We start from the raw sequence: 132,072 nt of genomic DNA, 5'->3' as shown, positions 1-132,072 counted from the left end.
GGGTTTTACCCCCCCCCCCCCCCCCCCCGCCCTCACCCTGACACAACATTCCCATTGCTGGGAATCTGGCACAGCAGCCTGGAAATAGCAGCATTGCTAATGCAGAGAGGAGAAAAGGCTGCCCGTACCCACACCAAGCCTGGAAAGCGGGATGAGCCTGGGGCAAGAGGAACCACGAGGTGATACTTTTGGTCGTGTCCTTCCCTAAACACCTGGTCTCCTCTGAATCTAGTTCCCCGTCGATACAGCCCTAGATAAAACTGAGATGATGGTGTCTTTGTCTTCTAAGGGAGGTGTCTATGTGGCCAGCTGGATCATACCTCTGGTTTTAGTCCTAAGAAGTAGAGGAGGCAGCCTGGAGCCCTGCCTTTGTCCCTGTTCCTGGAAGGATCTTTGGTGCAGCAGGCTCACGGTGCTGGGCTGCAGCTGACAGCGGCTTCCTACCCAACGCTAAATAACGAGGGTCTTTGCCGGCTACAAACCCCTTCTTCACATGCCTCAGCCTTCCCAAAAGCCCTGTGCAATCTTTCCTCCTCCCTTCCAAGCCCATCCGTGGGCTGAAGTCTTACCTTGTTGATGGCCAAGCCTTCTCGGGAGTCTGCTGGGGTGATTTCATGTAAAATGGCAGCCCCCACGACGGCCCCCAGGAGCTGGGCCACCACGTAGAAGACTGCACGGAGGAAGGAGACTTGGGAGCCGATGAGGCAAGCCACCGTCACTGCAGGGTTGATGTGGGCTCCACTGATGTGCCCCAGGGCTTGGACCAGTGTGCCGATGGCCAAGCCGAAAGCCAGCGCAATTTGAAGGATGCTCGGGGAGGAGGCTGAGGGCCAGTTCAGAGCAGAGCCCAGGCCAAAGAGGATGAAGACCAAAGTTGCCAGAAATTCTGCAAAGACAGCCCGGGTGAAGGCTACAGATCGCAGTTCCCACATCATGGACTGGCAGTTGCTGGAGGCTGCAAGGACTGACCCTGCCCGTGGTGTCTTCAGGCAATTGCTACCACGGTCACTGTGTCCATAGAGGATGACAGGGGGACAACATATCTATATATAGATGCAGGGGGCCAAAGGATCACCCACTGAAGGAGATGGGATTGTGGTCCTAGGAAACCTGATGCTTATTTTCATTTGTGTTCCAGTTGAGGGAACATCAGACCCTGCCCCCTCTATTAAAGCTGGGGAATGCAGCGTCTGCCACCCTTGGGAGGTCATAAATCAGTCTTGAGCAATGCCGTGAAGCACTGTTCCCTTTCTCCTGTGCTTTCTTACGAGGGGACCTATCCATAGAGGTGCTTGTTGCTCCTCTCGTCTCCAAGTTCTACCACCTGCAGCACGGAGAGGAGAGAAAGCAAGGCGGGTTCTGTAGAGCTAGAGATGGACCTGAGGCTGGGTTGTGTTGAATAGCAGGACGTGGGCTGTGATTAAATAACCAGGCAAAAGGGGATGCAGAAGAGTCTCTCAGAGGCACAAATCTCCGAGTGACTTGCTACAGTTCGATCCCTCAGACTACCAGAATTTTACAGCCTAGTCACAGATTTCCTACCCAGAAAAATGGGAACCAGCCCCAAGAAATGACTGTCAGGAAAGAAATTCTAGTGTGAAAAAATGACGCGCACAGCTGGAGTACCGGCTGTGCTCTAATTACAGGGATTTTGGCCAACTCAGCTCTTCAGAAATGTCTTTTTACTTCTTGGTGTTAATCCCCCCAAAAGGAAGATTTTCTTCTCTGGAGCACAGTTCTTCACATCAAACCATCCACTAACTGCTCAACAAGTCTATTTTCCTTTTTCTTCCATTGCTTAGGGCACATTTGCCCATTCCTGGGTGATGTCTGTAAAGCCTTTTGCTCCCTATGCCATTAGGGTTGGTGGGTTTGCTGGAAAGATAGCACTTGCTTCTTTTTTTCCCCTCGGTAGCAGACTCTGTAGTTATTTTAAAGCACTGTGACCTGGGCGGAGCACTCCCCCAGGGTAGAGCTGGAGTTGAAATGACCATTTTATTTCAGAGGGATGCAGAGCACCAGAACTGAGAGTCCATTTTTTGGGTCTGACAAAGGCTGTTGCTGTACGATAAACCAAATATTTTTCCTCTCCAGAGGAACCGTACAAGTTCCACTGAACTGATGTGAAACGTTGATGCAAAATGTTGCATATTGCTCAAATTATATCATAGAATCCTAGAAAGTCCCAAGTTGGAAGGGACCCATAAGGATATGTGAAGGCCTGTTCTTTCCTCCACAAAAGGTGGGTAACAATACTGTCAGCTGGACTAGATGATCACTGTAGGCCCCTTCCAACTGAACTATTCTACTTCTGTTCTATTCTATTCTTGTCTTCTTGTTAACAAAGAAGATTATGGGGATATTGCTTTTAACAAGGGAGACATTATGGGGAGAACAAGTCCAGTCATGGATGAGTCTGAAAGGAGGTGGGATTGTGGTCCTAGGAAACCTTTTCCTCTGAAAATCTTTCTCCTGGACATCCTCGGGGACTTTGGCCCATAATGGCATCGCTCTAGCCTCTGGTTTTCCAGCAATGAAGCCAATCTCATAAAACAGGTTGTGAGGCTACATATACTTGGGGTGCCGATGAGCCACAGAAACATGGTCACATCCATTCTGTAGGCTTTTGCTCCTCTCTGCCTGGTACAGACTTGTGAGCTTAGCGTTACTCAAGAACTAGTTATGTCAGGGACTGGTTAGGAATGCAGGCTGTTACTAGTGCAGGGAATGACAAAGAACAAATATGGGCACTTAACTGGAGCTGATACCCTATTTGATTAACGGTTATTCATGGTGAGCGAGTTGTGATGTATCGGTGCTTAACGAGGACTAATTAAAAGGAAAGAGAAGTAAGCAGGATTAGCTCTCAGCAACTTAAAAGTCTAACGCAGCCTTGCGGTCTTCACTTTGGTGATGCAGAAGTTCATTGCAGCTCTTGTTTTTGGCGCACTTTGAGATGTTTGTGCTATGGATGGCAGGTTTCTGCTACGTACCGTGATGAAAGGACTGGTGTTGCATCGTGAGCCGTCTTGCTGAAAGGGAGCTCTGCTATCGTGGTCTTCACTGCGGGGCAGAGCAAACTATTGCTGTGAGATGCTGCTTTCCAGCAAGAATAATAGCTCATCCCAGCTTTCACCCAGCGACCTCTAGCACTGCGGTGACTGTAATCCTTCTGGTTTTACAGAAAGAGGGGTGCACGGCACGAAGCCAGACATCGCTGTTGCTAATTCCAGGCAGTGACTCGGTGGCAGAGCCAAGGTTTCCTGCCTTGCCACGGCCATGCATCCTGCCACATGCCTGGGAAATGGAGAATTGGGAGACCAAGCAAGCTGAAGAGCTTGGTACTGTGTTGCTGAAGCTCTGCTTGTGTCTAGGAGGGGTTCCTGGAGCCGCTGGTGTTGACAGTAACATGGCTTTACACGTTACACCAAGTGTGCTGCAGCTTTGGGAGCAGCAAAGAGCATTGCAGCCCTGTAGCGAAGCCAGGTGAGTTGGGAAAGTGCATTATTTTACCTTTTAATTCACAGCCCTTGGAGTGTAACGGCATTACCAGCCCTCCCCTGGGATTAAATGCAAATGCTCATTAAGAGTGTGTTGGCGTCTGCAGAGGGTTGATACACCGTGCTTCCTCTCGATGGCAGAAAATGGCCTGGTAACACATTTTTTAAGAACTTTTTGCAAGCAAGGGAACTGTGCTTGCACAACTACTTGCTTCTCGAGTGACTTAGATGGCTCAGATATCTTTGCTTCCCTGGCTTTCAGGAAAGTATAAACATCTTTAAGGTATCTCCATTCCATCTAAAATACCTCTGAGCCACAGAGAATAAAGGATTTATTGCATAAACAACAGTGAGTTTTCCTGCTTGGATCTGATCTGTTGCAGGAGGTGCATGCACTGCCCAGACCTTGCTGGAAGCTCCATTTTTTGCTCTTTTCTGTGAGTGGAGAGCGCCTGCAGACAACTCCCCCTCCTCTCCAATAGCTGAATGGACAACCTGCACCCATGCTTCACATGTCAGCAAATGCCCTTCTTATTAGACACTGGAGAATCCACAGCAGGACTAAGTCTTGGGAGAGAGCTTTATACAAACCTGGCTATTATTGGTTCTGCTGTTCATTGAAATACATGTTTTCTTTCCAAGAAAGGAGGTGTAAAACTGAACATGCTACCTCTAAGAGTTCTGTATGGAAGCCTTTAAAAGAAGCAAAAGGATAAGAAGGAAAAAATCTTAATTCTAGTATTGTTACTGATCTTCTTGTTTCTCAGTTGAGGTTTTCGGCTTGCTGCCTGGATAAATGGATGTGCCGGTGTATTTGGCCCCATCCATGGCCCCCAGTAGAGCACAGGGAATGGGCTGCCAGGACACGTGGGGAAGCAGAGCAGATGGGGATGAGGGTATGGACACTTTTGCATTGGGATCAGCAGGGGCAGAAACACCTCAGCTAGCTTTTCACCAGGGAACCAGAGCACTAGTTTGGCTCCAGGGACCTTTCCACCTTGAATGTCCTGACCCTGGCATTACCCAGGCAAGTGGGTCTGTGGGTCTGGGTGCCCCTGGCAGGGAAAGGACCAAACACAGGTCCCTCACCTTCCTCTAAACTGAGTTTGTTAACCATTAGGCTCCCACTGCCTGTTGCAGGATGGGGCGTACAGAGATGCCTGCCCAGAGTGAGCTGCAGAGCACTGAGGGAGCGGATTAAGACCCCTTTTAGCTCCAGGCTCTTTTGTGATGGGATGTAGCAACACAGCTCTCGCTGCAATGCAAACTGAGGCATGTTTTTAATTGCATTTCATAAATGTACCAGGGAAGTCTTACCTCTCTCCCGCTCCTGGTTGGAGAACAGACAGAGCAGAGGATAATGTCTGTATTCCCCAAAGCGAGGTGACCATCAGGAAAAGTTATATTCTCCCATTGTCATATTACATCAAAAGGACTTTCACCCAGAGGAGCAAACCAGAAGAAAATCACCACCTTTTCCGGCATTTCAGGCCAAATCCTAAATCCCTATTCATGCAAAACTTCTGCTGGCTCTTGCAGTGTTTATTGTTCTTGTTTTAATTGAAGCAGAAGGATTAATGCAGCCCTGATTTCCTTCACTGACTTCAATGAATTGAGCTTGAGCGTGGGCCAGAAACTGGGCCTGGTGCTAGGAGAAGGCTTCATTTTATTTTTTATCCCATCTCAAGGACTTGCAAGTTCAGTCCTGAATGTTTGCCTAGGGTCTTAGTCAAGGTAGACAGCAAGACTCTGGTGTTGGTGGAGGTGGGCTATGGATCATGTCAAGATGAGCGCACATTTCTGGTGGCTGTATAAAACTCTGACATCTGTGAAGACCATGAAGCCTTCCACCCCAGCATGATCTGATCTCTGTACAGCATCTAGGCAGGGATTTAATTCTTTCTTCCTGTGATTTGCAGGAAAATATAGTTTTTCTTTGGCTAACAACATGTTAATGAGACACAGACTGCACAGAACCAGGGAGAGGGAGGAAACATGGTTTCTGCCTCTGCAGAGAGACTTAGTAGAGAAGATATGGCCAATCCCAACATACTATGAGGTCAGAGACAGGGCTGAGCTAGGTGATGACCTCCATTTAATCATGCCTTAAGGGATGAAGAAAGGAGAGCATTCTTCCCTTCTTTGAGTGCTGAAGTTCAAGGCCAGAGTATGGCATATTTCGCGTAAACATTTATAGGAAAATAATTAATGCTTTTTCTCTTGAATCCATGAAGCCAAACACCAGGATATCCATATAGCCACAAGATTTTGAAGTGAGATAGACCCTGTGGCCCTACCAGGTCTTGTAAGCTCTTTACTACTTGCCCAGGCATGAATATTACTTTAGTTAAAATCAATCAGATTTCAACATCATCCTCAGGTGACAGAACTGAGCAGGAGATCCCGGCTTCACCCTTCGCCGGATACCCAGTGCTATGTTTGCAAAACAAATCACGTCTAATGAGCCAAACTCCCAGTGGGTGTAAACTGGGGACATGGCTTTGACATCAGTGCAGTGACATTGACTGAGAGCATCCAGCAGCAGGTCTTTTCACTATTTTCCTCATTTTTATGTAAATCAGAAGTAATCACGCTGAAGTCCATGAAGGAAAAGTGAATGAGCTTGATTCAGATGTCTTTCTCTAGGTAATTCTCCTGGACTTAAAAAAAACCCCCTAGGTTAGATACCGCCAGGAATGGTCCTGCTGGTAGCTCTAAAAACAATGTCCCCTGTCCCCTCCTGTCCTGTCTTCTGCAGGCCCGTGGATCTGAGATGCTCATCGCCGTAAAGGATTGCAGAGCTAGGGCTGTTGCAATACCTGTGTTATCTCACCATCAGTGCTGTGGGTACCAATTTGTGTATTGACTGCTCACCTGTGCTGCAGGACTTTTTGGCTGCTATCTCCTGATCTTTGCTGGGAGGGAAGCGGGAGTGTGTCTGGTAACTTTACCTTTGAGAAGAGGCTGTTATCTCAGCATCTTTCCTGGGGAGCTGCTGGTGCATGTGGTGAGGAGGTGCGTGAACAGTAAACAGATGAAAGTAGGTTATTGCAAAAATCCCTCTAACAACCAGCTGGGACTGCTGGAGAAAGAAAAAGGTGCTTGGGTTCTGAAAACAGCACCTTTCATTTGAGACCAAGGTCAGTGCCATGGTTCTCGTTGTACAGCTGGGTAAGGGGAGCAGTGTAAGAAACTTTGTGGTCCACAGGGGAAAAAAAAAGGATCACTTTCAGGCTGCAGCACAGCAATCACAGAGATGAGATGTCAGATTACATTAAATCCCTCCCAGCCGTTAAACTGAACAGTCATTTTAAAATCAATTGTTGGGTAAGAAGCTGCTTCTGCCTCTACTTTGGTGGAGCACGGAGCTGGGGTCTGGGTATGAAGCTGGTGGCTGGAACTGCTCAGAGATGTCTTCAACTCAGAGTCTCAGCACGACGCTAAAAATGTGAAGCTCAGCATGTGCAATCTCACCGGCAGCCCAGAGCTGTTGCGTGGTGCCACCCGTCCCGTAACTCTCAGAGTTACTGAACGCTCCCAGCCATGGTGGGCTCGTCCTCCATCCTGGGGCTTCCAGCGCTTGGTGCCCAAAGGCCTGTGGGGTTTGTGCAGAACCAGTTGAACGATTAACAAAAGGTTGGGGTCCTACCCTAGATAGGTTCCAGCCAAGACGCAGCACAGCAAGTGAACAGGATGGTTGGCCTAGAGCTGTGAGGGCAAGAACGGTTTTGTTGGAGAATGACACTGCCCATGGGCATCCACCAGCTACCCTCTGCCTGATATTATCCATACTGGGGCTTTGACACTGGCTTGGAAACCATTACTCTGTTCGGGGACAGCATCAGGAACAAGGTTAGGACCTTGGTGTGAGTTCCCAGAAGGTCCTCTCCACCGAGCTGCTAGCTGAGAGCCACTTTCGTGATGCTCATTTTCACATCAGACGAAACCTTTATGCTTTTCATGTTTTCCATGTTGCTTCAGGAAATTCCTCCCACACCAGATGGAGATTTATGTTGAATCTGGGAAAGTGGGAAAAGCAGGGAAAGGAGCAGAACAGTTCAATAGATTGGATACCACCCATGAGAAGACCTCAAGAGCCTTCAGGATTGGCCATTAGCCCCTTCCACTGTGCTGGATTCTGCAGACGTCTCCTTTGGTCCGTGTGATCAACATACGCTGGGAAAGGGCTAGGAGAGGATCCCAAACTGCTCCTAAAACTTATACTATTACATAAGGCATGTAGATAGGAGAAGATACAACCTATTGCTTTTAAAATTTAAATGCAATGTGCCATTTTTCTTCCCTCCTTCTATGCTTTTTTAATTATCTGCCTGTCTATCACCTTTCATCCTCTTTTCCCTTATGTGTCTCTTTCTCTGCTTTATGGTGCTACACAGACACCAACCTCCATGCCAAGGCTGCAACAGTAAGGGAACCACCAGGTTGGTTTCATAAAGCCTCTGGCTCCTTTCCACTTCTGAGAATAAAGGTTCAGCATGGGATATTTTCATCTGTGGTTAGTTACTTGATTTCCGTGTAGGTTTTCGGGTGTGGCGCAGGGATTGGGCTCTCAGCAGCATGAATTGCCATCCTACTTTGGTAGAAAGGCTTTTTGAGGACTTTTTTTTTTAATTTAAATCTGGGCTATTGCACTGATTTCCTTCTGCATTTATGCCTGTGTTGATGGGATCTGGCCCTGGAGTGTCAGTGCAATTTGCTTCACTTCCTTGAATTGTATCAAGCGGAGAGGAGCATCGGCAGCTCCTCTGAGACCTTGCCAGCAAAGTCCAGCATGTGGAAAGCATTGCTGCCTCCTGGGTGGGGACTGGGCTGCCTGGGGAGCTCTGCATTTCTTTTTGCTGGTCCCATGGAGCTCATAAATTTGCTGCAGTGTGAATCCAAGAGGATCCAGGTCTCACTGGGGGTGTGGGGGAGGTATTGTCATACACCAGAAACTGAAAATCCCACTCAAAGAGCACACACCATGACCGCAAATCTTCTACCTTAGGTTACTGATCTCGGACGAGGACGGCCTGGTGCAAGACTGTACGGACCCAGGTAGTGCATATCAGGTCACTGATGGTGTAACGGTGGGAGAGAAATCTGCAGACAAATGGGCAAGTTTGAGGAAATGAAGTTACTTTCAGCAAGGCAGGCATCAATCTCCTGACCTAGCAAAGTCAAGTGTGCAGGGATGTTATGGGAAAGGTGTGTTTTAAGGAGGAAAGAGAGGAAGGAAGCAGCTCGCTGGGAAATCTGGAGCTATGCAAAGGAGGAAACGCAAAGGTGTTTGCTCGCTTGGGGACGTAGGCAAGGAAGGCAAATGTCATGGGGTTGGAGGACAGGGGACACATTACAAGCTATTCCTGGGACGTCATTAGGCCAGATGGGAAACACCCTCACTTCTAACTTTGAGCTTCCAAGGCAAAGACAGAGCCTTCTTCCAGGATAGCAAAAACAAACCTGGATTTTAGTGATGGAAATTTGGGCTCTGTAATGCAGCAAAGCTCTTTCCTCCATCTCTTCTTCCTGCTGATTACCTGGGTCCTGTGCGTCAGGCTGCTGCGTCACTGCAAGGCCACGGGTCACTTATATGGACCGATAAGAATTTAAAAATTCCTGTGCACATCCCTGGATTGTATTATATAAAGTTTCTTCATGATAGTTTAAAGAAGAAACTGCACAGTGGCATGAAGGTGTCACTCCAAGTGTCACCCAAACCTGTTCTGTTCCCCCACTCCCAGTGAGGCAAGTTTGCATACTTGTGCAATTCCTTTCGTTTAACAGCATCAAATGCACACGATGGTGGTAAGAACATGTTCTTCTGGCAGCGATGAGTGAAATGCACTCCTGAGCAGCTGAACAATTTAATCCTGGGGAGTGCCTCATCTTTATATTTATCTATTTGTTTGGTTGGTGTATGCGCGTGTGTTGTTGTTACTCTCTGACGTGGTTTGTGGGTATCACAGATTTTGCTTCTGTTTATTTTTTAACCTCACCACTGGGACCTGTTCCCTGCAGTTCACCAAAAGCACACACACCAGCTCTGGAGGCATTTAAAAAAACAATAGGGCAAAGTTTCTCAAAGCACCCAAATCCTGGCACTATCTTAGCCCCACAGCATGGGCAAACAACTGCAAGCAACCAAGAAGCTTACTCAGATAATGGTCCCCGGCTGACTTGCAGCTACTGCCCACCACTGGAGTTTGAGCTGTCTCTAATTAAAATGCCCTTCTCAGGGCTTAAGTTGATTTTACCCAGCAGCTGGGGAGCCTGTGGTCAGGTGTGACAGCTCAGCTGGGCACAGTTTGCAGGATTTTCTTCCAGGCAATGGAAAACTGATGGTATAAAAGAGGTGATGAAGGGCTGGGCTGGTTGTTTGGTTTTTTTTTTAGCTCAGGCACCAGTGTTGGCTGTCAAAGCCTGAGCTACAGACTGATGCTCAGTGTGGAAGCCAGTGAGAACATCCCACCCCAAATAGTTCTGGCTCGTCCAGCTCCTTACATTGCATCTTAAGGGGAAGTGATCTCTGCTCTTCAAGAACAGCTTGGGGAGGCAGGAGGGCTATTTCAGCTGAAGGACTCTGCACAACAGCAAGAAGGTACACGCTGGCTGGGAAGGGAAATAGTGGCTCTTGGAGCAGGTTTCCACCTCTCGTGGAGGTGAGGCTCAGGGGTGGCTCACCTGGGGCTGATAGGAACTGGGGAGCTCCCTGCCTACCCTGTGCCTGGGATGCTGGCAGGTTGGGAGACAAGGGTAGGGCTTTGCCCCTCAAGAATAAGGTTGGGTTTATTTCTTTTATCCTTCCAGACCCCTCTTCATGTGTGCCCTGGTGTTCACAGCTTGCATGTTAATCTCCCATCTAGGGACCAAGCCTGGTGGCAGGATTTAGCATTAATAATCCGTGGATAATTCAGCAGCCTGAAAGCCTAGGGTAAATTCCTATTTTTTTAATGTTGTTTTTTTGAAGTCTGTGGCAGAGCATTCACTGCCAGTGGGGGTTTTCCCATCTTGGGGATGGGGTAAAGCGTCTTTACAGAGGGCTCCTGGGTGTGCCATCATGTATGTTGATGCAGCAGATCCCTTAATTATCTCATCAGGTTTTCTTTACCTTGTTTTTTATGTGATTGAGTGTTCAGCAAAATTGCTTTAATCCCTGTGAAATCCCTTGTGGATTTGGCAGGGTGTGGCCTCAACAGATATTATTTTTTTTTTCCCCCCTGAGTATTAAAGGTATGTGTGTGCAGGAAAATGGTTGCCTCACGCAGCCTGATGCTGAGCTGGACCAGCAGTTGGTCAGGGAGCTGGATGGGGGATGTCGAACAGTTGCTGTGATGCTGCGTGTGAGCATCACAATCTGGAATCTGGCTTTTGTGTGTACTTATCCTCCTAATGCATCTGTGAGACTGGGAAAAGAGAAGATCTGGAGAAAATTACCTTCTTGGTAGGACTCTGACACATTTAAGAGCTTCCAGCTCAAACAGAAAAGCAAGAAACCAGGCTTGGAGGAGCTATTTTGATGGAGAAGGATGGTCCCTGCAGAGGCTGAAGGGCTCTGCTTTTCATTGCTACCAGCTGGGCAGAGTCATCCTTGTCTTCTCCATGGCAGAGATGAGACTCATTTCAAGCCTTGCAGCCCATGGGCTCTCCCAGCTAATTTTCCTGGCTGGGCAAAGACATGATGGTTTTGCAGAGCCCCCTGAAAACATTGCCTGTTGGTGTTGGATTTGTTTTGGGGCTGGGCAGTGAGGGAAGACCGAGATACTCTCTGGGAGCTCAGGGGGTGGGAATGGGCCTTCTAGACAACAGGGTGGTGGAGGGGCTTGGTTTCTCTTCCCTGCTGCTTTTTATTTAGAGGGAGGCTGCTGTGCCATCTGCTTTTCTTTACTGAGGGTTTTTCCTTTTCCAGACCCAGTATTTTAGCTCTCTGAAGCACCTTCAGCCTAGGATGGAGCATGCAGGGTCCTGCATTGTCCCACCAAGGAATCTGGCTTGGCCAGGGACTGCAGCTGGGATGAGTCCTTCTGGGGTTTGTTAAGAAAATGGGTGTCTCCTTTCTCGCCACAATGCCATGCATCACCTGGAGTTTCTGTTCCTAAGCACTTGACCCCTTGGCTTGTCCCCATGCTTGAAAGGGGTCAACAAGCCAAGCAGGGTTTCCTTGTGCTCAGCCGGAGCAGTGACAACCCCACCTGCTTGGTTGAGTTTCTCTCCCTCACTTGGGACCTGCCCAGTTTTACGCCTCTGCTCAACCTCGAGGAGAATGAAAGCCCTTGAGGAGCTTGTGGTTAACTGGCACTTAATTGATTCTGAATAATCCTGACAAGTTTTTGCAGTCCTTGTGGTAATCGCCTCTTTCCAATTGAATAGCTCGGGCTAGGTCTGTACGGATGCCAGCTGTACATTGCTTGGCTGCATTCTTTCATTTCCAGCTCATGCTTTCCTTTTAACCCTTCCATCACCTGCTTCTTTGCAGAAGCTGCAAATGGGGATGCTCTTTTCAACCTCCTTTCCTTGCAGACAGCCTATTCTTCACCTTCTCTAGGACTGTGGTTAGGGAGCCTAAAATGTGACAGGGTCTTTTTTTTTTCATGGCAAAGTAAACAGATAAGCTAATTTATTTTTTGTACCTGTATTATAGACTTGGCAAACTAATTTGAGGAGTGATGCATGCTTATGGCATGACAAGCAATAAATGACTTGAAGGGGCTGGAGAAGGACTGGAGGGAGGATGTGGACAGTTGGGATGTAGGGGCACAGCTCCTATCTGAAGTGTAGTTCCAGAGCTGCCTGAAATTGTGCTTTTATTTTGTGGGAACACAGAGCAAGACTGCTCTGCTGACATCTGTCATTCATCACAAGCCTGCTTCTCCATGTGTTTAGGTAGAGGGTGTGCTGTGTTTGTGCTGTCTGTCTCTTTCTCAATCCTGGACAAATTTTCTGCCCATGTGAAGCACATCTCTATGTAAAGGGACGTTTTGGGTTTTTTCACCTTTCATGCTCCCTGTGGCGTAAAAGCAAATGTCTTCATCTCTCTGTGCCCTTGAGACTGTAATCCCCCCATCACCCTGACCCTGTCATGGGGGGTAAAACCTCATTTGCTTTGTGCCCCTTCCTTTGGAAATGCTTTGGGCTGGGAGCAGGACTCAAGATTTAAGCCCTCCAGGGCTTAAATTAATAACATTGCTTTGGTGATGGGGGCTGCAGCATGCTGGCTGCCCTGGGACACCTCCAAACCCTCCTTGTGCCCCCCAGGTGGGGCTGCATAAGTCCCAAGAGGACAAGGCACATGGGGCAAATGAACCTCGTCCTCTCTGCGATCCCCCCCTTCATGCAAAGCCTGGAAAGGGTCAGGAAGGGAGCCAGAGCCCTGTGCGATTCCTCCCTCCTGCTCTCCTGTTACAGAACTTGGCTCCAGCCTTCCCCTCTACCCCAGGGGACCCTCCAGCCCCCCCACAACAGCCCTGGTTGCTGTGCCGGGTTGCAGCAGGGCCTGTGGAAGCTGCTGCTCGCTGGCCCGTGGTCGTCTCTGACGCGCAGCGGCGGAGAGATGCTGCAGCAAGAGCATCCTTCCCGTCTCCCTCCCCTTTGCAATCCCGGCCCTGCCGAGTTCAGCATCTCTGGGGTGGCCGTTTCCCACCCCGCGGTGCAGGACCCTGCCGCCATCTCCCCGGTGCCGTGTCCGTCCATCTTCCCCATCGCTGCCGGTGGCCGTTCGCCTCCGTTTTAGCTGTTTTTTTTTTCCCGGCTTCCCCCTGTGTGGCAGGCTGGGAATGGTACGGTCCTCCTCCCTCCAGCGCCCGTTGCTCCGTGGATGTTGCTAGAAGGTGAAGGCATCAGCGCAGGCTGTGGATGCTGCAGCGGTTGCAGCCGGAGCCGAGACATCCCGGGAGAGGGGGTGGAAAGGAGCCGGCGAGGAGGCTTGCGCTCAGCTACGGTCCTTTCCCTCCTGCTGCCGCTTGCAGGGTCGGGCGGCATCATCGTTAGCCCAGAGCCATGACCCAGGGGAAGGTAGGTGGGAGGCCAGTGCTGGGACGGCGAGTCGTCCTGTTTGCATGGTTAGAGGGGGAAAGTGGGTCGAAGGGAGGGGATTTAAGGAATAAAATAATCGCTGTGGAGGGGGGGGAGCCGGGTATCCGTGCACAGGCCCGGTGTGTTGGCCCCTGCGCTGGGGGTGTTTTTGGCAAAGGGGACGGAGGGCTGTGTTGTTATGGGGTTGGGGGCTGTTTGTCCTGGTGCTGGATGTGCAGCCCAACCCTGCTGTTGGACCTGTGGCTGTTTTCCTCCACCCATCCCGGGTGTCAGGGAGCTCAATGGGGTGCTTGTGCTTTTCCATCCGTGCCCCCAGCAGTCAGCCCTTGGCACCTCCTTCCTGCTCCAGGGAGCTCTGGATTTTGGGGGTTCTCCAAGGCTCTGAGACCAGCGAGGGGGCGGTTTATGCATCCTCTGCAGAGTGCACCATTGCCATGACAACGATGCTGGAGGCTGCCTGGATGCAGGCAGCACGGTCCCTCTTGTATCTCCTTGGGTATCTCTGGGGGTCTTGCATGATATTGGCCACCCTATACCTAAGGGCTACGTAGTGAAGGACAGGGTGAGGACAGTCCCTATGAGCTGGCACAGGAGGTGGCACAGTTATCCCGAGGCAGCTGGAACTGCTTGTGGTGCACATCCCAGCCTGGTATCCTGGCTTTATTTTCAAGGGCCTGTTACACCTGTAATTTAAGACTTTCTTACAGGGTCTGTGCTGTGTGTTGCAGTGCTGGTTAGTCTGTCTGCTTCATTTTGGACTTCTTGGGTTTTCAGTCCCCCATCCCTGTGATCCATGGGGATGCTATCCCTGATGCTGAGCTGGCACCCCCTTTGGCAGCAAGGGCAGGATACCAGGCTCATAACTTATCCCAGGATGACAAAGATCTAGAAGGTTAAATGGATAATGTTCCCAAGGAGAAGCAAGCTCTCAGGTGGCCCAAGGCTGGCTCTTTGCTGGGATTTCATAGTCTGAAGACATGGGATGCCAAGTCCCTTAGCTGCATCTTCAAAGTATGGAAAGCAGCAAGGCTGAGCCTCTAGATGGGCAGAGGGGAATGAGCTAGAAGAAAGTGTTGGAGGGCCAAACCAGAGCATGGTTTTCCTGGGGGCTAGAAGAAACTCCCCCAAATATGGGTGTAAGTGGAAATGAAGGAGTTCAGGATTTTCTGCCCAGTGACTGAAAGCTGGTTTTTAAGGGAAAATTTAGAAAGGAGGAGGCTGAAAAGCAGAGAATTATTTGGATGCTTATCATGTTACATATGAGCCTGAGGCACCACAGAGGAGCCTGGGCAAGGCTGTCTCCCCTCAGACCTGGCTGCCTATAATTTTTCATCCCCTTTAACATGTCAGGTGTTCTCCCACCTATTCCCTCAATCACACCAGAGGATGCTCCTTCCTGGGGGTGCAGGGATGGGCCCATTGTCACCCCACAGGAGTTGGTGGGTGTCCTTCCAGTTCCTGATCCCTCCCCCCAGTGGAGGGACCCCCAGACCTCCATCCGTGCCCTGTTGGGTTCCCATTGCAGGGCAGTTTCTGTGCTGTTTTTACAGTCTAATGTCTCCCTTCTGCCCTCCCTTTTCTGTGCAGCTCTCTGTGAACAACAAACCCCCCAACTCTGAGGGGCAAGGGGAGAAGAAGGACAATGCCACGGCTCCACCAGCTCCTCCAACCTATGAGGAGGCAACAGCGGGAGAAGGGATGAAGTCTGGTGCTTACCCTCCTCCTCCATCGGTCCCGCTCCACCCCAGCTGGGCTTATGTTGACCCCAGTAAGTCCTCCTGTGGCTGTACCCAGGGCAAGCTCCTTGCAGAGGGGGTAGAGGGGTGCAGAGATTCCCCCTAAGGGCTTATAGAGAAAAGGGGAACTAGAGATGTGGTGCCCAGTTTGGTCCCTGGTAGAACTCAGCCTAGAGCTGTAGCTATAAGCCATGTAAGTCTATATCTATATGTAAAAGCTAGTTTACCCAACCACTAGACCACACTGCCTTCCAGAGGTGGGACTAAACTCCAGTGCTCTGTCCCTGCTATCCTTCCCAGTACTGGGATGGGAAAAATCCCCTCTCCTAGCTTGCTGCACTGGGAAATGCCCCTTCCCAGGGCTGGGAAAAGTCCTGGTGCAATGCTCCTGGCTCTGCAGGCAGCAGCCTCCCCCTCTAGCTCCTGCTCAACCCCAGCTTTCAAAGAAGCCGCTGAACTGGCAAAATTGGTGTTGCGGCATCAGTGATGTCTGGCTGCTATGAGCCGGTGTTCAGAGCCAGTGGAGGCTAACACATGGCTGGACTTGAAGGCTGAATTGTTCTAGCATCAGTCTTTGTGGCTGACTTCTCGGCAAACAGACAGCTTTTCTTCTGTGGGTGCTGCGTGCAGCTTCTGCTTGGTTGTGACAAGCAGACAAAGGCTCGACTGTGCCCAGTGCCAGGGAATGGCTGTATAGCGGCAAGCTGGGATGGATGCAGGATGCTGTGGCCGGCAAGCAAGTCTGCTGGGGTGGCCAACTGCTTGGTCAGCACAGCTTGAACTGGAGAGAGCGCTGGAGGGACTGGATTTAATGACTCCTGGGTCCTCTGTCTCTGCTCAGTCCTCTTCCTCTGCTGTGCTTTGCTGATTGCCTGTTCCATCCAGTGGCGACAGTTGCAGCTGCAGGGATGTAGGTGTTTGGGGAAGGGGTAAGAGCAAGCTAAACCCCTCTGAGACGTGTGTGTCTGCACACTCCAATGGTCTCACAGACTTTTCCCATTCTTGTTTGCCTTCAGGGGTCAGAAACAGAGGGGATAAATAATCTTCCAGCTTGCTCTAACAACCATCTGGGTCTTTCTACTGTCATGATGGGTTAGGATGGTGGTATTTTGGGTATCCCGGAAGACTTGTTTAGGAGATGTCATCTCTTGTCCCCTCCCTGACAAGCCTGGCAGGATTTCTTCTCTGCAGCTGGGTCCTGTGCCCTGATCCCTGCTTGTGTTTTCCTCTGATTTCATGTCTTTCTCCCTTTTCCTTGCCCTCAGCCATGCTGCAAGCTGTGGCCCCTGTACTGTGGCGGGTTGGTGGGGGAGATGCCATGGGGCTGTGTCTAACAGCTTATAAGGGACTGGTCGTAGCTGGATGGAAGTGGTGCGTGTTTTGGGTTGCTTTCTTTACTAATAAGCTTGGGACATGCTGTCTTGCTGCCTCAGATGTGGCTGTGGGTGGGAGGTGATGCAGGTGCTGGGGACACTAGCCAGGGAGGGGGAAACCTCCTCCATTCCTCCGAGGCATTTAGATGCCTAATTTGGTATTTAGATGCCTTGATTGCTTTGATGCAGGAGACATTGAAGTGTCCTGGGGATATGGGCCTCAGGTGCTCTCGGCCCCGTGTGGGTGATGACAGATCTCGCAGAAATGCAGAGAGGACATACTGCAGGAGTTTCATCTCCACTGGGGTGTAGAAGAAGGCACGAGAGATTTATTAGGCACAAGAAGAGCACAAGGGATTTATTTCCTGCCAGGGGCATCTTTAGGATGAGGCTTCTGCAATAAGAGCAAGCAACCTTTGACCAGTAAAACAGAAGAAATCCAGGACCAGGGCCTTGAGTTTGGATTTCCTGGTGTCTGCAGTCTGTCCTCTTGAGTTTGAGAGGGTCTTTCCTCCATCTGCTTGAAGGATCTGAGTATCACTGAGCTAAAAAGCTTTGAGAAGGAGGGAAGGCATCTGTCAAACAGGCAGGGACATGAATGTATAGCTGGTATAATCGCATAAGCCTTCATTCTATAGGAAACCCAGGCGGGGAGAGTTAGTAACACGGAAGGGGATATTTGCAAGAGAAGCAAATAGCACAGGGGAATGATGTCCTAAGACAACTGAGGTTTCAGTATTTGTTTTATTTTTTTTTCTTGAGCATGAGTTTCGGGAGATGGAGAAGGCTGATTCTTGTATCTAATTTGTAAAGTTGATCTTAGTAGGGAGAAGCTGCTGCTTTGCGTTTCTCCTTGTAACCCACTGCCCTGTAATATCCTTACTGCTACCTTCATCCCTGGCTGTTGGCACAGTTGCCTCCCCGGCAGGCAGATGTTTTCTGGTGTTTCCCTCCATCTCCCTTCAGGCTGCAGAGCAAACTGATGCTTTATGGTCCAGCCTTCCTCCTTGCCCATCTGCAGGGAAACTACAGCAACAGCAGCTTGCATTACAGAGCCTTCAGCAAAGCAAAGCTGGGTTGTGTGGTGCAATGATTTTTGGGGAAGGTACTCTCAGCAGCAGCACTGGAGTTTTCCCCCTTGTTTAGGCTTGCTGCTAAACCGTGCTCTGACTCCCTGCATGGGAAATAAGATTGGACCTTACGGAAAAGCTGGCTGTAACGAGCTTCTCTCAGAGGAGAGGAGGGCACACTGTTGACATAAGACATGATGCATACACAGTCTAAGCTCAAGCAATTACAGAGCAGCAAGGGAATCCTCCTGCACCAGAGCTCCTGATGGGAATGACTGAGGTGCTGAGTCATGGCTCCTCTGGGGGGATGCTTTAACATTCAGTGAAAGATGAGCAAGGATATGATATGAGCCTTCTAATTGCCATTAAAGATACGGTGTTACCATAGACAGGAATTAACCCTGGTGTCCTTGTGCTGGGGTTTGCAGAAGTGGTTTCCTCTGTTCTCAGAGATGGTCTTAATAAGGTGCAGGAGTGGGAAAGGAGCAGAGTGCATCCCAGCAAGCCTCAGTTTTGCAGTGCAACAAGAAAACCTTAAAATGTGGGCCTCCTGAGCTGTAGTCAATCCCTGGGGTCAGATTATTGCAGCTGGGGAGGGAACCGGGTGGTAGGACCTGATCTGTCTGGCTTCTGCTTCAGGCACGAGCCCGAGCTATGGCAGTGGCGGGTACCCAGGGGACATGGAGATGCTCACGACCTTCAGCTGGGATGACAGGAATGTGCGCAGAGTGTTCATCAGGAAGGTAAGGGGCAAGTGTCTCCAGGCTCAGCCTTCCCCTATGAAGGCAGGTGACTAGCTCTGAGACCTTGGAGGGACCTGGCTGTAATGGCTTTGCTGGCTTCCCCAGGCTGGGTGGGAAGAAGAGAGTCTGCAGGTCACCCATGGGCTGCCTTTTGTTGCAGGTTTATGCCATCCTGATGGTCCAGCTCTTGGTCACGGTTGTTATTGTGGCTTTCTTCACCTTCTGGTAGGTGTCTTGTGTAGCAGTGATGCTTGCTTTGTCCTGTGTATGACCCGCTCCTGAATTACTGCTTACTTGGGGGTGTTGTCTGTTATGTAGATACCTGAATTTTTTTCCCATGTGCTCCAATAGAAAAACAAAACTGAGGGAACCCTGAGAGGTCCTGCAGTACTTCTGCTACCTTTCCTGCATGTCCTCTGGATGGTGTATCATCCATTCTGGGTGCTATCGCTAGCCAAGAGGCCTGGGCTGCTTGCCCTTGAGTATTAACTGCTGTATTTTTCCTTTGGGAGTTATCAAGGCCATCAGATCCCAGCCTACCTTGGCTTCAGGGGCTGGGTTACGCCCCCCGCCCCCCCCCCCTTGCAGAAGCAGGTACCCCACACTTGAGCAGCGGCTGTCTCTAGCTCAGATGACTGAGCATTTTGGGCATGCGTGGCTCATGTTGCCTCCAGAATAAATAATGAATCACTGTCAGCCTGAGGATTTCAGCTTTTTAATCACTTCTTGGAGAAGGCAGCAGCCGTTCCCCAAGCAAGCCCGACTGGGTAATTGATAACAGCAGGGCCGTCGTTCCAACTTGACAGGTTGAATTTCTTTCCAATTGGTCACTCTGCCAGGTAGATTCAGCCATGATGTTTTTTGTTGTTTTGTTGGTTTCTTTTTTTTTTTTTCCTTCCACATACCCCGTGCTGCATCCCCTTGTGTGTGTTTCCAGGTTTAATTTAGCAGCAACCTGTGAAGGGATTGGCTTTTTTTGTGCTTTCTGCTCAGCATCCCTTTTCTCTGTCTTGCAGTGAGCCGGTCAAGGGGTATATTCAGACACACTCTGCCTGGTATTGGGCTTCCTAGTGAGTATCTCTGTCTTTTCCTATGGCCATGTATGCTCCAAACAGCTCTGGATGTGGCTGTGGTGATGTGGAGACACATTCCAAACACTTTTGTATCTTGCATGTGAAGAATTGCTCCAAAATGTGTGCAGGGAGAGCTGGGGAAATTCATGGATAACTCCGAGGTAAGAAGATGGAAAATCTCACCTAAATGAGTATGAGACATGAGAGATGCCGGATACCTCCAAATACTTTGAAAAAGAGGGCTCTACAAACCAAGGTCAAAGTAAATACATGAGTACTGCTTGCAGAGCAAATCAGGCAAAACAGGGGAGCTTCCAGGAAAACACTGCAGAAACCCAGATGTGAGACCTGAAAGGGTGCTGAGGGTACCTTAGAGGCTTAATTTTGGGATTGTCCTTTTGAAAGCAAGGAGGTTGCCTGGGTTTACATTGTATGCCTTGATATGCAACAGATGTGAAGAAGGGTGCAGGCAATGAAGGGGGTGTTGGGTGGGTGCATTTGGAGGTATTAGGGTGTTCCTGGCCATGTCTGAGTGGGGCTGTCATGCCTGGGTCTTCATCACAGAGCTGCTCTCGCTGCCCAGAATTTGGGATGCCATTCATTAGTCAAGCCTGGTCCAAAAGGTCAGCTTGGAGGTAGTGTAGGCTGTGCTTCCATGCGTTGGTATATTTGCAGTTGTGGTGGTTTCCTGGATGCCGCTTGTGTTAGTGCTGCTAATTAAGCAGGCAGAGTGTGCGATGCAATTGTCTGTGAACAAGGCTCTGTGAACTTGGCTTTAATTAGTTCACACCCAAACCATGAAATGTGTCCAGGCCCAGAGATGAGACACCAGCTTATATAACTTAGAGACCTGAAATAACAGTAATAGAAGAGAACTGGCGCATCATCATGCCTCTTTGACCTTAAGGGAAAATAACGTGCTCCTCTTTGGCCAATTGGTAGATTGGAGAAGCAGCGCTGCCTCGTAGGGAGACAAGACCAAGCTCTGCTCGGGTCTATGCTTTGACCTTTGGGTTCATCTCTTGCAGTTTATTGGCCAGTTAGTGTTTATTTCTTCCTATCTTTCCGTAGGATCAAACACATCTTGGGCCAGCTGGGGGTAGGGTCTGTACTTGAGGGACTTAAACTTTGTCTGTTGCTTCACCTCCCAGCAAGCCAACCCTTCCCTCCATCCCAGTGTCTCCAATTGCTTGTCCCGACCTGGATCTGGACCTCCTTTGTACACAGAGACCCTAACTCTACATACACCTCTGTAAAAATAGAAGTGGGTGCCCTAGGGTGTTTTCCTACTGCTGGGGTGATGACTCAGAGGGAATAAAGCAAGAGCAGATGTGCAACAAGGGATGCAAAGAAGATGGACAACTTCAATGGCTCTCTTTGCTCCCTACATGCTTTCTTTCCATCTATTCAGCCGTTTCCACTCCAGCTTTCCTGGTTTCCCTGTGGGAGAGCAATGCTCAGGTTTATCTCTGGTGCATTTATCATGGCCCGTGGGTTTTGCCGTCACGTTCATTTATTAGACCTAAGGTGACTGGCTATCGTGCAGTCATCGGCATGCTTGGAAGCTGCTTTCCCCCCAGGCGCTGGGTGAAAGCAGGTTCCCACTGTGCCATAACCCATCAGCACTCTGGAAAAACACCCGGGCTGCGTGACGTCCAGAGCAGGGGGAGACCATCCTTCAGCTGTTGGATTTTTTTGCTTTGTTGAAGGGTCATGTGAGATAAATAACTCTCCTGTGACCTGGGGATGGCTTGTGCAACAGCATATTAGGCTTGGGTCTGTAAGCTTCACTGACCTTGGAGGATCCTTCTGCTGTTGAACTCTTCCTCAAGCACTGGTGCAGTAACATGGGACCAGTTCCCTTCTCAGACACAGACCTTCCATCTGGTCTTAGGCAAGTCACTTTTAACAGCCCTGTGAATCTTGGTTTAAGTGCTGCTGAAATCCCAGCAGGATGCCTTGATCCCACCAAGCCAGGAAATGCCTGGAAATGAGGGGCAAAGTCTGGCCACCTCTGTATGAGCAAATTGTGCCCTGATGAGGTGTCAGGAACAAACACATTTGGGTGCTCCGTCTATCCTGGACTTGAATGCTACCCTTGCTCTGCTCTAAAACCATCCTTCAGGTTTTTCAGGGACGTTTGTGCTGTCCCACCTTGGGCAGAAAACAGCTTCGGTGAGAGATCGTAACTGCCTTGCTTCCTACCCAGCCTCAACTTCTGGCACGGTGCTTGCATTTTAAACAGCGCAGCAGAGCACTTAAACTTGTCAGCTGCCCTGCATCAACACACAACCCTTGGGTTTTCCTCCCTAAACTGCTCTTTTTCTCTTTGCAGTGCTGTTTTCTTTGTGACCTACTTGATTCTTGCTTGCTGCTCTGGACCCAGGTAAAATATTTTCTTTATGGATTTGAAACAGCCCTGTGAAATGAAGGATGAATGTTTTCCTCTTGTTTCAAGCATGACTAAAAATGTTGTGGAGATGGGGTGGGGTCATGCTGACACAGTCCTATAGGGACTGAGGTGGCAGCTGTGTTTTAGGCCTGATGCAGTTGTGGGTTGCTGCAACAAGCATTAAAAGCTGAAGTCAAATTGCAACTGGAAAGGAAGCTATGTTGCAGTAAAAATTGCATCATGGTGTAGCTCCAAATTATCATTATTAAATACTGCAGAGGATGGTCATTGCTCTCGATGGAGCAAGGCACTGCTGGCTGCTCTGCTGGAATATCATGGGGACGTTTGCCCTCTTGGTCTAGAAGCACCTCAAATGCACTCTCATTCCTGACAGGATGACTGTCCCCTTGCACCACCCCTGCCATTTGCTGCACAGGCCATTAATTATATGGCACATTTTATGTAACCTGTTGTGCAGTGCTGCTAACTACCTCTGCCCTCTGCATCGCAGGGCTGACCAGCCCCTGTTTCTTCACTTGCAGGAGGTATTTCCCATGGAATCTGATCCTGCTGAGCATCTTTGTAAGTAGCACATCTGGACAGCATCTGCCCTGCCCCTGCAACCAGCATGGGTTTCATAATGGCTCCAAGCAGGAGAGACGTCTGGTCTGGATTCTTGCAGAAAGCAGGAGTTTCATCCTCTAATTGCCCTGAAATTGGGCTGAGGAGCTGTAATTGAACTAGAATGTGATAAGCAGGAAAGAAGGGAGCCTCTGTTTAAAAAAAAAAAAAGCCTACAGAGGCTGGTCAGTGTTGGGACCTGGGGTAGGGTGCTGGAATCCTGTGCAAGAGGGGTAGAGGGATGGAGAAGGTGGGACTGCTCTCAAGGTGTTGCCCTGCCCTCATTTTAACCTGCCTTGTGGATATTAATCATTGGAGGATTAGAAACTATGCAAAAATTGCTTCTCTTGAGCATCTGTTTAGGTTTCACTGCCCTTGTCACTGTAATTGAGATGTTTTATCTGTTGCGTGTGTCTCCCTGGGACATGAATGCAGAAGTAATGTGGTTCTCTTTCCCTCCCAGACACTGTCCATGGCTTATCTCACCGGGATGCTCTCCAGGTAGGTTAGGCATGTGATCTCTGGATATCTTTTGGTCCTATGTCCTGTCTCTTCCTGCAAAAAAACTTCCCTACTTTTAAAATATATGGGCCACTTGATCTCTCTGGAACTGTTCCAGTAGCCACACAAAGCCTGACCTTCCCTTTTGAAAACAGTTTTTAAAGAAGCTCCCCAAGACCTATGGTGGCATCCCCTTCTCTGTCACAGTTGAGGTACCACAGGGCAGTCCCTGGCTATGCTAAACCCTATAGGAGAGCACTAGAGAGCCAGGGACAAGGCAGTGCCTGCATGGATGGTCTGTAGGGGACTACTATACACTGTGATCTCACTTTTTCCACTAAGCAGCACTCCAGCAGATGGGTCTGGTGTGAGACAAGAAGTTTTTTCCAGCAGTTTCAGGTTTTTTATAGTCTACAGCTTGCTCCCTTTTGCTTGTGTTTTCACTGTTACAATCTGCTCACAAGATCAGCTCTGGTTCACGTGGGTCCCTGGTGATGAGGCAGATGAGCAGTGGGTGTTGATGGATGTGTGCTGGGGACAAAGAAAGTAGCGGCTTCAGCAGCTCGGGGAAAATACCAGTGATATCACTCTTCAATCAAACCGAAGGGGAGAGTGGGGACTGGCTTTTCTTAGGGCTGAGCCTGGTGCTGTAACCAAAATCAGGAGTCAGACATACAAAAAAATTATAACCTAAGCCTGCAGTCTCTCTACCTGTTCAAATCCCTCCTTCCCTGCAGTTTTCCAAGACCCAATCCCCTGTTACAAGCACATCAGTAGTGTACAGTGGCTGCAGCTTTCTGATTTCTCATTGTGCTGCAATGACATTTGTCATTCTATTTTTATTACCTCCCAGTTTGAATCCTCCCCCTTCTCCATCTGTCCATGGACAGATAGATTTTTATAGTAAGTCTCCATCTTAGCTGCTCATGAGCTCCCAGAAGGCATAGACATGCCCTCCTGCCTACCTTCTATTTAAAGCAGGAGGAAAACCCATCTAGTCTTTTTTTAGTGTTTTCTATCCTTCCCTTTTTACATTAAGGGTGAACATTGATAATTTTAGTGCCATTTGTGCCCCTAGGACTCATGCTTTCCTTGCACACCTCTGCTAAGCTTCTGCTTGTCTTACTTAATCCCTCCTTCCACCTGTCCCTGTCGGAAACACTGAAAAGTGGTTTTGCTGTTAATTTTGCAGTTACTACAATACCAAGTCAGTCCTTCTGTGTCTGGGGATCACAGCCCTGGTGTGTCTGTCTGTCACGATCTTCAGCTTCCAGACCAAGGTGAGTTCGTGCTGATCAGTCCCTCTGGGAGAGGTATCTCCCAGGGGTAGGACGCAGGGTCAGGCAGTGCTGGGGGTGAGGTGTGAAGAGGCAGGTCTGTAGGGCTCTGCATACAGGAGCAACCTGAGGGATGCCGAGATGTAAGAAGGTTACAGGAAGATTAGGGCAGATGCTGGGGTGAGGGATGTGTTGGGGTATAGATGGGGCTGGAAGATGCTAATGTGTGGGGGTAAGCTTTTTGTTTGTTTGGTTGGTTTTTTTTTTGAGGACTAGGCTGTAGGGTACAGAAGGGCACTGGCACAAATGCATATGATGAGCTTTTGGATTTCAGGTATGCGATGGGTACTGAGTTCTTGCCTGTGGTGATAAAGGGGATATGGTAACTGTCTGGCTCTGCGTGCTGTACAGATGGGTGCTGGGCTATAGGACCTGAGATGCAGATGAAGCAATTGCCATGGAACAGCAAGATGGGTGTGCTGCTGGGGAGTCCCTCCCTGTGGACACAGGAGGTTTGGCTCCCCTCGCTGCCTCCCGTTTCAGCACTCTGCACTTGTAACGTGGTGTTCTTTGCCTCCACAGTTTGACTTCACCTCCTACCAGGGTGTCCTCTTCGTGATGCTCATGGTGCTTTTCTTTGGTGGCATCATCCTGGCTGTGATACTGCCCTACCAATATGTGAGTAATGACCTGTGCCCCTCCTTCCTTGCCCAGTGCCACCAGTTCTGGTGCAAGGCTGGGAGCTGATCAGCCTAAAGCAGGCAAACTCCAGGGCTTGGCTTGAGCAGAGGTGTGTCCCAGCCTGCTCTCCAAAAATGTGCAGAAACACCAACAGAAAGAAAAGGCAAGACCAGGTGGCTGGTGCCTGGTTGTTGTACAATCAGATATCGGGCTGTAGGACAGCACTGGCCTGGGGCTTGAGGAAGTTTGTTTCTGTTCCTGGAGCTGTGTAGTGACCCTATGGCAGGTCACATCACCTGCTTGTGCCTCAGTTTCCCCTCCAGTAAAACCAGGGTAGTGAGCATGTGAAAGCACTGGCCTGCCCCATACAGGGCTCCTGTCCCAAATTCAGGGCAGGACTTGGACTCTGGACAAGTGCAGTGGGGTGCCTGTCTGGCCAGACCTGACTGTATTCATGCTAACAACAGGCACCATCCCACAGTGTTTAAATCCTGAGGCTCAAATTTCTCAGAAGGAAGCACCTCTGGACCCCAGGGACAAGTCCTGAGGATGAGTGACCACCTTAACGCTCCTCCAACTGCTGCCAGCCCCCCTTGCATGGGTCCAGCCCCTTCCTTTGGCCTCACTGGTCACAGCTGGTGTTGGCTGTGCCCAGCTGAAATCTTGGAGTAGCTTGTGACCACACCTGATAGAGGGTTTGGTGTGGCAGTATGGAGTGTCTGGTCTCCATCCAAGAGTCGTCATTCAGGCAAGAGCCTGACAGACCCTGGAAGATGCTGATGAAAGAGGGAAGGTGTGTGGGCCTGTGCAGCCACCATCATCACACTGAAGACAGAGGCACCCAGCTTTGATCACAGCAGCCTTTAAGTGACCTCCAAACCCATCACATATCACCTGGCTTCTCTGGGGACCTCAGTCATACTTTAAGGGCCAGACCTGCAGGAGAAACTCCCGCTGGTACTAGCCCTAGAGCTGGTCTGATGAGGGACAAATACACAGGCTGGTGATTCTAAAACCAGGAGCTTGAATTTTGGATGTCTTGGCTTGAGATCCACCTCTCCCCTGTGCAAACGTGAGGGTAAACCCGCTTGCAGTGCCAAGCCACTGCCATTAAACTGTTGACACAACTACTCTTTATCTTGCAGCTTGTCAAGATAAGCATAGCTTAAGGCAGCCTTGTAATGAGCTTGTCTATCTGGGGAGGCAGGCTGTGATCTCTGGGTTGAATCAGCCATCTGTCCATGTGGGCACCTTTTCCTGGAATATAGGTAACATTTCCGTTAGCACTGTGTGCTACTGCGCCACAGCAAGCAGGAGTTGAGGTTTGGTCTTAATTCCAGTGAATTTCCTGCTGTGACTCCAGCAGATGAACACATTTAAGTTATGCTTGTTAATTAAAGCTGGGTCTGGCTCTTGGAAGCATTTGGTGCTTCCTCCAGTGCGATCAGCCATGTCTGGGTAAATAAACACCTTCTAGGGCTGCTGCAAAATGTTTCTGTCAGGGTAGTGCTAAGACATTTCCACAGAGACAGCGGCTGTGGCAAAGTAGGCTCTTCAGAAACACAAGTACCTAATCTAGAAGCTTATGAGCCAAATGGATACAAAGGCCACAGTGAGAGGGAAACTGAGGCAGTGACCTGTTCTTTGCCATGAAAAGGTCCACAACAGAAACTGTGTTGGAGCTGGAACTGGTGCAAGTCCATCCTGGGCTATTAAAGCACCTTCCCTAACGTGTATCCTTCACAGGAGAGCTAAGCCCTCTTCTGTGCCAAGTCCTAATTAACCAGTTTTCTCCCAGGCACTGACTGATGGATTTGTTTCCTTTAGGTCCCTTGGCTCCATGCGATCTATGCTCTGCTTGGTGCCATTATCTTTACTATGGTGAGTGGGTGCTGGGGCCTGGGAACATGCTGGAAAAATAAGCAAAGAGTAAATGCTTTTAGCCTTGAAGGGTGCTTGGGGAAGGGAGAAGGGAGAGTCGCAGGATTGCAGAGAGCTTCACATCCTCAAATGGCTCATGAACAGCAATTATTGCAGTGACCTCAGCCTTGTCCCAAGAAGGTGCTGGTGTACGTGACAGCACTGGTGCAGGGCATGGTGTGATTGGCAAACCCATGCTGTATGCGCAATACTAGGTGTGAACAGCAGAAAGCATTGTAGGGACAGGACAAAAAGGTATCTCTGGAGTGGGAAAAGCGGAGAGTAAGCTTTGGCACATCAGTGGGAGCTGGACTGCAGGGCTCAAAGGGGGCCTGGGGAGGAAATGAGGCTGCAGAAGTGAGCAAAGTCAAGTTGAGTCTGGTTGACTGGGAGTGAGCCAAGGATTGGGTATAAGTTTGACTAACAGAAACAGAGGTAGAGAAAGACAGTGAGAGGCCATGATTTGGGATTAAAGGGCATTAGGAAGGTTCATTGCAGGTGGGAAAAGCCCCGCAGCTGGGCAGCTCCTCCAATGAAAGTTGAAAAGGCTTGATTCATTCCTTCGACTGCTCCCTGGCAGTCCCTCCTGCAAGCCTCTTCCCAGAGCAAGTCCCAGCAGTGCCGTGCTTGCCATTCAGGTGTGGGAGTTGTCTGGGAAGGTGCTTGGCATTACCTCGAGGTGGGGGTCAGGAGGAGGGCTGCCTTGGGGTTCAAGGCGGTGCCCATTGGGCATGTTGTGAATAAGAACAGTTGAGCAATTTCATTTATTAGCTATAAAAGTCATTTCAAGTGAGCTCGGATATTTCTTCTGTGATTCATGATTAAAGACTGTTCTGTAACATATGAGTAGGCTAAACATCTTATAATTACCCCATAAACTTCAGTCAGAACCTCAGCTCAGCCTGACAATGTCTGGGGAGATCAGTTGTTATTTATGGCTGGGGAGGGCAAAGGTGCCAGCTGACCCCGGGCGATGGCAAAGATGCCCAGCCAGCCCAAAAGAGCTCCATGCCAGGGTGTCTGTTGCAGGCTATGTTAACAGAGAGAGTAAATGTGAGATGGGAGAAGATACTAGGCTTGAAGTCATGCAACAAGGTGCAGGTTTTCTTGCAGCTGGGCCACCAGCCTGCCTTGTAGCCCCTGGTTGTTTCTGTGAGTGCTGTGTTCTTGCAGGTAGGCTGGGCAGTGGATTCCCACTGTGATGACTTCACTGGTAAAATCTGTCCTGCACTCAGCTGTGTTTGTACCTCAGAAAGGTGTTAGCTCCCCTCTGGGTCTGGCTACCTCAGCTGGCAGCCCTGCAGACCTTGGTGCTGCCCAGGATCTGGGGTTTCTCGATCCTATTGCTCTGCTGCTGCTGGAATGTCATGTTGGGTCCAGGTCACCTTGTTACCTGGCAGCTGTTTCTGAACTGGGGGAGGTCTGGGAATAACAAGTCATAGGGACTGGCTGAGGAGGAGCAGGGAGAACTGCTCCAGACCTGATCCTGGGACACATTTGGGATGGATAAACCATGAAGGAAGCAGGCCTGGACTAATAGTTAGGCTTGGGGTTTGACTATCAAGAGTAAAATGAAGGAAGGGGAAAGTTGCAGCTTGTTCAGTGCATTGTCCTGAGCTTTTTAAATTGGAGTTACAGCCTGTAAAAAGTGGCTGCACTTTCGTTCTGGGTACAGTGAAGCAACTGGGAGAACTCCTGTCATCAGAGCACTTCTTGCCTCCCTGTGCCAAATCTCCATGTGACTGTCATCAGGTTTCTTCCTCTTTCCTCACAGTTCCTGGCATTTGATACCCAGATGCTGATGGGGAATCGTCGGTACTCGCTGAACCCAGAGGAATACATCTTTGGAGCCCTCAATATCTATCTGGACATAATCTACATCTTCTCCTTCTTCCTCCAGTTCTTTGGCTCCAGCCAGGAGTGAGTGCAGCAAGGCAGTATCTTCTCTTTGCTGGCAAGACGCAAGTGTTTGAAAAAAATATTAAAAGAGGAGGAAAAGAGGGTTAAAAAAACAAACAAAACCAAACCCACCCTTTCTGGCCCACTAGCAGGCTCCGTTCAATCAGCTGAGCAAAGCCCCTGGGCTCCTTATGCAGCTTGTATATATGCTGTTAGGCCTTTGTGACCCAGAAAGCAAAGCAGGGCTTAAGTGTTATGTCTCTTCTGCTCCCTCCACTCCCACTGAGATGAGATCAAACCAGACCAGAGATTGGGAGGCATGAGACCAAGATCTTCTTTTCCCCAGAGGCTGTCAGAGTTGCCTGTCTGCATCCTGCATGTCATGGGATGTCAAAGTGCTGAGAACAGCTCTGCAAAGGGAAAATATCATTAAGGGGAGAAGAGTAGGGAATTTTGCTAGGATCCTGGCAGGAAAACCAGCTGAACAAAGGGGGGACAAGGATTTCCCTAGCCTTTTCCCCTGTTTCTCTTCTGCATTCATTTGGAGCCTTGTGGCCTCTGCAGAGATATATTCCTGATAGTGCCTGCTTTTAGAAGTGCAGAGCACGGGATCACATAGTCTGGATGTCCCAGCAATCAGTCCTCCAGGCACAAGGGAACCTGTTGTTCAGGACGTGCAGCCTCTTTGAGGACATCCCTAATGCCCCTGCAGGAAGAATTCTTCTGTATCCTTTGCACCTGGCTGTGGGGCTGAGTATGCGCTTTCTTTCCTTCCCAGAGCGGGATAGCAGGACCATCGGCTGTGGGCTCACCTTCCCACCCAAGGGGGCCATGTATGTCAGTTCTCTCAGAAGTGTGACCTTTCACTTGGGAGGGTTGTGATCTCATGTAAGGATTGTTGGCAGAGAATTGATGAAAGAGGCTGATCTTCAGAGCCTGTGCAAAGCCAGGCACCATCTGATGTGGGAAACGGGTGGCTGAGATCCTCTGACCCATTATAAGGATCTGATGCCTTCACAAAATTGTCTTGGTTGCTCAAGATTAATGGTCCTAAGTGGTTACTACCCAGAGACTGAGGCCAGGGTGAATGCCTGTTGTTCAAAATGGGTACTGCTTTGTAGCAAACATCGATGTGGTCTCTTGCTCTGGCCATTTTCCAGTTTTGCTCCCCCAAACGGGGATGTTGGTGAGAGCACTGGATACCTCCAAGTGCTCAGGTAACTTTCCATCTTCCCCTTGCTCGCATTCCCCTGTTTGGGGATTAGCTGGCTAATTTCTAACTGTAAAGCTCCAGGTGGAGATAAGAGGCCTTTTGCTCTTATTTAAAAAGTGATCCTTCCTGCTGATAGAAACCTGTATCTTCAATCTCTCTGGGAATGCCAGGGCAAGTGCGTCACTGAGCTGCCTCTAGCAATCCCTGCGTGTTAGAGAGAGGCTATGCCAAAATGCTCCGTACTGCACATTCCTCCTCTGCTGCTGCCCTGGCTTTTACCCTTCACATGTTTTATCCTCCCACCACACGTGTTCAATGCCCCGAGCTGGGCAGAGAAAAGTTGTTGTGCAGAGGGTAAAAATGCTTCAGTCCCTCTGTGGCTGCACTGACCTTGTCAATGGTCACACAGGAGCACAACTGATGCTTTCCACTTTACCTTCCTCCCCCAAACAAACAAAAAGATCCCAAAGCCAAAATCTTTTTAGGGATAAAGGAAACTATTAAGTGATGACAGCATTAAGTTCATGATCCACTGATTTCTGCAGTGCATTGTAGAGAAGAAACAAGGGCCTTGAATTGCTGAGTGGGCAGAACTGGGAGAGAGGACAACATGGGAGGTATTCTAAAAGTTTATGAAATAGGAATTTAAAGAGGGAATTTTCTGGCTCAGACCCATGTAGGCACTTCTGAAATATCTTAGCAGACTGGCTGTGCGGGTTTGGTTTTTTTTTGGTTTGTTTTTTTTTTTTTTTTTTTCTCACAGCAAAAGGCCTTGTAGGTATTTCTACTTTCCAGCTTTTGAGGAGGGAGTGTGGAATTATGTGATGAGTTCTGACTCTGAAATTGTCCTAAAAGTCCTTCTCTGGAGGACAATCTAGACCAGAGCTCTGCAGCCCTCCTTTTTGCACCAGGACTCCTCCAAACTGGCTCTGCATAGCCTGGGACCCTGGGGAGGAGAACACGGATCTGCAGCCCACTCTGGATCTCTTGCTCTTTTTCCTTCTGGTGTGGAGTAACTTTGCTGCTGCCTGAGCTGCTGCTATGTCCTGGCTTTCTGCTCCTGCGTGGGAAAAGCTTGCATGGCACCTGCTCCATCTCCAGGCCATTTGAGTGGGGATGGCTCGCTGCCCTCCTATGCCCCTCCACAGGGCTCCCTTCTTGCATGTGTCCTGGTCCCTCTTCTACACTGACCCCATGGCTTGCAGTCCATCCAAGCCAGACCTACCAAAAGCACTCAGACTGAAGCAGTAACACGTACATGCTCAGAGAGGTGGAAGTCCTCATGAGGCCAAGTAACACAAGTTTAGTAGTGGGATATAGCTATAGGCATGTTCCTTCTGGGTTCCCCGACCATCTGCGCAGGGCATGTGCAGGTCTGCTTCTCTTCTTCTGTGTGGATGTCCCTTACCTGAGGTGTGCATCATCCCGACCCTGGCTCTGTATCCCCCTGCTCCTTTTGTCTGACCATTCTTATGATTTCATTGTAAATAGGATTTTGTATTTTCTCTGAACATTGCTAATAAATTGTTGCAAAACTGTTATTGCTGTTGTGAGGTCTTGTTACTGTAGTACAGCTGAAGGAAGGTCTGGTTGTACAGCTGGTGCTTCAATCCCTTAAAACAGAAAACATAGACAAGATTGAGGCATGATGTGGCATGGCCTAAAGTTTTAATGGAGACCAGGCTGTCCCTTCTCTGGTTATGACTAAGGAACACATCCTACACAAAGTAATAAAATGCACATGACTCCAGCAGAGGCATCATGCATGAGAAGCATTTCAGAACTGAGGGCCAAAGGGCTCCTTGGGTGAGGATCCTGTTGTCTCTTAGGCTTGGTTTAAGTGGCCACAGGATTAAAAAACAAGTGGATGTAAGCAAGGCACCTGCTTAGAGAGCATTTTCTGTAGCTCTGGAGAGCAAGCTGATGTACTAAGCTTTCTCTAGAGTCAATGGGAAAAAGAAATGCCTCCAGAGAGCAATTCACCTGACCTAAATTAATGCCTACACTGGGAGGTGAAAACTCATCTCTCTCTCCATTAGCTCTGAAGGGCTGATCAGTCCAGGCTGTCAGAGCTCTCGGAGGACAGAAGTCTCAACTGCAGCATCTTGCTGCAACAGATCTCTGTGCTTTTGAAGGAGCTGTGCCCAAAAGGCGGGTGTGAGATTTGTTTCCGAAGAAGTGTGGCTAAACAGCGTGGTACAGCCACTGTGGGCTTTCCTGTCCACAGTTGCATTTTCTGCAGCAAGAAAATATTTTGCCCTGTGTTTTGCTGGGTAATGCTCTGTTGTGGGACAGCATCTGTGGAAAAAGTAACTGAAGTGGAGCATTTCCGTGCAAAAAATGAGGTGGCCATGAGCATTTATATGAGGCTTCATTAGCTCTTCCTGTAATTACCACAAATGGGATAAAAGGCTGATGATTCAGTCAAATTTCAACACTTGGCTCTTGAGGAACGGGGCAAAAATTCATTTGGCTTAATTGAAGTGGGACCACTCGGAGGTAGGTTGCAAGGATGTGGGTCAAGGAAGAACACCAGCAGATTCATCAGGTTGCGAAGGATGCTGGAAAGAGGAAGGGATCGTGGTGCTTCCTGTGCCTATAGCAAACAGGACAGGAATTTGGGGGACCCAAGTACAGCCAGAGAGGGTCAGAGGAGACCTCAAGAAACCTGAATTCCACTACCTGGAGAAGGGGGAAAATTTTGTTTACTTTTGCATGTCTTTCTGCCTTCCTTCCCTTCCATGCTTGAGGTATTTTGAGGAAGGATGGACTCTCGATGCCAACTCTGCACAGGCCTTGCTACAGTGTGGGGGAATCCCTGCTGATCCCTGCTGCTTCTTCCATGGCAAGAAAAAAAAGCGAGAAGGGCTTTGATTCAGGTAGGAGTCGTTCACCTGCATTTCTGAGCTCCTGGCGCCCTCTGCTCTTCACGCTGTGATTAAAAACAACAGCATAAAATGAAATCCAGGTTCCCTGTGTCAACTTGACTCTAAAACCTCCCCCATGCCAACTCTTTTCCTCCTTGAACTGAGAGTTTTCATTTTCTTCTGCTGTAAAACATCCTGCCTATGGGGGCCTGGGCAATCGTATGTTTAAATGCGATTTAAATAACATTTATATATTATTTTTGTGTGTAAATAGTATTTTCATAAAAGTTTGTAAAAGCTTTTCTAAATAGGTAAAGCGCTGGCCGAGGTTGGGTTGCCCAGATTCAGGCGGGTTTTGACAGCGGCACTGAGCGAAAGCTGAGATAAAGTTCCTGGCTTTATTTGACACCGCTCTTTGGACGTGGCTTGGTTCTCTGGGGGTGGGGGCTCCTCCAGGGCCCTGCTGCAGAGGTGCCCTGGGCTGGGGACCCCAACATCCCCCCCCAAAGGCCTGCGTCCTCACGCTAGGCCGCAGCATCGCCATGGCAACGCTGGGGCAAAGGGCAAAGATGGCCGGGCCAAAGGTGACACCTGGGTGGTTGGAACCGTCGTGCCGGGTCCCAGACAGGGTGTTTTTACACAAAATCTCTCAGAATTCTTCTTTTCACTCAGATGGACCCGGGCAGGCTGGTGTTGGCAGAGGGAGGGTGGCCTTGGCCCTCATCCCCGTCCCCCCGCTCCAGCTCCGCCTCCGCTATGCGCAGGCGCGACCCCCCCCCGGAACTTTTCTTCCCCGGAACTCCTCTGCTCGCCTCCGGTTTCCGCCCGGTGCAGAGGGAAAAATGGCGGCGCCCATGAGTGAAGGGTCTCCAGCCTTGGAGCCTGGCGCTGCTCCTTATGGCAACTTCCCTAATTATTCCCGCTTCCATCCGCCCGAGGGGCGAGTCAGCCTCCTGCCTGGCGGGCTCTTGCAGAGCCTGTTCCCCGCCGCGGCCCGCCCGCTTCTGGGGCTCGATGTGGGGTGCAACTCGGGGGTAAGAGGCCGCCTCGGTGGGCAGCGGGAGGGGGAGGCCGCGGGGCAGCAGGCTTGGGGTGAGGGGAAACGCTGGGGTGGTGGTCTGGGCTGTGGGGGGAAGGCTGGAAAGATTTGGGGGGAGTCGCTGGTCTGGAGTATTGGGGAGAGGTGAGAAAGATGGAGGAGGGGTACGGGTCTGGAGTTTAGGGAGGCTGTGAGAAAGACTGGGGGGAGGCACCGGTTTGTGGTATTGGGGGGCAGTGGGGTGGACTGGGGAGGCCTTTCTCTGGGGTACTGCGGGACAGTCCAGCATATGGAAAAGATTGCAGATGAGGCACTGGTCGGGGGGGAATGGGGGGCGAGGACCTGGGAGGGGGGCAGTGGGGCAAACTGGGAAGACTGGGAAAGGCAGTGACCTGAGGTAGTGTGGCAAACGGAGGAGACTGGGGGAGGCAGGAGCTTGGGGTGTTGGGAGGTGCATTGGAAAGGTGGGGAGGCACTGGTGTGGAGTGTTGGGGGCATTGGGGCAGAATGGGGAGGCTGGGGCAGGCAATGACCTGGGATGTTGGAGGGAAGACTGGGAAGGTTGGGGGAGGCACTCCATGGGATGGTGGGCAAGAATGGGGCAGACTGAGAAGATTGGGTGGGGGCAGCAGCCTGGAGTCTTGGGGAGCAGTGGGGAAGGCTGGGGAAAGCACTGACCTGGGCGGCTGGGGAGGAATGAAACAGCCTGGATGGGGCAGGGATAGCAGCCAGGGACAGGGATGAGCCTGTGTAAAAGGCAGGGTGGGAAAGCAGGACTTGGGTGCAGCATGAGACTGGTGGGGGTCAGGAGATCATCGGTTTGTGGGAAGCCCCCTCTGCAGGTCCCCTGTGAGAGGAGGGTGAAGGTTGGGGTGAAGGCAGGGTGGAGCGGAGCTGGTTGTGTTGTTGAATTGGTTTAGGAAGCTGAGTTGGTGGCTCTGTCCTCTTTCCCACTGAGGCCTAAGCCTGCAGTGCCCTGGGTTGCTGCATGTCCCGAGCACCAGAGAGCCACTATAGGACTGCCATAAGAGCAGGTGAACTGGACAACCCTGAAGCTAGAAACCATAATTTGTTGTGTATATTGCGTCATTTATCCATGAGACAGAACTTGAAACTAAAGTCCTGGTCGCATGCTCTTGAAGGTCTTGTGACAGAGCTGGTGAATCTCATAGAATTTCCTATTTTGAAAGTTCCTTCTCTTTCTTTACCTAGTTCTGCTTTTTTCTCATGGCTTTTCCTCAGTGTGCAGCTTTGCTGTGTTGTAATTCAGAAGTATCTGTGCATCTCTGATGTATACTGGTGCAATGTTTAATTTAACTATGTTTAAAGATTTTTTTTTCAGGGTTTTTTTTTTTTTTTTCAGATGGCAACTTTATCAATGTATTAACTTAGAAATAATTATTCATTCAGAATGAAATTGCATTCTGGCTGGGGACAAGAGTACTGCTGTTTCCATGGCTCCTCTTCCCCCAGCCCCAGCCAGAAGGTTTGAAAGTCTACCTAAGGTATTATCTAAAGGACAACTCTAGATCCTATTTCAGGTGAACTTGTAAAACAGGTCAGGTAAAAATGTTCTGTCCAGTTCTTTTGAGATGCAGAGACTTTCACCACTAGAGGACACTCTGCCTGCTTGTGTGGGCTTTGTGCTCAGAGCCGATGCCATTCAGGAACTTCATCGGATCTGTTTAATGAAAGATTAATACGCTTTCCACTTAGTGGCGCACTCTGTGAAAGGCAATTTGAAGGAAAGCTCTCATGTTAACTATCTTATGCTACAATCTAATGGTCAGGGAATGTCTTACTTTAGCAGCAGCAGAAGAAATTTATTACTCTAAATTAGGCATTATATATACCTCTGTCAGTAGGGAGCTCACTTAGGGAAGCCAGTGAAGCCTTCATCCTGACGTTGGATGGGGATAATCCAGCAAGATTCCTGTTACTAAAACTCATCTTTCCCATCGTTTTTGGAGCAAAACCCCGAGTGTGGGGTGATGTTCCAATCTCTGGTTGACTTTCTGGTAGTCAGGGCTACCGCGATGCTTTTTGCTGCAGAAAGGAAGATTGTTGGTGAGGTGGTTGTTCTGAACTTTTTCAAGAGAAAGCTCTGAGTTGGTGCTCATACCTTGCTGCTAGGAGTGGGATCCTATGTGCTTAGTATGTGTTAATGAAGCAGAGCAGGCCCTGTGAACCCCTGTTGTTTTCCTTTTTGCAGGAGCTAAGTGTGGCTCTGTACAGGCATCTCCTTGGCCTTCAGGAGAGCAAAGGCTGCCTGGACCAGCCTGCAGCTGGAAAGGATCTAAACCTTCTGTGCTGTGACATTGATCCAGTGTTGATTGAGAGGGCTCAGCAGTGCAGCCCCTTTCCTGCCTCCATGTCCTTTGCCAACCTGGACATCATGGACTCCAGTGCCCGGGAGCCAATCCTGCGCTCCTACCTGGGCCGTTTTGGCCGCTCCACCTTTGACATCGGTTTTTGCATGTCTGTGACCATGTGGATCCACCTGAATCATGGGGATAGTGGCCTGATGGAGTTCCTGTCCTTCCTCTCCTCTCTGTGCAAGTACCTGCTGATTGAACCTCAGCCGTGGAAGTGCTACAGGGCAGCTGCACGCCGCCTTCGGAAGCTGGGCAGAAATGACTTTGATCACTTCCGATCTCTTGCTATTAATGGGGATATGGCGGAGAGGATAACCCAGATCTTAACGAAGGACTGCGCCATGGAGCTGGTGTGCTGCTTTGGGAGCACCAGCTGGGACAGAAGCCTCCTGCTTTTTAAATCAAATGGCTCAAATCGTGAGGGCAGGGAGTCTTCAGAACAGGAGCAGTGACTGACAAATGGCTTCTGACATTCATGAATTCACAGGCAAGGAGCTGCTTGCTGTTTACAGGGTCAGATCTAGGAATTTGTAAATCCCTATTGGGACCAGACCTTGACCGACCTAGGGAGTTTGAGGCAAGTAATGTCTGTGATGTTTTTTTATTTTTTTTTTTTCTATCTGCAAAATGTGATGGTGGTTTTAACCTACCTTGTGGGTTCTGAGACTGCTGTTCCTAGAAAGTGCTCTTGAAATCAAAGTTGCTACATACGTGCTTTCTATGTGTACCAAGAATATTCCCTGGAAGAAGAGAGAACATGCCTTTTTTGTCCCTGGGGCTTTTCAAGGAAAGGGAACATTTCTGTTGACCCGTGCGATGCATTCGTCGTTCTGCTTCTTGTCATGTTTTCTGTTTAAAATGCTCTTGGAAAACACATAGCCTGGTTTACCAGCTATGAACAAGTGAGTTGGATTGTTGCAGAGGGTGTCTGGGTGACAGGGTGCCCAGAGAGGCAGTAGGTGCCCCACCCCTGGAAACATTCAAGGTCAGGCTGGACGGGGCTCGCAGCAACCTGGTCTAGTGGAAGGTGTCCCTGCTCATGGCAGGGGGGTTGGACTGGATGGCCTTTAAAGGTCCCTTCCCACCCAAACCATTCTGTGATACTGGTCAGGCTGTGATCAATGCACCTTTGCAGATGGGGCTTGCCTGAAGTATGCTTTGGAGGTTGACAGTGATGTGATCTTTCTGTGGAGTGAGGGCTTTCTATGGTAGGGCGTGTGTTCATTTAAGTGTATAACAGAGTGAGCGTTTTTTGTAATAATATCCTTGAAATAAAAATAACTTAATTTTATTGTAATACTGTGTTGGGTTTTTTAATCTTTCTTTTTGTTCACATTGTTTTCAACACCTAAGCAGTCCCAGGTAACTGAGTTTATAATTCGTTTTATTTATAGGCTCAGATGAGACTTTGGTAAGTTTGAAGCTATGCTTGGCTAAGGTTGAAGTATTACAACTTTCACTGGGTTGTGGGTTGTTTTTTTTCTTCAGTAAAATCTAGGAAGAAAGAAAACTTGAGCAAAATGTCTTATTTTAACTCATTTTTCTCATTTTAATATCTCTGCTACCTTTAGGTCATACATAGTGGTTTTGTTAGCTTTGATAGTAAGTAGGACTCACAGTGTTGTCTAAACAGATTAAAAACCTCACTTGGGTAGACTGTGACACAGAAAGAGAGAACTGATGACTCTTACAAATTTCTAGGTTCCACTACTGCGAAGTGAGAGGGAAGCCCAGGTACGTGCCGCAAGCGTTGTGTCACGAGAGCTCAGCCCTAGAGAAAGAGGAAAGAGGAGGACGTCTCCTCCAGGAGGTGCTCTTGTCTAGCAGTTCTGCCCAGGTGAGCAGGGGCAGAGGAAAAACTTGGATTGCATTTTACTTTGTGTTCTTACTGGGACTTCCTTGTTATTTACTCATGTAGTGATAGTGGAGGGAGGGGTGCGGGTGGGGGGAAGAAAGCTTTGATTTCTTCCACAATGAGCTCAGATGAAAGAGTGAAGCATGTGAATGTTCCAGCTGGCTGGCCACAGCCTTCTGGATGAAAAACTACTGGGATCCATGGATGGACGTGTGAAAAAAGCATGTGTGCACATACCTGTGTTTAAAGGGACTGAGTAGGGTCACAGAGAGGCTTTGAGGCTTTTCACATAATGCAGCTTCCAGTGTTCTGCTATGTAGAAAATGTTTAGGACTCCCACTGAGCTTCTCTGCCTTCTCAGCTGCAGACAAATGTACCTTCCCTGGTGGTGGTGGTTGTTAATTTTCTTAAAGAAGACTTAAGTCTGGGCTGATTTCACTATTCCTGTGGGAGAGAAAGGAGCACCAATTTGTCATATATTTTCCTGAGGGTTCACCCAAGTGCCTGATCTCTCTTGCAGCTTATAACATTTATCACTTTGGTAATTAAGCACCTCATCTGACATTCATTGTAATCTATGGGTAAGCTCCATGGACTTGAGGGTTGTTGGCTCACCTGATGCTGCTAGGCAGCTCAGCCTCCCCTTTCGTTCTGCTTAGCTGCTCTTTCCTGAGTTGTGCGGCTGGTGGCACTGGAGTATCGCGCAACCTACAGCCTTGCCCCTTGGAATGTTTCTGTTGGGTTGTGTCAATATTAGTTGCTGTTTTCTTTGAACTTTGAAATATTTATAAAATAGACCTGGACTTATCTCTTCAGTGCTCAAGTTTAAAGGGGTGAATAGGGTTTCTTGCCTTTCGTTTTCCTCTGGGGATTTACACATTTGCCTGTGAAAAATTTTATGAAGAGTTGCTAGGGAGGTAGACAACCCAAGAGTTACTTACACACAGGAGACATCCCCTACACCCATCTAGAATGACCTTCCCCTTCAAAGAGACCCTGTTCTATGTTCCTTATACACTGAGTGACAGGTCAGCATCTGCCTGGGGGATTCTTCTGGGCTGCTGTTTGTTGAAATATTGTGGGCTGTTTTTTTTTTTTCCAGCCTTTATATGCTGGCCATGTACAGACCTGCAAACCAGCCCAGTGTGTAGGTAACAGTATGATGACTTCTTATTTGTCTCTCAAGTCTGTACTATTAAATCACTAATACCAATATGTCCCACTGTCTCAGAAATGGCTGAGCTCCAAAATTAGCTCTGTTTGGCTTTGGCAAAGCAGTGTGTTTTGTTTCTCATCCTTTGGATATTGCCACAAATACAGCTCAAAATAATGTCAACACAAATCTAAGGAGCTCAAAATGGAGTCAGTCCTTTAGCAGACAGGAGAAAAAATCCCCTTCCTTTTCTTTTCACCTTGCTGCTTCTGCTCTCCAGGAAGCTGTCAGGAGATGAGGCAGGTGGGAACCCAGCTCCATGACACAGTGACAGAAGAGAGCCTATGGATCTCAACTGCAGTGCTTATGTAAGGCTCTGGAGAATTTTTTTTTTTATACTCTACTCTCTCTGCATTTTGCAATGTGGCTAAAATGTGTTTCCAGGTCTCCTGAAGGCAAGAAAGAATGAAAGTAAAGATGAGGGTTAACACCAACACTTCCGCTCCCTATTGCTGAGAGCACTTTGCAAAGTTGGTTGGTAATTGTTCATTGTACAGCTGGTGAAATGGAGATGCTCCTTGCTTGTGTGAGTCCTGGGGGTGGTAACGCTTGTAGAGTTCAGGGTACCTGGGTTAAGGGAAGGTGCAGAGACCTCTGTGCTGAAAGTACTGCTTGCTCATCACCTCCGTGATCCAAGGATGGGGCCAACCTGGCGGTGGTTGCTGCTGCTGAAATGAGGGAGATGCAACTTGCCTGCGTATGTAGAGGGAGGGCTGTGCTTCCACTACTCAGCTGGGAGCGTATGGCATCAGGCTGTGCTGATGTGTAGGTCCCATAGCTGCCGTGGCTCGCTCATTATGTGGCATGGTATTTGTGTGTGCCTGTGCATTGGAGGGTTAGTTAAGAGATCCTGCTTGCTCATTGGTACCCTTAAAGCTCCAACCCTATGGTTCCTTACAGGAGCCTGCTAAATTCAACACCTGCACAGAGCATGTATAGCTAAGCATTTCCAAACAGACCCAAAATATTGCAGGGTACTGTGATGGGACTGTCAGACTGCTGCTCTGTTCCATCCTGGCAGCAAGTGAGGAATTCCCATGTGAGTGCCTCTTAAAGTTCCCATGCTCTGTGGTTTGTGATTGTTGCTGGGCTCCATCAGACCTTGCCTCATTTTTTCCGTCCACGAAATGATAACCGCCCACCACTGTGGAGATTTCTGATGTGGAGTATTGGCTGTATGTTTGCACAGCACTTTTGAGAATACTGATGAGCTGAGCTGTATCACCAGCTGTGAGCTATGCCATTGTTCATAATAATCACTGCAGCCACTTCAGATATTAATTAGGTACCATACCTTCAAAGTGTTCTGACTAATAAAGTTTCACACCACTGCTGTGTAGCAAGTCGCAGCTAACTATCCCCCTTGGATGGAAAAATCTAGGCAGAAGAGGTGAAGCATCTAGTTATGCGTAAGCTAGCATCAAAGTTGGGGCTGAGAACTTGGAGGTTCCAGTTTCGGGATGATTCTGCAGTTGCTTCCAGCCTTTGTAGGAAGTAAGATTTAGATGGAGTCAGAAGCCCTTTTTTATTATTTTTTATTTGTCTTAACTTTTGCTTATGCTAAGAGACAGTTCACTGTTTCCTAGATTCTCATGTTGGATTCAGTGGGGAAAAGCTTAGTGCATAAATATGGTGCAGCAGCAGCAATTTTATCAGTTTAATGTTGACAGCTGCCAGAGCAAATGACTATTGTAAGCACCTATCTCCCTGCTGTCTGCTTCCCTTCTTACACGTATATATATTGACAGCCTTGCAGACACTGTTCATCAGCATTTCTAAATGGTGACATGGTTTAAAAATGGTTTAATTCAACTTTCCTCAGAATGTGTGACCAGCCCAAGAGTGGGGGAATCAAGTTTAGGAACTGAGAGTTGGCAACAACAAGTCTGCTCCCATAAGCAGCTTCCTCTAGCTGGAAATCCAGCAACTTGTCACTACAAGCTTGTACGGCAGAAGCTGCAGATTTTTCTATTTCCTTTGCTCAGTTGAGGGCAAGTTCATTCTTGTTCTTCCTGACACTTCACTGCCCATGAATTAAAGGAGAAAAGTGAGAGTTGTCAACGCTTGGAAATACGGGCGTCTGTTTCTGGCAGTGTGGAAACCTGAGAAAAGAACAGCCACAAACCAAACACATGATGGCTTTTCTCTACCAGGTGCAAGCCAGTTCTCTTGCAAATTTTTGATTTGTTAGGTGAGCTGGTGGTGTGAGGAAACGGAGCCCTTTTGGCAGAGTTGGGGGGGGGGCTTGGTGGAAAAGCAACCACAAATCCAGCGTATGAGTCTGAGGTTCACTCTGGACATGTGCTGAAGGCTGGTCCTATTTGGCCTTGTTGCAAATGATCAGGGGAGGTCAGAGGGGATCAAAAAGGTTAGCAACTTGCTTCCTTGTGCCCTGTTCATTATGGAAATGGATGTGGCTTAGCCATGTACACTTAAATTTGATGCCTAGGCGAGAATGGTCTATTTGAGTCTCCAAGGCTTAGATGCAGTCTCTCCATACCTAGTGGAGAAGTTGATAGGTAAGTAGTGTGTGGGAAGTTTGTCCTGCCACTGGGCTCTTTTAGTCTTCAGGGTTTTGTTGCAGGCACCTCAGTTTTCTCATTAGATTCACTTGCGTTAACATGGGCGGGAGGTTTGGTTCCCCACAGGCCTTTGCACAAAAATTCCTTGGAGCATTATGGGCAGAAGGCTTGCCACCAGTTCTCAGCTCAAGCTTGAGTTTCTTGGATGTAATTATGTGGCAGTGTCTTTGTTACTTTAGAGCTGGGTCATCCACTAGGTTTGGACTCCGAAGGCGTGTTGAGTTGGAAGAGGAAAGCTTGGGGTCATGATCTGGGTTTGGTATATACTTATAATGTTCTTATGAGAACTGAAAATGCTCACATCTCAAGAGCTTCATTCTAGATTGGGAAGTATGGGTTCCTTTCTTAGGCTTGTCACCAGCTGGCTGCAGAACTTGAGTGAGCTGCTCCTTTCCTTGGACCTGTGATCTTGCACTCTTTATTTCACTGGGAAGCATAGCCTGACATCTGGTGTGATAAGCTCTTGAGTGAATATGAAATACTATGCAGACCTGATCTGTTATGACCAGACAATCTGAGTTCAATCAGTTGTAGATCAGGCTTATAAAATGCTTATTATCAGCTGCGTGGATTTTTATCCTGACTCGCAACAAAACCGCTCCATCCTTGGATCCTTCACAGAGCAGCTTGACTCTGAGCAGAAGGTTTTATTTTGAGTGATAATGTTTTCAGAGTAATAGAGCTTTCTAAGCTCCTTCCCTGTAGTGTGGGGACCTTGCTGTGAAGCAGGGAAAGTAAGGAGGGATCTTACTCATGTTTCCACAGCAGAACACACTTTAGATAAGTGCCTTTGTAATTGATTAAAACCCTCTTCATCTGAGTCGTATATGGTGGGTCAAAGATTAGACATGGCACTGCAGATCCTCTGCTCTGTTTCCTGGTGTGGAATGCTTCATGATTCCATAATAATTCATTCTGGTTTATTGTTGCACTAGTAATTTATGCATCTTTCATGTGAGTGACAAGGATTTAGTTAGAGTTGAGTCTGAGGGTGATGTCTCTCCTTGGCCTTCTCAATTCCCCTCCACCCCTGGGGTCAACCCAGTGACTCTGAAGTCTGTGAAACGCATAGAAGCTGCTGAAACGCAGCTTTGTTACCCCAGCAGCTGAAATCCAGGAGCAGTCATGCTGCAACAGGCCTGCCCTCCTGCAAGAGAACAAGCTGCAGGGTGACACATCAAAAGAGAAGGGCAGCTCCGTGGTGTTCTCTGCGGAGATCAAAAGGAAGTAAGCAGGGCGGCTCCTCTCCTGGCTGGCCCTTGAGACTGCTCATCTCTTTCTCTGTGTCCCTTTAATCTCAATTACCTCCTAGAAGATCACTGTTTTAAGCATGTGAGATGGTGGTGCGAAAAGCTTGTCTGTGAAGTGGCTAGCGTGAGGGAAGAGATCCTTGGTTGTGTGTTGGGGAAGAATTCCCTTTGTGACGAAAGCATACCGAAGAGCGAAGGTTTAAACATACCCTTCTAATACAGCCAGCATTGTCACGTCCCATCAGAGCAGGTGACACAGCATGAGCATAAAAGCGAGTAAGGGAGCTGGATGTGAGCTGCCCTGTTTGGGGTCTGGTGTCACTCTCTACTTAGAGAACATCAATTTCCTGCAGCTGCAGTGCCTTAACGGTACCAGGGCAGGAGGTCTCCTCTGTAGGGCTGCTGTTGCATTATGTCAGGGGTTAGACCTCGTTGCTGCCAGTGCATGGAGGCAAGTGAATTAGCAGGACAGTATTTGAGAGTTGTGAGAGCTTTTCAGGAATGTGTGTGGTGGCTATTATCCAGGGCTCTTGGTTCTCCTGGGACTGGTTTGCTGGAGTAATCACTGCATTCTCTGGACATTCCCAGCCTGACCAGCGCTGACTCCTGTTGTCTGGGGTGGCTAGGTAGGGCAGATGCAGAATTATTTATTGTCCTCCAGCCCCTAGAGCAGGACCTGCAGTGCATTCCTTGCTGACTCAGGTTGAGTTCGAACTCCACATCTTAACCATTGCTTAAACAGGTGTTGCTTAGTCTCTTCCTCAAAATACCCACAGTTGTTACTCAGGACAATGCCTCAGAAGAGAGCTGCTTTTGGTTTGCCCTGGATCATTTCTGAGCCCACTGCAGATCACCTCTGTGGACAACCTTGTCCTTGGATCAGGGCAGCCACGGTGACCTGTGAAAGCACCTTTTCTACCTTGCCTCAACCAGCCTGTGGGACTTTGCAAAACAGTGTGGCTTCTTCTGTGACATCTTGTACAGTGCTCAGGGCAAGCATTGCCGTCATAGAAAAGCTGTGAGAGAGTAGAGATGTTGAACCTGAGAGCATGGGAATTTGTAATGAAGTATTCAGCCTTGAGTGGAAAAGATACTGTCTGAAATGGCTCAGTGAAAGGGAACAGGGACCTCACAGGAGTGGTAAGCCTTGTAACTGCTTTGGAGAGGAGGGAGGAAGAAAAGGAGAGTAAATCCGGATGAGACTTGGGAATCAAATTAGGTATTCCTGGGGTACCTCCTGGCTTTTGTAATTTTGAGCTCTTTTTGTCCTGAGGATTGTACTATTGATACTGAAAGTAGGAATCTCATCTGACTTTGAATAACATCAGTGCAAATCTGATTTGGGGGGGATTCCCAAGGCCAAAGGATGTATTTACCTGAGCTGTAGGTTGAGGAATAGAGTAATGCAAAGGAAAAAACAGGCCTGTGCTAGGCCTTTCTCTCCCCTGGTGCAAGTTTCCCAGGTGAGTAGTTAGTGTCCCAAGCACTGATCTTTGCCTTCAGGGGAGGTGGAGAGCGGAGAGCTGCTCTGCTTCTCCGTGTTCTCTCTTGATCTGCATTTCTAGCTGGTGCCGTCACCAACAAGTTCGCTCTGCTCTTTGCCAAGGCTGCAGGTCCTGGCTGGTAGCTGTTCCCTGCTTTGTATGTATGTGTCTGCGTTTTTTCTGAAGACCAGCTTCAGCTGGTTTGTGTGAAGTGCTGACTTCAGGCACTGTGCAGAGCATGACTCAGAAGGGTAGAGGTTTAGGAGTGAGGAAAGAAAGTCTTTTTAAGGAGTTGTAAGCTATAAACTACAGCGAACAGTGTTGGTAGAGGTGGCCTCATTCTTGTCCAGGTTCAAAAGGAAGAGTATTAAGGATTTACAAAGAGCTGGCACAACTGCAAGGCAAAAGAATGTTTTATTGAGTGTGTAAATGCTCATAAAGCCACTAGTAAACCTGATAATGTTGTGTATGTGCAGGTGTATATGTAGAGACAGGGAGGAGAGGAGGCATGTACTGAGAAGGTACGTGGAGGTTTCCAGAGGTCCTAATGTACCCTGTAGAAGTACATTTGATGACAGTCACAGTTGTCATCAGTGGAGAAACTGATTGATGCAGAACCTGGTTCATTTCAACTCCCTGTTTTGATTTCGGGGTCCAGGGTTTTGATTGCAGGTGGGCCCACTGAGTCCACCAGTTGCTTTTGCAGCACATTGTGTAATATCATCTTAAAGGGTAGTCTTAAGATTTTGACTCTTAAAAAGCAGAGAATTGCAAAGAGGCCATTGGATCTCTTAGAGGGAGATCATGGAGAGCGGCTCACCCTGGTTCCTCTCTCTCTGATATGTGTATGGATATCATGCAACAGAAACACAAATTTGGTTATGATAAGATGGGAGAATGGCCTATTTTCCCCCCATCACAGGAACTGCTTTGCATGTGCATCTGCTGTGGGGCAGAGGCACCTGCACTGTGGTTGCACGATGGCAAAACAGGAACTTGGGGGCAGTGAACATGGCAAAGAGCAGGTTGGTCTTGGCCTGAGGGGCTGGGGGAAAGGAAAGGGGTGGTAGATGAGCTGTTCCTGGATATAATGCAGAAGTTGGGCACCTCCACATATGAGAGAACACCACCACACCCCCCAACCTCCCTTACATAGGCATTTCTTTGACAAGATGTCAGGGAAGGCGCTTGTCAGACAATTTGCTGATGTGGAAGCTTTGAAGCCTGCAAGATTTGCCTTCTGCGCAAAACCCAGCGAAAGTAGGTTGGAGCCGTCTGCCCTGGTTGCGAGCAGTTCCCTCCCCACGGCAATGGACGCTGTAAGATCAGAGCTCAGCAAATGCACAAAGGGAAGCGCCAGGCGGGGCGACAGCCTGCTCCCTGCTGCAAACAATGCTGACAAAGCCCTCTGGGGCTGGGTGGCCCAGCCTCTGAATTCTCCTTTCCCAGTGAGGTGGAAAAAGAAGCCTGAGCTGGCTGTGTCCCCTGAGGTTCCCCAGCCCAAGGGCCGTCTGCCTGCCCCCATCACTCTGCTTACTTCAGAGCAGTATTTGCATGGACTGGGGGACATGAATGTGTGTGCCGGGAGGTTACTTCTACCCCAGCACACCTAGTTGAATTTGTTGTTGCCCTTTTAGGAGTACCAGAGTCACTTCTGGCCTTTCTGTCTTTCCCTGGCATGGTTCATGGACTGTAACTGGGCACTGTTACTAAGGCTAATACATTCCTGTGAATTCAGGAAAGCTCTCACCAGTGTCTGAGAACTGAAGGGAGCACTGCTTTGTAGGGCTGCTTCAGACACCTTCACCAGGGGTTCTATCAATGCGAAGTTCATGGCTCAACAGGTGAGCTCCGGATCTGAAGACCCGCTGAATTTTGCAGGTTTTTGCATTCAGGTGGAAAGGCTGGAATAGTGCATTAGAGGAATAAAGGCCAGTTGTGAAATGTAGATCCACATCCAAAACTGGATTCTGATCTCGCTGCAGACTAAACAAATGTGATTCTGCAAGGCTTTTTAGATGATAAACACTGAGAACAGGGACAGTCATGTACATGTGTGTTAGATGTGTCTGTTCTCTTTTGCAAGAAGCATCTGTTTGTTGTGAAAATGTAGAAAGAATTTGAATTTTTTCTTACAGGTTAGGATTTAACTGAAGAATAAGGGAGTGTTGTCAGCCTTGGTTCTAACTTCACCTGGAGCAAATGTGAAGCAAAGAAAATAAGGGGGGGGGTGATGTGAATTGGAGCTGAGCTACCACACTAAGATGAGGTTCTGCTTTACTAAAGTTAGTGATGTACACAGGATTAGCTTAACCTATCAGGAATCTAATGCTAAATACATCTGGTTAGGCAGCACAAATTCTGTATCTCTTAGTGTTTTTTTTGGTGAGGGAGAATGTTTTGTCCCTTCTGCTTAGCAGCTGGAGGTGCAAAGGGCACTTGATGCTGCCAAAGGAAATTCACTTTGGGCTAATTAGGGGCCTTTCTGCCCTTCCTTCATCTCCAACCAACAGGCAGGACCTGCCCCAAGCATTCCTCTTTTCTTGCTGCCAGGCCAAGTCTCTCCTCAGATTTCCAGTTAAGTGGTGGCATTGCTTAAAGTTGAGTTTCACAGCCCATGCAGATAGGCAGTGGGGTTCAGGGACACTTCCGCACACATCTGTGCATGTAGATGTTTGTGCACACACGAACACATGCAGGTGTAGCCTCAGATGCTGTATTCACATCCACAGATTGTGCCTGGGCCTGATAGCTGTGCATATTCACTCTGGTCTGTGCAATGTCTGCTCCCTGCAGTCTGTTTTCTCTTAAATCACGCTATCTGAATTGCTCTCTGCTTGATGTTATTGAGAAACAAGAGCACATAGAGAACATTAGAAGGTGAGCATGGAGGGACCTGGGTGGGATCTGTAAGTGATCCAAGACTCCATGTCAAAACATCCCCACCCCATTCTTTGCATGGCTGGGATGCTTCGCAAAAAGCTTCTCAGTAAATTGCAGAAAAACTGGCACAAAGGTAACACTCAGAGGGGCCCAGTCCAGCTCCCATAAAATCCACAGGGAGTCTAGTCCCACTATACTGCTGTAGCAATGCTCACTGAAATTTTGCTTATTCCACTTAGGTTTAAGCTGGCAGAGAAGGGGCAGATGCCAGTGCTTGTTAATAGCAGCATAAATCAGGAGCAAGGTGATGGCATGGCGTTGAGAACAGTCAGGATGAAGTTAGTCTTAATTTGTCAGCTCTGCTGCTTATGGACAGCAACATCCTCAATACAGTTGCAGGCTGGTCCCAACAGCTCTGTCCTCTTAGAGCTGTCAAGTACCTGCTTCAGGTAGAAACCCAGGGTTAATCTTGGAATTGGAGCTATGATGATAGCAGGGTTTTAGGAGGCTCAGGAGCAATGTAAGTCTTTCTATGCTGATGCTGCCTCTTCCTTGTGCAGCTGGAGGACCTGGATTTACAAGCACAGCCAGGCTGCTGTGGGTTGTTTTCTTTGCTTGAGTGAAGAATTGAGGGTCTTTCCTGGTCGGGGTGGCAATAGGATTGGAACAGATCAGCCCGCTTTAGGAAGGAGAGATTGAAATGCTGACCATTCCCAGAACTAAGTGGTGAACAGAGGTGCAGCCAAGAGGCAATTCCCAGTTGTGAGCCAGGTTTTTAACCAGTGCAGAGGGCTGGAACATTGCTGCGGTCAAGGGCTGGCTTATAAATTCAAAGATGGGACCCTGAGTTGCTTCTTGCTCTATTTAAGGTCTCATCAAGGACTGAGAAACTTCCAGCAAGGTGGAAGTTCATGTTTCTGGGTTACAGTCAGGCATTTTGTATTGAAATTCAATCCTGCCAACCACTGAATCCTCTACCTTGGTCCAACTGAGATCCTCCAGGACCTTGCAAAGTTAGGGGCTTTTCTCTGGATCCACTTGTCATTGTTGCCCTAGATAACATGTGTTGTATAATCTGCAGAGCACACTCCAGATATGTACGTGGGCGAATCCTCCAGGGAGAACTGAATGCAGCACTCGGGTCAGAACATGTCCCATAGGTGTTTGTTGCCGTGAGTATGAGATGGCTGTCCGGGAAGCTGTCAGCAGAGCATGTGTGGATGGAGTCCTTCTGCTTCATCCAGAGACTCCACACCACCTTGGTGCACTCAAAACTAGGTTGGAGAAAGCACTGACATGGAGACTGAACAGCAGTCTGTTTATGGGAGCAAAGGGCTTCTCTGATGCTAGCTCGAGTCTGGGTCTTAAGAGGGGTAAACGTGTTGCATGGTGCTAAGTTGCAGGTGTCCTCCTGGGCAAATCCAAGGCTAAATGAACTTCAGGACTTTTTTAGTGCCTTGTGGTCCATTGCTTTAAAAGAAAAAGACGTTTGGAGTTGTTCCCCTTTGTCTAGTTTGCAAGTGTTTTGGAGTCGCAGTTTTTGAGTGTTTTCTGTTGTTGGCTAGAGCTTTGATTTGAACTAGGAGAGCAACTGTTCTTCCATGTTGCCCTGACTTCAGGAACTGGGACTTAAAACAGTGTCACCCACTGGGAGAGCTTGTATGGGGAGGATAAAGTGGTGCAGCATCACTGACTTCATTGAGGTTACATAGGCTTCTATCAGGTGAAGTGATAAGGGAGTGCTGGATTTACACCTTGTTGAGGCCAGTGGGACAGGCAGGTGTAAATCTAGCGTGGATCTGCAGCTATGGATCTGAATTGGTGTTATCTTACTCCTTGTCTTGTATTTCTAACTCCTGCAAACTATACAAAGGGCTCCAAATTGGCCTTCTTATGTTGGTAGTGGTGTCTTTCAGCCCTACTGCACTTATCCTGCACAAAGGAGCTGACAGATCACTTTGGATACATGATAAGTCTCTGGAAGAGTTGGAAATCAAGCCCCAGATGTTTTTATACTCCCTTTTTTAAGAGTGAACTTTTTTTCCTCTGTGTGTGTTGAGGCAGCTCGAAGGGGCCAACGATTGTTGGGTGGCAGAGATTGCCAGCCAGGGAAGGTCTTGGTGTTGCACAGGAATATGAGCAGCCTGAGAAACATTGGAGACAAAGGAGGGTTTGGGACTCCTGGAGTTGATGTGAGTGCCATATAGGTGGGTAAAGCTGGGCACGTGGGCGTTAGGAAGCTGGGAAATGTGCAGGCCAGGTTTGCTAATGCTAAAATATAGCAAGGCCCATTTCCCTGAGTAGAAGTTGGCCCCCAATGGCAGCGGCCCCCCTTTGCATGAGGAGGCTGGGTGCTGGGTGAGTCTAAGGGAGGACTCCTTTGCACAGAGGGGGCTGCCTTGCCCTGCAGGATCCCCTTGCAGGGCTACACACAGCCTGCCCCGACCCTCTCCCCAGAATTCCCAGCCCTGTTTGCTTCCTGCGTCAGAGCCGCTGCTGCCCATCCCGCAGTGAGTCACGGCTGGGATTCCTCAGCTCTGAAGTGGTTCCTTCTCTTTTTCTTTCTCCCCCTCCTCCTCAGGTGCTGAGCTTTTTTTCCAAACCCTTGAATTGAAGGGTGTGTCTATGAAATCTCGCAAACACACACAGGCCCTGGCAGGAATGGGTGAGCACTGTTCCCATTATGTTATGAATACCTGGCTGATTGCCACGGGGATCCTGCCAGGCTGAGCAGCCAATCTCAAGCACCTAGACCTGCTGAGCTCTGGGGTTTTGCTTCTCTCGCTAAGTCATTGCTTTGCAGAGATGGACAGTTTTAATCTCCTCTCAGCAACTGCCATGTTTTTCTACTTGCTTGGCCTGCTGTGATATCCCAGTTCCCACGGTTAGCAACTTCCCAGGGTACTATGCTAGTAGGGGTGGAGAGTTGAGCAGCTCCGGCAGCTGGACTGCCCATCCTTGTGAATGACTCATCTCGTTCAACCTGCAATCTCAAATATTTTCTGTTGCCCTGCCCTACATGCTGGGCAATGCCCCAGCTCACCCAGGCCCCTCCATGGGTCTCGACTCAGGTTTGGAGACTGCCTGGTGTATTTGTGTATTGGAGAGATCTGTCAGGCTGGGAGGAAGCACAGCTGGGCGGTCTGGGCCCGAACCATCTCCATTTCCTGAAGGTGGACATGTGCCGTGTGTTGGGCTTCTTCCACCTCCTCAAATACACCACGAGCGCTTGGTTGTTCTTGGTGAGGATGTTGAGGGATACGTGTTGTTTAAGTAGCCATGCTTAAAGCTAGCAGAGAGGGTGCAGTAGCTGAGACTTCAGCATGACCTCTCAAGTAGACAACAAACTCTGAACCACAGTTACAAGCTCTGGTTCCTAATGTCTACAAAAGCCTAAGGGAGCAGGTCTTCTGTGCTAGCAGTGCCTGCTAGCAAGGTTAAGCCACCAGTGAAGATTTGCAGTCCATGCCATGATGTGCTGTCAGGCTCCACAGTTGAAAGCCGTCTCAGACTCAGCTAGCATCTATGCAGAGCAAACATGATGGATGTGAGGTAGTAAACCGTCTCTGGACCATACAGAGCCTGGATTATGTGAAAGCTGGTACAGACAGACCCTGATATGAGCTGCAAAGTCTCAGTCCTGATCACTAGTAGTAATTTGGCCTGAACTGCTTTCTGTTTTCCTTTGTTTGCCCAGCAAAACGGACACCACCTCATACACATCTATCCTCTGGACTTCCCAAGCCCCCGTGAACTTTCTGTGCTGGAAAGAGGAATGTCCCCATCTGTGCTGAGACCTGATGGAGGTTAGCATGGGCCACAATCCACACTCCCCTCCTGCCAGGCAGGGACAGTTTTGTTCACGTCCCCATCTGTGGGCAGAGCTACTGCTTTTCGCAGTGCCCCTTTGCTTCTTGCACAGGAAGACCTTCTTGACCATCACTGCCACGGGGTGATGTTGCTGCGTAGCGTAAATGGTGTGTACATAGAGGGGAGAGCAGGTCAGGAGGTGCTGGAAAATGCTGGTTTGACTCATGCCTTCCAGGGAATGAAACGTTGCCCTCCCACGCACACTGCTCCCCACCCTTTTTGCCCCCACGCTGGGACTCTGCCCTCCTGGAGGGGCTGTGCAGGATTAAACATGGGCAAACATCAAATGGCCAACTTTTATTGCCATTTTGTTTCAGGTGAGGCTTCCTCCAGGCCTGTGACGGCCTTGTGGATACGCAGGAATTTGGGCTGGGTGGGGAGTGTGTTGAAGCAGCAGCTGCTGCTACCTCGCTGCGTGTGCGAGTCCCTGGCGTGCCTGGAGGCGGAGGCGGGGGACGTGTTGGCACCCCCACCCCATAAGCCCAAGGGCACTGAGCTGACACAACTCTCCTGGCATCTGTCCCGCTCTTACCAGGATGGTTGGAAGGCGGGTACCGAATCTTGGCAGCACAACAAGGGAACGCTGGTTTCTCTGACATTCTTGGGCTCGTTTGGTCAGGGCGCTGGCATGCGGAGTCATGGCAGAGTTGGCACGTGTATCGCTGTGGCAGAGGCAGGCGGTGAGGCCTGGACACGGGACTGTGGCTGGGCTGGCAGCTCAGGGTCTCTCCTATGTCCCCCCGGCTGGTAGCAGCTTGGGTCTATTTTTTTATTATTCCCCCTCTCCCCCCCACTAGTCTGGGGGCACCAAGTGATGGGCCAACCTTGTCCTTCATTCCTCCTCTCACCTTGGGCTGAGGCAGTGAGATGTGGTACAAGGACCGGGAGCCACTGGGCTAGAAGGCTGCCAGTTTTGGTACTGCTGGGAGCCCCAGCTGTGACAGGGCAATGCGTGGGGTCCCCCCGTGATCCAGTTCCCCTGAACCAAAGCCAGGCTGAGGACATCTCAAAGGTGAAGCTCCCTTAACAGGTCTGTGCAGACTCCTGTCTCCCAGGCACTGTCTGGGAGGTAGAGACCCCAGGGCTGCCCTCAGCCAGCCAGGCGCAGGTGGAGATGGAAACTAAGCAACAGGGATGGCTGCAGGACAGAAGAAGAGGTGTTTCACGTGTCTGGGATGGTGAATAACTGGAAGGAGTTGAAAGGGGCAACCCAGCCTTGCAGCAGACAACCTGAGCTCGGCTTGGCCACCCTGGAGAGTCCGAAGGGCTGCAGGAGAGGAAAGCCCCGACTGGCCCGCCGTCCCCAGTGACAAATTCACGCGGGGCAGAATCACCCCCTGTTCCGTGCCAGGTGTGGAGTGGGCTGTGCGGAGGCTGCCTCCCCTCCCCTGCTGCAGGTAGAGCTCTGCATACCTGGCCGAGGAGGCAGGGTGTGGGCAGGGGAGGGTGGGCCTTGGCAAACCAGGCAAAGCTCAGGTGTTCACATTCCTCCCCGGATTGGTCACGGAGAGAAAAACCCAGCCTTATATGGTCAAAAAACCAGTGCCGGCTGCTCCTCCTCCTCCCTCTGAAGGGATGTGTGGAGAGGTGTGGATGGGCTGATGGGGTCGGGCATGTTTTCCTCCACCCTTCCCTGCCCTCCCCTCCCTTCTCCTGGTGCCCTGGAGACAATTACAGCGTTGGCTTTGCAGCCAGTGTGGCTGATTTCTGGGGCTTGCAAAGAGGCTGGTTCCCCCCCCACAGCGAGTGTGGCTGGTTTTGTGTTCCCCAAGAGCCAGGGAGATGATGGGTGGGTAGCCAAGGGTGCCCTTGGTGGGGCTGGAGACCTCTTCAAGCTCAGGTAGGCAGCAGGGACAGTACAAATCACTGCCTGCCTGATGGTTAAGCCCCTTTCGTGCTTGCTAAACTCCCTGCTCTCTGTCCTGGGCTGGAGCATTTGGTTAAGAAAACTGAATTATACCCCCCTCAACTTGATCCCATCTTAGGCTTCAGGCAAAAACAAACAGGAGAAACCGAGGCACAGTTTTGTCCAAGATCATGCAGTGAAAGGAAATTAAACTCTTTTCTCTGCCCAAGACTGGGGGAGTTCCTTTTCCCAATGGCTGATTTCTTGGGGTGAGCTGCTTCGATCTGCTTCGATCCCTGGAAACTGCTGTACCAGGCAGCAGGCCTGGGAGATGAGCCTGGAGGATCCGTCTTTCTCCTTCTGTCTTGTGCCCTGTCTCTTGGAGTTGCTCCAGACATAGGCTGGAACCAGGGGGAGCAGCTGGGGGTGAAGTGGAACTTGGCAGATTAAACTGGGTTGGAAATTGGAGTGGGCTTGGGGGTATTTTTGGAAGAGTGCAATTGCACTCAGTGGGACTAGTGTAGTGGAAAGTCTCTAGAGCTCTAGGCCATCCTTTCTCCACCCCAGGAACACATTTCCATCTCACTTCCCACACATTTAACAACATGGAACATGTGGAGGGATTTCCCCCCCGCCCCCTCCGGTACAGAGCATGAACTCAGTTTGAGGCAGATTTCCCCAGTCTAAATTTACTTGTCTCCGTGAGCCTGGCTGCTCAGTGCCCTGGGGAGGACTAGAAGCTAGGCTGTCTGCACTGAGACCAGTTCCGTGGCCTGTTTTAATGGGAGCCTGGTGGGCTTCTGCCCAAAGGAGCATCCCTACATCTGGAGGGAAAGGAGAGGTGGGAGAAGAACCAGAAGTGCTCCCACATGCAGCTGGATAGCTGTTTCATGGGGAGCAGATGGGCCGAAAGCTGAGTTTCCAAAGGAAAATGTGGTTTGTCTCTTCTGTAAAGTTATTTTTAGTGTTTTCTTGCAGGATTTAGCCCTAAAAGGACAAAAAAAGTGGTGTGTGTCTGCAGGTTAGAAAGGGTCCATGGCCTTTTTTCAGAGTGGGGCTGGCAGCACAGGCCCCAGCCAGAGCTCTCGAAGTTACTCACCAAAGCCAGACACCAAGGAGGGGAATGTAACAGGTCCATTCCCTGGACTGGTGGGATCTGATCGAGGGAGGTGTTTCTCACTCTTGGTAACGCTGCTGGGAACTGATTTGCCTTCCCCAAGCAGATCCCTAGACTGATTCGAAAGTGTGTGGGCTATGAAGGAATGAGATCTCAGTGTGCGGTGAAACGAATCTGGGCCAGCCAGGTGGGGTTACAGGCATGATTTCCACCAGGATGTGAGTTTTTGGTGGGTGAGGAACACACTTTAGGATCAGGCAAACCTCTGTGTCTCAGTCTACCTTTGTAGTCACTGTTCTACTCTCTTGAAGCATCCAGGGAAAGATCTTGACCATGCTTTGGTGTTCTCTTTCTTGGTGCCCGGGAGCTGTTTTCCCGTTCTCCTGGGAGGCTGGGCTTGCTGGAAGGAAGGAGGGGGTTGTTTGGGATGTGGCAGCTTATGGGATCCAGGGCTTGTGGAGGCCACTGAGCCTCCTCTTTGGAGGCATCTGCAATGGTGTGACCTGCCCAGGAGAGGGAGCCTGGAGCTCACACTTGGGTGCTCTCCACCCCAGGAGGCAGCAGCCCAGGTATGTGGTGCCCTTAGATGTGGTCTGGGGCTCAGACTCTCCCTGCTTGGAAGACAGCAGAGGAGCCCTGCTGCTTCCCTGTGTCTGCTCTGGCTTGTCTTCTGGACTCCAGCCCAGTTGCTGTTGTGCAGATGTGAATATTTCCCTGGTGATCTTCCCTGCCAGAGTCTGCCCCACCAAAATCAGCTCTGCCCCCTGCTTTCAGCACATGGATTTATCTGTCACTGAGTTTTGCCCCTGGGCTTTGTCTCACAACTGGGCCATGTCCTGGACATCTGATGTCTCCTTTCCCCACGCTTGGGCAGATGTGCCAATCTTTGGCTCCAGACGGGGTTTGAGATCATCTTTGGGAAGCCTCTTGCAGCTGAAACTGATACAGCTTTACCTGGAGATGGCTCTGCTTTGGATTGCACAGGTGTAGCTCACCAGATAACGTGGATGAGCTTGGCTTTATTCTACTGACCGCCTTAGCAGCAGCTAAACTGTTGGCAGCTCTGTTGATTACTGCTGGCTTGGCATCCTTGCCCGTGTAGGACTGTCCCACAGCTCCCCAAAGGGGATTCTGAGATCCTGAGTTGATGGCACTGCCTGGTATTTCTTAAGGGGGCAAGGGGTGTGAAGCCCTTCACCGGACAAATCCAAAAGATACAGAACTTCCCCAGTGAATTTAACAGCTGGGTTTAGGGCTGGCTGTGTCTCTGGTGTAAGAAGAGCTACAGAAATTAGCCCCGAGGAAGGGGCTGGTCCTTCAAATGAAGTCAGTGCTTAAGGGGTAGTATGGTAGAGGGGGAAGGATGGGTGCATGGGCAGATATGGGTGTCCTAAAGCAATGTGACTATCTCAGGTGTAGCTCAGCTCCCATCAATGGAGTGCTGGAATTATTCTGCTGCATAAAATAATTGCCCTGGTATGATGTGGCTTGATATACACTTTCCAGTTGTCAGTGGGGAAACCGAGGCACAGAGCAGTGAAGTAGTTAGTTGGGTCCTTCTCTCCTGGGTCCTAGAACAGTGAACTGAACCCAGGAGTCCAGCTTCCTAGTGCCCTGCTCTGGCCTCAGGGCTCTCTCCCAGTCCCCTGGGTGGTGAAGGCTCAGAACCAGATAAAAAAAAAAAACCCAAAACCTATACGGCAGGGAGGGAAAACAGCTAGAAATTCCTCTTGCAGGACTGGGCTGCTGTTGAGCCCCTGCCCTTTCCAGCGTGGCTGCAAGCACACATCTCTCTTACCACCCTCTCCTCCAGTTCCCCCGGTTGAATTTCCAGGGCTCCCAAACCCTCCCTTTCCATTGAGGTTTCATTCAGGGCAACACTAGCTCTGTGTTTCTCCTTCCCCCCTTGCTCACAGAGCCTCAGCCCTCCACTCCCCCAAGGATGCCAGGCTATTCAGAGCAGTCATTCATCTTCTGGGCCTCATGCACCTTTGGTGTCGTGCAGCCTTGCACAAACCCAGCATTGTTCCTCCAGCTGGAAGGGCTTTTATTGAAGGGCTCAGCTGGGTCCTGCCTCCACGGGAAGCTCTCCACAAAAGTGCTGTCTCCTTCTGAGCTAGGAATGGCTTGTATGACTGGGAGCTAACTCAAAGCTCCCCCTTTTCCCATCCCTGCTGGTTTGAGACACCAGATTTAACAGCTGTGGGCTCTTTCAGCTGGTCTGGACTGTCCTCCCCTCCTCTGCCCCTGTACCCTTTGAGCTGACATTGAAAGTGCAGTGTTTCTCTCAGGTGGGCAGAGATGCTCCCCATCTCCAGTCCCCTGGCACCTCTGGGGGCCTTGTCTGTTTTGGATCTCCCAAGGAAGTCCCTTAGAGGAGGGTGTTTTTGAGCAAGGAGCACCAAGAAAACCCCTGTGCTCTGGAAGGACACCTCTGAAAAGAGATGCTGTATGGAACTGTGGTTCCCCAGGACAGATTTGGGTCCCAGGTGCACAGAAATTCCCCTTTGCAGAGGCACAGGGGGAGTTTAGCAAGAGGAAGCTTTGTGTAGATGAGTACAGTGGTGAGAGTGTGGTGGCCTGTGCAATAACTCTTCATCTCCTGAAACATGCTTGAGCTGCTCTGTGATTCAAAGCCAGGTGGGAGCCTGTTGGCAGAACAGCGGTGAGCTCCCCAAAGCCTTGGCTGCTGGCACTGCGTCTGCCCATCCAGCCCTGCGTACTTCTTCCTGGGGATGTGGACTGAACAAATTACCTGGGAAGCAATTTCAGCTTCATTTGGCTGCCAGAATTTAGTCAGAGCCCTCAGCTGAGACCTGCTGGCATCTGGGGAAGGAATTGCTGTTTCAGGTGGGACATGGTAAGAAACTTGGAGAAAACCAACAGCACAATGCGTTCTGTGTGACACACAATACTTTATTATAACAGCCATAACCCAGGAGAGCCAGTGTTCAGTTACATGGACGCTACAGTAGTTGTCTGTCCTACAGAAGTGTGGAAATACTGTGATGCACTCAACAGAAATATGCCAAGAGACTATTAACAACTCCTCCTGGGAACTCAAGAGGGGCTGCATGGCAATGGGTGAGGCCAGAGCCTGGCCTTATAAAGGAAGATACTGCAGGGCACTGCCTATGTTAGGTTGTGCAAGAGGGCCACAGAAATGTCTGTGTTGAGGCCAGAACATCTCCCTCCCCCACCTTGCTCGCAGGGGGATGTGGCACCTACAGAGTTGGCTCTAGTAGCTTTGGTGCAACATGACTGGTGTGCACTGGCTGGTGTCAGCCAGGTAAGGTAAAAGCTGCTAGGTAAGTTCAATAAATACAAAGACAAGTCCTGCTTGTTGTATCCCATTTTTAGGACCTAGCACCACAGTGTGTGGAGTCTGGAATGTCTTTAGGTGAGATGGGCAGAGATGCTCTCTGTTAGAGAGAGGTGGCTTATGAAAATACAAGTTTTGAGGAATTTTAGCTTTGGTGGCATGGGAAGGAATGAGGGGCCACCCAAAAGGCAGTAAAGTCAGTTAAATGCTCTGAAGTGGCCAAGGATCCCCTTCCTGGTACAGCCAGCATGTTTGTCACCAGATATGCAAATCCAGATGTCGCAAATCCATCTGGCTCAGATTGTTTACCTGCATCTCCCCATCAGTTCAGTTTGGAAAGCTCGATGCTGCCTTCTTCTGAAAGCCACATCAGTGAACACCTCTTACAGACATGCGTAGAGCAGGGACAGAGCAGAGAGAATGATTTTGTAATACTAGTAATATGGCTGGGCTGATGGCTTCTGGCTGCTGTGTTAAAAGCTTGTGTAATAATACTTTCCCCTCCTGCCAAATTGCCTATAGGTAGATCTTGAAGGTTGTGAATGCAAGTCCTCTGGGGAAACAGAGAGGAAGATGTTGGTGTGGTATCTGAATGGGAGAGTCTCTAAAATCCTGGGTCGGTTTCTGCTCGTAACTGGTAACAGAGATGTTAACTGGGATGTTGTAAAGACAAACTTAAAAGAGACAGCCTGGAGTGGATTCTTATCCTTTGTCCCCTGGACATTGGCTTGAGTTCAGGAGAAAGTGCTTTGGCCTCATTTGGCTACAGATGCCAATGGATCTTGTGTTTATGCAGTGGGGCTCTGTTTCTCCTAGCATTCTTCTGTGGACAGGGAACTGAGCTTTGGCCGGGCACCGCTGATGAAGGCATCTGCAGGTGTTGCTGAGTTGTCACTGTGGCTTCTAGAGAGCAGTATCTTTGTGCTGCCTCCATTTGGCTTCATCTCACCATTGGTGCTGCCTGTTCCTCTTGCAAACAGCTTGGAGTTTCTCAGGGTGCTGGCAGAAACTGCAGGGGTTGGGGGAGGTTAGAAATGTTTTATTCACACTCTGCTTTACCAAGTTGTATGAATAAAGCCACTTACGGTGCTTTGGTCTGGAGTGGACGGTGCTGATGACTGTGGGTGTTGGTTGCTCCATGCTGTGAACGCAAGGACAGAGTGTGAGGACACATACTAACCTCTGCAGTGCCAAAGAGATGTAGAGGACTGGAGTTTGGCCCATTTGAGCTGAGCTATGTGGGCAGAGCCAAGTGCATGGTTGGATCATGAAGGCTAACTCAGCAGCATCTGCGCAAAGCATCATCTAGAGAAGTGCTGGAACCTGTCCAGTGTGGGGAGTCTAAGGAAAACTGCAGAGCCAGAAACAGGGCTGAACTCTATGGGGAATGCTGGAATTTGTTCTTTCTTTGATCAAACCTTCAATACCAGACTCAAAGCTTGGGATGTCTGCTTTCTCCCTAGGTGTTTGGGTGCATCCCTTCCCCTCTTCAGGCACAAGGATGTGCAGCTTACCTGCTCTCCTCCCCTTCCATCAGCTTCCTGTAAGTGAGGATCTCCACATCCAGTGCCAGCTTGATGTTCATCAGCTCCTGATACTCTTTCACCAGATGAGCCATATCCTCCTTGCTCTTCTGTAGGGCTTCTTCTAGCTTGACCAGTTTGGCTTTGGCATCCTTGAGGGCCATCTCGCCATGCTCTCCTGCTTCTTTGATATGCTCCTCTAAGTACAGGCACTGGTGTTGCAAAGGGAAAAGGGTGGTGGAGGCGTTAGGTATGTTGTAATTTCAGACCTGTATGTCAGAGTTTTGTCCCCCACCCCAGGACACACCTGGCTCTTTTGGGACACGATGCAGGACCTCAGCTTCTGGATCTGTATGTTTAGGTCTGCGATCTCCCGTCGGCTGTCAAGGAGGTGACCCCCATAAGTGCCTGACTGGGTGCTTCCTTCATTCAGCTGCAGGAGAGATGGAAGAGTGGGTTATCTGCATGCCTCCTCTGCTGTAGCAACGGAATCTGGGAGGATTCCCACTGCCCTTGGGGAGAAGTGCCCAACTGGGGAAAAACAGTGGGTGTGTAGAAGGACTGGGGGCTCATTCTCATATCTTCTTCTGGCTGTAGCTGTGCCAGGTATAGAGCAAGTCTCTCTTGGGGTTAATCACATTCTTCCTCTCTTTGGAGGAGACACCAGTGGAAGGTCATTTGCATCTTAGGTGGGACAAGCTGCCACTGGGAGATGTCCTTGCCTTTCTCCACTGACAGTATTGAGAGCCTAGAGCAATGAAACTACTAATTTACACACCTGAGTTAGGAGGAGTTGATGTGGGTTAGCACCCTGTCCCTCCCTCCATTCCCAGGTGTAGTGTGTCCCTCCACATCTTGCTGATTCCTGTAGTTTCTAGGCTGATCTCTCTCCCTCTTCTTTCCCTGCCTCTCCCCAGTATCAATCAGATAAGGAGACAAATACCTTTCTCCTGGTAAGTGCTTCAGCTTCTTCCCAGCTCCGGAGAGCCAGCGCTTCATACTGGGCCCTCACTTCTTCCACAATTCTGCTCAGATCAAGTTTGCATGCATTGTCAATTCCCAGTACAACAGAAATGTCCTTAATTTCTGTCAGCAACTCCTCGAGTTCCTGAATAGCAAAGAGAGGACAGGACTGAGATACCAAGTAGTCAACAAAGCTACAAGCCAGGGGAGAGCTGAACCCTGGCAGATCTGCTGCTGTTAGCTAGGCAAAGCATCTTCCATATGCAGTGTGGAGATGGTGAGGTTTCCTAGGTTTTCAGTCTCTGAAGTTTGGAAGCTGGTATTATTTTCTCCATAAAATCCAGACTCAGCGTAGGGTGTTGGTTTGGGACCTTTGGATACAACCTGTTAAAGAGTCTGACAAAGTAGTGCATTTGTACTGCATCAGGAGCAGGTTAATTGAACTGATGGTCATGCTTCAATATCAATATTCAGATGGTGGGCATGTATGTCTTGGGCAAGAATTAGGGCAGTGTCAATCATTTTGCAGGCTGGTGGTGCTAGGAAGATGCCTTTGCTGAGCTCTGCTTCAGTATCTAGGGAGGCTGTGGCTGCCATTGGTGTTGTTATAGTCTGCTTTGTGTCTAGTTAGAGAAAGGAGAAACAGGACTCTTCTCTGAACACATCTGTCGCTTGCAGACCTATTCCAGTCCCCAGAACTGCTCTCATATGCTGGGGAAACTCAAGCCAGCACGGGGGAAGCAGGAACATGCACGCACAAGCTGACTGGGATATTTGCTCTTGATAGCTGACTCGGTCACAGCTTTAGAAAAAGGAGCCAAACAATGATGAATGCAGACTGCCCTCAGTGAACCTAAAAAGGACTCTTAATCCGTGCCTGTAAACTGCACTCCTGGGTGGTTTGTATCCAGGTGAGACATGACTTGATGTTGAGCAGATGGTGTACACATTCACTTGGCAGCTTCCCCCCAGCCTCAAACTGTTCCTGCAGGGGTGTCACTCTTATCGGTATCTGCAGTTGCTTCTGATTTACACCAGTGTTAAAAAAGAGCAGTATACATCTCTCCCCATCACTTACCTTTCATCTTGATGTTTTTGTTCTTCCCTTTTGTGCTGAGGCCTCTAATCTCTTTAGAGAAGCATTTGTATACCTTGTTTTCCTTGCCTTCCCCTGACTGGGTAAACAAAGGGCACCCTGATATGGTGATTCATGGATAATAGAAAAATACCCCACCACTCTTCCAAAGAGAAGGATTATCAGTGTATTTTTTCCCACTGGTGTTTAATCCTTGAGCCTCTTTGTTAATCTTTAAGCAGGTTAATAGCTATATGAGAAAACTCATGTTTATTGCAAATACTTGAGCATCCTCTGCCAGGGGAGGGGAAGGAAAAAAAAAACCCAAACCAAAAAACCTGGTGGTTTAATGAGGATTGAGGCTGGGATTTTCTTCTGATTCATAGCAACAAGCTGTGAGCAAAACTGTCAAGCAAAGTTTTCCTCATTTGCCCTTCCACTGGATATGTGTGCTTATATGTTGATGTCAGTCAAATCAACAGGTACAGGCGAGAAAATGACTAACCTGAAAACAAGCTATTGAGAGGAGAGGGCAGAGAGAGAGGTGGAGGGTAATTTCTTTACATGAAGCATGGGTCAAAAAAATGCAGCCTTCTGCCAGGACAGCAATGTGGAACCTGGAGGAATTCAGCTCAAGAAGATCCTCACAGCAGGATCTGATTTCCAACTACCCCTGTGAATTGCCTTGCACGAGGAATAATCTTATAATTTTAAGGAAAGTAAGGCTTCATGGTTAGTTGCAGGCAGAGCATGTGTTCTAATGAAGTTCAGATATTCTGCAGGTCCTTCTGCCTCTCTGTGCCTCAGCTTCCCCACAAGGAATGTTAACATTCCTCTGTCAAGCATTTTAATTGTTTGTATTGGTAGAATTTAGACGAATCATTAGTATTCCCAAAACACGGCTGAGCCTGCTTGGTAACATTTTACAGGCTCTGAGTAAGTGGCTGTAATCGCTTCACCCTGTTTGAGTAGATACAGGCACGCTGCAGCCTTTGGGTTTGTCTGAAGGGCTGCAGACTCTGTATTCTTCCCCCCTTGGTCGAATCATACCTAACTGCGCACTTCTCATTTAAGTGGAAATGGAGTATGTTGGATTGTGTTAAAGAGCATCCAGCACCTCACCCAGGTTCACCACAGTTTGTCTCTTGTTGAGCCCCTCCTCTGAATCTGAATAGAATAATATTCAGCTCACTCATGACCTGGGGAACTTGGTCTCAAGGCAAACACTATCAGTGGGGGTTAAGAGCTGAGCCCAAAACCAGCCAGCTCAGGAGTTAGATGGGGGTTCTGGACTGTTAGGGGGGGGCCTGCTGGACCAGCCTCCCTGCAGTAGCTGTGGGGCAGAAGGAACATCCACATCAAATTTAAAATGGAGCTGGTTTAATTAAGGGAAGGGGATTAGCTCAAGAGACCCTGCCTTAAGCCATCTAACAGTTGTCTGCAACACCATGCAACTCCCCTGGACAAGATCTCATTTTGGTGTAAATCTGGAACAATACCCTCCCTGTAGTGGAACTGTCCACAAAAATGTCACTTTTTTGCATGGTAGCTTGTGTGTTCCCGGGCCACTCTCCCAAATGCATTTTTACCTGCTCATAGATGGTTTTTTTCAAATCCATCAGCTCTTGGAGCCCGTTGAGTTTTGCCTCCAGCTCAGTTCTATGCAAGGAGCTCACATCTAAATCCTACAGGAGATGGAAAGTGTATTAATCAATAGTTTGTCTTTGAGTTTGTAGCAAGAAGTCTTTCCCCCTGCCACCGCTCCTCCAGCAAGTGCCCTGCTTGCTATTTATTGGCAGGTACTTGTGAAACTGCTCTACAAGTAGGGAGGTTCCTTTGTGGACCTTTTTCCTCTGCAGTTTTTTTTTTTTTTTATTTTTTTGAGCGAGCGCTTTGGTGGAAGTCTCAAATGAGGTAGGGTGGAGAAGGAAACAGGCAGGGCTGGTCCATACCTACTCATCTTTTGTTCACCACAAAAAGCATGGGTTATTGAAAACTCTGATGCCATCCACAAAAGTCACCAGAACTGCCCTTACTGGCTGATGAGTGTGTCAGGGAAAACATGCAATTAGCCATAATGATCATTTGTGGAGAACGTTTCCTCTGTCTAATAGTACCCTGCATTCCTGCATCTTGGACTTTTTTTATTTTTTTTTTTAATGTAAAGGCTGTGCACAAAGCCTCCCATTTCAGCTGATATTCAAATGCAGCTAGGTCAGGGTTGGGACATTTAAACAGGGTGTGGCCGTGTGACAGGAAACAAAAGCAAACACATTTATCAATTTCCAGCCTTTCCCAACCTATGATGTCAATCTGAGAGAATACATGCCAGGGAGGAGAGGTGGTGTCTCAGAGGGTCCTGGGGTGCAGACCCCTCCAGGCCAGGTCTGGCCAGTGTAATTGCAATGTGGTTGGGTGCAGGCATGGTCTGACCCCCAAGCGCTCCGCCAAGAGCCGTGGGGCTTTTCTGTAACCACAAGTGGCCCAGACTCACTTGTACTTTTCCTATTGAAATGGTGATGGTGATGGTGTTCACCACTCTACTGTCCTCCTCAAGACCTTATTACCCCACAAAACATCTGTGGTACAAGGACTCGGTCCAGAGCTAGCCGTCTGGACCATCTTAGCTGAGCCTGGACCATCTTGCCTCTCCAGGCTCTTCTGTGACTACGCAGAGCCGGTGTAGCGCCTGTCCCAATAAAAAGCTTCTCTTGCCACTGACCTTTTTGAGCTCTGTGAAGGTGTATTCCATGCCGCTACAGAGGCGAATTTCATCCTCGTATCTAAGGAGAGTGGAAAAAGCAGTAAGAAATTGTACATAGTGAAAGCCTCTGGGGTGCTTAAGGTTGTCTTTCTGGCCCCAAAAAGCGTCGGGTTTGAAACTTTCTGCTTTTACTGTGATGTCCCACCTCCTTGACATATGCTAGACAGCAAGGAGAGATATCTCCTAGGTGTGGGCATCTTGGACAAGAGAGAGGATAACAAGCTGCCACATGCCAGCTGCTCTGTAGTAACACCATGAGCACCTTAAGTCTGAAGAACTCCAGAGTAGAGAGGAGGTATCTTTAATTCTATTTAATTTGAGGGCTAAGCAACCTCAGGTTACCTCACATTTGCCACAGAAAGAGAGAGTAGGCATGGAGAAGTGAGGTGTGGTGAATTACTCTCTGCGAAACCCAGTTGCATGCCCAAAGACTCCTAAATTTTCACCCTAAGCCTTCCTCTTCTGTTTCTTTCAGGTATCCTCTTCATTTAATTTCCGGAGTCTGAGAGTCTTCTCAAGGGAGAAAACTTTGACTTGTGAAAATTCTGAGAATACTGGACTAGTGTCATAATTTATCCTAAATGTAGCACAATTTGTGAAGTAACACAGGACCTGGCAAAGCAATTCATGGAAAACAGTGCCCACAGAGCAGAAGGTAACAAAAACCGGACGGGATAGGGTGGAGTCCTAATGGCTAAATATCCGGCAGAGGAACCAGCCCCGCAGGTGTTTAAAAACAGGTTTGATAAGGCAGGACCAGGATAGCAAAGACTTAGTCCAGGGGCAAATGCATTTCTTGATGGCCAGCAGCAGACACGAGAGTAGTTTAGGGAACACACCAACCCTTGTTGGCACTTCGGATGAGCATGTGGCTAGCCCTGGTGTTGCTAAAAGCAGGTGTCTGACCAGGAAGCCACAGGGTCTCCTTTGGGCCTGGTGTGTGACCAGCAGAGGTTGGTTTGTTTGCCATGCAGGAGCATTATGTGATGGATGTTTGGCATCTCCCACTGCACTGCTGGACACACTTTGGGAGTGTTGGCTCTTCTGCTGAGACCAGAGCAGGTTACGCTGTCAGCAAGGTCGCGGCTTCCCTGCTCTTCCATGATACCTCAGGCTCCTCTTAGCCTAATGTGCGCATAGCATTTCCAGGCTGTGAATTAAACCTTTCATTGCTACTTATAGATGTCACCAAGTTGATATGGGGAAGGCTGAGACCTTTGGGAATGAGGTAAAATGGCATCTCCTAACAGACTGATGATGATAAAATCAGGAATGACAGCCATATTCTATTGTTTGGTGGTCTGGTGCATCATCACTGCAGTTACTCTCAAGAGCCTTCCCTGCTGTTGTACAAACCTTTAGGAGAAAGAGGAGCTGTGCCTAGGAGCAGAAAGAGGAGGACGAATTGGGAACACAGCACAGGGGATCACATTGCAGGGGAAGGAGGTAAGTCATGCTCAGGAGCTGACCTGAAATATCAAAAACAGCTCTGTGGAGCTGTTGCTTCCTTGACAGAGGGGTTAGTGAGGGCATGGAGGGGATCTGACAGTCACAGACTCTACATTTAGGCACTTCTAAGATTCCTCTTGAGTACCCCCATGGTGTTAAAATTGCCCTCTCCTTGCCTGCTTTTGTAAGGGCAGTTAGCGTGGCTAACGAGATTTACCTGTCTGGTTTCTCTGCTCTTTAGCTGGAATGTTAGCCTTGCTGCCAGCAACTATGTACTGAGCTTAATTACAGCCTGCCACTCTTCCTTCATCCTCACTGCATCTCAGCCCAATCCCAGTCTGTCCCAGCCTGCTGAAGCAGCTTCACACATTGCCGGGCGCTGACATAATCTTGCATATTGAACAAACAACACTGGAGTGAAAGAGAGCAGGCCCAGCCAGCCAAACATGCTCACTGCACGGCTCTGGAGGGACCTGGCGGCCGGGAGGTGACTCACATGTGGATGGAGCATTCCACAAACACATTACAGCATTTATCATCTTAGAGATAATCCTCAAGCAGTCATGCATTAAGGCATAAATCCATCCCATCTCAATTCATGCACTTAAGACACGCTTGAGACGGGCGTCTGGTTGCCTTGGGCTCCTTCCATAGACAGTGAAGCAAAATCAGAGGTGAACCAAATCCGAGGCAGGCCTATGTTCCTCTCAGGATGTGCCTTCAAGACTACTTTAGGGTGAAGATATAGTGGTGGGATGGACCTGAGCCTGGTGACATAAAATTAAGTCAGTCTTCCTCTTGTGGAGCAAGGAAATGGGGCAGGAAGTAGCTGAAAACCGACTGCAGAGGTTGAAGGTAGAGGGGTGTTGACTGCCTAATATTCAGGTGGCAAGATTTGACTAATACAATCCCTGGATCTCGGAAATGGATCCCCTAAGGGCTGTATGCCCCATATTTTCCTGCAGTATCTACCCAGTGCCACACCAAAGTAGGTCAGCATAGGCAAAAATTCCCAGCCCTCTCATTCAAAGGGGTCTTTGCATGTGCAAATCACACATGTGGGGAGCTGAAGCAAACACCTGTACAGATGTGCACCTCTGGGCAGTTATCCCTATTCAGGTACGTTTCGGTATTTGATTTTTAGCTTGACTTCCTAAAGAAGCAGGGTTTGAGACGCTGTGCCAGCCTCCAACCAGCTTCCCTATCCCCTCTCCATTCTTCTCTGCGTTTGGAATTGCTGGTTAATGACAACCTAATTTGAGAAGGAGGCACAAGTATCTCAGCTAGTTAAATCTCCTGTATGGTTTTGGAAAGCAGTCCCTGGACAGAGAAAACAGACAAATTAGGGCCTTGCAGAGGGGCACTGACAGGTAGATTTCACATCTTAAGTGATCTGTTGGGCAGCAGCCTGCTTGGGTCATCACCCTGTGCCTGGCATGTTTCATCTGGAGTGCCACAGCTTGGATGAGAACATAACCAGTTAAATTTGCCAGTGAAGTTATTAGCTTTTCCTCCCCCCCAAAAATTCCCTTGGGAAAAGAAGCCTCCAGAGGAGTTGGAAGTCTCCAAAATTTGCATGGTTTAGACAGACCATTTGCTCCAGAAAAACAACTGGGCTGAGGCAGCCTTCTCGAAGGAAGTGTGCAGGACTCAACAGAGCCAGTGTGGGTTAGGATGGGGTTGGACTGCTGCCTGGAGAAAGCTCAGCAGAAGCAGCAGTCCTCTCCCTGTGAATCACTAACTGCTGGGAGCAGCACAGTGCATTGTCACTGTCACAGAAATCCACCTGCACTGGCTTTGGGTGTTAACAGTCCCCAATGACAGGGTGGGTTTTGTTGCATAGGTCACCCCTGGCAGGGCTTGTGCCTTGCAGCTCACAAATGGGAGAAAGCGGAAGGGGAAGGCTCCGCAAATGAGGGAGAAGTGCTTTGAGGAGCAGTGTAATTTCTGAACGCTGTTTTCCCATGGCTGTGTAGTCCCACAAAACGGGAACTCTTCTCAAGACCGACAGTTGGGCTAGTTGTAAGCTGGTGCCCATTGTGGATTCTCTGCTGTCTAATACTGCACATGTGCATATGCTGCATCCTTATCTTCTGTGGGTGTTGGGTGTGGGGTGGGTCCTGTTCCTCTAGTCAGTCTCTTTTTTTAATTTTGAGGGATGTAGCATCCCTATCATATCTTATCCCATTGTCCAACTAGGTAGTAACTGCCCAAGAAAATCAAACAGTAGGGGGAAGCACACAGATAGCATGTTTGTGTAAGCACAAATCCTTAAGTAATCAGGCTGAAAAATAAATGAAGTGCCAGGCACAGGCAATTAATGAGACAATTACTGAATACAAATATGAGTACAAACTGTGAGAGCAGATATGGTTGACTGATCTGACATTTCTCCACCAGCCCAGCCATTTTCCTACTTGGGTTTTCCTGACTGTCAGGGAATAAACCAGGAAGTATCTTTTATAACTGCAGGGCCATAGAGCAGTTACTTCCTTGGGGAAGTGCAAGGAAGACCAAGTGCTCTAGAGAGGGATGACAGGCTTTAACCTTTTTAGGACAGAGAGTAAATGGCATAATCCGTATTGTGGCTTTGATCTGAGCTCAGGGTTTCTACCTGTCAGCAAAGCAAGCATCAGTCAGCCTAAGTCTTGTAGCGAAACCAGCATCCAAACAAAGAGCAGACAGACACCGCAAGGAATTTAGGTATTTCTGGGCACCTGGGTATCAGTATGTCACTTCTTGAAGGATGCTGAGCATAATGATTTCAGCATAAGGTCAAGAACCAAACTCCTAGTTCCTATTCCTGCTCTGCCACCAGCTTGTGCTGGGAGCTGGAGTAAGACATTTAACTGCTGTATCTCCGTTAATATGTCCGTAAAGTGGAGGTATCGGTCCTTCCCCTAATTTGCAGATACATTGAGTGGCTGGTTTAATCAAAGGCTGCAAAGAGCTTTAAGATCCTTGGGCTAAACTCCCCGGAGAGGGCACTGTTATTATTTATGCATCACTTCGTACCTCAGGAACAGGTTTGGGCTATTACTACAGTGATGTCTATCAGTGCCAGCGGAAGGGTAGTCCCTTAGCATCGCTGTTCTGTTTTGACAGGGCCCATACATGGCGCTTTGCTACAAATCAGCATGGAAGACTCCAGAGATCTTGTGTAGGCAGATGGGTGTAACTGTAAGGGAAAGTATCTAATTGTGGATTCATCTGTGGTATGCAAATGACACCGATAATAAGAAAAGCATTGTCTTCTTGAATAAGCCATGGCACATCTCAGATGCTCTTATCTGAAGATCTCAAAGCTCTTGGCAAAAGCAGCAATAAGCACGTGGCAGCTGGTCCTTCCTTAAAGTTTCAGCTGCCTCAGTATTTTATGTCAAGAGGTATTCTGGGTAAAAGTCTGATTTTTTGGTCAAAGGAGAATTTTGCATTGAATGTTGTGGGGTGAAGGGGGAAAGGAAGGGATGTTTGTTAGTATGAAGCAGCCTAGATCCATAAAATGGTTTGGGGAGAAAGTTCTGGTTTGTGGCAATAGCATGGAGAATAAATATTTCTCTGTTTTAGTGGCTGTCATTCCTGATAATACTGTTCCCCAGAGCTGTTCTCTAGCCTGAGGCATTTCTCAGATGCCCTGCACTCTTTGGTATTTCACTTTTTATGGGTTTCCTTTCATCTCTAGTTAATCAGGAAAAGGCCAGGGTGCTAACTTCTCAAATACACAGTTCTGTGCACACCAAACTAGAAATTTGTTCCTGGGAATAACAGGCTTTCTGTATTAAATCAATCCCACACTACTCTTTATGCACACAGCTGAACCGATACCTTCCCCCTTGTAATACCCAGCTAGGCTAGACACCTACTTGCTTCGAAAGTTATCCATGGTGCTCAGGACCTTTGTCAGCTCCAACTCAAGATTTTCCTGCTCGTAGTTGAGCGCCTTCATCTCTTGATTCATTTTGCTCATGTACTGATCGTAGATGGCCTTGATGTCCAACTCGGAGTGGGAATTGTCTTGATCCTTCAGGAAGTTCCACCTTGTCGTCAGGATCTTGTTCTGTTGCTCCAAGCACTGGACCTACAGAAGAGGTTTCCGAGATATTAGTAACACTGACAGCCAAAATCAAAGCTGACTGCTCCTGGCAGGGCAGGAGACATTGACCTGGAGACCTTCAGAGTAGTGAGAAGCTGCTGGAATCAGCGGAGGTTTCCAGGTAAGAACAAGAAATGCCCTGAAAATTAGGCCTGAGGATAGAGGGTTATAGGGACTTTTAGAGGTTTTACACATTACCTACTAACTAATTTCTTGATAGAACATGTTCATGTTTGATAGAACATCAAAGTGAATGAGCATCTTTTATTAAGTCACTGAAAAATAAGAACTGTTCAATGCTAGTCCCCTTTGCCTGTGAACATATTGAAGCAAAGGCTGAAAATCCACCACAGGTCGTGCACAGATGTCCAGGGTGAATGAAAGTCAGATTTACTACCTCGGAGTGGCACAAAGATAACTCCTCTCAAATCAGTGGGATTACACCATGGTGAAGTTTGAGTAATGAATCAGAGTCCTGGTTTGTATTGCAAAGTAACATAGACAAGGCCTATGGGAACTCTAGAGAATAAGCAAAATAATTACAGACTCCACGTGAGGTCTATGTGTGCGTGCGCCTGTCTGCTTGAGAGAGGATACACTGCATTTTCATCCACCTGCCGTTTGATGAGTCTGGCACTCTTCTTTCCTAATATTGACAATCTTAACAGTAATGCTCGGTGTTTAACAGTTTTCATCTTCAAAGCTCTTGGCTAACTTAAATTAATATCTAATTGCTACCTCTCTTATTGCTCTCGGAACAAAACCGAACTCCTTCAGTCATGTTTTGGCTGGTGATTTGTCAGTTGCTTCCAACAGTGTCCTCCACTCTGTCATGGAGATGATTCAGCGCTGATACTATGCCCTGTGTGGTGTGAGCAGCGGGGTGCAGATGCTATCAGGCCTTGACCTTCTGCTTGGCCTTCAGCCTTGACTTTGACTTTCTGTGGCCCGAAGCAGCATCAGTGTATTGAAAAGGCAGAGTTCCCAACTGCTGACTGCTGCACAGGTGCACGTGGTGAGAGACAGCATCTTTCCCAAAACACTTCTTGTCTGAACAGAGAGAGAGAAGCAGGAACAGAGAGCAGCCAAGCAAAGCAGAAGCATTCCAACGCTCACAGTCAGTTTTCAGCAGAAGGGATGTGAGTGTTGGGATCTTCCAGGTATCACTGTTAGAGACCTAATCCTTTCTTCCTGATATCTTAACACATGGCCATAGACATCCCGTCGGTAGTCCAGTCTACTGACTCGCTGCTTTGTCCTGGCACAAAATCAGTGGCACACTGTGTGTGTGTGTGCATGTGCATGCGTGAGGCTGAGAACCGGAGGATGATGCTGCAGCAGAGCCAGAAAGGGGCATTGCAAGTGGCACAAGTAAGTGGCCTCTGGGGCTACCAGAAGCCAATTGGGCCATTTGTTCTCGCCATCTGAGGCATCTCAGAGAGCGTGATAGAGCCTCTCCCTGCAGGGCTGGGGTCAGCGGGGCTGGGGTGAGCCTGTGGGATTGTCTGTAGGAACAGCCTCTCATTTTAAGGCAGTTTCCCTGTTTGCTGCTGGGATAGTAAATGACTGAATGTGTTGGCTGTTGTTCTAAGTCCATCTTTGAGTGTCAAATCAAGTCTCAGTTCCTGACCTTGCTCCTAATCCTTAGCTGCTCTTTTTCTCCTTTCCCCAAACAACTCAGTTTCTTTCCTGTTCCCAAACCATCCCCATCCATTGGGCTGAACCCCTTACATCTTGGCTTATACACCATCCCTCTTAGCAGAAATTCTTCCTTGCAAAGTGTTTTAACATGAGCTTTGCAGCAGAAGAATCACCTAGATCTGGCCTCATTTCCTGGAAAATCATGCCTGAACACAGAAGAAGTGACCAAAGCTTGGTCCTCAGAGGCCTCTACCTCTGTGCTGCTCAGGCTAAAGCTAGGGCTTCAACCAGGGGCTCCATGACTTGGCTCTTCCCTGTTTTCCACCTGGACATATCTGGATGGAAAATAAATACTAGCAGGTCTGGAACAGCCTGCTGGAAAACCATCAGCAGCAAACTCCTAAAGTTAGTGCAGTCAATTATCTGAGGAATTAGCCGCTCAGGCTTGAGACCATCTGAATTCCTGATTAAAAAGACAAGTTCTCTTTGACAAGTCAGTGTCATTACTTTCCTCTGGAATGAGGGCCTGAGGCAGATGGCTGAAGTTTGCCACTTGATGTACCACTTGAAGCTACAACCTTCAAAGCTCAATGCAGGAGCTGCCAGCACTAAAGTCAAAACCACCCAGCTAAGGTGGGGTGTTTGTATCTTCTGTTCATCAAGCCTGTAATGCGCACTTATCAGCAGGCCACCAGATTGGGTTTATCAGGAAACCTGGAGGCTTTCTTACTTATTCCATCCCTCTTTGCACGGAACAGGCTAGTGCACGTGGTCTGGCTCACGTACATATCGTCACTGCATGGTCTTGTCCCATCTCCCCTACCCCCATCCTTTCTGCTGAGGTCTGATTTCTGAGCAGGGCCAACCTCCACACAAACCCTGACCTTTCGATCGGGATAGTCAAAGGACTAGTCCTGCAGCACATGCAACACAACCCACCTGGGTGACTTCCAGACCAGGGGTTCTCCAAATGCACATTGCGAAGACCGGTGCTTGGAAAAGCACAGACATGGAAGCTGCCATGCCCCTCCAGCCAGGGTCAGCCCCCTGGTACGGCCACATGCCTGTTTGCATATACAGGTGTGGCTGGTTCACAGCTATTCAGTTTGGATAGATGCTATGGGAGATGGTTTCCCTGCCCTTCTCCTTCCCAGTGTGAATACAGGTCCTCTTAGAGGTAGAGCTAAAACAAAACAAAATAAATCCCAAGCCATAGTAGCTTGGCATTGAGTGCCTGTATTGTAGACTGCAGTGAAGCAATCCTCCTAGGAGATTACCATCTGTTTACAGAGCACCAGGGCTTTGCAGAAACCTGCCTCGGCTGGATGAGTTGTTTTCCTTTGAGAAAACCTTCTGCCTTCTCATGGATCTTAAGAGATGAAAGCAACACTTTCTTGGCTAAGCACGCAACCCCTCGCAATAAAAACCACAGAGGAGGGAGGTGGGTGGGAGGTCTCCCTTGCCCACCACGCTGGCACGGAGGTGAATTTCCAGCTCTCTTTAGCAGCTGGAGAAGAATTTGAACTGCTGCCTTAATCAGCATCACTGGCCATGGCTGTTTGTCCACTACAGGAGCCGAGGCCTGCTCTATCCGACACCATGCCTCCGTGGCCATGCCTTTGCTGCTCAGGCAGAGCAGGGTCCCACGGGGTGACAGGCGCAGCAAAGGAGAGGCACGGGCTGCCTGATGCCTCTGACCAAAGATATGGCCCGGCTTCACCTAGAGACACTGCAAGCCTTTGTTGAAACAGATAGCACTGAAGGAATAACTAATTGGGTAATTAGCCTAATATTCAGAGCCTGGCAATGGTTAGCTGAAGGCCTTGATAAGTCTCCTGAGAGACTGGTTAGTGTCTGCTCCCCTGCCACCATCCTTGTCCCCATGCTGTACCGTGGTCCTCAGTAGCTCACCTTACCTTCTCAATTAGGGTCACAAACTGGTTGTTGAGCAACTTGATGTCCTCTTTTTCCTGCTGCCGCACGGCTTGGAAGTCTGAGTCGATATCGAGGTGCACGGGGGCCAGGAGTCTCCTGTCGATGGAGAAGGAGGGATAAGAGGAGCACCGGTATCCGCCATCTCCGTGGAGGCTGAGAGAGCTGTGGCCATTGCTGGCCAACCCGTTGGGACTGCAGCGGCCCAGGCGATCCGGGGACGTGCTGGCTGCTTTTCCTCTGCTCATCTTCCCTGACACCTCCCAAGAGGAGAGGGAGCCACTGGTGAAGGCTTTGCAAGGGTTAGTCATGCTCAGCTTGCGGCTCTGCAGCTCAAGGGGAGGGGAGGGAAAGGGGAAGGAAAAAAGAAAAAAAAAAAAGAGATGAAGTTTTCTTGCTGCTGCTGCCTCAAAGGAGAGGAGAGTAGTGGCACACTGAGGAGTTTGGTCGGCTTAATTCCTGTCTCCTCAGCTCGTGGGTTGGCTAATGAATTACAAGCACCTGTTCTCCTATGTTCATTAAACGGAGGAGGGTGTAACCGTTGATGTAATCCAGATCAACCTGTTGGCTTTTTATTTTTTTTTTTTTTCTTTTTCCCTCCTCTGTCTGTACCCTCCTTTCTTCAGGAGCTTGTTTGTGTGGTGAGGGCATAGGCACTCGCAGCAAAAACAAATCACTCACAGGTAATTCGCTGGGCCCCAAGCGGCTGCTTTCCTCATCCTTAAATGGTGAAGAAAGGAATCAAAGGTGCTGGGTTGCAGCAGGCTTGGGGAGGACAGCTCTGAGCACAGCTGCTGCACTAGTGCTTGGCGCATGGAGCCTGGGTTCAGCCCCTGACTGGTTTCTAGCCAGAATCTGCAGGAAGGAATTGTGATTTTTTTTTAAATTTTTTTTTTTTAGGGGGGTGTGTGTTTAAAATCATAAAGAAAGAGCCTGAATTGGCTAAAGGTAGGAGTTTGGAAACACATCTCAAGCTCATCATCATTAGAGGTGCTCATGGTCTTCCTTTGACCACATGGGCACATCACAGAAGCTTCTGGTGCTCTTAGTGTTTTAGGGGTGATAGGTCTCATTTTGAGACCCCTGGGTGTGGACAAAGAGTCCTGAGGTTATTCGGTCATCTAGTCTGGCAACAACAGAGACCTTCAAAACCTCTAGACACAGAGTTGGATCTTAAAAGTGCCCAAGTCCATCTTTGGCTGCTGGCTGCTGTGTTCCCGCTCCTTGAAAGCCCTTTAAAAGCTGGCGCTGGAGACACCAAAAACCACTGTCTTTTAATGAATTCTAGGCAGCTAAGGTGGCACGCCCTTAAATACCTGTTTGGACCTAGGTATAAATCAATGTTGGACAAAGCTCTCTTGAAAGTATTTTCCTGCTTTAACTCAGTTTCTCATGTGAAAAATCAGGACAGAACAACACCCGTTTCTGCCTCTTTTTGTCTATTGGCATTGTGGTCTTCTCAAGAAAGGGGATGGTCGTTTCTGGCCAAAATTTGGAATTTCCATTTTGTGGGAAAGCTGCTGTTTTGGTTCTGCCCCATGTTGGAAGACAAGCTGGGAATTTCCCTGCCAAGTGAGGCAAAAGAAAGCTTGGATCTGTCACAGACCTGCTTCAACATGAAACATATCTGATGATGTAGTAGTTTTTGTCTTAGGAAGGACTTCAGAAGGAAGGTGACCCATTCCAGTAGGGTTAACCTTTTCTTCAAGTGTAGTTTCAATATTTTGCCACAAACAGTGGGCTTTCACGTGGCATGTCCATCTTGCCAAAACACCCTTTCCAGGGAAAATGTTTCCCCTGATGATCCATTTGAATACCAACTGCCTCACTCAACGGATCCTTGTCAGGACTTTTCAGTTTAGTCCTGATGGTTTATTTTAAGGACTAAAACAAAATTTATGGCTGGGAGATGACAAAGCTCATGGCTCTTGCAAGGTGAGGTGAGATTATCTATCTCATCGTGGGCTGCCGGTTTGTGGCTTTGCGGTTGCAGGCACATCAGTGTTCCCGATTAGCATCAGGTCATGGGGTCACCTGGCAGGTTTTTTGCTTCATCTCGTACTGAGGGCAGTTTTGATGGCTCCCTAGGAATGATCCCTCTGAGGGAAGGAGATAGAGATGACATTAGGCTAGTTCAATTTAATAGCGGCTAGGAGCAGTGTTCTGCACTGAGCTAGATGGATGTTGCACGATTATGTTTTGCAAGATCTCAGGAAGTACTGTTGCAGAGAAAGCACTGCTGGTCATTGCATCGGCAACCACATTTGCCTGAGCATTAACTCCTTTAAGTATCAATTCTTTCTCTCCCCTCTTTTTTTTTTTTTCCTTGAAATGAAGTTTCTAACACTGGATCCAGCCTGTGAGGATATCCAGTCTGGCTGAAATAGCATCTCCCAGTGCAGAACAGCACAAAACAAAAAAACTCTTCGGGTGATCAGATCTAATTGTAACATGTTGCTTGATGCCTTTTGAGTCCCAGTTCCTGCATAGCATCGTGTACTATATCCCATATCCTCTCTGTTAGATGCTAGAGGCAGGAGCCAAATCATTCTGCCACAGATAGATGCAGAAGGATGATGGCTTAGGATTAAAGCTGCCTTTAATGTTTGGGAAAGGCAGGGTGGAAAGCCATTTTTCAGTGGGAGCATTGGGGCCACTCTACTCTGAGATGAGCAAGGCTTTTCAAAGTTCTACTTCCTTCCAGAAGGATGGGTATAATTTGCAATAACCCTCGAAGGAAAGTGTTTGCAAGTGGTCATCTCTGCTGGCAGGTGATATGAGGATGTGTGGGAAGAGCTTGCATAGACAGGAGTAACCCGCTTTCTAAGCTCTCCTTTCTAGGTGCCAAGGCTGAAGCTCCTGTTGTCACACCTGCTAGGCAGATGGGTGAGGTGGGGATCCAAGCTTGCCCTGTTAAGGGGGGCACACTACTGCTCGTGGTCCTGGGTCCTAGGGAGACCCTAATTTCAGTCTAGCCAGGGCATTGCTCCATGGCAATGCCCAACGGCCTGATACTGAAATGATTCTGCTCTTTGGTATTGTAGGTGCGCTTAGTGCAGAAACCTGTCACCCCATGCTGTCTTTTCAAGGATGAAGAAAGGAGGGCTGCTTTACACATTGGCAGCCAAAGCCTTGCTACATGTTTCTCTCCCTTGTTGTCTTCCCTGCCCTATGGGAGAGGCAGTGCTGAGTCAGGGTGTTTCTTCCTTTCCTGCTGATGCTCTCGATGCTCCTCCTCGGCCAGGTATTTGGTTCAATTTGGAATGGGCTGGTCTCTAAAATTGGGCTTTAAGATTTGGTGCTAGCTTTCTTGGCTACACAGCAGAACAAGCTAAAAAAAGGATGGGGACAAGAGGAGGGTGGTACAAGGTGGAGAAGGCTCTGGAGGATGCGATGAAGGGTCCAGTCACCTCCAGCTAACCTGCTGTGTCCTTCTACTGCCGTAATGTTGCTGCCTGTGTCCTTGCAGCCTGGTCTAGCTTGTCCCCTGCTCTGTTTGGATGGAGTCGTCACCATCCAAAGATGCTGAGTGGTCCCAGGGTCTGCCATTCTGGATATGTCTGGAGCAAGGCAATGTGTTGCTTTGAGTTTACAGTGTGGTTGTTTCATAGGTTGATGTTTGGGGATGGGCACAGGGTGGCTTGGGGATGCTTAAATCTTTGCAGACAAACCTAGAGAGTCTTTTCACGTGTCCCTTGAGTCATGGAGATTTATCCTGGCCATCTGGAAAATCACATTTTAGGGTTACGGGCTCAGTATGTATACGCATAGTAGAATAATTTATTTATCAAGGTTCCATAAGTAATTGCTGTTTATTAGGTATGGGTAGTGTATGAAGCATAAACAGCGAATCAGCATTTGCCCCAAGGAATCCGAATTATTAAGGTTAAGCAAGACAGAGACAGGGCTGAGGGATGCAGAGAGCTGCGGAGGTAATGAGTGGGTCAGCAGGACTTATTTAAGCCTCATCAGGCACGCGAGGAGCGTCTGGAGTGGGAACTGTGTGTGTTAAACCAAATGACACATCGCAGGGGAATGGCTGATATTGTGGCCGCAGGTAGGGCAAGGCAGAGCAGCTGCAGCTTCCTAGTTCCAGAGAGCCAATTCAGTCCACTGAGTTCACTTCAGGTTTAAAAAAAAGTAAGAAGAGGGTTTATTTTGTTAAACGCTTGTTTTGTTTTTGTTAAATTTGGCTGCTGGCCCTTATCCTGTGACAGGAGAGGCATTTACCTGTTCAGTGGCGTAGGCTGTAGATAGGTTGATTATATGAGGTCACAGGCCAGCAATGCTGCCCAGAGCTGGATTTGTGGTGAGGGACTTTGATTGCAGAGACGCCGTAGTTCAGCTCTGTTTCTCAGCCCATCTCTGCAGTGCCCGGTGGAGAAGGGAAGGTGCTGGGCTGGGCTGGAGGCATGCCCAGACCAGTGCTGTGGTAGGACAGCCAGGGACACGCCAGTGACCACAGGGCTGCATGCTGATTTGGGCACGCATGTGGTTTGCCATTGCTCTCCTTGTCCGACCCTCCCTAAACCTGGGCGACGGTGGATGGGCACTGATGGAAGCGCTGTAGCCACCCTGCCTGTGCTGGAATCGGGGCATGGTGGCTGAGGACGGGAGAATTTCACCCCAGACAGTGGCTCTTTGTGGACCCTGGTTTGGGGGAGGGTTGGGGGTAGCTCTGCAGCCTTCCCCAGCTCCACCCCAGCCCTACTTTTTCCTTCTTTCTCACTTATTCCTTCTTTACGTGCTCATCCACCCTTCTAGTGTCACATTTCCATATTCTCTTACTCCTTTCATTCCTTTATGTGCCTGCCCAGAGCCATCTTCATCCCCCTCCTCCTGCCAACCCCCTTCCCTCCTTCCTTCTTTTTGATTTCTGGGTGAAACAGCAAGTAGCTAAAACCCTGCCATCTAGATCACTTCCCCCAAAATAGACGTCACTTGCAAAGAATTTATAGAAGGGTTTGGAAGGCAGGATGGGACGCGCCCACATCTGCTTCACACTCAGGAAGGTTTCCAACCCATCTGCTGCGCTTTTGCTCACGTAGTTTCCAGGAAATTTCAGGTATTGAGAAAAAATAAGGAGGACTAATTAAGTGGTGGTGACATCACTTGTTTCTGTTCAGGTGCTGCAGGCTTTTCCCTTCCCACTGTACAAAGAGGCTGGGTGATACTCTCCGTGCCTAGGGCTGGGGAAGCAGCTGCTGGGCACTAGATCTCCCCCAGGCAGCCGTATCATATCATCTCCCAAATAAAGGGACTCTGCTTCATCTTAGAAACTGCTGCTTTATTTTCTCAGTTGAAGGCTGTCCCAAAGTCTATGAATCTCTATGTGTTCTCAGCTGTCCATCATCCCCACTTGTCAACCACTCTTTGAGCTATGCTGGGAGCCTGAATGTTGCCAGTTCCCTTTCTAATAACCTGTCCTGTTACTTTGGCAAATGGCTTCTCCTTTCTCAGTGTCCCTGCTTATAAAAAGAGCATAAATGAGACACACAATGTGAGGATTTACTGCTTAGTGTTTCTCAATCCACACTTGAGCAAATGACTTCATTCCTTTTAGACAGCACCCAGTATCCGCCACTCTGATTACAATCTGGCTCTGTGCTCTTGTGTCACTTTTAATTAGGCATTTTGTTTCTGCATTGTGTCATTCTCACATGGTTTGCAGCATAAATAATGATGTATTGTGTTTCAGTGGGTGCTGCGAACCTTTAGCTTTTAATGAGGCTGCATGGATATTTATGAGGCCATCTACCTGTTTTGCAACATGCAGGTTCTGAGACTAAAATACACTGGGATCTTTTTTTGGGGGGGGGAGGGGGCGTGGGGGACGGACACCTAAGACATCAGAGTGGTAGTTAAAAGGTGGACATTTGCATTGGGAATTGCAGAAACAGATCATTTTGCCCCAAGGTGGGAATTGGTGGCTGATTGGAGCAATCCCAGCCTACAGCAGCTTCTCTCCTAAAATTAGCGTAGCGGGACTGAGCCCATAAATTTAAGGGACAGCACGTGAGGTGAGATGTCTTTGGGTGTATTTTTTCTCTGCGAGGACAGGGATTTGGGCTCCTGCTGCATTTGTCGTCAGGTGGGAGCCATAAGCTAGGAGCAGTGAGGGTGGGAATGGGAGAAGGGCATGGTGTCACTGCTTGGTGCCGCAGCTGTGTTGGGACAAACTGAGGGACAATTTGCTGTGGGATCCCATGAAGATCAGGGTGGGAGCTCCTTGTGCTGGAGCCCCCTCACTTGTTGAGTGAGGCTGCCTTGTGCCTGCACTTTTCAGAGGCCACATGCCCAAATCATCAGGCAAAAGGTCTGAGTTTATTTTTTTTCCTGGCCACTTAAGTGAATTGGATCTCAGTCTCCCACTTTTCACCTTGTGCCACCAACAACTTTTTGGAATAAACGCGAAGCGGGCGTTTGGCCATGCCTACACCTCACCACAGCTCTCCTGCGGTGGTTTGTCATGCTGCATACTTCCCAAATGATGCAACCCAACCCCTCCGCAGCGCAGAGAGGTGCAGGGCACGGCCAGCTCTGCTCCTGGTCAGTGCTTGAATTGCTGCAAAGGGGCAGTTGCCGTGGGCATGGGTTTGGTGCTGGGTTACCGCCAGGGGCCAGTTAACTCCTGGAGCCTCCTCTTAGCCATGCAGCCTGCAGTTGGGAGCCGCTTGCCGTTCCGACGTGTCTGCAAGGGAAACCTTGGCACCAAATGGTGTGCCCTGTAGCGTAGCTCAACAGGTTCGTAGCGTGCACCCAGTGCAGGCACAGACCCAAGTCAGCACCTTGAGGCAGAGGGAGGAATCACCCGCTTGCTTCACTCTGTCTTGGCTTTGTGAGGATGGTTATGACATGGCACAGCCAGGCTGCAAGTGCCTGTGCGACAGCTCCGTGCAACCCCACGTGTGTGCATGTGTCAGGGCCACACCGGCACTAAGCCCAGGAGCGAGTCTGTAATCCCTCTTAAATCTGGTACCAGATCTGATTCATCCTGATTTTTAACTCCTGGGGTCAAATTCTGCATGACTGATTCATGCCTGGTGCACGCCTGGTGAACGCGGTAAACTCGAAGCTCAGTCCTGCCTTGAAGGGCACTTACGCCTTTTTTCGTACCGGGTAAAGCTCTTCCCCTGCACTGAAGAGTTGTGCAGCCCACGGTACGTGGGAAAGAAGCATCCTCGGCGTCGTGGAGAGCTGTTCTCACTCTTGGCACTGTTTTCCCTCTTCTACTTTTCCTGCCAAGCCTCTCTCCTCCCACGCTGTCCTCGTGTAACATGGAAACCTGCCGCAAGTGGAGCTGATGGCTGGAGGTGGCTTTGGGGTGCTGCCGGGTGTAGGGAGGAGGCGGTCGGGTGCTGGGGCCGGTGGAGGTTTCTGAGCAGCAGCCGTGGCCGTGGGTAGCCCCAGCTCCATGCAATGCTGGACCTGATCTTCCCTCCCCTCCCACAGACCTGGAAAGAGTCATTCATGTCATAGGCAATGTGGGCAGGTGCAAGATAATTACAATTATAATTATTATTGTCATCATTGAATGTATTGATGGGTTATGATGGTGCCTGACACAGGGCTACCACACCCTCTGTTGCTATCAGCACCCAGGGCTTGGCTCCCCGTCTGGTCCAAGGCTGCAATCTTGCCCTTTGCTCCTACTCTAAAACCTGATAGCAAGTCCCAAACTGGGAGAAGGCCAGAGGAAAGGAGGCGTTTCGCTTTCCTTTTGGCTTTCATTTGGAAGCTTCTAACTCTGTGATATTTGGGCTAAAAGCTGGGTGCTGGACTAGTGTGTCTTACTGGCTGAGATATAAATGCTGAGATAAAATACCAGGCTGGTGCAACAGCAAACAGTTGGGAAGTGCTGAAGCCCAGATCTTGGGAGCGTGATTCTCCTTGTTTCTGTATTTCCCGTGTTTGCAATTGTAGGAAAAAAACCTTGTCTCCCTGAGAGCTGAATTAGCCCCTCTGTAAGCAGAGATATGGTTACACCATATCTCAGCTTGGTGATTATAGCCGTAATAAAATACTTGTAACAAATCAATCGCTTGAATTTTTTTTTGCCTTTCTCTTCCTTTGACAGTGACTCATTTGCTAGGAGGTCCTACACTTCTTTCGTTTAGCCCCTCTGCCTTGGCTTTTCTGCTTCTCTGCCCTTCACAAAATTGTTCATGTGTTCGCAGATTGAGCTGTTTTGGGTAGATCCTACAACCTCCCATTTCTACAAGTTAAATGTGTTGAATTCCTGTAGCTGCACATGGAAAACATCCCTGCTGTGGAAGTCCCTGGTGCTTGTTCAGGAGAAGCCATCTCTGGAAACCCTGACTGGTACGAACCGCCTTCTGTAGCAGGAGAACAGTTTACACTGAATCTGATGGAGTTTTTGCAATCCAGTGGCCTGAAAATTCAAATGAATATTTGCAGCCACATATTTGGTAACATGTTGCTCTGTGCATAGGGAGTGGAGGGAGGTGATACGGGTTTTACTCCTGCCTCTCCCACATAGCTCCTGCCTGCAGGACAGTTTATCTCTAAAACACTGCATACAGTTCTGTGTTTCTTTGTTGTTTTTCTTCCTTAGGAGCATTTATTGGGTAACAGATGTGTTTGGACAGCTTTGATTTTTGCAAAAGATCTTGGAATTCATAATTGGGGCCAGAGGTTGTGGAGCATCTTTGTTCCCGTGTAGTCACCAGGGTGAAGGTGGTTATTTGTGTTGTGGCAGCTATTAAGAAACCCAGTCATTGTCCACAATTACATTGCGCCAAGGGCTGTACAAACACGGGTGAATTAGGATGGCTGTCTTGTTGGATGCTTAGTGTTTTGGGGGAAGTAAGACCTTAATCCTTCCTGGATTTGGATGATCAGTTGGTGTAAAGTGGCATCATGCCATTGACTCTGCCCAAGCTGTGTCTGGTGACACAAAATTTTGATAAGAGCATTTCTTCTTGATGACTGTGCTAGATCTAGATCTTTTCTCTCCTTCCTTGCTCTGTTTACTTTGTGGCATTATCCTTTCACCTAGGCATGAATCAGGCCCACAAACTCCTGTAATGATGCTGAGTACTGTTGCACTAGTTTTATTTCAGCTCTTATAAACTGGTGGTGTTCCCTTGACTGCAGTGAAATGACCTCACAGTTTCCATCTGCTCTGAATGGGGCACATTAGCTTGCAATTGAGTTAATTAAAAGAGGAGCAGGGGAAGATCTTCTCATGCCACATGCAATCTCATTGCTGCAGGCTGTAGTGAGCAGGGATGAGTTTAACCAAGGAGAGGACCAATAATGGGGAGAGAGGACCATCAGCAGCAGTTAAACGTGCTGGTCAAGATGCAACCTCCAACTTGGGAAGGGTTAAACAGCTGATGGCTGGAGAAATGTGGCCAGAGGAAGGATCACTGCATAATTGCCCTGTATTTTGGGGCTGGCCAACATGTATTACTGGCTTGAGATAGATGGACTCTGATCTGACCTGGCTTGCCTGCTCTGTACCATGCGAGTATCCACAGAGGTTAGATCAGATCAGCTGTTAGGAACTTGAACAGACCAACAGATTCAATGGGCAGGACTCAAAAGTTGCATGTGATTTTTTTGTGAGGACAGAACATGGATTTTCCAGTCTCTTCTGAGACGTGCCGTTTCCAGAAGAACTGAGCTCAGCATTACCAGGGCTGGCAATTTCACCTTGGCCTTGAAAATTGTAGTGTTTTAATTTGTTTGTTTGTTTGTTTTTCCTTAAGGCTTTAGCTGTGGGAGTGACTCTCAACTTTCATGTAAAAATTATCCATGTAATTATGATTATATGTAATTATAACTGTATTTATAGTTATTCCTTCATGATTTCTTGTAATTTGGGGGAGACGGGAAAAAAACAGCTTTAGGTGAATGTAAAATAGGCTGGAGGGGGGGAAAGTCCATAGCTTGAATGCCTCCACCATGCGTCAGGCACAGAGAGCTTTTCTGATGAGCTGGTGCCCTGCCACACGCTGTGTTCCTGGGAAGGATCCCTGCAGTCCATCTGCCTGGGCTGGGTTTGCTTGTTTGTCCAGGATCTCATGGCAACGTGCAGAGGTTCCCACTGCTGCAGCTGTAGCGTGGGCCGTAAACGCTCCTTCTGCAAACAGGGCAGGAGGCGTGTGCGGCTCCATCCGTGGGGCAGGGGAGCTACACTGGTGTGCTGAGCAGCTGGAAGATGCTGGGGAGGAGGCGGGGGGACGACACACGACTCCAGTGACAGCAACTCCTTTGGGAGTCCAAGTTGTTCCTGGAGGTGCCTGGCAAGTGGTTTTGTGCTGTTAGCTAAACACCTTGGAGTTTGGACCAATGCTCTTTTTGTGTTTCAGATAGCAGAATGAGCGTGGCCAGTTCTGAGCTCAGGGAGGTGTTTCTCAGTGGTGGATTACACAGCCAGCAGCAGGCAGCTTCCCAGGAGTGGCCAGGCAGCAAGGAGCCAAGCCGAGAGCTTCCCAGCCTCAGTGGAGCAGGCAGAGGGAGGAGGAAAGGTGAGATACAGCTCCTGGAGGGACAGGAGCTTGCTGGAAGCCTTGTTAACATGGAGCTGCCTCTGGTCTGCAGCAGCTGGCTCTGTCATCCCAGGCAAGCTGCATCCAGCTATTCCTACCAGTCCTTGTGGTGCCCCCCTGAATACTCGGGCTGTTCCGCTTTGTTGTGAAAAGGAGAGGTGTAGCTGGAAGACACAGTGTAGTTTAAGACCCGTCATACCAGCCTCTAGCACTGATTGAGACCTGAGGCCATTACAGCTGCGGGGCTGTAAAAGTGGAGAGCAAAATGCAGTTTCTACGTGTAAAACTGCATGAAGTCGCAGCACGAACAATACTGATGCACGTGCCAAGGGCACTGGAGCAGAGAGAGGCCATAGAAGTGATTTCAGGTCCTCAGAAAAGCCACTTATTTATGAAATGTGTCAGGATTTCAGCCCATTCAGTTTATCCAATATAAGACTAAGAGGGTGGTGACTTAACATTAATAGGGAAATCATACCAGGTTCAAGAGAGCCATTTAAGTGCTTCGGAAGTGGGCAGTGGCAGAAAACTAAAGACACCCATTAAATAACTTCAAATTAGACGTAAGGCCCTGAGTTATTGCAGGAGGGTTCCTGCTGCAAAGCAATGAACTGTACCAAGGTACCAGCCTTTGGAACGAATGAATCCTTCACATCAGTGAGCCGTTGCCTTTCTGGAAAAGCTGCTTCCCTGTTGTTGAGATACTAGGCTGAAGAGCTGTATCATTATATTTTTTATAGCCTGAGTGACACAGGAAGTAGGACTAAACAAATCAATAAAACTTCATGATAGGTGGCCATCTTATCCTAACATGGGTCATTTGTATATCAGATTGTTGAAATACAGTACCTGCATTTGGGACAGTAAGAGAACAAGTTCTCTCTGGAGCAACCTCTCTATATTGGCAGGAATTATTAATGAGCTGGAAATTTTTATTAGTGAGGCTACTTAGATCCTGAAAGGGCAAGCTGTGATCGCAGCATGGTGGGAATCTTCAGCACAGCAGTTTTATGGCTGCAGGTGTCAGTGGAAGTGCTGCTGTGTTGGCATCACTTTTGGGTGTTGTTAGCAAGAACAACAGTTTGACAGCATCGTTCTGACAGCCCCATGAGTGCCCCATTGTTCTCTTGTGATACCCCAAAATCATGAGAACACCAAACACTGCTTGTCATTAGGATGTTAATTAATTTATAACTCACTGCTGAAGCACTTTGGAGCAAGTAATCACAAACTAGGACTGCACTGTGCACACACAAAACATAAGGGCACTCCCTGCTCCACAGAGCTTTCAATCCAAACATTGCAATCTAAATGTACAGCAAGAGATAGCCCATGGGATATTGACAGAAGATGTGGAAACAACAGGCCAACATTGATCAGCATAATAACATGTTCTTAACACAGAATTTTGCTCACCTGTGAAGATTTCTTCCTCTTCCATTAGGACATGACCATATTTGATTTTTTTTTTTTTTTCTTTTTTCACTTTCTGGGCTGGAATTGAGAGCTTGGTTCATTTTCCCAAGGGTTTATGGAGGGATTTATCATTTGTGAGTCTTGGCTTTGTGAGCGTCAGTGCACAGTGGCAGGTTGTTCCTGGGTGTGCAGGGACTGGGCTAGCTTGTCGTGACACCAAGCACAACAGTCGCAATGTTCCCCAGGAGGGAGTTTAACCAGTCAATACAGTGTCTTTTGTGTTACCAAACCTGAATCCCTGGGGGTCATTCGCATGGGCTTGGAAGTATTTAGAGTCCCTGCGGTTGTGAAACTATGCAGTGTTACCATGGCATCCCAACAACACAAACAAACTCTGGTAACATCCATGGATCGCTGCATCCTGCTCTGACTTACCCTGACTTGAAACCAGACTTAAATGGGGAATGTTCACTTTGTAGGAGGGGTGCAAGGGATCTAAACTGGCTAGCTGCGACACTGGGAGCTGGGGAGCATATAGCAGCAAGGTAAATGAGGCTTTCCTCAGTCTCTCCTGCATTGACTAGGTTGCTAATGGTACAGAAAAAAAAGCTTGAACTTCGAATGGAAAATGGACTCATCCTTACCTATAATCAGTGGTGCTGCATGCCGGTAATGGGGCTTTTCAATGGGGAAGATGGCTTTTCATTGATCTGGCCCTTGATAGTGCAAACCAGGGTGAAGTTCAGTTCTCTTACTGCTGAGCTGGTGTTTCTGCTGAGGCTGCTGAGAACAGCTTTGCCTTTATGATAGTTTATCTGACAGCAGGCTTGTGTTTTACCTGGCTGGATTGCTTTCTGGTTTGCGTGTTGTGTTGTGCAAAAAATCCCTGTCTGCTGATACAAAGGAGTTGAGGCTGGAATGCAACCTGATAAAATCCAGCAGCTGGGCCTTACTTTGGTGGGAGTTATTCTTGCCTGAGTGTCGGACTCTAAATCACACATTCAGATTCGATCCCTGTCTTCTCAAGCCAACCCAGAGGAGTTGCAGGAGAGCAGCCTGACTCTCTGTGAACTCAGAAGAACCTGGAGCTATGTAAAGCAGCTGGAGGCTTCTGCCTTGTTGCTAGCTATGTACAGATGAAATGAACCCTAGCCTGTCTACATCAGGCATCAGGTCGAGTGTAGCTGGGTGTGTGTAACACGTAAGTTTGCTTTACACTCAATGGATTATTTTTTTTTTTTGCTGGTGGAAGCCGAGCCAGCTTGCTGGGCAGCGAAGAATCTTCCCTCATATGTCTCTGTCTGGCTCAATCTCCCCCTTTCCCTCCTTCAAAAAGAGAATTTCCTTTTAGTAGCTGGGATCTCCAGTCAACTTGTATTCTTCCCGCAAAGAAGGAAGTACATATTTTGAATAGGCTGTGGCCAGAATATGTAGCCAGCGCTATCTTGCTGTCCTGATGAGGGGAAGCGCTGAAGGGTGACACATTCAGGCCAAACTTTGAAGTTCTCCTGGAGGATTTACAACCTGATAGTAGAGACCTGTCCCTTTTAAGGCTATTTGAAAGTGTAGAAAGCCCATAAAACTAATTTTTGTCTCTGCCTCTTCTGCATAGGAACCCAGAAATTTAAGCAGAAGCCTGTCCTGTCTCCTTTTGAGCGTGGACTAGCATGTTGGGTATTGCCATGTGCAGGGTGCAACCCACCTAAACCATCTTTATTTTAGCACTAACAGGAGAGAGAAAGCAAAACCATGGTGTCCAGGGATAGCTGCAGCATCTCCAAACTGCCACCCTCATTCCCCTGCCTGGCGCAGACTTGCTGGGTGCTGCTGGCAGAGTACAATGTGTGTGCCAAGGCTGCAGCTGGCTTTGGTTTATATTAAACTAGGCATGACCTGGCACTAAGCTGAGGCCCCTCATCTCCTTTCTGCTGTTGCACAGGGGAGCTACCTGCTCTGCAATAGAGTTAAAAATAAATGCGTATTCCCCCTCTTCTCATTTCAGCATCCATTTAGGCAAGCGGGGAGGAATGGAGAAGCCTTGAGGAAACGGGGCTCGGACCTGTGCTATTCTAACTCTCTGTGAAGGGAGCTGAGAAGGGCCCATGCTTCACGTCCCTTGGCTGCATGTGTGGCAGAGGCGAAGGGTGGTGCAGAACAAAGCCATATCTGAGCGTGGGGACATGGCGCCAGGTGAGTCCTGGCCCTTCCCTGGCCCTTCCCTTCTCGCCTGCTCAAATTCAGCAGGTTGACGGAGGGTGGGAAGGCAGCCAGGCACACCCAGATCTCCGAGGCAGTAAAATGATCCCTCTTGCCCTTGGGCCAAGCCCAGCTTTTCTAACGGATAAAAGGAGAAGCAGTCAGGAGAACTCACTTCCCTGGTCTCCAGCACAGCTTCCCTGAGCTTTTGAAGGGAGAGGGATACTGAAAACACCCTTGGAGCAGCCATGTCCAAGCCTTTGAATTTCAGCTCTCACTCTGCAGCTGTCCCAGGGATCAGCCAAGTGCGGGTCAGCACTGTCTCCTTAGCCCGTGGACTAGGAGGAGGTGTCAGCTTAAGGAGGGCAGGTGGCTTTAGCAGCTCCAGCCTCTACAACCTCAGCTCTGCCCAGCAGTTCTCCCTTGGAGCTGCCAGGCCCTACAAATTTCACTCTGGACACGGCTACGGAGGCATAGGATGGGGTGGGGTGCTCAGCCCTGGGGGCATTCAGGAGGTCACCATCAACCAGAGCCTCCTGACGCCCCTGAACCTGGAGATTGACCCCAATATCCAGCGGGTGCGCAAGGAGGAGAAGGAGCAAATCAAGACACTCAACAACAGATTCGCCTCCTTCATTGACAAGGTGAGGTGTTGGAAGGACTGATAGCTCTGTGGACACTGCTTTAAAAGCAGGTCTGACCCAAAGCTTGCTTAACCCAGTGAGGGATTCACAAATGGGCTCAGGATTTGCCTGCTGCAATCCAATAACTCTTATTAAAGCCCTGCTTGCATTTACTGAGAGTAAAGGGTTTTGCCCTGCTTAGGCCAGCTTTGTACCCCCTTTATTCAGCTGGTGTTGCCTATCATGTGGGTGCAGGCTTTAAAAAGCAAATCTGCACTCAAGCACACCACCACCAAATTCAGGGAGGAGGGGCCCTCTTGGAGAGGAATCGTGCCAGTAGAACGTATCTTGACATAAGTAAGAGCTTGCTGTGTTTGTTTGCACTGCCTGTACCTCTGTGGCTTTACTGTCTTGCACTAATTGATCCTATGTCCTGTGTAAACTTCAGCTTTGGCATCCTCAAAATGCAAGGAATCCAGACCTGGAGTTTGAGTAATTGGATGACTTTGAGGTCTGTGGATGGCTTCTGTCAAGTGTCAGGCAAGCAGAATCTGCTTATCTTTAATTCATACAAAGCCTTAAAGTCATAAGCCAAGCCTCAGAGTAACAGTGCTCCCTCATGGTCTTTATCACTCTCCAGAGTTTAGGTGCTTCGTATGAGCAATCTAAATTCTTCAGATACCATCCACAGCCTGTCCTTCCCTCAGGATCCAAACTCTGTAGTGTCAGCTCCCCCTTCCTCCAGCTTTCACAAATGTCTCTTGGTTGCTTTCCAGGTCCGGTTCCTGGAGCAGCAAAACAAAATGCTGGAGACCAAATGGAGCCTCCTCCAGGACCAGAAGACCACCCGGAGTAACATTGCTCCAATGTTTGAGACATACATCAACAACCTGCGACATCAGCTGGATGGGTTGTTGAATGACAAAGCACGTTTGGAGGGCGAACTGAAGAACATGCAGGATCTTGTTGAGGATTTCAAGTCCAAGTAACGTATAATCTTCCAATCTAATGGTGTAGTTGAGCTGGCAGGTTGGTCAGTATTCTGGCAGAGATGTCCCCAGCTTTTCTGCTAGGGAGGGACATTTTTTTCCAGCCACGAGTTAGGTGTCTAGTCTAGGGAAGCTGCCTGGATTCTTCTTGCCTGGATCGCTTGTTGTTCCTGGCACCTTGTTCCTACATGGTCTTCAGTGGCTCTATCCTCTTGGCTTTGCTTTGGAGCCTTCTCAGGGATGGCTTCATACTTTGGGTTGGACGTGCCAGTTCGGGTCCTTAGGAACCCCATGGGAGCTCAGCGGGTTGGCAGGCAGCGGGTGAACTGCTGCTTGTTTTGTGGGCAGGTAATGGAGCAGGTGATCTGCAATTTGTAAGTGACTTTTCAGTCCAAATCGTGTCACCTGGGAGGAGTTCTATGAAGAAAGTAGCCTTTGTCCCAGCCTGTGCCCAACCCAGCTGTACAGGGGAATGCCTTTAATTAAAAAAAAAAAGGGGGGGGGAGAAAGAAAAGAGGGAGCTGGCATACTGGATCAAGCCGGAACTGAAAACAAAGAGATCTGATAATCCCCAGGGTGTGTTTAGGGAAGGTCAATAGCCAGCGATTCCCAAGGAGGTGCATGGGGATGATGTTTTCCCTGACCCTGCTCAGCTGTTTCCACCCCATGCTCATTCACAGCTGTACTTTGCATCTTTGCAAGGCAGCAGCAAGGAGCTGGTTTGCACCCAGAGGAATTATGGCCCTAATTTTAGTTGCATGTCACATGAATGCAAGGTGCACAGGTGCATATTTATTCCTCCAGCTTACAGGTCCATGTAAAACCAAACCCTGTATGTGCTAAGAGAAAGGAAGCAGGAATTAGGAGCCTAAGATGCTAGTGCAGCAGAGGGGGTGAGGATGCAGTAACTGGAGTTCAGAACCTGCTTCTCCCCATTTACATGAAGAAAATCTCATCTTCTAAGTAGAATACCTAAAACATGACTAACTCTTTATGTGTCTGTTGCCGCTTTTTCAATATGTCCAATTTACACAGTAATTCTCCATTTATATCTGGGGTAGGGGAGGAGATTTATATGCACAAGGCTCCAGGGGTTGAGATTCAGTCCCTTATTCAGTAACTGCATTGACTAAGGGTGTGGTTCAAAGTAAGCAAGTGTAGGAGCAGACTGTATTCATGCTATCCTTGGTGCAGGGCATGCCAAGGTGTGATAGTGCATTGGGCTTCCTGAGGTGCTTTGGGAGTTAATGGAGAATATTGAATGATTTGTCAATTTGTTGACCAGCTTGGCGGAACTTCCCCCAGGAAACGAGGAATTTGACAAACCGTTCTAGAATAGTTCAGCCTTTTTACCTATCTCTGATTATCCATTCTGCGCTGCAGGCTGTGCGTATGCAGCATGGTCATGTAATTTCCAGGTCATATATTACTCTGCAATAGTAACAGATGCAGATCATTGACCTCGAAAGGGATAATGTCCATTTCGGCTAGTGTGGATGGGCAAGCTTCCAGTGTGGAGCAGAAGGGGAGGTACATGAAGGCTGTTGAACGTGAAGTAGCTCGCACTTTGGAAGGCAGATTACAGCGCTAGCCATGCAGGGACCGTGTAAATAAATAGACCAGTGTTCTAATTTTGGCAACGGCAATTCTGAAACAGCCAGAGAAGGTGGTTCCTGCTCTGTTCCTTGGATGACTTTCAGGATTCGTATAGCAGATTCTTGCTGTTTGTTTCAGCAGGTTGGCTGTACGTAGAATGGTGTAAGGCAGGCTCTGAGATCCAGGCTTGCAAGTGGTACAAATCAGTGAACTCCTGTAAAGTCAACAGAGCGTGATTTTTATCTGCTGAGGATCTAGCTCATTACATCTAAAGGTGAACACCTAAGGAAGGGATGTCGCCAATATTAGAAGTTTGTGTGACCTTGAAGCATAGCGACTCTGTGCGGAATGAGAATAATTATACTTGGCTCTTACCAGGACAGAGGCAGGCGATTGACACCTGCAAAATGTTCTCAAATGTCTGTAATAAGGAAGTGCACAGTGAAAGTAACATTAGCAAGTGCTTTGATCAGCATAGAGGAATTTGTTGAATCTGCTTGCATCTCTTCTGCATTTGTACTTGCTCTCTCAAGGGGCAAGTGAAAAAGCTGAGACCCTCAGGACATAGGCTGCCATCTTGCAGCTGTCCATGACTGAGGGTAAGGAGCAGAAATCTTCTTAAGTGCAGTGAATTTTGAAGAACGTGGGAAGGCATGGGTGAGAAAGGCTTTCCAGGTTAGTGGTCATGGCAGCGTGGACCAGAACAGCTTTCAGGCATCAGCTCATCCAAACCCCGGGTGAGACTGGAACTGGAACTGTGGAATACAGCTGGTACCCCTTGTGCAAATACTACACATGCTGCAGTGATACAGCAAACCTCTCCTGCCTGTGGCTGGCTTGCTTGGGGAAGTCATAGGCTTCGCTGCAGCAGTTGACAGAGAGAAATGGAGAGGGAGAGAAGGGAATCAGGGTAACTCTTATCTGTGATGTTTTTTCCTTTAACCCGGGCTCTAACTTCACACCAATCCCCTTTTTTCTGGCAGATATGAAGATGAAATCAACAAGCGCACTGCAGCGGAAAATGAGTTTGTGGTGCTCAAGAAGGTGCGTGCCCTGGATGTTACCTGGGACTGATCATATACGTTTGCAGCCCTTCTCCCCCTTTTGCCCCTACACTCTCTTTGCTACAGCTGTGCCTAGAGACCTGCAGGTGAAGAATTACAGCTCTCATTTCTGCCTAAAGGCTGCCTCAGTGTAGGCACTGAAGTCTCTATAGGAAGCTGGGAAGGAGTGCCAGGTCCCATGGATATCATAGATTATGGCTATGTCTTTCTTTGGGACATTTCCTAAGGCCTTCCCTGACTGTCCACACTGACAGTGGACTTGCAAACACAGGTCCAGGGGACCCTACAGAACATATGGGATGCGGCACACGAGCAATATTTAGTACACTGGTAGGTAATTTTTAGGACGTGGGTCATTGAGCAGATGGACATGGAGAGCAGACAGCTTGGGGAACTTGATGGGTTTATGGCTGCTTTTGAAGCCATCAAAGGCTGGGTGGACTTAGTCATCAACGCTATGGCAATCTCAATGGATTATCACTTTTTTAGGATGTGGATGCCGCATACATGAACAAAGTGGAGCTGGAGGCCAAGGTGGATGCGCTGACAGATGAGATTAACTTCCTGAGGGCTCTCTATGAAGCGGTAAGGTCCTTTCTGCTTCTTGTGGGTGCTGCAGTGTAGCTCCACCAGTGGGTGAAGAACAGAGAATGGTGACTGAGAAGATTAACGTGCTGTTTCCAGAGACAAAAAAGGCGATGGAGACGTGGAGTCTTCCCTTGTCTAAGCAGAAATAAGCCTGCAAGTAAAGCGCACATCCTGTGAAATGTCACAGTGATTTCTCCCTATCTGGGATGTGAGATGGATTTATTGCGAATGTAGCCAGGATATGTATTATTTTTTTGATGCTGTTACTGTGAAAACAAGGAAAACCAGTGTATTATAGCCAGTGCTGTAGTGCTGGTGTGTGCTTGTGTGTTTGTGTGCTGTGAGAGAAAGAAAGGAAAGCTCCTTGTCTAAGACACCTCTATCTTACCCATTATTTGCAAGATAAGAGTTTGATTGAACTGGACACTTGGATCCTTGGGTGAGATGGCGGAATTTGGCCCTCACTTTGTTGTGAAGCTGATGCTCAAGCTTCTTGGACTAGCATTTCATGCTGGGTTCTTATCTCGGGAGTGGGGTAAACTAACCTTGCTGTCAAAATGTGGGTGATAAGAAGTAACATAATTTCTGCTGTTGTTTGTTACTTTGTGCTTTGCAAGGTTGATGTGATTCAGTTGGTTTCCTTCTAATTACTTAATGTTTTGGTTGAATTCTTCTTATCTGCCTCCCTTTCCCTTTTCTTCTCAGATTCTCTCTTTAATTGGCTTCCAAAAGAGAGGCCCTTAAAAGTCAGTGATTAATGGTATTGTTTTTAATGCAACTGGCAGGAACTTAAGGAGCTGCAGGCCCAGATCTCTGACACCTCTGTGGTGCTGTCTATGGATAACAGTCGAAACCTGGACCTGGACAGCATCATTGCAGAGGTCAAAGCCCAATATGAGGAGATTGCCAACAGGAGCCGGGCGGAGGCCGAGTCCTGGTACCAAAGCAAGGTGAGTTATGGGAGAGATAAAGGCAGTTAAGCTTCTGCTAGTACATGTATCCTGTGTGTCATGAGTGGGAGAGATTTTAGCTGGCTAATTGACTACCAGTCTGACTCCATCCTTTTCTCTTATACTGTTTTATGTCACAGTACGAGGCACTGCAGGTCACTGCTGGGAAACACGGAGATGATCTGCGCAACATGAAGAATGAGATCACAGAGATAAACCGCATGATCCAGAGGCTGCAGGGTGAAATCGAAAATGCAAAGGCCCAGGTGAGGAGCTGCCCTTGTTCTTCTGCTGCAGAGCAGTGGATTTAGCAGCAACAAGCGTGCCAGGGATCTGGGTGTAACACAACATCTGTAGAAGCAGTTTGGGGGTGGCTGCAATGCTCACCTCAAAAGAAGTCAGTTCTGCTGGAGGGAGAAAGTGTGTTGTGAGCAATGAAAGGCTGAGAGGCAGCTGAACTATAGGTGAGAACAAGTCTGCCAGCAACCTGGGAGTACAGAAGGGGAGTGATGCAGAGCCATTTCCAAAGGGCAAGGTTGCATGTGGCCTCTCTCCCAGCCACACACATTCCTTGTACCCTCTTGCTTCTGGGATCTTTGTCCACATCCTTTCTGCAGAAGGGAACGCCGTGTTTGAGCACATAAAATAATTTTGCAGCTGTATGGGAGTTCTGTTTGCTTTCTCCAGGGACTGTTACTACTTTATCAAATGGCTGGTGAAAGCCAGACCAGTTGAGTGGTTCAGACCATGCTCAGGGCTGAAAACTGGTTGTGAATAACCAGGGAGCCCAAAGCTGGAGATAAGCTATTGTGATTCATCCATTTGTGTGTGTTTGGTTTCAGGGCAGGGAGGCTTCAACACACACTTACAAGCAAAGAGCTGACCCGGTGCAGCTCCCTTGAATAATGAATGAGAGTAAAAAGCACATCTGTTCATTGTGAGCCCTTCCTGCCAGACATGGAGCTTTTTTGGAGGTGCACGGGGCACAGTTGAGGATGCGACTGCCAGCTTGATGTGGCCCCACAGGGGTGCTTTTGGGATTGGTCTGGATTATTTGTTAACGGCAGCTCTGCTCGAGTCCATGCTTGCCTCACATCAAAGCTTGCTGGAGACTAACTGGCTCTGAACAAGCTCTGGGGCATAATAGGAGAGAAAACTTGAGCCTGCATTAACCCTAAGTGTTGTGCTGTTATGTGTGGTGTCGGTGAGCTTAAGAAGCTGAGGATTACCTGAAGAAAGTCTTCCAAAAAACGTAGGCAGTGGAGAGAAGTAGGGTCTGCCTTTCAGAAGAACGTATCTTGGGATGAGATGAGCTTCCTTTGCAGGCTGATCTCTGCGCAGTTCCCCAAAAAATATGTAGGCATAAAACTGTAGGGATCTAAGTTGAGCAGATGGCTCTAGGGCTCTACAGAGACACAGAGATTGTCTGGCCAGTAGATGTCAGAAGTCCATGGGCAGTAGTGTCTTCCACCAAGGAGGTGAGATTCCCACTGATGTACTCTGCTCTGTCCCTGCAGCGTGCCAAGCTGGACGCAGCCATTGCTGAAGCTGAGGAACGTGGTGAGTTGGCTGTCAAAGATGCCAGGGCAAAGCTGGCTGAGCTGGAAGATGCTCTGCAGAAGGCGAAGCAGGACATGGCCCGGCAGCTCCGCGAGTACCAGGAGCTCATGAACGTCAAGCTGGCCTTGGACATCGAGATCGCGACCTACAGGAAGCTGCTGGAGGGAGAGGAGAGCAGGTGGGTGCAGCCTGTGTGTTTTACATGAGGAAGGGTCTAGCCCTTTGTTCCCATCACTTGGGCACATTATGAGGGCCTGATTCCAGTTTCTGCAGGGAAATACAGAAGAGAAAACCTTGCATTTTAAACTTATTTCTGGTCCTGAAAATGCTTTGGCTGAAGAGCCAAACTGGCAAGTTCTGGGGAAAATTTGATACTTTTGGTGAAAATATGCAAAGAAGAAAAAAGTTGTTTTCCATCATACGTTTGATGCTGTAGCAGAAAATTTCCAAGTGGCTTAAATCCCCATGGAATTAGGACAGAGCTCCTGTGCTCTTTCAGCCCCCCTGCAGGTGATAACAGAGCTTGTAAATGTAGGGCCAGAACAAAGCGCTGGATGGCACACTTATCTTGTCTGAATTATTTACAACAGTGGTAATAACTCACTGCCATTGTCTTCATCCTCAGCACTGAGGCCCTGGGGGAACACTGAGTAATGCAGAGTCTAACCTGTCCTCTTCCTTTTTGCCTTTGTGTTTTTCTTCTCTAACAGGTTGGCTGGTGATGGAGTTGGCAGCATCAACATCTGTGAGTTGATTTTATGATTTATAATAGTTACACATAGCCACGTGCCTATAGAAAATGCAGGTGGGGACCAGCTGGGCCTGCATGCAGGAGCCTCATAGTGTCCTGCCTTAGTTTCTGCAACCCAGATAGCCCCCTTCTTAAATGAGACCCCCCTGAGACAATTGATAGTGCTGCTGGCTCCATGGCAGACTTCAGCTCTAACTCATCTATATGAAATTTAACTTGGGGGAATATTGATCTTTCTTTCCTCCCATTTTTGCATGTAGAAAAATGTACTAATGAGAAAGGGCATTGCCTGGACTGGAAGTTAGTGCAAAGGTGACGGTAGAGGGTGTCTTTCCAGCTTGGGAAGCATTGCATATTCACCTTGCCTGGACATTGGGCAGATGCTGGCATCTTGGAGATGCTGTCCACAGCTCTAAACCAGTGGCTCTACTTTTCATTCACTTAATTGCCACTGATAGCTGGTGAACTACATGCCCACAGCCTCTTTGGTGCACCAAAAGATGAGCTGAATGTGTTTATGGTATGGGGTTCTCCGTGCTGCAGGAGGTCCTGAGCCAGACTGAACGATGGAGAAGGGGATGGACTGCTCAGCCCTCACATGCATCTGGCTTGGCACAGACAATAAATGCTCTGGGCCAAAGTGTAACAAGAGATTAGTGTCCCAGGCCCTGTGTTTTGGAGGAGATCACAGAGAGTTTTCATCTGGTTGCTGCAATTTAAAAATGCACTTTTTGTGAGAGTGCCAAACTGGGTTTGAAGTTCCCTGGCGTTCACGTTTGGTTTGCTTCTCTCTGTGCCACAGCCGTGGTCAGCTCCAGCGGTGGAGGTGGCTATGCCAGTTCCAGTGGATTTCTGGGAGGAGGAAGTGGAGGACGCCTTAGCCTGGGAGCAGGCATGGGCAGCGGGGCGCTCAGCCTCTCCTCTGGGGGTAGCTCCAAATCCTACACCATAACCACAACCTCGTCCACCAGGAGAAGCATCAAGAAGTAACTACAGGAACGAAGATCAACGGTATCCATTACATGGGAGGAGGGAAACCATAGAAAGAAAAGCCTTGTTGCCTTCCTTTTATAGGACAAATTGGCTGCAAAATTTCTGCAGTAATGAATGAATTGGAATAAGACATACCAGAGTACCTGACCCTGCCACATAATGCCTAAGGCTTGATCCTGCACTGTTGAACTTAGTGGGAACCATTCCACTGAGAGCAGGTTCAAGCCTGTAGGGTGAAATTTATCCAGTGAAGCAGGCGGGATAACGCTTTTGTTACTTGTGTGCTTGGTACCCCCTGCTCAGGGCTGGATTTCACCCTTTGAAGGCCAAAACAATCATTTGAGTGGCAAGTTATTCCACATTTCTGCTGTGGTTTTGCAAAAGAGACCAGATTATCTCCCTCTTAATATGATTTGGAAGATTTTATTCCCTTAGGCTCCTCAGAAAATGCCAACCCTTGTTCAGCCTGGGTTTGTTTTCTTAAAGTATACCAAGAAGAAAACAGTGAAACTGTTTTGGGTTTCTCCTTATTTTCTTTGGAAATGGGCTCAGAAATTGAATTCAGCAATTCTCCTCTGAATGAGCTGATTTCTTACCAAAGGCAATGCAGACATATTCAGGTTCTTTATAGCAAAGTAACTTGTAAACAAGCTCGCCCACCCATGCCGTCTCCTTAATAGAAGCCCAAAGCTTAAGGGATATGAAGTTGCTTAAAATTATAAGTAGCAAACTAAAATGGGAGATAACATTCCCCATCCTTGGGTGTCTCTGTTTACGATCCTATATTTCAAAGTGTATCTAGTGATATCTGGTGTCTTTACTACAGTTAGGGAAAAAGCGTGTTTTGTTGATGCATCATTACAATAACTACTTGTTCCTGCCAAAATGTGTCTTCAACTTAAACATGCCAGGGAAAATGGTTAGGTCATTACTGCAGTAGGAAGAATTGTTAGATAAATAACTCAAAGAAACTGCACAGAATTGTTGTATTGCATGCTCAGCCATGTCCTAGCAGTGTATCTTTCATTGACGTTTTATGCCTTTGTGGTCTGAGACCTTGTCATGAGGCCATTAATAAAGTTTCTCTATTGCGTGCTTCTTCAGTCCCAGCAGTGTTCCTTGTCTGGGCTGCCCTGGATACTCAGGAGCTCTGGAAAACATCCAATGTTATCCACCATCCTCCTGTCTCCAGAGCCTGCTCATGGCTGTGTCCCCTGGAGCAGTGCTACGCTGCGGTCAGGGTCAGGATTTAGGGTTTGCTGCCTGCACAGTCTTTTGTTCCTGCGTGAATTTTACCCACCTGCTTTGCACCGAGTCTGGGCAATGGGATGATGGGACTGGTTTTGTTCAAGCGGTTGGCTTCAGCCCAGCCCCTGCTAAGGACTCAAACTGACTGAGACCAATCCCTCTCTGAGCACCATCTTCCTCTGCTGAGCCGAGAGGAGCTAAACATTGGAGGAGACTCCTCTCTTGCAGATGGCCAAAGCTTGGAGAGGTGAATCTGGGCCTTGCAGTGTATGGACAACTCATTCCTGCTCCTTTTGGCGCAGTGTGGGGTGAGATGGGCTCACCCCTGGGCGGTTTGTGCTTGCTCCCATTCTCCTTGTAGGGCCATGGTGCAGATGCATTGCGAGCCCTTGCTGGAGCTGCTGTTGTAGAAAGCATCACCCCAGTGGGGATGGGACCAGGCAGAGATTTTGTAGTCACTGAGAAAAGCTGTTTCCTCCAGGGTGAGGATGGCGACAACGCTGCCAGTGCCTTGAAGGATGCTTTACCCACCCGTGCGCTACCCAGGCCCCATCGCTCCGGTACCCAACACAGCCCAGCACCTCAAGTCTGAGCAAGCACAGTGTTGAGCCTGTGCGTGGTTTTACTACAGGTGCGGCACTAATGGCAGGGAGGGGAGGAAGCCAGGGTGCCCAGCAGAGCTGTGTTATCAGTGGCCTGGCACACCCAGCTCACGGCTTTTATGCCATGGCCAAAGGGTAAAATGAAAAAAATGCCCTGAAGTTAAATGAAATGAAAAGCTGATAGACGTTGCCCAGATGTTTTTGGCAGGAGGTGCCACTGTTTGCTGTCGCGATGAATTGTGGGTCTCTCTTAGCATTACAAGAGATTAGCAGGGCTCCACTGCTGCTTCTTGAATTTTCAGGTGTGAGGCATGCAGCACTGACCTGGGAAGGGGCACTTGCAATCTGCGTGGCTGCAGCTTTTCCACATTAGCAAAACCACATACACTGCACACTGATGATGGGGAAAAGGGCGTCTGCATGCTCCAGGAAATGCTGTGAAATATCTTTGTGAGTCCATGCAGATGGATGCCCTTTGTGCTCTCTGCTCATTCTTTGGATCTGGTCTTGGTTCAGTCTGGGGTCATAAGTGGAGCTGGTTAAAATTTAATCTCTCTGCTTCAGAGGGGATGCCGATCTTAGGAAGGCAAAGTGCCCTGAATTAGTGTAAAAGCAGGTGTATTGCAAGTCTCCTGTTGAGTGCAATTTCTGCAAGTTGGATTCAGGAGAGATAACTCAGCTTCAGAAGCAGCTTTGCAATGGAGGAGACTTTTGCACTTCCAGAGAAAGGAGACAGACGTGACCCAGCACCCACCCACTCCAGAGCCCTCCACCACGGAGCACTACCGCTGCCAGACCGAGCAGCGTGTGAGCTGCTTTCGGTGCTGACGCCTGCTTTTCAGCAGGCAGAGCCATCACCCAGCTCTCGTGGCTTGGGCTGAGGCTCCTGGGGTGCCAGACTTTGCCTCCCACTGCTTGTCTGAACAGCAGCTGAGCTTCCCGTGCTGGCGGGCAGGATGTCACCGCTGGAGAGAACAGAGGCAAAAAAGAATGATGATGGGAGGATGCAGGTCTCAGAGGTATTAAAAGGTAGAAAAAGCCATCAAACAACCCACAAAGCAGTATTTTTTGGCCTCCCTGTTTTGCAGCAGTGACTAAGAAGAATAACAAGCATCTGAAATGTGCGTAAAATCAAACAGAGTCAAAGCATGTTCATGTTGGTGCGGGGCCAGGAACGTGCTGGTCTGGATGTGGGAGTGAACCAGCAAGCTGCTGTGGTTCATGGAGGAGCTGTGAATTTGGGCTCAAAGAATTTAGGGAAAGTTGGAGGTCGTTTAGCTTTGCAAATGTGAGTTGAGGGTAAGATGGAGCCCAGCAGAGAGCAAAAGACAACTGCAGAGGGCAATTTCTCCTTGAATGGGCAAGTGCTTTGACCCATCTGATGCCATCTCAGGGACGCTATTCTGTTCATGCTTTGGGGCAGGGTAAGGGCAAGGCATCACAGCCCCATTTTCCCTCCTGTTACAATTTAGGCAGGTAATACTACACAGTCAGGAGCACATCCATCTTTCTATACTCAGCTGTGTAGTTTCAGCCTTCCACAGTACAGCTCCATAACCGTACCTGTTGCTTTTGTCACTGAAACATCTCAAAACCCTTAGTTATTATCATGTCAGTTAAACATCTTAATAGCTCTGCCCTGGTGAGAGCATGTTAATGGCTGCGGAGGTCGCTCCATGCATGCACTTTAGTCACAGGCATTAAAGATGCCCAGTTGATTTCATTTGGGTGGTCAGTAGTATGTCCTCTTTCTAAGCCAGCTCTACAAGGAGATCTTGCTGCTTCCTGAGCACATAAAAGCAGTGAAATTGGTTTTTTTCCTTCTTACAGTGTTGCTGGTTTCCATGCAGGTGTAAAGCCCAGCTATTCCTGCCAAGGCACAGAGCACTTCACGTTCTGCCTCTTGCTCTCTGCAGTGTAAATGCACAGTAATTATACTTTATAATACTTATTTAAGCATACTTTATAAGTTTTCATCTAATTCTTTAAGCAATACTTCTTTGAGTGTTTTTGCCATCTCTGCTTGCTCTTGGCCTCTGTATTTCTTCCCTCCTAGTATGCTGTCCTGATTTTCTCTCTCCAGTTAAGTGCCCCAGCTGAATGCTGTGTACCTGCTGACCATCCCTGGTATTTCCTTGTGGGCTGCGTTGCAGGATGCGGTCACTTTGCTCCATCCACCTACCCCTGCGGCACTGCTGTACCACCAGCTGCAAACACGGGGATGCAAGGTTGGACATGTGTTATTTTAATAACAGGACTGAGGTCACTGGCAATGCGGTTCTGTCCACAGATGTCAGAGGGTTTTACAAAGGAGGTAAGTTCTGCTCTTCTCTGTAGGGAAACTGAGGCAGAAGAAGGGCAAGGACTCAGATGCAACCAAGCGTGGGAAGAAGGCTGCATGCAGATGGTGGGGAGCTTTCTTCCCCACTGTTGAAGCTGCATTTGCCTCAGTTTCCATCAGTTTTTCAGTAACTGCTAAGGCCAAAACCCTGCTCTGCAGTTGATTGAGATTTTCATCTGATGTTTAAAAGGAATTAAATGGCATGAAACCAGTATGGGCTGGGCTGAGTCCCCAGCTCCACTGGGCAGGGAGGAGTAAGGTGGGGGGGAGACAACTCCTCTCCTGGGAAGGCTTCCACCTGGGAAGCCTAATTAGCTTGATGGGAAGCCTAATTGGCTTGATGAGGTTATAAAGGGCAACACCCCATACAGCAGAGATGAAAAGAGGTCCTCCAGTCTCTTGGAGGGGGTGGGATTTTGTGCTCTTGCATTGGGGCAGCCCCAGCCTGGGAAGAGGTCTGTACCATGGGCTGGGAGCTGGGTCTGCTTTGCCTGAGGGGTTGCCGCAAGGAGCTGAGCGGGATCTGGTCTGGTGCCAGGGTGAGAGGAAGGACAAGGGGCTGCAAAACCATCCCACACCTCCTGGTATCTGGCTTTGAGGAGTTCCCAGGCAACTTGAGGCAATTGATGGTTTTAAGGGGATTTAGCAATCAATGATAGTAATAAGTTTCAGTTAGCTTTATGCAAATTGCTAGAGCATCTTTGCTTAGTCAGTGCCTTCTAAATGTTTTTGTTTGTTTGTTTTTCCTGGGGGAAAAAATCATTTGGAGCTCCACCCTGTCCTAATGAAGACATCTAACCTGGGAAGCACCTGTTTCTTGTGCCGTGCTGGCAGCCAGCTGTGTTGTAAACACTCCGTGTTGGGTGGAATGGATCCTGCTCCTTGTGTGCAGGTGTGAGGCAGGAGAGAGCTGTGCCTTTGACTCAGTGGTGCTTTGGAGAGAGGTTATAACCTGTCTCCTTGCATAGCCGCTCATGTGCTTGGAGAATAGATGTGTTGGGGGTTATGGGAGACCACTGAGGTGTGGTGTCTGGGTTAGGAAGGAAGAGCTCCGGTGGATGGAGGGCTTGGCCTGTGTCTGTTTTAGACCCCATGAGCTTTGGCTTTTGAGATCCTGGAGCAGAGACAAGAATTAACCCTTCTTTCCCCAAATTAAGGTGTCAAATGAAGGTAACTGAGTTGCTATGTCAATTTATTGGAGATGCAAGACTAAAACTAGAATAAAAGCCACTGACAAAATGCACGGTCATTAGAAATAAATCACTACTTCCCCTTTTCCTTCAAACAGGGTTAATGCACTTAACTAGCAGTTTAGTGTGCTAGGTACTGGACGACTAGGAAGGCAATTGATGCTGGTCCCATGTGGTTAAGATTGTGTTTGGATCCCTTGAACAAGCTCACACAGGAGCTTTTTGTCTTAGGGCCAGTCCCTTTCATACCTGACAGCGGACTCTGGCCTCCAGACCCTTCAGTTATGATGGCATTTATGGCAACAGATGAGGCAGACCATTAAAAACCCAGAAGAAAAAGGAAAGTTGAGGATCAGTTCCAAAACAGGTAGTGCAAGTACATAAGCAAACTGCCTTCAAACAGCAACAGCCCTTGAAATCTATCCTTTGGGGCAAATAAGCAATGAAATCAATGCAATGTCTAGGGAAACTACAAGCTAGGCAATTCTAGGCGAGTTTTGCTCGTGCCAATGGTGTATGTGTAATCTGAAAGGCCAACTGATAAAATTAGGTTGATCCAGGGTGGGAGCTGCTATAACAACTGGGCTGGAAAAAGCTCTAATGAAAATGCTCTTAGATAGAAGGTGCCCTCTCTCCCACTTCATTTTAATCCTTGAATATGTAGGAGTAGAAAGAGCAGCGAACTACACCAAAGGCATCTTGTTTTAACTGTGTAATGGGAGTGATGAGGGGGATTTTAGCCCTTCTTGCTCCTAGATTCCCTAGCAGAAATAGCAGAACTCTTGAGCATAGAAAAGACCTCTTTGCCTTTTGTATCCCCATGTAATGGAAAATGGGAATGCAGTCTGGGGGAGCTGGGTGCACACCAGCTCTGGCTTGGCTGTTGCTGTGTGTTGGCAGAAAAGTATTTGTGTTGCTTTGTTTCCAGCCTTGTCATTTATCTACAGCTCTTTACATGTTACTCCTGGCTGACTTGGTCATGGACACCACCTTCATGTAGGAGCTCCTTGTGCTCCTGCTGCTAACACCGTCACCGCAGCTCACCACTGTGCCACAGACCCCCACGCTGCTGGTCCAGCATGACTTTCTGTTGGCTGAGGCATGGGCACTTGCAAAGTCAGGCTTGGGGCTGTAGGTGAGACCTCCCTGTGAATGGCAAGCAGCTGCAAAAGGCAGAGCAAAGCTGAGTTTCAACTTACGGAATTCCCTGCAGAAAAGGCAGAAGATGCCTGAGTTTGGTAGAAGGTGAATACTCCAACTTACAGGTGTTGATGGGGAAGCCACCTTCTGCACAGAGCCTGCAGAGAATGGGAAAAGGTTGCACGTTATCAATCTATCTTGAAATGCAAAGCCCTTTAGCCTCGACTGTGAGCCTGGCCCTCTCTAGCCTATCTCTTGCTGTTGGACTGGCTGCTTGGGTGGGTTTGGGCTGATGGAGGTCTGTTAGGACTGATTGGAAGAACTGATCGCCATCGGGACTATGTGGTTGATTTGCAGCGCAGCAGCTCTGCAATAGCACTGTCCAGTTGTTTTTCCTTTCAACACATGCATCTAAAGTAGCTTGTGCAGCCCTGCTAGGGTCTGTCACTCACCTGGTCTCCTCTCCCTCCAGCAGCTTCCTATAGGTGACGATCTCGATGTCCAGGGCCAGCTTGGCGTTCGCGAGTTCCTGGTACTCGTGGAGCTGCCGGGTCAGGTCTGCCTTGGTCTGCTGCAGGGCTGTCTCCAGCTCAGAGAGTTTGTGCTTTGCATCCTTGATGGTTGTTTCCCCACGCTGCTCAGCGTCAGCCACGGCAGCTTCCAGCTTGCAGCGCTGCAAGGAGCGAGACACGGTCAGTCTTAGCTGTCTCTTGCTATCTTCAAACGTAATGCATTATCAAGAGAGGGGTTTAAAGTCTGGTTGTGCATTCAGCCCAGCAGTAAGATGGACATGCAGTCACCTCTGGCAGGGGTTTGAGGGAGCTGGACATGCAGTTTCGGTGCTCCGTTGTGTTGCTTACAGGGGATGGGATGCTGTAACTGTATCTGCCTTCAGGTACTGCATGAGCTGGGCTTTAATGCAGCCCTAGTTGGAGCAGGAGAGTCCCAGCTGACGCGCACCCTTTGCAGGGTGCTATGGCACCATTTAATTTAGTTGTGGAAGCTTGCAGGAACAGTGATTTGCTCTCTGCTCTGCTGAAACAACCAGACCTGGCTGTGCTTACCTGGTCCTTGGCGCTTCTGACTTCTCTGTTCAGTCTCTGGACTATCGGTGTCAGCTCAGCTATCTTGTTTTTTGTCTCTCGCAGGATGTCAGCGTTTCTGCCTGCAGTGACTCGCTGCTCCTCAAACTGAAAAAGCCCAAAATTCGTTGTTGCATATCCCCAAAACACATGCTTTGAGTTAAATCAGAGCAAATCAGGAGAATGGGGGGGCTGTTTCTCAGCATTTGAAGTTGGTCTGAAGAGAGAAACTGCACCCAAACCCTCCCTCTGCCAGATTTTCTCACCTTGCTTTCATACCATGCCTGCGCTTCTGCCCGGCTCCTGCGGGCAATGTCCTTGTACTGAGCCTTGACGTCCACAGTGATGCCATCCAAGTTGAGATCTCGGCTGTTGTCCATCTGCATGATCACTGAAGTATCTGAGATCTGCGCCCGCAGCTGGTGGATTTCCTGGTGGCGACATGGGGTTGAGCTGGTCAGAGAGATGCTGGTCCTGCTGTGCCCTCAGTCCAGCCCTAAACTGGTGTGTCACCCACACTGTGCAACGTGCTCCTCCTTTGTGGTGACCGTGCAGAGATGAATTGCCGATTCTCAGCCTTCACTGGAAGGGATGACCACTGCCCTGTGTTACCCGCTCTTCCCCTGTCCTTTGGGATAAGCAGCTTCAAAATCCACCTGGGAAACGCAAACAACGGCTGGAGCAATAGGGAGGCTTCTTACCTCTTTGTAGAACATTCTCAGGAATTCAACCTCTTCTTTCAGGCTTTCCACCTTGGCTTCCAGCTCTGCTTTGTTTAAGAAAAAACAGTCCGCATCCTGTAGACATGTTGGGGATAGAAGAAGGAAGTTTGTTAGTGGGAGCAGACTCAGGGCTACCCTTGGGGCGAGGGACTTTCAGTGCTGGTGCTGTGACCGTGTGCCAGCTCCCAATTAACACAGTTGCTGCTGATTTGAGTTCAAGTAAACGCAAGCACCAGCTCCTGCTTGTACTTGTTTTGTGTGCTGCTTTTGGGAAATAAATCACTGCATGCACCCCAAAGACCTGAACCCGGAGAGGAAAGCTCGAACAACCCCTTCCTCACCTTCTTCAGGGCCATAAACTCACTCTCAGTGCACGTCCGCTGGCTGCATTCGTCCTTGTGCCTGCATGGGAAAATGGGAGATTTTGTTTGAGTTCAGCACAATTACATCTTTGTTTGGGTTTCTGCAGGCCTTCTTTCAAGAAGTGAAACTCCTAATTTTTTTCCTTCTCCCCAAACAGTGTTTTGGGATGCTTTGGTCTTGTTTCGTAGCCCATGGGAAAGCAAACGTGTTTTCAGAGAGGTTTCTGTGTCTTTACAAATTTGCAGAAGAACTGTTTTCATTTGACCTCTGCAATAGCAAATAGCTCCTGAACTTTTCTAAATGTTAATTCCTTGAATTAGGAAGGAGAGAAAGAGAACCTGGAAGAGGGACATCCTCTGTTGTTTCCTCCATCCCTGTGTAAATTGGGACCTTGTTTAGTATACTGAGATCCTGGTAGATCTCTCCATCTTCCAACTGGTTCTCTGGGAACCATTTACTGCCACGAAAAGTTCACAGCTTCTGCCTGTTTACAAATCTCTAACAACATTTTGAGCCCTGCACTCACATTTCTCTGGTTTTTACTTACATTTTCTTGTTGGTTTCCAAAACCTGCTGTGCTGCTTTCAGGTCCGTTTCTAACTGGGCTCTGTTGTGCCCCAGTGCTTCCAGTTGCTTCTTCAAGTTACCAGTATAAGCTTCTAACATGGGTATGATGGTATTCTTGCAGTGTTTTTGACCCTGCAAAAAGCTCCACTTGGTCTCCAGCACCTTTTTCTGCTGTTCCAGGAATCGAACCTGAATCCCAGAAAGCAAAATAGGAAACGAGATGAGGATTAAGAGCTCATGAGAGCCAGTGTCCATGCAACAGCAGTGAAATGTGTTCCTGCTCTTGGTACACGTGAACAGCTCTTGGTACAGCGTTTCCTAATCCAGTGTGCTTTTGTTCTGGGCCACCCATGTAGAAATGCACAAAAAACCCTAAGCACTTCTAGAAAGGAGAGATTTGCAATAAATTGGGGATGTGCAGAGAGGAATGGGAAGGAACTGGAAGGCTGATTAAACTGGTCTTGGCTTGTTCCCTCTCTGTAGTCAGGCCGAGAGATCAGAGCAATAATGCCTGTACGCTGAAGCTTCCCCAGTGGCTCATAACCACCTCAGTGCTCAATTGGCACCCTTATGCAAGTTGCCCTCAATGTCTAAAATGAGTTGTCTGAGAAGGATTCCATGCCCTCTTCATGCTAGACACCTCACTTGGACTCTAGTGCCTGCAGACTGGAGCTGGGGAGGGGGTCTCAGCTCACCTTGTCAATGAAAGAAGCAAATTTGTTGTTGAGAGTCTTGATCTGCTCCTTCTCTTGGTACTTCACTGTTTGCATGTTGGGATCCAGTTCCAGTCTGAGCGGTTGGAGCAGTTGCTTGTTGATGGTGATGGGTATGATGGTGCATGGTTTGGAGACTCCGCCAACCCTGTAGCCAAAGCCAGCACCTCTGTAGCCAAACCTTGTGCCAGCTGCACCAAAGCCATATCCATGTCTTGGAGGAGGATGTCTTCTGACAGCTATTCTGGGCCTGGAGCATGCCATACCATCAAGGCTTCTCCTGCTGAAGTAACCCAAACCACGGTAGCCCATGCCACCACCCCAGTGACATGAGACGGTGCCGAAACTACATCGATTTCTGGGAAGAGCTACAGAGGAAGAGATGAAATTCCTGATGGCATGGCCGGAGCTGATGCTGTAGGAACAGCAGGACATGGTTGCTGGTGGGAGGGGGATTGTGCCGGCGATGTGCTGGGAGCAGATTCTAGGGTGCAGTTCCCTCTGATCACAGTGGAGCACCTTCCTTTTATTTACATGGAAAATGGGGCGAGGCTGCATGAAACTTCCACAAAATGTTTATGATGCAAAGAATGTGAACTACTTAGCATATATTGTGCTTACCAACAGAGAAAGCAGCAGCATATTTGCCCCATTTACCAGCAGAGAAAGCAGCACCATATTTGTCCCATAAGGGTTTGAAGAATGCTGTTAAGTCAGAGGGGTCAATTTAGGTCTTGTGTAATAGCAACAAAAATTAGGGGAGTTGTGCTGGGTGAATTGTTTTCAGGAAACATGGTAAAAATTGCATGTTCCCCTTTTTATAGGTTGAATGAAGTGGAACTGAGACTTTGAAAATGTAAAATGCTTTTCTATCAAAGGAGATCTTTATGTTTTGCTGGTACCTCAGCTTGCAAGTAAGAGCTTTGAAGGAGAATGCGATTCAACCTGCTGTTTAATAAAAACTATCAGTAATAAATGTGAATTTACTAAGAATTAATGAACAAAGTCTTGCAGGCAGGTTTGTGGTAAATGACTATGTTTTGTTGGTTCTGCCTATAAAAATGCAATGTTTTAATGCCAGGGAAGCATCTGTGGGGCCAAATCTATTTCTCAAGGTGATTTTTCTGCAGGTTGCTGATGTGAGTGTTTTCCAACGTGGTAATTTATTTGGGGGGAATTGCTGATTAGTTGAAATTGAAACCGATGCTTGGAACGTGGTAGCTTTTGCAGACACTTTTATTGGCCAAATCCTTGGAAAACTGGCGTCTCCTCCTCCCCTCATCCCTCAGCTTGAAAGTTGGGTTCCCACCTGGTTTGGGGCAGGGCCAGGCTTGGTCCTTTGCCTTCTAGGTTGGGCAAGTGCCCTCGTTGCAGCATCAGGGCTTGGACTCTTCCTGGCTTTGCTTTTCACCCGCATGCGTGTCTGGGTCCTTGGAAGGACAGGGATAGCGTTGGTGCCTGCGTCACTGCGTGGGAGGGCGGTGTGTTTTGTAGGGGCAGGGTGGAAGTTTCAAACTAATGATTTTGTTTTGTTTACTGCATTTCTTTCCCCTTCCCTATTCAGTGGTTGGTTACAATTGCAAGCTAAAATTACCAGCTTTGCTGTAGGGATCTGGGCGCCCTTGGATGCTTCGGCTCCAGGGCTCACAGACATCCTTAGGGGAATGGGGCATGAGAAGATCTAGGGCGAATCTTGTGGTTGTCCTCAATCCTCATGTGTCAGACCATGTTTCTCCAGGCTGTGGTTGTACTTTATCGCTTTCTGGCTGCATCTCTTCTCTCCCCATTGTCATCCTAGGAAACGCTTTCTGCTTTTGATGAGACAACTGGCACCAAATGCAACTGTACAGTGCTTTTGGGACAGAAATCCGAGGACAGGGGTTGCAGAGAACCTGACCCTAAAGGAGAGAGGGACAGTGGATAAAGCTGCAGGTTCACCAATGCAACAAGGAAAGGCACTTGAATATGTTGTTGAACTGACTCCAAAAAAACTCAAAATGTTTTGAGCTAGCTCAGTTAAGCAAAATAGTTCAAATCAGGTTGAGCATGTTGGGAGTGGGGTGTTTTGGTGCTACTTTATTTTTTTTTAATGGGAAAATCTTAATTAAAAAAAAAAGGTTTTGTTTCAGAAAAACTTTCTGATAGGAGAACTCCTCCTCTTCCAGCCTACCACATGCTTCAGAACAGGAAAATATCCTCTGGTTTTGTTCTTGTTCTTGTGATCTCTCACATCCCAGCTGCATTCACACAGCCTGACTGGAGCCGCTTTCAGCAGGTCTGTCATACCACAGTGATTATCAGCCCCCAGGGAGTTTCCCCCCTCTTTCATCCCGGTTTTAGGGGATTATGTCCAGCGGTATGATGATGTTCACCGAGTGATGGACATGGGAGGAGCGTGGTGGGTGACATGTGGTGTGACCTGATCTCCTCACACCCCTCCCTGTTCCCATGGACCAGCTCTGCACCCCACATTTTCCAAAAGCTAGTGGATCTCTTGAGGACTCTGATGAGAGATGGCCTTGGCCTTGATTTGATTTTGGGTCTGGTTTTTTTTTTTTTTAATTGTCTCGTTAATGTGTGTTTTGTAATTCTGCAAAGAGGAGCTATATCATGTGATCTCAGATTTGCTGTTTCAGTTTATTAGGGAGAAATGGAGAAAAAACAAGGTAAAGGCAAACAACAAGCATCACAGAGGAATTGGATGATCTAGGTAAGACTACTTTGCTCCCTTTGATTTTTAACTTTCCATTGCAATCATGTCCATAAGCTGGAGGAGCAGAAACTTCTATTGCTTAGTATTTTTAACCCCATTATCTTCCCAGACAAGCGGTTCTGTAATACATATGCTGTGCTAACTATGCACTTGCCAGGAGGAACAGGCAAAATTTGGGAAGAGCCAGTTTGTAAACCTACAGCACAAAGTAACAACAAGAGCAAGTTTCGTAACAGTAGTGAATGTTGCAGGGAATAAGCGATGTGGACTGGACTGAAAGCTTTAAAATCCCTCCAGTGTTTTCTGTGTGTGCTGCTGATATGAACTGGTAGAGTGAGGACCCTCCTTTCAAATGCTTGTTGTTTTTTTAGTATTTTGACCTGCAGGAGGTTGTATAGGACACAAGTTTGACATTGGAACTCTTCCCAGTCACAACACTGTATCCTCCCATGGTACAAGGAGCACAGATGTCTCTAGAGCCAATGATGCTTTTGCCACAGACGCCTCCTCCGGTCACTAGATCTCTGCTTCTGAATAGGGATCTGCTGCTGGAAGAATAGCTACCACCAAAGCATGGGTCAGTATTGCATGCGATTCTTCCTGGGGATCAGCACACAGCTGCAAAGAAAATATTTCAGCGAGGGATTTCCATCCTACCGCATAGATCCAGAGGGACTAGTAGGAATAGGGATTTGTCTGGTACTTACAAATATTCACAGGGCAGCCACCATCTATGCACAGCCTTAGAGGGATGAGGAAAATGGAGATGTGAAAAACCAAAGTCCGTATTTAGTGTGTGTCCCTAGAACTGGCCAATAATTGGGAGATTTGGGAATGTGGGACGCTGCTGGCAGGCCAGGCGAGTGCTTTGGACCTACCATGACTCAACTGCTCAGCTCATGCCTTTGAGGAAGTTTTCCCCGAGTCCGGTGTTGGGCCCAAGCAGGGAAAGGGTATTGCTTTGGTGCTGTGTGTGTAAGTGTGAACAAGCCCCGGCCAAGGGCTTTCTCTCTGTCCCCTCAATTAGCTTGTGTGTGAGTAGGTACCCAGTCATTTTGGCTGGGGTGGCAAAGGTGGCCAGGCACGACTGTGCCTGGGCCTTTGGCTTGATAAGACCTGAGGCTACACAAGACATCTTCTTTATTCATGCAACGTCTTCCATTTGGGGGAAGACCTAAATGCCCGAGTGCGTTAGGAGCTTTTGACTTTGTCAGGCATTTGGGTCCATAAATGCTGGAAAGTGCTTTGGGAAATGTCGCTCCCTAGGACATTGGGTCTCAGTGGGATTTACTCCAATTACAGAGGGGATGGCTCATCAGGCAGACTGTGAGAGGTGGTTGTGGGGTTAGGTGTGTTACCGTTTCTTCCTTGCAAGCATTCTGCAGGGTTGTACCAGCACTACCTGCTCTCCTCTCCATCCAGCAGCTTCTTGTAGGTTGCAATCTCAATGTCCAGGGCTGGGTTGACATTCATGAGCTTCTGGTACTCATGGGCCATGTCCTGCTTCACCTTCTGCAGGGATACCTCCAGCCTGGAGAGTTTGCACTTTGCATCCTTGCCAATCGCTTCCCTGTGCTCCTCAGTTTCAGCCATGGCTCCTTCCAGTTTGCGTCTCTGCAGGTAGGAGATTTTCATTACTGCCACTTATTTGCATGTGCTGTGAATAGTTCAGAGCTCTCGAATCTGCCTGGCTGTGTATTCGTCCACCTGTGCTTTGTTATATTTTCAGGCTCTATTGGTAAACCTCCAACTCCGGGATGATTCTCTCTGCCTAGCTGAGACGTTGGTGTATGTGTTGTCTTCTCACTGCAGGTCTCTACTGATGGTAGTTCAGTTATTAGTTGTAATAGACCATTTTACTCTGTACTCTGGATTACAGGCAAGTCTTAGAGTTGAGCAGCTGACATGTATTTCATCAAAACTGGCTTTATTGCTCCCTTGCTCTAGCAGAGGAGTTTTGGAAAGCCACAACCTGGGAGTTGCGATTGACACATTATTGCCCCTGAGTCATCCTTACCTGGGCTTTGGTGTTTTCGTGTTCTCCAGTCAGTCTCTGAATCACCCGATTCAGCTCCACAATTTCATTCTTTGTGTTACGCAAGCTGTCGTCGTGTTTGCCAGTGGTTTCTCTCGGTTCCTCATACTGAGGAGAGAGAAAACACAATGAAAATAAATACCAGATTGAGGACATGAGTCAGTAATTAAACCTACTATGTGATTCTGGGAGTGCAGTCCTGGATCTTGAGCTTTAAGGCAAAAGCCTTTGTCACTGGGGGACACGAATGACTCATTTACACAGTAGCAGCTCTGTGTGAAGACGTTAACAGAGAACGTGTCACATAGAGAAAACACAGCAGGTGGCTAAGAAAGCAGACCTTTAAGGAGCCTATTCAACCCAAATTAGGAAATCTGAAGAAGCAGAGCCCATAGCAGAACTGGGGCATAACTACTTCTGTGAGTGTCCATCATGACTCACCTTGCTGTAGTACCAGGACTCTGCATCAGCCCAGCTTCTTTTGGCAGTGTTGTCATACTGAGCTTTGACATCAGCGATGATGTCGTCCGTGTCCAGGCTTCAGCTGTTGGCCATTTGCACAATAACATAGGTGTCTGAAATGGACGCTTGGCGCTGAGTAATTTTGCAGGGGTAGCAGCAAGATTGTCAGTCGTCTGCACTGGAGGCGTTTTCCCCGTGGATCTCCACGGCGTGGTGACAAGGAGATGCGGTGTGCTCTGTGTACCATGGCTTCAGGCTCATTGCAGAAAACCCAAAGAAGGATTTCCTGGTTTAATCTTTCTGGCTTCTACCTTCACCATCAAGTTGAAACAAATTCCTTAGGATCTTGCCTGTGCAGTGCAGGAGTAACACCTTAGAAATCTGGAGCAATCAAGTGATGTATGCTTAAAACACCAAAAATCTCTGTGATCGTTAGTGATGGGTTGTGGGAGCCTAACTCCACAGACCCCCTAAAGAGGCATGGGGTGGAGGAAAAAGGAGCGGAAAAGGAAAAGCTGTTACCACTTCATACAGGCTCCTCAGGCAGTTGATCTGTTGGATGAAGGACTCCACCTTGGCTTCCAGCTCAGCTTTGTTCACATAGGCGCAATCCGCGTCCTGAAGCGCGTCAAGGGTTTATGAAATGAAAGAGCAAACTGCTTAGTGCCAGCAAGTGATGTGATTACAAACTCTTAGGGCTGCTCTTTTCAAGGCCATAAATTTTACCATGCTATTAAATTGTTTTGCTCTCTTATCCTCTTAGGCAGAAGACAAAAAGCACTAGACACAGAGGAGAGAGGGAAAGGTTTTGACCAGTTGGGGTATACAAACATCCCAAATGAACAAGCTCAGCTAAAACTGACTCACTTAAGGTGGGATTCAACTCTTTTAGTTAAATCTTCCCAAAAGTTGGCCTTTAGGTCCCTCTAGAGTCTCTGGAGAGTGAGAGGCAGTCTCACCTTCTCTTTCCAGCAATATTGGCTGCTGTTCATACTAAAAGCCCAGCATAAGTGTTTGAGTTGGTTTGAAATGCGCTTACCTTTTTGATCATGACAAACTCATTCTCTGCACATTTGCCAGTGGGTTTCCTCTTCATACCTGCAAGGAGAAGAAGAAAGATCACTTTGCTCCTCATTATTCAGCTTATGCAAGAATATGAATCTAATCTTCTTCTACCACCTCCAAATGCTCAACCTCAGCATGGAAACCAAGTGCTGATGCAAGTAATACACATGTACGTCTGGAGGAGATCTTGCATCTTGTACAGCCTTTGCCATCCAAAAGATAGATGAGATAAGTTCTAGCCCTAGTTTTGGAGCTTTTATCTTTTTTAAACTTTTTCTTGTGATCTTCCATGATACCCTGCATGGTGCTCAGTTCTGTTTCCAGCTTGGCTCTGTCGCTTCCCAGAACATGCAGCTGCCTCTTCAAGTTGCCAATATAACTTTCAAACATTGGCTCGATGTTGCTCCTGTAACACTTCTGTTCCTGTAGAAATCCCCATTTGGTCTCCCGCACCTTGTTCTGTTGCTCCAGAAACTTGAAACCTAGAAGTAAAACATTCAAAGTATAGTGATTTGTTATACTGGTGGCACAGAAATGAACAATTACAGTCCCAGAATCGGCAAATTGAGAGAGAAAATCTGTGAGTTATTCAGGATAGTATCAGGTGAATGGAGAAGGCATGTTAAAAACTGCCAAACAGCATCTTCTCATAAGGTTCTTCAGAAAAATGTCTTCGTTGTTATTATGCAAAAAGCATCAAGTTAGACTCGGCACTGAATTAGAGTGGGGTAAGTCAGAGGTAATCCTACTGAAGTTAGGGTTCAAGTGATATAAAAATGGGGCATTAGAGAATCAGCTTCTCTGCAGGTAACAGCAAAGCTTGATTGTCATTTGCAATGAGACTGCTTTACACCGCTCTTGGACCATGAAAATACCTTCTTGCCCCCACTGAAGGCTCCTTTTTGCTCTAAGGTGGTGCAAAATGTCTTCCTCATAAAACCCAAAGAGGTCCTTACTGCAAAGTCAGGCTGCGAGTTTTGGCTGCTGTTGCTAGTAAGCAGTTTGGCAAATGCATTCCTTGTCTTAGATGTGCCATATGGCAGCTTGTAATGGCCCTGCAGCTGCGATGCCTGTTGAGCTGGGCATCTCTTCTCTTGCCTTGTCAATGAAAAATGCAAGTTTGTTATTGAAGGTCTTGATCTGCTCCTTTTCCTGATACTTCACAGAGTGAAGGTTTGGGTCCATCTCCAGCTCGAGCAGCTGGAGCAGATGCTCATTGACTGTGACCTTGGCAACGGGTGTGCAGGTCCCCAGAGCTCCACCACCCCTGCTGCCAAAACCAGCACCTCCATAGCCCGACCCCATGCATGAGGGTCTGTAGCCATATCGCGGTAGGTGACAGCCACTGATTGCTAGCTTGGGCTTGCAGCCTGCGTTGCCACCAAGGCTTCTTGCTGCCGAAGCATCCCGGCCCGGGGTACCCCACACCACCACCTCCCCAGCACGAGACGGTGCTGGCAGTATATCTCTTCACACTTCTTGGGATCACAGCAGAGCAAGAGCTGAAACTCCTCATGCCCCCAACTCCGGAGCAGATATGGTAGGATTGGCAAGATGTCAAGACCAGCTCAAAGGGGAATGAAGGCAGAGGGAGAAGGTGAACACCAGAGCAGGATGCAATGCACGTGAGTTAACCCGGCAAGAAACCCACCGCAATGAGAAGCAGAGCTTCCACCTGCTTATGTCCCAGGAAAACAGGCTTTGGCTGCACAACCAGCCCCAAAAGACCATTTTTAAAGATGTTTATGAGTGTAGTTTGGTAATATCCCACTCGTCTCTTTTGCTGAATAGTGACCTGAGCTGCTTTTAAGTGCACACCTATTGTTGAGTTATAGGCTGCATTTCTAATTTGAATGGGAGGGAATCCCTGGTCCCATAAAAACTGCATTTGCAAACCTCCCTTTTTTTTATAGTAAGCATGAAAGAGAGAAACAGAACCAATCTTTTGATGTTTGCAGGGCACTGGGAGCGAGGGAAGGAGTGTTGCTTTGTTTTACATGTGGGAAGAGAAGAATCTGACTTAAACTCTTGGGAATATCTAGGGATCCAAACACTGGGGCTGACTTGGATTGGTATTGCATTAGCCTTTAGCCAGAGTTGCTCCTTTTGTTAACCTAATTCTATAATTTACTCCTTTCTGTCTTTCGTTTGACTTCTGTAATGTTGTTGGCCTCAAGAACAATCTTTTCATTCCCTCAGGACTGGAGATGGACCCATGCAAGCATATTTCTTGGTGCTAGGGCTCTGCTGGTCTGTAACTACAAGCAGAAAATGGGTGTAGCGAAGGGGGATGTGAGAGCAGGAGAAAGCAGTAAAAGATTTTCCAGCTCAGACCTTTGCATCAGCTGGGGAAAAAAACAAAGGTAAAGGTTGAATAGATCGAGGTGATCTCTCAAGCTACCTGTGTGCTTCTCTCCTCCACTGAATGCCCTGAAGAGGGAGTCTGTTGTTTTCCCTAGTTTTGTGGGGAGTGTGACTGACAGCAGTCTGACAGATTGACACCTCTCATTGCTTGCAGAAGAGTCCTCCATGGGGAATAGCTTACAGGAGAACTGGGCTTGGTCATTCTTTTCTGGTGAAATTGTTTGGCAAATCCCTGTGAATATAAGTTTGGAATATATATATATATAAAAAAATTTTTTTTTTTTTTTTTTTTTCAGCAAAGGAGGTGGGTTCAGAGTGACAAAGATGCAGAAAGGGCAGATAAGTCTTTTGTAGAAAGTGAAATAGTGATTTTCAGTCATGTCTTTGCTGAAATACCGAAAGGGCTGTGTGCCATGGGTGGGAACACTCTTAATCCTTTTGCCTCCAGTGGGATAAGACTGAGGGGTTAGCCCTGAAAATCTCAACCTTTTCCAAAGGTGCATTTGCTTTTATGTGATTTTCTTGGCATTCACCACGGCCTGAGAACATGTTCTGCTCCATGAAGAGGATCAGAGAGAAGTTCATGCACGCAAGCCTGAAAGCTGGCCTGCCTCATTTAGCCGCGTAACATTTTAGGGTAAAGCTGTGTGGGAGTTGTATGTGCTAAGCACTTTTTGGGACTCAGCCTAAAAGGAGTTCAGAGAGCTCAGCATCTTTCATGATTGGGCCCTGGATGCTGGAGAACAGCTGCTACATGTGATAGTTGGCATCTTCTGTGAAATGGAAGAAGTCATGTTGGCTTCTTTTCTCGCTTTCTCTCTCTTGGGTTTTTAATTACAGACCTGAGCAGAGCTCAGTACCGCCAGCTTGTCTGAGCCAGCCCGGCTTCGATCTGCTGACCCAACAGAAACCTCAACTTGGGAGCATCTCACTGCCCTGGGATCGCATCCTTGTTTAGCACTTGGCCTGATGGCTCTGTTGGCCGCTCCGGAGAGGGGATGGAGATAAATCCCTCCTGTTTTTCCTGCATAAGCTGCAGGTCTGGAACAAGCCTTTCCAGAAGTTTAGCTCTGATGCGTGGGATCCATCTTTCCTGACTTTAAAACACCTTTTGGAGTGCTTCTGCAACGCAGACATCTTCAGCCAACTGCCTAGAGCGCTTTCAGTCCCACAGAGGGAGGGAGGTGTTACTGGGGAACAAATTGACCCAAAATGGTCTGTTTTGGTCCTTTGACTGGCTCGGACGTAGGCGTTTATGGCCAGGTGAAACCAGCCCCACCTTCTGGTCTTGCTCTGTTGGCTGTGCAACTTGGAAAACCTCCCAAAGTGCTCAGGTATTGCCGCTCTGTGACCCCTGTCTCCAATACACTTAATGTTCTCTCTCCTCTCCGGCACTGACGTGGGGAGGAGGAGATGGGAAGGCTCTCGGTGACAGTGAGTGCCTATGGTAAATCTTCTAAACCTTTTTCTAGAATTACACTTTCAGATTAATTTCATAATGGCTCAGAAAACCCACATTGGTCATGGTAAGTTTGATTGCAGTTTATTGAAGAAATTTCATAAAACCCATGCCGTTCAATGGGAGCAGATGAGAGGAAATGAGCTAGTTACATTTTGGCACATCATTCTCCAACCCTCTTCTTTGCCTCCCTTCCCCTTCCATAAAAAGAGAAGGGGAAAAAAAAAAAAGATAAGAACAAAGGCATTAAACCAGAGATGTTTTTCCAGGCTATGTAAAATTTATGTTACCAAAGCCTTCTGTTCCTCCTTTTTGTTTTCCTGTATTTTTAACCCCTGTCTGTACTTCAAGCTCACTCTGGTTGGTGGAAAGGAAAATGGTTTGCTGCTGAGACAAGATCTAGCAACCTGTAGGTTATGCGGTCTTTTGGCTTAAATTATACATACTGGGTGGGTGAGGAATTAGACATTATAGAGAGCCAACCCCTTTCACCTATGGAAGATGAAGGCTCCATTTTTGGATGTAGGTAGAGCTAGAGAGCCCTGGAGCGAAACAACAGCAATGCAAGAGGAATTGGGAAACAGAGCAACTGCCTCTATATTGAAAGTCACTTTGTTTTCAAGTTTTTGGGGAGAGCAAGCCCAGCAGTGGGGAGCAGGGTTGCTTAAGAGGGAACGCAAGGGTCTGTGGTCTCAACACCCCTCCTGGTTTCTATCGTAAGCGGGTGAAGGGACACGTTCTGCTTTCATGTACACTGGCCTAAATCTAAGTCCTGCACCTACTCTGCATTTGTACCAGAGCACTGGAGCAAAAGGGAACCCTGGGAAGCTGCAAGCTGAGCTCTAACGATGACGCCCATTAATGGGAAGGCTGATTACTCGTCGATAAGCAGCGCTGGGCTTCCAGTCAGCTGGGTGATGCTTTATGCAGAGGAATTAATTGGACTTAGAGAGGCATCTCTCCCAAGCCAATAAGTAGTGCTGGGGGTGAGTTTTCCCCTGATGGGAAAGCGGTAAGCGTGGGTCTTTGGATGGTGTTAATAGGCTTCGCGCTGGCAGCAGGAGGTGGTGCTCAACCTCTTCTGCTCCGAGTGAGCTGGATGCTGCCGCGACTTAGCTCCGATAGCTCTTCTTGGTAGTGCTTTTCGATACAAACCTCATGCTTGAGCTGCTTCCCGTGCCAGAGCTGAATCCCCCGGCCAGGCAGCTCCTGCTGCTGGAGCTGGCACCGCTTCCCCCCATGCTGAGCCTGTTGCTGAAGCCTGACCCCAGCGTGTTCCCACCTCCGTAGCTGCTCCCAGATGAGACCACGGCTGTGATGGGAAACCAGGGGCAGAGGGTTAGTTTGCTTGGAATAGTATGAAGGAATTTCAACCTTTAGTTTCACACATTCATGGTTTTTCTTGGACAGTCTACCACTGCCTGTATTTCACACAACTTATTCTCTGGCTTTTCTTCCTATCCTGTAGCAGAGCTGGCCTTAGACATCTGAGTCTCCTAGGGACAATCTCAGATCTCCTAGGGATAAAACCTTTCAAGTTCAGAGTTGGTCAGAGAATTGATGTATCAAGCTCTTTGGCCTCCCCAGTCCCGCAGAGTGCTGCAAAACCCTAAGTATACTCCATTTTTGTGCTGGTAACTACTAGCTGCATAGCTTGTTTTCATCGTCTTATCCTCAGTTTCAGGTACGTTTAAGGAATAACTCAATGAATACTCAATCTTTTGCTTATGAGCCAGACTACTTACAAATATTCACCGCACCAACGCCTTCTCCAGCCAGTCTGGAAGAAAGAGAGGGCAGAGAAGTAAGGGCTTGTTATTTAGCACAATTTCAAGCAACAGTTTGGCACCAGGGACATTGGATAACAGAATGGTCTGGAGTGTTAAGGTGTGATGATGAGTGTCCGATAGGAATTGAAGTAACACCTGTAACTGCGTAGGGTAGGAGTGTGTTTTCTCCGCAGTTTTTTGCGGCCCTTCCCTCTCTTGTTGGAAGGCAGATGTGAGAACATCTGTGGGTTTGGACATTATTTTGTTTGCAGGGGGAGGCACCCACCTGCTCTCCTCGCCCTCCAGCAGCTTTCTGTAGGTCGCGATCTCGATGTCCAGGGCCAGCTTGACGTTCATGAGCTCCTGGTACTCGCGGAGCTGCCGGGCCAGGTCTGCCTTGGCTTTCTGCAGAGCATCTTCCAGCTCGGCCAGTTTTGCCCTGGCATCCTTGACGGCCATCTCCCCGCGCTGCTCAGCATCTGCAATGGCCGTCTGCAAACTGGCGCACTGCAAGAAGTGGAAATAGGTTTGGTGACCGCTCAGTGGGTTTGGACCCTGATTTCCAGGCGTTCTTGCAAGGGTACAGCAAGGTAGTGGAGATGGAGATGCCCCCATGTTTGGAGGGCTCCTGTGCACTGTACCTGTTTCTTTACACTATCAATTTCCGAGTGGAGCCGCTGGATCATGCGGTTCATCTCTGAGATCTCCATCTTGGTGTTGTGGAGGTCATCCCCGTGCCGGCCAGCCGTGAGCTGCAGTTCCTCATACTGACATGGGCAGGGAGATGAGACACCAGGGCACAGTCAGATCTGGGCAGGAGCTTGAACTCATTGGTAGAGACTGACCCTGCTCTGATCCTCTCTTGACTGGGTCTCCTGCCTCTTTCTGTACTCAATCCAAGCTCTTCCTCATGAGCTTTAGCATATTTCCTTCCTACTTCTATCTCCTTATGCTCCTCTGTCTCTCGTTGTTAAAATGGCATTTTCACATGTCCAAGAAACTAAATGAATCCTATCCAAATTGACTTGATTTTACACCCTACTCCCCTGTCCTCTCTGCTTGCACTCTCCAGTATAAAATAGCCTATGGGAAACGCTAAACAAAAATTTTCCTAGCTCACCTGGTTAATTTTCACATCCTCACCTTGCTTTGGTACCAGGACTCAGCCTCTGCCCGGCTCCGGTTAGCGATGTCTTCGTACTGCGCTCTGACCTCTGCAATGATGCTGTTCAGGTCCAGGTTGCGGTTGTTGTCCATGGATAGGACCACAGAGGTGTCGGAGATCTGTGACTGCATCTGAGACAGCTCCTGTAAGTCAGACAAATTCGTTCTCAGTCCCAAATGTTTCACTGTTATGCTTGTCCCAGAGATGATGTGTGGTAGAGGGGTAAGATCGGGGAGGAACTGCAGCTCTGAAGAGCTCTCTCAGGCTGGTTCAATCCTGTTGGTACCAGGAAAATAAGGAAATCACAGAACTGGGAAACATGGGAGATTCTTACTGCTTCATAGAGGGCTCGCAGGAAGTTAATCTCATCTGTCAGTGCATCCACCTTGGTCCCCAGGTCCACCTTGTTCATGTAGGCAGCATCCGCATCCTGGAATTGCAACAACAGGGGTAGCGAACAAAACCTTGCCTATCTGCATCCTTGTACAAAGACCAGTTGTCATTTAATACAAACCTTTGGTGACAAACTAGAACTGAAGACTTCCTTGACCTCTGTGCCTTTAAACAGAGCCAAAAGTGACCTGGTTTCTTCCCTCTACCTTCTTTTTTGGGGGAGGGAGGGATAATAGTGTCCATAGATCTAAGCAATTTTTTACATGTAGAAGCCACTGAATTTCTCTTTTCTTGCCAGTGCACAGACAGATATTTTCGACAATGCTTTAAATAGTGGAAGTTTCTTATTGTGTCTCCTGCAGGTGGGACCAGGGGGGCTGTGGGGGGTGGGATTGGATACAGAGAGGCTGCAGAAGCAGCAGAGCATCTAGTGGAGTGACTGCAAGGTATGGATGACCCAGATCTCATCTGCTACCTGGGGGACCAGGACTCACCTGAATTTTTTATGAGGGGCCTGAAACAAGAACGAGCTATTGCCGGGGACTGACACACTGGCACAATTGGGTGTTTCTGCTTCAAGGAGGGATGACTACACGTTTGCTAAGTGCTTTGCCCAGCTTGGCACTGCCGGATAAAAAGGGTTATTTGCATTCAAATGCGTTTTTGCCTTTAAAAAGTGTGTCCCTTCTTTGTTGTTGGTGCCTCACCTTCTTGAGCAAAACAAAGTCATTCTCTGCAGTCGTGCGCTTGTTGATCTCCTCTTCATACCTGTTGGGAAGGGGGGATGAGCATCCCTTTACAGCTTCCATACCGCAACCCACCCCATCCGCCACGGGCGTGCGGAAATCCCTCCTCCACACATTCGTTATAGGGTGCTTGTGGAGAGACTAAAGGGTCTGTTCCCAGGGGCATTGACCACCGATGCATGGATCTTTGGAGGAAACAACAAAAATAGCTATCTAACAATGCTATATCCTTGCTATGTCAGTGCATATGTTATACATAGCATTATTAGATATATGTATCTCACTGATTATGATAGAAAGACAGCACCCTTGGGCTAGGTGATGGGAGGAGGCCATCTAGAAAAGCTGCAGGCCTTCATTAAAGGCACGTTTTATCCTCCCAGAAGTTTTTGCTGTGAATGGGAGCCTTGTACTCTCTAAATTTTCTCAGGCCGGGAGGGCTGGGTGGAGCCGTAACTGAGCTCATCGCCACCACACCTGGGTTAGTCAGAAGAGCTGGGATCTCTGACGCCATCTCCCACGGTGGCTTTGGGAGGGCTGGGGATGGCTGGGGAGGAGGGAGGATGATGGCCTGGGCAAGGAAAGCCAAGGTCTGGATCAGCAGCAGCACGCGGTCCCACTCTTGGGAAAGGATAAAAACCAGCAATAGCCATGGACTGATGCCCAGCTCAGATGAAATGATTAAATGAGGGAGATGAAAGACGGGAGTTCAAAGGAAGGAATCCGTGCAGCTAATAAGACGTTAGCCTTTCATGACCCTTTCATGGGGGAAGATTTCTTCACATCGGGAATGTCCAACCCTTAAAATCATTTCCATTAAGCAAAGTCCTAGCCTGTATATAGATTTGTGGGTCTCTGAGCTCTTAGCCACATAGAAGAGGAAAACTAATTTGGCATATGTCTAATTTCTAATTGCCATATGGATTACTATTTGACTCAGAAGAGCAAACCATTAGGACGAATACTTTGGGATCCACAAAGTTTAAAATAAATAAAGGTAAGAAGAACAAATTCCTAGGAAATGGGGACAGAAGTAGTGACGTCCTTTTGGTAGGTGTAGGCATTGTTGCCACAATGCAACATGATGCTCCTGGCACAGCAATGCGTATGATGTAACTGAGCGTTTGCCCAAAGATTCCCTGATCTGGAGCCAGAAGGAATATTTGACACTTTGTCAGATGAGGCAGAGTATTAAAGTCTGAACCTCTTCTATGATGTGACCTTTGGTTGTCAAAGGATTTCTTGTCTGAAGTCATGGCGCACCCAAGGGTCTTTTCTCAGCTGAGGAATCTCTGTTGCTGCTCCAGACTGTGCTAATGTTAGACATTGCTTTTCAAAATTTAAAATTGCTTTCACCATGGACCTGTGATGAGAATAGGAGGAGGACACTCTCTGACCCAGTTAATCAATAGCAGTATTGTGCTTACTGCTGGAGTTCATCTCAAGTCAGCTATCTGGAACTTGGCTATTTTGGCTAAGCTCTGTTCTTTGAGGTTTCTTTGGTAGCTGATGGAGAAGGATATTTATCTCAGGAATGTCATTTGTCCCATCCTAAAATGAATGAAGGAAATCCAGATGGCTGATTTGTAGCAGACCCTGACATCTTACCTGGCCAAACTGGCACAGGACAGATTTTTTTTTTTCTCTGTTAAATGTTTCTTTTCTGAAGGCACAGAGAATCATAAAAAAGAAGTCTCAAAGTAGACCATGGATGACGATTTCTCCTCCCCAAAGCAGTCATTTCCATTCCAATGCTACTCTGGGGCTAGAGGCACTGTTGGTAAAGGTGGCAGAAAATGTCAGAGACATGATCTCCCAAGAAAGGGAGAGCAGAGAGCTTTTGGCAGAATGTGCGTGTCCTTGTTTTGAATTGCAGCCTGCACCTAGCTCTCATCTCTTGTTTTTCTGGTTCCAGATTGACAATTTAAAAAGCTCCTTACTTATTCACATCCATTAAGCAGTGCATCCCTCGTGGGCATGGTAGCAGACACTAACTCTTGATAGATGTTTTTCCAAAGTGCAAAGAGTGGATGAGAGAGGGAACACCTCCTCCTAACAGCCTAAAGAGTTAATGAGCTGAGATGAAACCCTTGTCCAAGATTTCAGTGACTTTCCATGGGGTGGAAGCTAACTTTCAGAAGTGCTAAAACTATTCAATACGTTGATATGAATTATATATGATTATAACAATTAAAAAAAAAAAAAGAACAACACTTAAGCACACACTTAAAATTACTCTTTCTTTTTAGACAATTTTTCTCTTCTGGAAGGGAACCCACATCAGTAAGAAATGTGAGTGTTCAGAGTGCTCAATAGTCTTGTTAAGATTCAGGTTTCTTCCTGGTCTGTGTTAAAATGATTACACAGGAGCTGAAACCATTTGGAAAGCTTCAGCTCTGGACAGACTAAGCTTTTGAGAAGGTGCTCCCAAACTCATGTGGATGTCTGACCATCTGAGCCTTTTGCAACATTTTAAAAGTTTACCTGTCCCTACAAAACAAATACCTGTGTCTTGCAACAGGTAAAGTGCTGTTGCTGACATTTATACAGCAGCTAAAGTGAGGGCAACCCGAGTCACTTTAGTCCTTTCTGAGGTCTCACAGTTTTGGGGTTGCCTTGGGTCTTTTAACTCATCCAGGAAGAAGATAGAGTCAAGAAAAACTGGACAGGTTTCTTTCTGTGTGTTGCTTACCTGATCGTGAAGTCTTCAACAGCATCCTGCATAGCCTTCAGCTCTGAGCTGAGCCGCAGCCTATCCCCTCCTAGAGCCTCAAGCTGTCTCCTCATGTTGCTGATGTATGCGTCAAACATAGGTTCAAGGTTATTTTTTACAACTTTTTGGTCTTTCAAGAGGCTCCATTTGGTCTCCAGTACTTTATTTTGTTGCTCCAGGAACCGCACCTGAAACCCATCAGAAAAATTTAAATCATTTGGGATCATCAACTCAAAACTTGCCTCACTTTTCATGAGATGGGGGCTTTAATGTGAGGGATTTGGGGTTTTTCTTTTATGTAATTTAAAGTGGGCTTTAGATGGGCATGTCATCAAAAGATCATTGTTAGGAAGATTTGCAAACCAGGAGCAATATTCAACTGCAAAGAAACCTGAAAAAATAATTTGCACCATATCCAGACTGTGTATAGAGCTCTGACAAAATGAGCTGTACAGACAGTCTGGATATGGAGGTAACAAGCTGAACAAAGTCCTTAATTCTGTGCATTAAGGGTTTAGAAGTAAATTTATAATGTTGAGAGCAATCCTGATCCTAGTCTACAGGCAATGACAAACATGCCAGGTAGGATGAAGTGGAACATGTCTTACCTTGTCGATGAAAGAGGCAAATTTGTTGTTGAGGGATTTGATCTGGTCCTTCTCCTCCTGCCGCACTCTCTGCATGTTGGGGTCAATCTCCAAGTTAAGAGGTACCAAGAGGTGTTGGTTGACCATGACCTCTTGAATACCTCCAGGGCTATATCCTCGTCCAAACCCAAACCCAGCTCCACCGACTCTATATGCCAACCCGCCATGACCTGACCCATAACTGTATCCTGGTCTAGCAGAACAATACCCTCCGCTCATGGAAATCCTCTTGCTTGCCCCTAGATTGTGAAGGCTCCTGCTGCCAAAACCACCGCTGATCCGTCCCGTGCCTCCACCACTGCTACGGGACACAGACACGGACCTGGAGCTGCTTCGGTTAACAGCCGTAGTGTCAAACTCACTATTGAAACTCATAGTGAGTCCTCCTGACCTAATGCCGACTGACATCTGTGCTGGTGGTGAGAGCAGAGGACAATGAGGTGAGATGGCAGATGAGTAGAAATCTTTGGGAGTTTGGATCAGGAGTCCCCTCTGCCTTTTATCCTTTTGGAGAGCTGGGCTTGTCCGCAGAGGACCGCAGCTCACTTGACTGAGCTAATTGCTTTGGTATGCTGGCACATGGCCACCTTTCCCAACCCGTTAATCACCAGACTCGCTAATGCAATGGGCTGGTAATCTTCAGGCTCATAAAACTCACCAAATTTTCTAACCTGTATTTTTCAGTGGGGATTACTGGTGGGGAAAAAAATATATTTACATCCAAAGTTCCCTTGGTTAATGGTGTCAGTGGCCATTTAGTTTAAAGCTGATGGGACTGAAGTTGCCACAAGAGGGAATCTAGAGATGTTGAAAATGCTAGTTTGATGTGCTTTGCTAAACAAAAAACTGACTTTGCTCCCCGATTGCCAGCCATCTTTGGGTAGGAGCAACCTGTCCTGATCTAGGCAAGAAGTTAGATGTCTTGGTCTGCACTCCTCATCTTTGCAGGCAACACTTCATCTGCACAAAGGTACTTCTGGTAAAGGTGATAACGTGGGACACACCTGTGCCTTTCTGTTGGCTATAAAGGGGGCCTGGATGCTTTGTTTAGCCAAAATGCTGAATGATGAGATAGCTAAAAGCACATGGTCCTTTTAGAGAAAAAACAGAGAGAAAACAGCCTGACTTGTAAAAGTCCAGGTCATCAAATGACTGTGATGCTGGACAGTGTTTAAATAACAAACCAAATACCAGTTCTGCTGGTGTCAGTGGAAATATGGTCCGGAGATGCCAGAGAAAGATGGGCAGGTGTTGAAGAGGACGAGCTATTTCCTTTCCAGTAGTGTGTTATGGTGCTTAGATCTATAGGATTAATGAAAAGCTGGGGTTTATTATATCACCTTCTCTTTAGGCTAGGAGTCAGCATGCACTTAATGTGCGTCACGTTTACCTCTAGTGCTTTAGTCACTCGGCAGTGTTTTGTCAGAGACTGAACCAGCACAATCTGCTACAGTAATCTCAGCCCATTTGGTGCTTTGTAGTTTGTCTCTCCTTACCGCTGTTCAGGAGATCAGAGAAGGGGAACCAAACCTTCCTTACCCTCAGGGTCTTTAACTATCTCACAGCCTATGCGTGGGGACGTGATTTTTCCCAAAGAGGGTGAGTTTGGGGGTTTAATGGGTCTTTTCTAATTATGGTAATGGCAGTGACGGCATTTTATTAGCCCCTGCAGCTAGTGCATGTACAGAACAGCATGAGCTGAAGTACTTGCTTTCTTGGGAAAAACTAGATTTATATCCCTACATGACTCATCACATAAAACCTTGAAAGATTACAGGGGTTTTGGCATGATCAAGGTGGGATGAAAATGCTGAGATGCCATAATGTAGAAATTAAGGTAGAAGGATGTTTTCTCTAGTGCCTACTAGGAACAGTAGATATTTCCCCATCCTGTGGAAGATACTGATGCTAAAAAAACTTTGCTCATGCAAATGGGAATGGAACATCCAGCTGCTCTGTTCCTGTTGGATATCAGAGGTGTCCATGGAGTTGTAGTGAGTGCAGAGAAAGGAAAGGTCTGAACTCTTGTGTGTGTGACTTTTGTTTACCTTCAACTCTGCTCTGCTATGTCAAGCACTCTCTTCTCCAAGGTCCTGTAAAGTAATTGGTCTTCAAAGGAGGATGCGACAGAATTAATTTCACGTGCCTTTTATTAGACAAACACTGGGAAATGGGGATTTCAGAGAGTTGAAGAACAAACAGGAGCATGGCATGTTTTATATAAATAAAGATAGATAGCTTTGACTTCCAAATCTTTTGCAAGTAAAAGGGTCAGGATTGTACACAACACGAGAGGAAACTTGGCACACGCTAGCTAATAGTGCTGATGTCTGACTTTAATAGCATCTCTTGGTTGAAGAGGTGCTGGAGACATACTTCGTGCTGGAACTGCTTCCACCGACCACGCATGGCCCGGCTGCGCCTTGTCCGCTTCCAGAGCTGAAGCCCATTCCTCCAGCACAGACCCCACCTCCAACACCGCTGCTGCCTCCAAAGCTGAGACAGTTTCCACTTCCATATCCTGTTCCTACGGCGGTTCTGGTCACGGCTGCAAGAGGAAAACACCCTCGTTAGATGTATCCACAAACAGCGGGCTCTAAGCGGCAGGGAGACAAATGTAAAAGTTGCCAAACTATCTTTAAAAGTTACTTACAGATATTCACTGCACCAGCACCTTCTCCAGAGAGCCTGTTAGGGAGCAAAATGAGCCAGTAAGAATTCAAGAGGAACCCATGAACAGGAGCTGGTTGAAAAGGGAGGAGAATTTCCTTGGAATATATTTGGTAGAAGTTGGAAAGTTTGCATGAAAGGCTACCATCTTCCCAAATAGCTCATCTTCATGGTCAATTCTTGCCTTTAAACAGGTTTCAGGTCTTCTGAATGTGGGAAGTCTAAACCTGACAAGGGTCTGCAACTTCATTGCACCTCTGGAAATTGGGATATAAAATTGGACGCACCTGCACTCCTCACCCTCCAGCAGCTTCCTGTAGGTCGCAATCTCAATGTCCAGGGCCAGCTTGACGTTCATGAGCTCCTGGTACTCACGGAGCTGCCGGGCAAGGTCTGTCTTGGCCTTCTGCAGAGCTGCTTCCAGCTCGGCCAGTTTTGTCCTGGCATCCTTGACGGCCATCTCCCCGCGCTGCTCAGCATCCGCAATGGCTGTCTGCAAACTGGCGCACTGTGGAGGAAAAACAGTGGTTGCATTCCTTCTCTAGAGTATAGACCAGTTCTTTGTACCCTGAGGTCATGATGCCAGGTCTAGATGCAGATGACTTCGGGTTAACATCTATAGGCGTGATCTTAATGATCATTGAATTGACCCATGTTCTGAGCCAGGTCACAACCTGGATTTAATCTAACCCCACACCTCTTAACATCTTCTTAGGTTTACTGATATTGTATTAAGTTACTCTTAGTGATGTTACTGCACTGAGATAAATGCAGTCGTATTCATTCCTGATCCAGCAGAACTAACAGAGATGCATCTATTTGTATTCCCTGGAGTTGGCTGGACAGCCAAGAGGTTAGACCACAGCAAGAGTTAAATCTTAGGCATTTATGCTGCCCTTTACCTGTTTCTTCACACTGTCGATTTCAGACCGCAGCCGCTGGACATGACGGTTGAGCTCAGAGATCTCCTGCTTGGTGTTACGGAGGTCGTCCCCGTGCCTGCCTGCTGTAGCCTGCAGCTCTTCGTACTGTCAGATAGAGAGGAACAACCAGTCAAGGTAAAATGTATTGGGTTTAGAGCCAAGCAGAGTGTGGGTATGTGGGTGTTTGCACTCCAAAGTACATGTATATTCTCAGTCCCAAATTAGCACTTCCAAACTTTATAGGATTATTAAATCTGAAGACATCCTGTGTTATAAAAATCACAGTGGGACACTCCTCCCCGAGGGGATTTGTGGGAGGGAGTTGGTTTTCCCATTGCAGAAGCCTTCCTAGGCACTCACCCTGGACTGGTACCAAGACTCGGCCTCCGCCCGGCTCCGGTTGGCAATGTCCTCGTACTGCGCTTTGACCTCTGCAATGATGCTGTCCATGTCCAGGCTGCGGTTGTTGTCCATGGTCAGGATGACGGAGGTGTCGGAGATCTGGGTCTGCATCTGAGACAGTTCCTGCAAAAGCAGCGGGTGTTTCGGTGAGTTGCAGGTGCGAGACCCGAATGTTGCTCCGAGAAAGGAAACCCCCCAGGTTAGAGGGTAGATCTGGGTGGACAAAGTGACTTTTCCAAGACAGTTTCAGGCAGGATTAAGCCAGCAGGTGAAATGGAAAAAGCATTGAATTATTTAGTGCAACAGAGTGGAAAATAAACAGTCCTGAGCCTCTGAAGTGGGAAAAGAAGGCAAGGACATAGGAAACTGGGAGAATGATGTAAATGCTGGTGCTTACGGCTTCATAGAGGGCTCTGAGGAAATCTATCTCCTCCATAAGGGAGTCCAGCCTGGCTTGCAGCTCTGTCTTGTTCATGTAGGCAGCGTCTACCTCCTGGAAGAGGAAACACATCACAAAAATGAAGTGGTTTTTGGAGAAGCATAGGAAAAGCTGGAGAACGTGTTTCTTGCTATGCTCCTGCACCTACCTTCTTCAGGATCACAAATTCATTCTCGACAGCTGTGTGCTTGTTGATCTCCTCTTCGTATCTGCGGGATTGAAATGGAGGGTTGGTCTAGGCTTGTGCAAAAGTTATTTCATGTTTTCAGGACCAGCCACTGGTTTTTTTTTGTGTGTGTGTACGGTTTTGTACCTTGGTCTCTTAGCCGTATAATTTTCTGCCTGTGACTTTCAGCCATGGGGAATTGAGGCTGAATATGTCTCATATTAAATTTAACCTGGGCCTTACTTGCAAGATTATATCAGCAAAAAGGCCTTCTTTCCTTGTTTGACTGCACAGGTGCATCAGAGAGCTGGTATCTGTCGCAGCCCCCCTGCTCTCCAGGCAGACCACAAATGGATGGGCTTACTTGTTCTTGAAGTCCTCAGCAAGGCTTTGCACCTTGTTCAGCTCCCCTCCCAAGTTCTCCTTGTCTGTCAGCAAGCTGTTCAGCTGTCTCCTGAGGTTGTTGATATAGGTCTCAAAGAGGGGCTCAATGTTGTTTCTGACTGTTTTGTTCCCCTGTTCTTGCAGAAGGGCCCACTTGGTCTCCAGGACCTTGTTCTGTTGTTCAAGGAATCGGACCTGGATAGAGCAAGGAGATGTTTCAGAAACAGTGATTTCAGGATGGTTTTCCTTAGAGAGGCAAGGTACAATCCTGCAAGGATTTGCTTGCTGAAAGGTGGGAGCTCTCAGCCCTTGGGGAACAGCTGACAATTTAGACAAGCAAGCAAGCATTGCACATCTGATGTTAACATTCCTGCTCTCTTTGCAAACTCTGCTTCCTTACATCCTATATCACCATTTTCCCCCTGATGGCTGGTCTCATCTCAGCATTAATGAAAGGGATGAATGGTCTCAAAGCTGGAACCCCTCAGGCTTTATTCCCAGGCTGCTGATGTTAGAAATGGCACTACAAGAGCAGCAAAATTGTTAATAAAGATATAACTTGCCCTTGTTTATGCTTCCCCACTGAAGAATCAACACAGCATAACCAAGAAATCTTATGTCTCACCTTGTCGATGAAGGAGGCAAATTTATTGTTGAGGGTTTGAATCTGATCCTTCTCATCCTTACGGATACTCTGGATGTTGGGGTCAATCTCCAGGTTGAGAGGTTTCAGAAGGCTCTGGTTGACTGAGACTTCATGGATGCCCCCAGCTGGGATAGCAGGGAATCCAGGGCCACCCATGCCACCTCCAAACCCGAAGGCACCACCAACTGCACCACCAAAACCACAGGAGATCCCAGTGCCAGCACCAAAACCTGCAGGTCCGTAGAAGTCACCACCTCTTCCAGCTATGGAGATCCTCTTGCATCCACCAAGACTGTAGAGGCTCCTGCTTCCAAAACCTCCAGCAAATCTTCCATACCCAGTGGCGGTACTGCAGTTTCCACCTTGGGATGCAGAACGCAAGCAGAAGCCGGTGCTGCTGGCATTTGGGATGAAGGCAGAAGCAGCACTGAAGCCAGCTTTGCTCTGGTTCCTTGCAGCGCACTGGCGAGACATGGCAGCTGATGTGAGCAGGGTGAGACCGATAGAAAGAATAAAGCAGCGAGGAAGCGGATGGAGGCAGGAAGGTGAAGTTGTGCTCCCCCAGGCTGGGACTGGCCCTTTTATACCCTTACTGGCTGGGGATGGGTCTGGCGTGGTACTCATCTTACTGATTAACCGGGCTCGGCACACCCAGCAGCAAAGCGGATGGTGAGTTCACCATGAGCACAAGCACCTATGAAGCACTCACAAAGTACAGGAGTTGCATTTTTTTGTGTGTGTGATCTGGCTGTCGAAATATCTGAGAAAACACTAAATACTGCCTGCTCAACTCTTGTTCGCAGCCATGCCTTTCCCACTCCCTCCTTTCACCTCTGCAGTAGATGGTTCCCCATGTTGGGCAAGCACTCGCTCATCTCTATTTCATGGATGAATCAATCCCTCTGTTGCGTAAAGGCACATTATTTCACGGTGTAGTGGCCCAAGGTCTGAGAAATCTGTTATTGCGGGTCTGTGTTTTCCTTCTGCTGTGGTTTTGAGTAAACCCCAGTGGGGTATCGGCACCTCAGGCCCCAACTTGTCAGAAATTCTGGACTCTTGTTCTCATGCCCAAACGAGTAATTTAAACCAGAACTGATACAGGAGGGAGAAAAAGGTGATGAAGGGAAAGCCAGGGTGGTGATGGGGCATTAGTGGAAGTCTCAGGTGATCAGCTATCAAAAACCAGCTGGGGAGTGGGAAGGACATGGAAGGTAATTTTATGAATGGTATTTTCAGACCTTTTCTTTCTCTGAAAAGCATCTATGTTTCATCCTGATTCAGACTGACAACAAATGATGAAATATCAGAATATGACCTGGGAGGGAGTTAACCATTGTCTGTGACGACACAAAACCTGAGTTGGCGATTTCTCAGGGCTTCACCTTTGCAGATTTCTGGGCTGTTTCCTGACTCATGGGGTGACCTTGTCTCTACACAGTGTGAAGCCTGTTCCCAGGCTGCCTTCCCCATGTCTGTTGTCTTCCCTCTCTGATATCTCTTACTCACAAGGAAATTCAGTGCTTGGGATCCGGACTTATGCCATTGTTCACAGACAACTCCCTTAACTCTTATTCCACGTAGTACCCAGGAAAAGTCAAACAGTGCATTTCTCTGGTGAAAGACGCGTGGTGTCTTGACTCACCCTGTGCATGCTGTGTGGTAGCACTGTACGGATGGGCATTTATCCTAGAGCAGGCAAGATGCTCAAAAGTCATTCCCAGTGTCTCGTCTGGGTGCCCAGGGATGGACACGCTTCTCTTGGACCCTGCAGCCCTTTGGGTTTGCCAAGGTATGTCTCTCTTGTGGATGCCCATGCCCAAGCTGAACACCTACTCATCAGAGGAGGTAGCAGCCCACCTGCAGAGTGTTGTTGGGAAGTCGTAGCTTTCCCCAGCCATTAAAAAGACATGTGCAAACACCGGGGTATGGAGCAAGTGTTTGCAGATGCATCTTTCAAGTGCGCCCTTATGCTTGCCATTTCACACGTGGAGGCTGGGCAGTCAAGTCAGTTTGACCAGAAGGTCCCAGGAGGGTAATTTGCAGATGCCTGTCATCTCTTTTTGCCTTTCAGCCATGCTTTTTTTTTCTTCCTTTCTATTTTCCTCTCTATTCTTCTAATGTTCCCATTACACACCCTGGAACAAAGCTAAAATAACTGTTCTGGGAGTGTTTCAGCTACTGTGCGTTATAACAAGCAGCAGTTTTTAACAGAGTGGAGCTTCTGTGACTAAGCTACTGACTGTCCTAAAGACCTCTGTAAAAATGTTATGGGTAGCAATTAGCAATCAGTTCCCTCCGTGCGTTGTAAATTCAAGCTCCTGAGTGCAAGCACCATTCATTTCATAATGACTAAGGTTTTAATCTGGGCTGTGCTAGAATTAACGAGGGCTGTCCTCTCCCACTGAAATATAAGCCCCAGGTCATTGCTACATCTGTTTAACTTGTCCAGCAGGACTGGATGCAGAAGGTTACCTACGTGGTGACCAGAGCCCTGCGCTGGAGCAAGGAGAGCTTGTACATTGGTCA

General features: G+C 48.3%; 9 protein-coding genes across 10 annotated transcripts in view; 3 read left to right on the top strand and 6 right to left on the bottom strand.

The window, feature by feature from the left end:
- Positions 1-938, bottom strand: part of AQP2 (aquaporin 2 (collecting duct)) — a 4,636-nt gene extending 3,698 nt beyond the window's left edge. Inside the window, exon 1 of the mRNA XM_010568503.1 lies at positions 570-938. Within this exon, the coding sequence (XP_010566805.1) occupies positions 570-935 (366 nt within the window). The 5' untranslated portion in view covers positions 936-938. The remainder of the gene's footprint in view (positions 1-569) is intronic.
- A 12,558-nt stretch (positions 939-13,496) lies between these two features.
- FAIM2 (Fas apoptotic inhibitory molecule 2) lies at positions 13,497-29,309 on the top strand. Its single transcript, XM_010568502.1, has 12 exons — positions 13,497-13,511; positions 15,120-15,300; positions 18,351-18,454; positions 18,615-18,679; positions 19,471-19,524; positions 21,863-21,913; positions 22,462-22,501; positions 23,004-23,041; positions 24,234-24,321; positions 24,901-24,996; positions 26,827-26,880; positions 28,694-29,309. Exons 1-12 carry the CDS (start codon positions 13,497-13,499, stop codon positions 28,841-28,843), a joined length of 936 nt encoding a protein of 311 aa, XP_010566804.1. The 3' UTR covers positions 28,844-29,309.
- A 4,434-nt stretch (positions 29,310-33,743) lies between these two features.
- BCDIN3D (BCDIN3 domain containing) lies at positions 33,744-36,884 on the top strand. The gene is made up of 2 exons (XM_010568497.1): positions 33,744-33,932; positions 36,150-36,884. The coding sequence occupies exons 1-2, from the start codon at positions 33,753-33,755 to the stop codon at positions 36,762-36,764; spliced, it is 795 nt and encodes a 264-aa protein (XP_010566799.1). The 5' UTR covers positions 33,744-33,752; the 3' UTR covers positions 36,765-36,884.
- Positions 33,905-96,704, top strand: LOC104832367 (keratin, type II cytoskeletal cochleal-like). 2 transcript variants are annotated; one of them, XM_010568499.1, is made up of 14 exons: positions 33,905-33,932; positions 38,014-38,149; positions 64,535-64,714; positions 83,512-83,670; positions 87,121-87,297; positions 87,589-87,947; positions 88,703-88,911; positions 91,495-91,555; positions 92,065-92,160; positions 92,949-93,113; positions 93,254-93,379; positions 94,631-94,851; positions 95,384-95,418; positions 96,227-96,704. In XM_010568499.1, exons 5-14 carry the CDS (start codon positions 87,210-87,212, stop codon positions 96,412-96,414), a joined length of 1,548 nt encoding a protein of 515 aa, XP_010566801.1. In that variant the 5' UTR covers positions 33,905-33,932; positions 38,014-38,149; positions 64,535-64,714; positions 83,512-83,670; positions 87,121-87,209; the 3' UTR covers positions 96,415-96,704. The 2 variants fall into 2 exon arrangements, with proteins under 2 accessions (XP_010566801.1, XP_010566803.1); XM_010568501.1 differs by lacking the exon at positions 87,589-87,947.
- KRT80 (keratin 80) lies at positions 58,547-73,485 on the bottom strand. The gene is made up of 9 exons (XM_010568498.1): positions 73,159-73,485; positions 69,372-69,586; positions 64,018-64,078; positions 62,885-62,980; positions 60,201-60,365; positions 59,565-59,690; positions 59,249-59,469; positions 58,820-58,875; positions 58,547-58,743 (listed from the first exon to the last, which is right to left on the bottom strand). The coding sequence occupies exons 1-9, from the start codon at positions 73,483-73,485 to the stop codon at positions 58,547-58,549; spliced, it is 1,464 nt and encodes a 487-aa protein (XP_010566800.1).
- Positions 96,705-102,749: 6,045 nt separating the features above from the next.
- Positions 102,750-106,697, bottom strand: LOC104832384 (keratin, type II cuticular Hb4-like). Its single transcript, XM_010568534.1, has 9 exons — positions 106,368-106,697; positions 105,653-105,861; positions 105,084-105,144; positions 104,722-104,817; positions 104,356-104,451; positions 104,003-104,128; positions 103,391-103,611; positions 103,062-103,096; positions 102,750-102,961 (listed from the first exon to the last, which is right to left on the bottom strand). Exons 1-9 carry the CDS (start codon positions 106,695-106,697, stop codon positions 102,750-102,752), a joined length of 1,386 nt encoding a protein of 461 aa, XP_010566836.1.
- A 3,799-nt stretch (positions 106,698-110,496) lies between these two features.
- Positions 110,497-113,965, bottom strand: LOC104832383 (keratin, type II cytoskeletal cochleal-like). Its single transcript, XM_010568533.1, is given in 8 exon segments — positions 110,497-110,712; positions 111,116-111,241; positions 111,575-111,727; positions 112,118-112,213; positions 112,635-112,665; positions 112,667-112,693; positions 112,932-113,139; positions 113,758-113,965. Coding segments are annotated over 8 exon segments (1,065 nt in total).
- A 3,630-nt stretch (positions 113,966-117,595) lies between these two features.
- On the bottom strand, positions 117,596-124,291 carry LOC104832382 (keratin, type II cytoskeletal 6A-like). The gene is made up of 9 exons (XM_010568532.1): positions 123,878-124,291; positions 123,249-123,457; positions 120,518-120,578; positions 119,752-119,847; positions 119,396-119,560; positions 118,894-119,019; positions 118,539-118,759; positions 118,229-118,263; positions 117,596-117,795 (listed from the first exon to the last, which is right to left on the bottom strand). The coding sequence occupies exons 1-9, from the start codon at positions 124,289-124,291 to the stop codon at positions 117,596-117,598; spliced, it is 1,527 nt and encodes a 508-aa protein (XP_010566834.1).
- Positions 124,292-126,252: 1,961 nt separating this feature from the next.
- LOC104832363 (keratin, type II cytoskeletal 5-like) lies at positions 126,253-130,020 on the bottom strand. The gene is made up of 9 exons (XM_010568496.1): positions 129,526-130,020; positions 128,881-129,095; positions 128,499-128,559; positions 128,309-128,404; positions 127,870-128,034; positions 127,489-127,614; positions 126,874-127,094; positions 126,570-126,604; positions 126,253-126,464 (listed from the first exon to the last, which is right to left on the bottom strand). Exons 1-9 carry the CDS (start codon positions 130,018-130,020, stop codon positions 126,253-126,255), a joined length of 1,626 nt encoding a protein of 541 aa, XP_010566798.1.
- Between the last annotated feature and the right edge of the window lie 2,052 nt (positions 130,021-132,072).

This window comes from Haliaeetus leucocephalus, unplaced genomic scaffold (assembly GCF_000737465.1).
Source record: "Haliaeetus leucocephalus isolate CR32 unplaced genomic scaffold, Haliaeetus_leucocephalus-4.0 Scaffold246, whole genome shotgun sequence".
Classification (NCBI taxonomy): domain Eukaryota; kingdom Metazoa; phylum Chordata; class Aves; order Accipitriformes; family Accipitridae; genus Haliaeetus; species Haliaeetus leucocephalus.
The sequence above is the reverse complement of the archived record's forward strand: the minus strand, read 5'-3'. Positions and strand labels throughout refer to the sequence as shown.

Coding starts and splice junctions, on each gene's coding strand:
- LOC104832367 (XM_010568499.1), top strand. CDS start 87,210: ATGCTTCACGTCCCTTGGCTGCATGTGTGGCAGAGGCGAAGGGTGGTG. Junction 93,380..94,630: donor TCGAAAATGCAAAGGCCCAG/GTGAGGAGCTGC, acceptor CTGTCCCTGCAG/CGTGCCAAGCTGGACGCAGC. Junction 95,419..96,226: donor AGTTGGCAGCATCAACATCT/GTGAGTTGATTT, acceptor TCTGTGCCACAG/CCGTGGTCAGCTCCAGCGGT.
- FAIM2 (XM_010568502.1), top strand. Junction 15,301..18,350: donor CTGGGCTTATGTTGACCCCA/GTAAGTCCTCCT, acceptor CTTCTGCTTCAG/GCACGAGCCCGAGCTATGGC. Junction 18,455..18,614: donor GCAGAGTGTTCATCAGGAAG/GTAAGGGGCAAG, acceptor CTTTTGTTGCAG/GTTTATGCCATCCTGATGGT.
- LOC104832363 (XM_010568496.1), bottom strand. CDS start 130,020: ATGTCTCGCCAGTGCGCTGCAAGGAACCAGAGCAAAGCTGGCTTCAGT. Junction 128,560..128,880: donor GCTGAGGACTTCAAGAACAA/GTAAGCCCATCC, acceptor TCAATCCCGCAG/ATACGAAGAGGAGATCAACA. Junction 126,465..126,569: donor TGCTGGTGCAGTGAATATCT/GTAAGTAACTTT, acceptor TTCCTCTTGCAG/CCGTGACCAGAACCGCCGTA.
- BCDIN3D (XM_010568497.1), top strand. CDS start 33,753: ATGAGTGAAGGGTCTCCAGCCTTGGAGCCTGGCGCTGCTCCTTATGGC. Junction 33,933..36,149: donor ATGTGGGGTGCAACTCGGGG/GTAAGAGGCCGC, acceptor TCCTTTTTGCAG/GAGCTAAGTGTGGCTCTGTA.
- LOC104832384 (XM_010568534.1), bottom strand. CDS start 106,697: ATGGGCTACCGTGGTTTGGGTTACTTCAGCAGGAGAAGCCTTGATGGT. Junction 103,097..103,390: donor CTGGAGGGAGAGGAGACCAG/GTGAGTGACAGA, acceptor CATTCTCTGCAG/GCTCTGTGCAGAAGGTGGCT. Junction 102,962..103,061: donor TGGCTTCCCCATCAACACCT/GTAAGTTGGAGT, acceptor TGCCTTTTGCAG/CTGCTTGCCATTCACAGGGA.
- KRT80 (XM_010568498.1), bottom strand. CDS start 73,485: ATGACTAACCCTTGCAAAGCCTTCACCAGTGGCTCCCTCTCCTCTTGG. Junction 60,366..62,884: donor AAAAAACCATCTATGAGCAG/GTAAAAATGCAT, acceptor TTTGCTATTCAG/GAACTCGAGGAGTTGCTGAC. Junction 58,876..59,248: donor ATGGAAGGGGAGGAGAGCAG/GTAAGCTGCACA, acceptor TTGCGTTCACAG/CATGGAGCAACCAACACCCA.
- LOC104832382 (XM_010568532.1), bottom strand. CDS start 124,291: ATGAGTTTCAATAGTGAGTTTGACACTACGGCTGTTAACCGAAGCAGC. Junction 120,579..123,248: donor GTTGAAGACTTCACGATCAG/GTAAGCAACACA, acceptor CCTTCCCAACAG/GTATGAAGAGGAGATCAACA. Junction 118,264..118,538: donor CTGGAGGGCGAGGAGAGCAG/GTGGGTGCCTCC, acceptor TCTTTCTTCCAG/ACTGGCTGGAGAAGGCGTTG.